The 111748-nt window shown below is 47.3% G+C and overlaps 2 protein-coding genes across 2 annotated transcripts; one reads left to right on the top strand and one right to left on the bottom strand.

The window, feature by feature from the left end:
• Positions 1-5254: 5254 nt before the first annotated feature.
• On the bottom strand, positions 5255-16873 carry LOC119383285 (myotrophin). The gene is made up of 4 exons (XM_037651352.2): positions 16651-16873; positions 15530-15640; positions 11999-12082; positions 5255-6963 (listed from the first exon to the last, which is right to left on the bottom strand). Exons 1-4 carry the CDS (start codon positions 16720-16722, stop codon positions 6877-6879), a joined length of 354 nt encoding a protein of 117 aa, XP_037507280.1. The 5' UTR covers positions 16723-16873; the 3' UTR covers positions 5255-6876.
• Positions 16874-22706: 5833 nt separating this feature from the next.
• Positions 22707-94621, top strand: LOC119381720 (sushi, von Willebrand factor type A, EGF and pentraxin domain-containing protein 1). The gene is made up of 34 exons (XM_049412875.1): positions 22707-23176; positions 25685-25848; positions 28599-28763; positions 29921-30079; positions 31503-31733; positions 32544-32723; positions 35475-35568; positions 36612-36733; positions 37528-37788; positions 45246-45343; positions 46412-46550; positions 53477-53689; positions 55104-55471; positions 56716-56911; positions 57959-58114; positions 58786-58947; positions 59802-59963; positions 61580-61831; positions 62976-63130; positions 63986-64265; positions 65532-65796; positions 66705-66909; positions 68380-68530; positions 69294-69362; positions 71132-71266; positions 72176-72298; positions 73652-73689; positions 76226-76324; positions 76397-76448; positions 85727-85875; positions 89551-89865; positions 93126-93250; positions 93669-93856; positions 94207-94621. Exons 1-34 carry the CDS (start codon positions 22707-22709, stop codon positions 94404-94406), a joined length of 6141 nt encoding a protein of 2046 aa, XP_049268832.1. The 3' UTR covers positions 94407-94621.
• The last annotated feature ends 17127 nt before the right edge of the window (positions 94622-111748 follow it).

Genomic DNA, 111748 nt, shown 5'->3' with positions numbered 1-111748 from the left:
ACAGTTTCCAGAGCTGCATTTTAAAGACTGTCACTGCGTACTAGATATGGTAAAGAACCCTTTTAGGCAAATTTCTTGCTGTATGACAATTCTTTTCTGCCTATAATGAACACCATTAGTCTTGTTTTACATCATAATTTAAGATGCTGCAAATCCTATTGCGCTCAGAAATGCACTGTTCAGACAGTTTACTTGTTAATGAGCAACACTTAGGTTCAATAAAGGAAGACTGTGAGGTGAGGAAACGATACATTGGACAGCAAAAAACAAGCCTCAGTGAGCATGCTAAACAAATTTGGTCCACCTTAAAAAAAATAAATAATTCCTGCAGCAGTTGCACTCTCTCTCGTAATCTCCAGCTAATGTCGAGCACTATATGCGGAGTGTGCTATGAGAAGCTCTGTGCAGGTTTTCAACACCTCTGATTGCTCCACAAAAGCATGCGAAATGGCCCCCTTTCCAGCCTCCCATCAGCTGCAAAGACAAACCATCCCAGATGCAGTGGCACATTGCAGACGTGGTAAACAGAGCACTTGGCTTGCTGCAAAACATGCTATGTCAATCGCAAATTAAACATAAAGAGACCTAGCTCTACAAATAAAATGGGCTTGTGTTGAAAGGACATAAAAGAGGCAAATAAGTTTCATGATAGTAAATTACCTTTACAGAATACGAAAAAAGCCCCTTTTTATAAAAGGAGCTTCTATAAGTGTTAATACACATATGGCAACATCACCGTAAGCTTTGGCGGTAGTGTCAAATTTTGACAGCATCACCTAAGCCCTTGCTAGCTGATCAAGGTGGACAACACTGCATTCTAAACAAGCCGACAGATAGAACTTACCAAGTTCTGAAAACTTTTGCAGCATTGTGGTGCTCAAAGTACATGATAATACTTTAAAATTCGTGAAACCCCAGTGACTTAGTCATACCAAAAATTCAACATGAAATTTCCCGAAATGGAAAAGTGTTCTACATTTTCTCTAGTAAACATCCTCTTGGAGCAAAGCAGACGAAAATTTTTAAATGATAATATAAATTGATTTAGTGTTTCCTAGTAGTGTGCACTTAAAGGGGTCATGAAGCACCCCTTGGGCTTGTTGAAAAAACACATCCTGCGGAAAGCTGACACGGCTATGAACTGCTCTGCCAAATACTACAGTCGTGCGCGCCGCGTAAAGGCCACAAGCGGAGCGCGAAGTTGCCGTTTCCTCAGGCGCCCTCTTTTCAAACAGAGGCCGGTTCTCACTCTCGTCGGTGGGCGGGGCGTCTGTCCGCTGTACGTCGCAAGAGACATAGCATGCTTATTGGCCGATAGCCGACGTAAATCGAGAGCGGCGTTCGGATCAGATGCGCTTCTTGCCGCGGGGTGCCGCCACTTGCCGGCGCCGCACTCCTCAGTACATGGTAGCCGCACTCGCGCAAGCGAATCACAGCGTGAGAGCGATCGCGTTTCATGACGCGCACTGACGTAACTTCTTTCCCCCGTGTCATCCCTCCCTGTCTAGCTTCGAGTGCGCTCGTCGGCACGAGAAAAGAGAGAAAGCGCTGGGAGCGTGCGCCAAACCCCCGTAACTCCGCTGATTCTTGACAGATTCGAGAAATTTTTGCGGCAATCGATTCGGGAGGCAGTAAACTCTGATACTAAGGTCATTAGATCATTACTTGGAAAAGTGGTTCATGACCCCTTTAAGATGAGCCCAGCTAAATGGAAGTTTCAAATAAGCTGAAGAATGCACAAGCTCTTGGTCATTTTCTTATGTACCCCATTTGTAAAAAAAATATGCCTAACACAAGCATTTGCTTAGGCTGAACTTCCACGGCCTGCAGCAGCCTCCTGCTCTAGAAAAACAAGGTGGTGTGTGTGTGGACAAACCATGTCAGTGTCAGCAATGGTGTGAAAACATGCAGGGAAGACCCCCCAGAAACAAGAAGTGAGGAGGGCATTGAGGTGTGCCTTCAGGCTGATAAAGATGGCAAAAAGAACAGTCAAGGTTCCAACAAATGGTGTTCACACAGAGCTGAATGAGTATGTATCATTGATGAGGCTGTTTGGTGTTGCGGTACAACATATTGGTAAATTTCAGCACAAAGAGACACAGGGACATAAGAAACAAGAGGACAGAGAAGCGCTAATCTGGCCTCTCCTTCTCTGCATGATTCCTGGCTCAAGGCCTCAACAGTGTCTTATCGAAGAACTTTGGCATACCGCGGTAGAATCATGCAACGTACAGGCTGCACAGTTCCACTGTTCCCACTACTGAAAATGCCCCCACCCTCACTTCATCATACTCTTCACCATCGAAACATGGCGAGCGTTGCGATAGAGATGAGGCCCTTGGAGCACTGCCTACCAACCCTCGGCACTGTGCCGATCTACATTTCACTATCCTTGGGCACAACAAAGCCCGTTGTCCTCCACCATTTGTGCTCAACCACATCATGCAATGATGATGCCCGGTAATCATGCTACAGGTGTTTTCTGGTATAGCACACAGATTTAAAGGTCAGTGTTGAGTGGTTCAAACACAAGCATATACTAAACCAATGCTTTGAAACATGCTAGTGCAATAAACATTTCTTTTGTCTGGCTTGTGAGTAAACACAATAGGTGCACATGAGATTGTGATGCTTTTTTCTTCGATAATTTCTGTGAAGATGAATCTTTCATAATGAAAGAAGGTTTGTGTAGCACCTTCGAGCTTGCCTTAATGGTAGTTTGACGTATGCAACTATACATTGCAGAATAAGCGGATCATAAATGCAATACTAGCAGTAAGCTGCATGCATTCATCTATGTCAAAAAAGCTTCCCAATGCTTCCCTCTTGCATATCCTAGATTACACTCAGTGCTGTACACGTTCCTCTTAAACAGGAATCAAAGCTAGTTCCTTCCCAAATTAGAAATGAGTTCCCATTACAAGTTCCTTTAATGTGAAAGGAACATGTTCCAGTTACATTTCAAACATTGGAACGTGTCGTTACTTTTACGTTGCATTTGATTCTTTAAATTAAAACGAAGTGTTGGATAATGATGAGGTGAAATAAAATGAGCAGTTTAAAGCTCACATCGAACTGCATATATTACGAGATTTTGAACATTGCTGGAAGTGGGTTATATGAAGATAAAAAAAATCTAAAGAAATGCTCCTAGAAGAATTTCTTAGAGATCACCGGACATACTCCAGACATGTGTCTCTGCAACTATGCTGCTCGCCTATTACAAGTGCAACACATGTGGCACTTCTCATGTTCTTCAAATGCGGAGTAAAGATACTACGCTTCATATGTTCAAAGATATTTCCTCACATGCACCAGTATAATTAAAATTCTTGGACATGAAATCGCATTGAAAGGGACAACATGCAGGCATTCAATGAGTACTGATTCAATATTGCAAAAAGGAGCGGAAAATGATGTCCAGGATACATATTCGCAACTTATAATGTCCCTTATTTGAACTCGGTTAGAGTTGCATCTCAGTGTTGGTGTCCGACAGACGATCCTGTTTTCTCGTCAGTACTTCATTGCCAATACAAGCTTCTTCTTTTAGGGGCGAAGCTTCTCTTAGTCTAACCTTGTCACGTCTCCGCTGTCTGGCGTAACCACATTTGCAAACTGCCCACTACTTCGTCTTTGCAAACATCCCACTACGATCCTTCACCGATCCATTACTTCACTGACCATAAAGCCGTTATAATGAAGGGGGAACAGAAGCCACCTTTGCAAACTGCCCACTACTTCGTCTTTGCAAACATCCCACTACGACCCATCACCGACCCATCACTTCACCGACCATAAAGCCGTTATAATGAAGAGGGAACGGAAGCCATGTCTAGCTACCACTTACGATTAATAAAATTTCTTGTAAAAATATATACAGTGTTTGTCACGTCTTTGATGATGTACTGGGCTATCGCTTTGATTACTGCTGGGCAAAACCACTCAAGATTTCACGGTGTAACCATGGTTGCTTCAGGAGCTTCGCCCAAGCTCTTCATCATTCACCCGTGGATATGCTGTGAATTTTTTTTTAACAATGCAGATTTTTAATAAAAATGCGACGAAAATAAGGCTGCTGTCGCTTTCGCACACGAACTTTAAATTGAGGCGGAAATACTCTGCCGCACCTAAAGTTCCACTGAAATGAGCAATTAAAAAAACCTAATGAATTAGCTTCTTAATGATTAATTTCGGGGCAGTTGTTGATATGGAAATGTTGCGTACCCAGTTTTTAGAAACCCCAAGAAACATGCATAATTTGGGGTGTTAATAATCAAAATTGAAGGCCCCGTTCCAGGCGATATCGAAGCTGAGTGCACTGGGTGCACAGGAAATGGCACTGCTGTGTTACGTCAGACCGGAACTTCACGTAACAAACTTTGAGAAAAGGCGCGTCACAAAGGAAAAACAGCAAGTTGTCTAAAGCATGCAAATGGACCGCTTATCCATTAGGGAAAAACGGTAAGAAAAAAAAAAACGCGCCCTTTCATTGCAGTGGCTTTACGAGGAGGTTCGAATCTGAACTAAGATCTCTCCACGGTGTCTCCAGACTCTTGAACAGCCCACAGGTTGCTGTCAGACTGGCTGAGACAAAACGAGGAAAAAAACACCAGCGATTCTCTTTGCACATGGTCTGTCTAGGCGTCACGTGCTTCCCTGTGCCCACGGTGGGCGCCTTGAAGTGAAAACCATGATACAACATAATCATGTGACAGGCGAACAGTAATTTCTCGCGCCTGACGCGCTCGCCCAACTGCCCTGCTCTGCATGATATGCTGTGTGCGTGCACCTGGTCAATGCCGTGGAGCGTTTGCTGATGGAACGCCATTCTCTCTACCTTGCCGTTACAGTTCCACCAATCCTTAACGGAACGGTGGCGTTCCTCCAAAAGGGAACTAGTTCCTGGAACGTTGTTCATTGGAACACCGTTCCATACAACACTGATTACACTACACAAAAATGGCCAAGCAATGCGCAGGACGGAGAACTGGTGGTCCCCCAGTTATAGCAACGGAATGATTACCAAGGGATGGGAAACGCAACCGAGGACTGCAGTGAGTTAGATGGAGCGATAAAATTAAGAAGTTGGCAAGAATAAAATGGAATAAGATTGCACAAGATGGGGTAAATTGTAGATCAGTGGCAGAGGCCTTCGTCCTGCGGTGGACCGACACTTGGCCGACAATGACGATGACGACGCAAAGATCTACAAAACGACACTGCTTAGATAAGAAGCTATGACACAGCAGTATTGTTCTTTGAAGTTTGCACATTTATTCCACATAATGACAGCAAAAATAGGACATTGATACTGCAATGCAACAACATCAGCAAGGGGTCACCACAGTCCTTCCCACAGTTCTAAGGAACACAGTACAGCAAGGAGTGACTACCCTAAACTGAGTGGCTGCTTAAGTATAGAATGGCAGAAGGGCACCATTTATAAATGGACAGATGCTAAAACTTTCAAGAAATGTGAGAAGCGCACAAAATCTCCTATAAAGCTTCATTCTTTGGGAACGTGCACGTATCTTGCACCTAAGTGTGTACCTAACACCTTGTACACAACTTGACATCCAAGTACACTAGAATGATGTTCCAGAGGTTCGAGGGGAAAATAAATGGCGTACATATTCCTTCCTATATACACACACACATTTGGGCATTCTGACATATAAGACCACTGCACAATGTTACACACCAATCTAAACAATTCTTGTGAGGTTCACAGAGATAAAGCCAAATTTCTGGCATATACAACTTTCAACAGCTATTACGAAAGATTGCGCGCGGATTGTTTGCTTCAATCTGGTGCAGCATACCTTAGTGATGACAAAAAGCTGCATTTACAACACGCAGTATAGAACAAAGTGTAAAACCAGCAAAGCATGCCAGAACGTGTTCCGGTAAGTTAAAAAGAGTCACACATGCTGCCTTCCAGTTCTTGTCAGAATTGTAAATTGCATACACTTAGTTGTTATTGCCAGAAAAAATGTGATGCAGTGACTGGCAGCATGTAAAATTTGAGAACACATGGCGTTTGTGGAGACACCAGACAAGCAGTGGCAGCTATGCTAGAGCAACAAGGAAGGCTTCAATGGCTGAACTAGCAAACATGACTGTATCCTTAGGGCTAAAGGTAATGTCAAGATATCACATATCCTTTATCAGACTTGAAATGTTAAGTAAAGAATGATGTCTCTCTGTATAATCTGGGTGAAAGAGCTAGTACTTAAATAAGATGTCAAGCATTTCAGATGGCAGGATTAAATTTAACAGAGAAAGAGAGTACAACTTTGAATGCAAGAGGAAGGAAAAAATGGCAGGATAGATTAAAACATTGCAACTGAGCCACTCAACGTGTGTCGCATGTCACGTGACAACAGTGCAGAGCTTTCGCTTTGTTTTTTAGTTTTTCTGGCAGAACCCTGGGACCAGTGTTTCGTTCTCGTAAGGCACTTTACTCTCACCAAAAAGCTAAGGTGCTTCTGCTCGAATCCCATTATGACAAACAAGGTGGGAAAAAATTTTCACAAGATTTAAAACTAAAGTAAGTGGGACCGGGTTGAGGCTTCACAATGTATAATTGAGAAGCAAAGAAAGAAAGAAAGTGCAAAGGCATCGTTTTAACCTCAAAACGAAAAAAGGAAAGGAAAAGCATGACCAGTACGAAAAAAAAAAAGCTAAATGCAAACGTTATACCTATTGAATAACAAAACATGAGCTATAGAGCGTCACTATAAATATTTAACCTTTCCCTCACACTCGGGTAATGTGCACTGGCCATGTGAACACTGACACAATGCAAGAGGGCTAGAGTGAAAGTGTGGGGTCACTGCCCTCCCATCTCACGAAAGTTCTCAAGAAGTGCCATCAGTGAAGCAGATCCCTGATCTCCTGTTTCTCCGCAGCTTCCAGGTAAGTCTGTCCCTCGGGCGTCCGGCCATCCTTTGAGGCACCCTGCGAGAAAAACCAAATCAAATCACTTCCTTTAGAAGCTCTTTTTTTTTCTACAGTCAGGTGAGCGAGTTGAGAAGGCCTTCTGCCAGTTTTGCAAACCACTAGTGCTTCTTAGAAATACTTTAAATGATACCATAGAAATCTTTAGCTCATAGAAAAAGTCGCGAGAATATCCCAGTTTTTGAATCCGATTCATTTTTCACATTGACACAGCATGGTTTCCACAAAACGTATTCATAATAACCCTTGTTACCATTCTTTGCTAACCATTACATTGGTTTCTTGACCGATCATCTTCTGCCGAATGCGTGTTTGACTTTTGAAAAGCATTTGATAAGGTTTGCTAAAGACTCTAACAGCCAAATCTTGACAGTAACCTCTTATAAGGTATTGTGCATTTTCTTGCTATGAGATCACAGCTTGTTGCTGCAAGTGGTTCCACCCTAGGCCCTCTGCAGTTCTCAATCTATATTAATTAGCTTAGAAACATGAAAATTTGGGCAAGTTGGTGATGCATGATGACCCCCAGTGCTACTACCAAGACAAGGATGACAAGAAGAAAAGCCTTGTTCGTCTTTCTTCTTGTCGTCCATGTCTCAGTAGTTGCACAGTGGGTCGCTACATTAAGGAACTCCCACCATTGACATCTTCTAACATTCACGCCTCTGCTGATGAATGCACCGATTCTAGAGAAATAACTAATGATGCCGACCTTAATGAAATGCAAGCTGAGCTTCACTGCTATATTTTTCTGGCAGATGAAGTGGTCGACAGACCTAAGTATTAAAGAGTACAAACTCATGCATGTATCTAGAACTGCTATGAAGACATCTATAGTCGGGTACAACTTTAGAAGACAGATGAGGCCCTGCCCAGATGACCGCAGCGCAGCAGCCAATTGCCTCCGCGATTAAAGAAATAGTACCGGGCGTCTATGTTAGGCATGTTCTCTGTCGGCGGGGTCACCGGCTGTCCGGCTCATGACGTCACCTGAAGTGCGCGCCTATTGGTGGAGGCTTGTGTGCATCCGCCTTTGAGGGGAAAATGCCACTGCCTTCTGAAGTTGTAGCCGACTATAGGTATAAAACATTCGCTTGGAGCCTGTTAACTCAGAAGTGCCTCGGATACCCATCACGGATAATCTAACTTGGTTTCCACATTCCAAACGCATCATTAATTAACAATGCTAACCACTTGTTTGGCTATTTGTGTGGTAACTTTCGTACTGTTCTGTCCTCCTTGAAATTGAATAAGACACTAACATACAAGACTAAGTTGTGACAAACTAGTGACCTGAATACATCTTTAACTTTGCAGATCATTTTACATTGTTTACTTCAAACAACCCTCTCTATAATACTCCTAAGAGCGCAGCACACACATCCACAGCCAGCAGCAGGGAGCACAACCCTGAGGCCTTCTGCAAAAGTCTTTCTGTGCAGTCAGCTTAAAAGAGGGCACTTCACTTCTCCACTTGAACTACAGCAGACACTTGTAAATTCATGCACTCCCGAAGGCAAAACTGAATTCTTAAAAGCACAAAAAACATAGGTAAATAGAATAAATGGTAAAGCACAAAAACATAGGTAAATAGAACAAGTGCAGAAACGCAGGTCCAGAAGTGGCATTGGTGACACTGAAATATTTAGTCAACACACTGAATGTGAGCACCAAACAAGGAGGAAGGAAGAAAGCTATGAGGAAGCATCATGTTACATCTTTAAAGCCTAGTACAGTAGAACCCCGCTGTTACGTTCCTCACTGCTGCGTTTTCCCGGCTGTTACGTCGTTTTCCGCCGGTCCCGGCATAGCTCCCATAGGATACAATGTATTGGGAACCCCGCTGTTACGTCGTAACTGTCGGACCGTTCCCGTATGATACGTCGCGAAGTGCGCTCGGAGCCGACCGAGTGACTACCAAAGAGAGCGGCCATGGTGCATTTTCACGCAGCTTGGCCTCGTTTGAGCGTAATATTAGCCGCATGAGAGGCGCAAGCAACAGAATCTTTCAATTGATGCAAACAAAAGCATGGCCTTCGAGATTCAAATTGCAAAGATGGCGTCTATGACGTAACTGCTCGCGAAAGCAAGGCCTTCGAGATTGGCATTTACTATTGACAAAAGCATAGCATTTGAGATTTGTATTGCACAAACATGGCATGTATGACGTAATTGCTTGCGAAAGCAAGGCCTTCGAGATTGGCATTCACATCTGCCATCGCGTTGGCGTAGACTCATCGTCATCGTTATTTGTCGGAGAATGGGAGGAGTTCGAGCTGGTTGGAGCTCGCATGGTCGTGCGTGCGGTTCGCGGTCGGACTCGCCGCGCTGGTCGTGATTGCGTGTGCTTAGTTCTTTCATGCCTACAGCTGTTGGTGTAAAAAAAAATCACATACGTTGATTACATTTCTGTGGATGAGGCCGTCCTTAGCTCCGCGTTTCTATCCATCGACTAGATCGCGGCTGAGCGCGCCAAATTTCGTGCTGCTCGTAAGAATTGAAATAAAATTCTGTACCACTAAATATTTTGCCGTTTTTCCTGTTTTTCGTCTCTTACGTTTCCCGTCTCTTACGTTTATTTCCTACGGTCCCTTCAAAAACGTATCAGCGGGGTTCTACTGTAAAAAATAGGAAGGAAAAGCTCATGGAAAATACGCCCTCACCAAGTGGTGTGTGTGCAGGAGAGTAGACTGGAGAATGTGGGAAGGTTCAGTTGTGACAAATATACACCACAAAGAGCTACCACACATCAAATGGTGTCTTGAACAGGCCTGACAACTGTGGAATGCCTACTTCCCAACAGCCATTGTGCAAATAGGCCTTCAGGGCATATTAACTCCATATCCCAGGGAGAAGGTGGCATAGTGGCAACAAACCAGACTGGCTTGCCAAAGCTAGTTGCCCGGCATAATGCTCTATGCAATTTTTTTTTCACAGCACTAAAGTATCCGCATGATACAGTGCACTCCCAATTATATGACTTTGAGGGGACTACACAAAGATGCTGTGCAATCCAGATGCCGTATAACTGAAAACTAAGAATATAAGCAGTGACGTTCAGTCTTGCCCAAAAAAATGAGTACAGACTGCCTGAATAAACCTGCAGCATGCTCTAAGAAAGGTAGATTAAGTTATTAAAAAAAAAAAAAAATGACAGCCACAGATTTAATTTAAAAAAAAATGTTGAATCTAACATGCACGTAATTTCAGATAAAATCAGTCCAAAAATTGCCTGCATGCTATAATTGAGTACGAAAACAAAAACCGAAATTGGCAACGGCCTCCTGTCAGAGGGGTTAGATCGGGTGTCATCAACATAACAAAATGGCGGAGCAGCATATTTTTTTGCAAGTTTGCGTAGGATCACTTCGGGTGCGACTGCGACCTGCGCACGTCGTATCTGTCACCAATGAAGTGTGATTGGCGATGTGTTGCTTTCATTATAAAAACTGACGACAAGGGAAAGTTATTTTGCACACTGGAGATAGCCGAGTTGTGCAGTTTTTGCATGCTTGAGGCTTGTGACCATGAGGAGCGCAAACCCAGGGGCAGATCTTCAGCTGCATGTCGACCAAAAAAAGTTATTACAGGCCAAAAACAGGAAACTATCCAGGCCTCAATAACTAGCTTGCTGACGATCTCAAGGAACTCCATGTAGATTGAGCTTGTCCAGGTAACGGCCCTTGAAAATGCACGCAATCAAGGTGTATACAGAAGTGATCTTAAAGTAAGGAAAACTGGATGACAGCAGAACAAACTTGCAGAGGAATAAATTTTTTCTGTGAAGGGACATTGTGCAAGTTTGTATTTCTCTCGCTCTTTTTTTCTTATTGTGAACGTACGGGGCACACCAGCTTTATATGAAAAAGCTGGTACCACTGCATAGAGGTGCATTTTTATTTTGAACCCACAAGGTTGGGTGCTAGATTTGAGTAAATACAGTATTTTTTTTGGTTAAACGGTACCAGAGAGGTGTCGTATGAGGCGGGATCAGTGTAAAATTACACTGTATAATCAAGGCTATTAATACATTATTTCTATAAGGGTTTTGGCAAGACCAATCTGATTCATCGTGAAATGCAGATCGTCACATGACTGGGGGATGTATAATTAAAGTTCCACTGTAGTCACATCACCGATACTCTATATGAATACAACTGACACGAGAACTGCAGAAAATCTGGCTCACCCAGTCATCCTTGAAAGTCAGGCTAGACACTGAGCCTTTGATAGGTCTGGTTGCTCCACAGAAGCAATAGGAGTACTACCCATTATAGAAATTGCCATAAGCATAGATACACACCTTGACAAGTGAACGACCAGTGCTATGAAATCAGCCATCAGCTGCATCCAACACCTGCAGATAGGCCTGCCTTATGTGTGAAAGCAAGGGTGCTGATGTTCACTCCAGACGAAAGATGAAAAAAGACGAGAGAGTGCACAGCTGGAAGAGTAACCGCGCCCACCAAATTTACCAAAGTCGAGAAAATTGGCCAGCATCATGACCGGTCTTAGTCTTGCTCACTTTTCGCAACTGCAGTGCCATAGCATAAGACACGTCTGGACCTCGGATGGAAGGGTGAAGGAAAGCTTATATGGCATATGCTACTTGCATATTTGAAGATGCATCATGCTTGTCAGGAAGTTTTCCCTATTACCTTCTAATACCTGCCTCCAGTGTGCTGCAAAGGCATGGATATTAGAGAAGTGAGAAGCAGAGGAGAGATAGGGAAGGGGAATCGAAGAGTGACACAGTAACAGTCTAGGTTTAGCGATGTCAACTTCGCAATGTGCTCATTTTGCCATGATTTTTAAGCGATACAAGCTTTCAGGGATGCTATTCACTATTTTAGGAGATAAATATCAATGAACCGATGAACGAATGCCTCAAGCTTCCAGAAAGACAGTAAATATCACAGTCATGAACAAGGAAATGCATATTAAAAGGCTGTGGAATCAATGCACTCCTGGCACTAGACGGTATCTGGGTACTACAAAAAGAGTGCAATGCAAAAAAAGAAAAAGGGATGCTCACCTTCTCAACCATGAGCTTGACACAGGCAGTGTGGCCTTCCCATATAGCTGCTAGTAAAGCTGAAATTCCATACTTGTCCTTAGCCTGGAACGGAAGCCACAGTTAAGCACAATAAGTCTGTTGTCAAATCCTGCAACAAGCTAAGTGCAGGTACACACGGGCTCTTAAAGCCACAATTATGTGCGTCCTAGCAGAAAAAGAATAAGGAAAAAAAAAAGAGAGCAACAAGCTCACATGAGACGACATATGATATAGTTTTGCGTTTGAACAGTGTCTGCAAAAGGAAGCCTGTGCAATGCATTTGTGAGCCCTTCGTCAGCAACACAAAGGAAGCAAACATCTCCTGCTCGCTATATTCAAAACGCAGATAAAAAAGCTATAACCCTGAATGCCTTGCATATTTGATGTGATTAAGTGATTAGCAGCAAATATACTGTAATGCCTGAAACGTACAGAAGTACGTATACTCTATTAAGCCTGGCGCAACCTTGCTGAGGCCATCTACTAATGGCGAATTCCACTGAGAGATCCGGAGCGGCCGCCGAAATCCTGGAGCGAGCACTCGGATTGCACCATGCCAAATCTGCCAGTGGAACACATGAATGCTCCACGTGAGGTGGCTCCAGAAGTTGTTTATGCATACGTCACGCAGCCGGTTCCGGAAACGATTTCTTCTTCAGCTCTCTACATTTCCATGGCGACTTCGGTTGCCACTGCAAAGCGCGCATTTCGACCATGCAGTCGCTGAAAGCAGGGATACCGTTTTCTTGTGTTGCACTGACAAATATGAACGAGCACATGGAAATCTCTCCGGCTGTGCGTTGGCTGCTGCTGGGCGTGGGGATGAGTTCAGATGTAAGTGCCACGTACTTGACACTGATCATAAATTCTGCTAATAATTGGTTATGACGGCTGGCCGCATAACTGGCCGGTATGTACAGTGTGGTCCACTGTTAGAGGGAACACGCGATCACGTGGCCGGCGGCCCGCGTGGCGCAAACTGGCGGCGAGATTTGTAAACGCTGCGCACGCGCATAAAGGCGTAAGGGCCGCGTTTGCCGCTATTCGTCTGCTACAATTGCCGGCCCTGCGCTTGGCGAGCGCTGGACAGAGCTTCCTTTTTTCAGCAGTGCGATTCATGTAGCCACCACTCTTTCTGCGCCTCGTCGGGTAATCAGCGGGCAGAAAAAAACCTGTTTGTTTGTTGCACTGCTTTCTCGCCAGTTTTGACGCGATGCGATTCGAGGCCTCAGCCGCCAAATTTCGAATGGGGCCCCCAGCTGTGGAATTCCGTGAAAGTGATAGCGAAGCCCGCCACTTGCGCAACCTAGTGTAAGTGCTCATTATGAGGGAAACTGCGCAAAAAAACGACAAAGGGAGAACAGCACAAGGACATGCGCTTGTGCTGTTCTGTTCTCTCTTTGTCGAAGTTGTTTTTTTTTTGCACAGTTTCCCTCATAATGAAATAGCAACTAGCCCAAGTGCTCACCGATAAGTTAGTCGTAAGCTTCCAGCATGCTGCTCGCACCAGCCGGCCGCATTTTATAACTGACAAGGTAATTTATGCCCGATGCAAAGATAAAAGAAAGCTTGTCCTTCCACCCGTAGAAATATAGAATTTCGCTAGCGCGCGCTGAGCGCTGGGGCGAACAAGTAGCAGACGACGCGGGACACGAACCGCCCTTGTGATTGCGCATGCTCCGCGCTTCCAAATCTCGCCAGCAGTTAGTGCTCCGCGGACCGCCGGCCGTGCGCTCGCGTGTTCCCTCTAAGAGTGGACCGTACTGTACGTGCCTGTGGCAGCAGCCACAATCGGCGCCCGCAAAAATGCGGCATGTTCTGAGCAGAATTTTTTAGGAGCTGGCTTGCCAGGTTCTTAAGCTGGGGCGAAGTTCCGCGCCGTAACCTGCATGTGCAGTGCTAAGAGAAACGCTACGTGCGTCGTGTCTTCCCTCTAGCCTGGCCATTAATTCTCGCAGGGCGAGCGGGGAACGCAATCGACAGCCAGGCGAGCGTCGGACATCTATTTTTAGGGCCACTTTGTCGTGGGCGTCTCGAGGGCAGTTTTCAAATTGAAAGAACATTAGGAGCATTGCGTCTGCAAGTGTCGACAATGGAGAATCAGACGCTCTTAGATATTTCTTGTATATATACTCGCTATCGCTTAGAGCAAGAAGCAGACCAGCAGCTCGTCTAGTAGAGTTGAACGACGCCATTTTTGGAATGTAAACAAGTGCACAGGGTGATCAGACACCGCCTCAAAAAGTGCTGAAAACAACTGTGTTCCCGAATGCACCGGAAATGACGGTATCGCATTACCAGAGTTCCGGCGAAATCCACCTCTGCAAGACGGAGCAACGTGGAACGCTCCGTCGCAGAGTGGGTTGCTTTGAATCTGCCAGTGGAAAACGCGAAGAATCGACCAGTGGAACACAGATTCTCGACTGCGCAGCAAGAAAACTTGCTCCAGCTCGACCAGTGGAATTCGCCATTAATATCATCAGTGGGGTCGGATGCATTGTCATTTCCATCACAAAATGGCAACCGAACACATTTTCGTGTCGGTTCACCTGCGTTCATTTTGTGTCCGATTGTGACCTCAGTGCATCATATATGTTCTCAGTAAAATGTTAATAGTGACGCACCCTTTCATTATGAAAGCTTATGTCAAAGAGAAGTTATTTTGTATGCTGGAGATAGCTACGTCGCGTCATTTTTTGCGTGACCGGGATCTCTGTCTGCAAGTGACACAAACAAAGAAACACCTTCAGCTGCGTGCCAACCAGGAAGTTTCTACGGCCTGAAAACGGGAAAACACCCCGAAGAAAAGCTTGTACTTTCTTAAGCAACTCCATGTTGACCAAGCTTCTCAAGGGGATGGCCCTTGAATTGGCATGCGATCAAGGCCTATACAGAAGTGACCTTGAGGACAGAAAAACTGGTTCACAGAAGAAAAGAAACTGCCGACAGAATAAATTTCACATTCTATGAAGGTGAATTGTGTCTGCTCCTTTTCTTTTTTAAATGGACACACACACACACTTTCTCTGAGTCATTTGTAATGGCCAGCTGACAGCTGCAACTAAAAGGGCATTCCACATTCTCCACTTTCGCCACGAGTTTCACTGGCTAACACTCTCATGGCTAATTTCATGGAAAACAAACACCCATGAAAGTGGAAAAGAGGACAGCGCCGTGATAGCTTGAGTATTGTAGCTCTGCACACATACTGCAGTGGATGTGTGTTCAATTTCCACCAACAAGAAGTTGTATTTTCTTTTTACTATACATGCATCACTCAAACATGACAACTGACCTGTCCATTTCTTTCTGTAACTTCGGGACTAACAAAGGTAGAGATCTTTTGATCCAATTATTTTGACACGGATAGAAGGCAACAAAATTTTTTTTGCTTCGCACCGTAGCTTCCACGTGACCATTCCAGTTCGAACGATCTTAATACAGCAGTAACAACACTTGCCATTTTCATCTGCGAGTGAGTGAACAACAACTGGCACTTTTGATACTCACATTTACATCAGCCCCTTTGTCTATCAAGTATCTGAGGACATCGGCCTGGCCATAGTCAGCTGCATGATGTAGTGGAGGTCTTCCGTCAATGGAGGCGTTCACGTCCAAACCCTGAGGAATAAATAAATTTAAGGCACTGCTCCTGAGATCTCAAATGACTTGCCTATTCTTAATTTTGTTTCTTTTTCAAGTGTGGGAAAACAGAGCAAAGCTGTTTTCTCATGGGCTTACAAACCTTGTCCAAGTTTCCAACACCTTGTCCATTATCACACCATCGCCCTTTACAAGATGCTATTGTGTTCCAAGAAAAAGTGAGAACCAGAAGAAACTCCGACTTATGTAAGCACGTGCTTGAAAACTTGGAAATTAAGAGCACGAAATCGCCATTTCGCAGGATAGTAATATGCTCCCATTCATTCAAATCTCGCTGGCTGATATAATGTGCACAGCATTACACACATTAAGACACTCACAATGGCTAAAGTTATGTCTGACCTGAGAATGTGCAAAAATAAATATAACTGCACACAAAGTCTCTGATAAAACTGCTCTGCGTTCTCAAACCTGCTATTTGTTTCAATGCATATTTGGGCAGTACGGAATAATTACAGCGGCTCGCTGCAAAAGCCAAGACAGCGTCAAAATTATTGCTTAACGAAAAGCATCGCATCAGTGGGGTCGCGTTCCGCGTTTAAGTGGGACGCTTCCGGCGGCTGGGCTACGAAAGCTTCGGTTAGAGCATACCGATTCGCTCACACAGGTGTTTAGAATAAGAATGTGAAATATTACGTACACGAAAAACAATAGCGCGACCACAGTTGTATAATTAAAGCATATAGAGCAGAAACGCCGCCGCTCCTGCCGGCTATGTAGGCGATCTCTGGAAAAATCCAGTACGCTATTCGCAACTCTCCAGCGAATGCAAATTAGCCAGCAGATGTGCCGCGCCGGTTTTGTCAGATAAGAAACGTGTGGCGGCGAGAGCGCGAAGGACTTATACGTAACAGCGATATTTTTGGCAAACGGCTGATAATGTGTCAACGGTGGGATACAGTACGCCAGTAAGCCGAGACCACCGAAGGTGGCAGGGCGGCATCGGTATTTCCGCTACGAGTACGAACCTTTTGCTCGACGCAATCCTTGACCTGATCGAGGTCGCCATTCTTGAGGCTCCACAAGAAATCGGCGCTCATCTTTCCAGCTTGCGGTGAAAGCAAAGGAAATAACACAAGCTGGCGCGGAACGGAAATCTCAAGTTGGATGCCCACTCATTGAGAAAATTGCAGTTTGTTGTTGCCAACGGCCAAAACCAAACCACCGCTAAGCACAGCCGGTATATTGAACGTTTAGTGTTGCCAGAGGAATAGCGGCTTGCGCCCATTTGCGCCAGAAACCATGTGAGAGAAAAAGTGGGGATGTCACGAATCACGAATTTGTGTGGCGCTCGCACCACGGTAAAACATGGCCTTCAAGATTTCGGCGTGATTTCAACTTTGATAACAAAACATTCATATCTCGGAGGTCATGCCTTCTATTCGATTTGGCTAGATTCTTTGCCCTTATTTCAGCCGCCGTTGACGACCGGCTGATAATGTGTGATTTGTCGCACCATGCTCACTGACGAAGCACGAAAGAAGATTGCAGTTTTAACGACCTGAGTGATTTATTGTGCCCATGCTTTTGCCGCATCCCGTTGGTTTTCATTACTAGCGGCAGTGTCGTCACTGTGAGGCGGTCATCGGCATTCAAGTAGGGAGACGTTTTTAATAGCATTAAAGTGTAAAAGCCTCATTATGCGAGAATTGGTGAGGATGAAGCGTGCGCAGAAAGAAAAAGAATAGGCAAAAAATAAAAATGAAGTTTTACAGAGAAATACACAAAAGCCGAATACTGAAACGTTTTTATTTTAACTGCACATTCTTTATTTAACAACTACGAGGTGCACAGCAATTGATTTGCTTCACAAATTATGAGGAAGGGCGTCATATCCCAGATCGTTATTTACAGGGGTAAGTTAATGCACTCATCAGAGTAGTGACAAACATCTTCTCTGGAAAGCATGGTCACGCTACAATAAGATTTTGCTCGGTAGCGTCGATTACTGCGTGAGTGAAACCTTTCAGAGGATATCCTCACGCGGTCTTCGCAGCCGCGTTAGCCATGACAAAATCAGACAGCCCTTTGCAGGGTGCGGATGCCCAGAACAATCATTATTTCCTGGCAGGCTACTTTCGGATCAGTATTTAGGAACGCAGCACCTTGGCCAAGATAGAGCAAGCATCGGTACAATCAAAGAACACATTCTAGGGTTAATCCAGAGCAGGACGAATATGGGGTCTTAGTCCCCATTATTTTGATGAAATTTACTCCAGGTACAGGTTTTGGAGCCAGAACAATGATTGTGAAGTTCCGCGAAAAAAATGCAACAAAGAAACTATATGTATAGACAAATTTCGGCTGCCGAAATTTAGGCAGACATGTAGTACTGAACTTGTTACATTTTTATACAAAAAGACAAAAAATCAAGTTGAGATGTAGATTCTCAGACCATATTCGTCTGTAAGAATATCATCGTTTTCCGTATGCAAATATACCAGTTAGTTTCGTTGGACATAGCCGTACAGCTAAATTGGGCGAGACGGTGAGAGAGAGAGAGAGTACGAAAGGCCGAGAGAATTGCTACTCTGCGTGGGGAAGGGTAGTGGGGATGAAAAGACGGCACTGACGCATATCTCACTAGACACACACACACACACGCACGCACGCACACACGCACACACACACACAACACACCTTTTCCTTTTCGAAAGAGGAAACCAGCGAAAATAAAATGAAGCCAGTGAAGAACAACGAGACCTAGGACACTGAGCGCTGGACAATGCATGCTCACTTTTGTTTTTACATACTTTTTTCCTTTGCGCTATTAGTAAAATAAAAACTAGCCGCCGGACGTCTTACTCCCTATTCCCAATCTGAACTGCCCGAGCCGTCTTGTGCGTGGTTACATTCGAGGCCCGCAACCGGAGCAAGATCGTGGCTCTAATCTCGATGTCTGCGGCAGCTACTTGCTCGTTAGTTCCGGGTTGTCTCCCCGCCGACGCATCAGATTGCTTATACCACTATATTCGGCTTCCAACCACGGCTGAAGGCTTTTTGTCGCCAGTAAACAGGGAGATGCAGCAATGAATTAATTATAATACACTGTGACCCAATCATATTGCACTTCGTGTTGTATCGGCGTATAAACTCAAACTCCTTGTGAAAGGCAGCATTCTAGTGGGCTTCAATGTGAGTCGCGATGCATATCGCGTGCGGGTGCTGCAGTATATCACATAGGTAACACGCCTTCAATATGTGCGATGAAATGACTGTTGTGAGGCGAGAAACAGCGGCGAACTCCATCTGCCAATTAAGAGCCGCGGGCAACACGTTCAAAAGGCTTTCGGGAGTTTAATCAATAAAAGATCACTTGGCGGCATTTTACCTTTCACAAAACGGCGAAAATATTGGCGATTAACGTTTTTGCACAGTATTTATTTTAGTAACAGTCGATTTTCACGCAGATTAATTCATTCAGCGCACCGCATCTCTGCCCGGACTTACCATGAACACAAGGTTCACCCATGTATTATTTTCTCGGACTAAAAAACATTTACACTCACCTTTTGCCTTATCAATGAATGAGTGTAACGCCCTTCCGCAATGCATTGTCAAAATTAAGGAATTAGCTTCTTTTCAAACGGCTCTACTAACGTACCTAAATGACCATACCTGGCCTATTAGCTGATCTATTAACAAACATCTGTTTAACTTTATTGCGATAGCAATTATATGGACACTCTCAGCGGATTTTTGCCGTCTCCGTCATGTCCCAGATATGTATATGTACGTGTATATATATATAAAAGGCACAAAGAAAAATAAAAATAAAGCAGAAGCAGGGGCGTAGCCAGAAAATTTTTTCGGGGGGGGGGGGGGGGGTTCAACCATACTTTATGTACGTTCGTGCGTGTGTTTGTATGTGTGGTTTAGGGACGTTAAACCCCAGAAATTATTATTATTATCATTATTATTATTATTATTATTATTATTATTATTATTATTATTATTATTATTATTATTATTATTATTATTATTATTATTATTATTATTATACTTAGCCCTTAGGGCAAATAAATTAAATGAAGTGAAATGAAACGTAAGCCTGCAGATCACAGCAATCAAGGAGAAGGGAGGGACGTGAGATTAAGAGTAGAGACCTTTTTAGTTTAAGTCTGGTGGTCCCATGCATGCCGCCGATTTTTTTTCAGGGGGAGGTTGTTGTTTCGATTGGATTGGATAAACTTTTATTTGGTCCTCCAAAACATAGATCACTGTGCCGCTCCCACGTGTGCCGCTCCCACGTGTGCCGCTCCCACGTGGGCCGCTCCCACGTGGGGACTGAGAGGCCGAGCCCCTCAACCGCTTCGCGGGCTTGGTAAACGTTGGGCTTGGTGGACAGCCCAGAGTTGTTTTGCCAAGGATGGACAGCCGTCTCCCATCTGGCAGAGGTGATGTTAGCTAAATGAGCGAGTTTGAAAAACTGTCAGAGCATGTGATCTAGTGAAGCTATTTCTCCACAATGTGGGCAAAGATTACTTGGATGTAGTTCAGGGTAAATTATAGGTTCAACAACTGCAAACTGGGATACGTCTTGGTCTGCAATAGCCTTAGTGTAAGTGCTTGGAGCCCAGTTATATTTTTGTGAGGTGGAGGGAAAATCCTCCTGGATAGATAGAAATGCTTAGTGAGCTAATTTCTTAGTTATCCCCTTCACCGTCGGAATGAACTCGACATCGGAAGTCGCTACGATGATGGTCGCACTGTGAAAATAAAGATTAATGAACATGGGCCGTGTAACCATGCATGCGCTGTATCTTGAGTTTGTAAGAGAGCTGTCGATGCCAATAGTGTAGAAATCAATACGCCTGTTAGGGTGTAGCATACTACCTTGCTAAACTCAAATCTGGAGAACTCGTGTATAGGGCGGACGCAGAAGCAGGAGCAGCCGTCTGAGGCGGCATCAGGAACTTCCTCTTTTGCTCTAATCTTTCGCAGACGGAGGCAAGAGACGGGACGACGGGTTTTCACTACGTCGCGAGTGTGGCATCTCGGGTTCAGCGAGAGATATAAGAGGATACTCGTTCGCACAAGAAACAAGCCAAAGAAACGGCATAAGAAGCATGCGTAAGCTTACAGACCCGAAAGAGGTACATAAAAAGGAGGTATGGAGGATTTGTTGACCTATTATGCACTCTTAATGTGTCACGTGTGCACTGAGAAAAATAATTGCGAAATGAATTACGAAGAACTATACAGTGAATGCAGGAGCGATGGGCAGTGCATGAATTTGCTTAAGCTTCGTCCGTCTGTCTTTAAACGCCATCGTGACTCTTGAAATCAACAAAGTGTTGCGTTATAAGCAACACCACACGAAAAACATCACACATGCATACAGATAGTTACAGCTATCGCACACGTGAAAAAAAAAATTGTGTGTTCTAGACAGATAAGGTGCAACAACTAATGCCACAAGGATGTTAGAACCCATGATAACAATGATGAGCCAAATATATGTGCCCAACCAATCGTTTTCATGTAAGCTTATAGACTGCAGTGGTGTGCGCTATTGTAATATTCTATCAAAAACGACCAGCTACTGGTTGTCGCTGTCATCGATAAACCAGCTCTATACTGCTGGTTTTGTAGCGTTTTACTTCGTTTAATTGCGACAAAAAATACAGTTTGAGATTTGGGCACACAAACTAGGCTTTGCGTATTCGCCTTGCCTGCGCGTTTTGTGGGATACGCAACCCTTCAGCTGAAGGAAGTCTGAAGTACGCCAAGTCCATTTATTGATATAGCGACTTAGCTCTTCGAAACGACGCAGCTATAGAGAAAGAAACGGGGGGGGGGGGGTCTTCATGGGGCGAGCGTCCTGTTTTCCGGCTAAAAACATAGGTGTGAGTTTGCAAGTTAAAGAATCTCAATGGTCTACGCTATATTCCCAGGTTTAAAATGTGACAGGCGAAAGCTAATGTAGGACGAAATGCACATGAAGACCTAACATATTTTAGCTACAACTCAAATGAGACTTGTCAGATGTCGGAGAGGAGTTTCGCACATCGATCGAAAAAAAGATGCCAGGCGGTAGACGTCAGGGGTTGTGCAATTAGTTAGAACAGCTGAGAAGTTAAACGAAGACAGTGAGCGAATGACATGTGCGGAGGTTACATCGGCGTGTACCTGTAACAGCCATCCGTGAAACGATCCATCCGTGTAGGTCAACTAATAAGAAACAAGAGCCGATTGAACTTTCTGGGAACCGGAGAGGGCTCACCGACAGATGTGCTCTACTAATTATACTGCAATGCTTCCATCCAGTTGTTACTGCATAAAGAGCAATCTTGGGCGGTAACAGCACGTTCTCTGATTCTATTTTCCGGTTGGCTGAGGTGCGCCCCGTATCTTTCACGTGGAAATAATGAGAGAGAATATACCTAGGCATGCGCAAAAAAGAGCGCCCCCCCCCTCCCCATATCTCATCAATGGGGGGCGCGATGTCTGCCCCGTATACCTTTACTTAGCCGGACCTGTACCTTCATTAGGTGCAGGGTTATGGACATGCAGGTTTTTGACGAAAATGGCAGCAGAGGACCCCTGATGTTGCATGTCAAGAGCTGTATATACTGCTCACATTTATGCCCGGAAAGCCGGAAACCAAAGGCAGGCCGTTGTAAGGAACACGTCATCGCTTCATTTTCATTTTTTGCATTCATTGCAAAGCTTATTTCCTTTCGGACGCGACGAGAGGGGAGGGCATCACTGCGGTGAAGCATGCCACCCCCACCCCTTCTTAATGGAGAAACCTGTACACACCTATGCGAATATACTCAAAACGCGCTTGGTAAAATAAATATTGGCTGTTTCTACCAGACTTACCAGCTCTAGTTCCCGTTGCCTCTCTTAACGAAAGAAAAATAAACTCAGAAAGCGTAAATTACAGATGACTGCACTCTGAGGTCGCGTTTCGCCCCTCCGCGTGATTAAAGAACGCCGATAAGAGAGGCGTCGCGCGGCACGAACGAGGATCGGCGCGGCAGAACGCCACGGCGTCAGTGGCATACGGACAGCAGCGATGTGCGGTCCACGTCGCTCGTCTCCGCTCGGAGCCCAGCGCCTTCTCGTAAGCGTTCTGCTGGCGCTGTCACTCGCCACGAGATCGGTGGTGCGGTGCTTGCAGCTTACGGAAGACTTGCAGAGGTTCGTGACAACGCTCGAGCGGTATGCAAGGACGAGGAACGACATCGTCTTCGTGCTCGACGAATCTGGCAGCATCGGCGAGGATAACTTCCCGGCCGAAGTGGAATTCACTCAGTTGACGGCGCGGTTGCTGACGGTGTCGCCGGACTTCTCCCGGGTCGCGGTGGTCACCTACGGCAGCAACAACATGCTGCACTTCAACCACATTTCCCAAGGCGGCAGCAGCATGTGTGGCTTCCTAAGCGAGATCGAGAAGATCGGATATCGCGGAGGCAGCACCAGGACCAAGCACGCGCTTGAGTACGCCGACACCCTGTTGCAGGGTGGCCGTTCCGGCGCCAACAGGTGACAATCTCCGAGTTATAGCGAGATGCCACATTCATTGGCGTGGAAAGGAAGGGGGGCGCCCCCTTTAATCATCGGATGGGGGCGCCCACTCTGCCCCATATCTTTACTCAGACGGACCTGTACCGTCATTGTTTATGCAGGACCAGACAGGCTTTTGACGACAATGGCGCCCGAGGACACCTTAAGCTGCATTTCAAGAACCTTTCAAGAACCCCTTATAGAGAACCCTGCGCACGCCTATGGCCTCATTCCACAGTTGAATTGACATGCTAATCTGACATAGCCCTAAGCGACACGGGAACCTGGTAAAAGTTAAATTTACCCGCGGCTTCGCTACGCACGCTGCCTCACCGTATTAATTTCAGGGAAGACGTACCCCTAAGAAAATTTAGATGGATTGGCCGCAAGGCGTACGATGACTAAGCGAGCATCATGTTCAAGCTGTGCATCATGCAAGAACTACAGCAGTGGTTATGCAAACCTTGTTGTCTGTTGGCCAAGACACGGTGGGCCAAGAGTTGTACGATTGCCGCCACAGGGACGCTTTGTCATTCCTAGGTTTCCTTCCGTGCTGCTGTCGTATCTGTCCTGCCGTCTCTCGCTGTTTGTCGGGCTGTGAACACTCAGGGAGACTACATTTTTTAACGGAAGCTCTTTCTTATATCATGCTATGAGTAAGGCGATTATGCAACCTCTAAGCGTAAGGAGTGTAAGACCACGTCTATCCTATCGATCTAGTGCCATTTAGAATATTAAACATTTTCGGTGACTTTGCCGGGCCATGAGTGCATGTAGTCTGGCATAAGTTTCGTGCACTGCAAGAAGTTCTCATTGTCTGAAGGGTAGGAGACAACACGCGTAAGTGATATTGCTTTCTTATTGGCTACCTATATCAATGTGACTTGAAATTCACTGTATCAATTTTACGATCATGAAGTGCTGAAATAGTTAACGCTACATGAATTTCATGATATAGTGATGACGATTTAGATGTAGGAAGAACAACGCTGAGTCTCCAGCGTCCTTCTGGAATACTAGAATAACGACTCGTATTTGCTTAACTCTTTCGTTACCGCATGAAAATGGCCATTTTTTATAGGTCTGAGGAAGAAATTTATTCCTAATATAAATAATGCTCTAGGTAAACATTGCAGCACACCAAATTGTGCATAATGAATTGCTCTTTATAGATAACACAAGTTTCAAAACAAAAAAGATGTTACAAAACTTATAAAAAATCTGAAATCTACCACTTTTGCAGGAACTTGAGAAAAACAGTACAAACAAAACACAATATCTACAAAAATATTACGAACAAACAAAATTCAAAATATCATTTTGAAGGGAAATGATCTAGGAATATTCTAAAAGAACAATAAACAATCTGCATTAAAGCCATTTTTACACAGACCAAAAATACCTGCAAACCAAAAGCTGCTTCACCACTCGTGCCATGCGGTGAAGCGTTTCTGGTTTTTGTGAAGCACAGGTTGGACGCCACAGGTTTCACAAAGAACTTTCATTTTCTTTTTCAACTTTGCGTTCCTCATAGCACTTGCGGCAGTTTTTCCTTTTCGGCATCTTTTTGGGGTGGTGCTGCACTTTTTTTGGCAGAGGCTCCACTCGTGGAACATCATCCGCATCCACCTCAAGAAGCTGTTGAGCGAGCTCCAACCGGAAGGATTGCTGTTCAAAATTAGTTTCTCTGAGTTACTGTGAAAACAGGAAAAAAAAAATCGCGCGCCTTCGTGAAACGTTTTGCGCTGCTCCGGTGTGCCGGGCCGAGATGCGCGCCGGGCGGCCTTCTTGGTGAAAATTGAAGCTTTCTGGCCGCCGGCGGCAGCACATCCTGTCCAAGCGCTGTGCGTATCCTGCAGATAACCAGGACATCTCAAAGGTCGTGCACCGAGATTGGCAGATAAGCGCTTCCGACGGACGAGACCGCTCAAGGCCGAAAACGAAACTTACCGGTACACAGCTGAGGATGGCCCGGGCTGGCTCGAAGCATCTTCGCTGTCAGCGCTTGAAGATGAGCTGGTGTCATCTTTGGACTCATAGCTCGACTCAGCTTCACTAAATTCGTGAGCGGGTTGAGCACGCTTTCGAGCGGAACGTTTTCCCGCGACGCAGCCCCGCGGGTTGACGACGCCATGGGAGCGGCCGAGACATTGCCGCGCGCGCCGACGCTAACGCCCGATGCGCCCCTCTCGCGTCGATAAAGGAAACGAAACAAAAACTGCTGCAAACTGGCTATAAAGGCCAGATCAACAAGTTGGAGACGCGACGGACCTTCAGGAACGAGCTGTATTTGAATAATATTGCGCAAACTCGGAAGCAAAGCTCGCTAGTGAGTAGCAGTTGTCGTTTTCATGTAATTATCACAGCCAAAATTTATTACCTCGTAAACTGACGACGCAATTTGATAATTGACTTCTTAGGAATCGTTTGATACCAAAATGTTGATAATAACGGAGCACAACATGAGCAGCGCATTTTTTTCCAGAGTGTGGCAGCCACGCCCCCTTTCCAGAAGGGCGTCATTATATTTGCGGTTGGAGTCGCCAACATCAACCGTGCCGAGTTGGAGCAGGTGGCGACATCCCCCGCACACATCTACATGCTGACAAACTTTCCCTACATCAAGGAGGTGAACTTCGACCTCCGGAAAGGTAAGCAGTTGACACCCTAAAGGAAAATGCTGTGCCGCAAAAGCCATTGTTCAATTGCACGGAGTCAGGGTTCCAACTCGGTGAAAAATAAACACCGTGCTAAAGAAATGCACAAATGACGAACTTACTCCAGAAGTATAATAATTCACGGTAATGTAGGGAAGATACGAGCCCGTAAGCAAAAAAAGTCACACTTTCGTCGCAAGGGCGAAGCAATGAATGCGATAGCAAGAAAAGCGGCCCGTGATGGATGCGCTGCTACACATCTGCCCCCCGGCAGCAACTACCGCGCGAGCAGACAGCGGAAGGGCAAGGTTCTCCCTGCGCAAATATTAGAAGAAGCGAGCGAGCTGGCCGACGACTTTTAAGAGTGCCCGTTCGCCCGTTGAGCTTCCCGCGCCATCTCGCTCGTAATGAAGAAACGCTTTTAAGCGCCTGGGGCCGTCTCAGAGTCCTGCCAGTGGTAAAGGCTGTGCATATAACGTTCGCCGTTAGCTACCTGAAGGATCTGCGCTTTGCGGCGTAGTGGTTAGCGCAACGCGCTGCGGATCGAAAGGTCGCTGGTTCGATTCCGCACTTCGGAAGCATTTTTCTGAATTATTTTTCTTTGGGACTTATATATATATATATATATATATATATATATATATATATATATATATATATAGTGCATGACGGCGGTGACGGCGACGGCAAAAACCAGCCGAGACTGTCCATATAATTGCTATCGCAATAAAATAAAAATTTTGCGCGCTATGCAGAATGCGCGCATATCACTGAGATGCCCCGGCGCCGTTTTCTCGTTCATTTCGTTGAGTAACTATGCGCGCTATAAAACTCTCCGAGTGTCAGCCAGAGCCATACTATGCACCTTCAACGAAGGCTCACTGGGTGCCGCCACAATCCTCTCTAGGCTGTGCTAAATATGCGTGACCCCCCAAAACGCACTGTCGAGGCAGTGACGTCATCGCGCGTCAGCTCTCTGTACTAGTGCAACAGTCGAGAACGAAGGTGCTCCCCCTATCCTTTGAAAAGGTCTATACACTGCAAACAGCCATGGAAACACGAGCGCAGCTTATGCAATTTGTAGGGTGCACATCGCGAGGTAACAAGTACTTGAACCGGGGGCTAGCGTATCCCTCCAGGGCTGTCCAGCTTGGACGGCGTTCTTAACGTTTATGAGGGAAACTGATAGAATGAGATGTCCTAGTAGTGTGCATTGTATTAGGAATGTCGCAAGTGTCCTATGTTCTGTGTATATCATTTCATGTATAGTCGAGTTGGGGTTCAGGTGCCATGTGGCAAGGCTGCGTCGGCACTGCGCGGCTGAGTGGACACGTGGGTCGCGCGCTCTTTATCTTGTATCTTGGAAGTAATACGCGACGAGTGCAAATGGTCTAGATGACCGGTGATGTGATGTGCGCAGCCTTACAGAGCCCTTTATACGGTAGCGTTGGAGGTCTCGCAATCTCATGGTTTAGAGACGTGTTTTCGGTAGTGCCGCGCGAAGTGTTCGCTCATCTCTACCTGCGCTCTTCACGCCAGCGTTGTTTGCGACAGCGAGTGTGAATGAATGACATCCGTTCATGTTTGCCTAAACTTGTGTCGTCGTGCGTTTGATTTTAATCGGCAAGCGAATGTTTCTACATCATAAAACCTTTATTACTAAGGACTTTGTTTCGTGTAGTTTTGTAATGCATTGCTATCGCTATCAATCTTTCGATTCCCATTTTTCTTTTTGAAGAAAGAGCCTGCACCTTTCTTTCTTTGCGTGCTTACCATGAGTCGACTCACTCAGGCTCAGTCAGACTCAGATCCGAGTCTAAGTGAGTCCGAGTCTAAGTGAGTCCGGCTGAGTATATGTGGGTGAGTTTGAATTCGATTGAGTCTGATCGAGAAAAAGTTTAGTGAGTCTGAGTACGAGTGAGTACAGCTCAGGAAAATTTTGGTGAGTGTGAGTCCGAGTAAGCCCTAAGAGCAAAATTTATTTTTTTGAGTGGGTCTGAGTCATGCCGACCTGGTTGTGTGCAGGAGCTTATTTTGAAGTATGTCCGTCAATTCTGTGTTGTGAGAGGCGACCACGTCTCTGCAGTTCCGCCGAGGTGGCCGAGCCTGAAGTGTCCAGCCCCGTCTCGGCCACGGAACGTGCGTCCTGCACCATCCGCGCATCTCATCGTCTTCTGCCTCTTGCGTCCCTCTGGTGGCAAAACCCCACAGTGTGTAGTTGTTTGTAGCCTGATCACAATGAAGTGATGTGCTTTGGTTTCCCGTCACGACAACGAGTACGGGATGCAATATATATCTTTAGGTGGCAACACCTCAACCATTTACGCAACCAAATGAAACTAGATAACTACTTCGCAGTTTACTCCTTATTTTTCTTCGTTTAATGAACAGCACGCAGCCCATATAGACAGGAAATTGGATGGACTTGCCTGCGGAAGAGTACTGTTCGAGGTTGTGGATATGTGGAGACGAAGAGGGTAGATAGATCTTATTTGTCCACTATTCTTGCATTTACCAGCCAGACACGCTTTCTTGCAGAAAGCGTCATAGCGACACTTGCGCCCTACATTCCTGGGCCCACATTCACAAAAACATCTTACGGCGAAATGTTCGTAAGATAATATTTCAGCCAGTCACGATGTGGGACATATCATTAGCGAACCCGGTTGACCAATGGGAAATTGCTCTTACGAAAGAGAAGTATTGTGAATTCGGCCCCTGATACTTTCCCCTTCGTGTTACAGATATCCACGAAAGCCAGTGGGACTCCGTGGACCTATCCAAGTGCCGCGATCAGTCCGGGAGCTGCGACGTGAACGCCATCTGCGGCTGCGGTGCCCGAGGCGGAAATTATCGATGCATCTGCAAAGAGGGATACGAAGGCGCTGGGACGAGCGGCACATGTCGACGTGCGTGACGTCATTTACTTACTACCGTTATAATTCGCTTTGATGTTTCCGTGTGACGTATCGTTGGTGTGGATGTTCGTTAGAATGTTCGCGGCGGTAACACCTCACTCCCACCGGAGCCCGTCCGTTTAAATAAATTCTTCTGCGGCCAATCATTCAACCGAGGAAAAAAAAAAAAAGATAACGCATCAGCGTATGGGTCATTGTGGCTACGGTAACGACCATGCGGGTGAGATGACCCCATGTAAGCATGATGGTACCCACTCTGTAGCTGTATGCCATTATCCAGAACCGATGCGGCTACAAGGATTCGCTCGAAAACGGGGGCTCACAACTTGCACAATGAAATTAGATGGAATTGCCCAATGCTCGCCTCCGTTGATCTGATCAGAATTTACAGCAGCATCCTTAGCAAAACATATTTTGAGCTGAAGAAACGCTTCTGTGCTGCCTACTCATTTCGGATTGGAATGTCCAACGACTTTACATGTAGCAATTGTAGATGCAATGAGATTAAGGAATAAGTCGTAGTGCGAACAGGAAACAAACACTTGCGAGAGAAGGAGTAAGAAGCGAACGGTCGGGCGCTAAAACTTTCTCGTTTTACTCCTTCTTTCGCGAGTGTTTTTTTTTTTTTGCTTTTAAAGCTACGAAGTGTTCCTTTCATGTCAGTAACTCGCTGAACGGCACAATTTTACGGGAAAAGACCAATCGCGGACATGTGAATGTTCCCGTTTAAGTACGCCCTGAACGTTGCTTCGCGTCTTTTGTCTGCAAGTCCGGCAAGAGGAGTTGGAGACATATCTTGAGGACAGTCGTGTACTGCACCATGGTAATATTGTTGCACGTATGCTTGAATAAGACGACTGGTGACCGTGCTTGATGCGCCGAGGTAGAAAGGCGGAAGAAGACTACCTGTAGAATAAACGGTTCCCGTCATACGTAACATGTAGTTTTTTTCTTGGTAGTGTACCCTTCTACCATCTTTTACGACACTTACCCCCTTTCCCCGAAGCACACGGTTACCAGCCGCTCTGAAAAACTGGGAGGCCTCCTTGTCTTTCCATCGCTTGCTCCTCCTCCTCTTCCATATCTTGTCCCTCCAATCTCTGAACTGGAAACTATCAAATCATGAAAATGAACGGTCACGTATGCAGGTTGCCCACGAGGTTCATACAAGAAGGAGATTGGTTACGAAAATTGCAAGGTGTGTCCGGCCCAGTCAACGACGTCTGACGAAGGCGCGAACAGCTTGGCTCAGTGCTTGTGCATTCCTGGCTATGAGGGGAACCCCGGCAGCAACGTACCCTGCAGCCGTATGTCAACGTTCTTTCAATTTTGTTACAAACACACACACACACACACACACACACACACACACACACACACACACACACACACACACACACACACACACACACACACACACACACACACACACACACACACACACACACACACACACACACACACACACACACACACACACACAAGCGCTCGCACGCAGGCGCATGCGCACACGTACACGCACAGACACAATCGCGCAGGCGCCACGTACACGCACACACACAGACACAGCTGACGTAGAGGAACTTTTATAACATGAGCCGTCTGTATACACGTTGATGTGTACTGTGAGTATAAGGTGTAAATCTGGAATAATGCCAGTTGCTCTGCGGCTTCCATGACAATTTCGCTTTTAGATATTATCCCCTCAACCGATAACCGTATTTTTGGTCTTGGTAGCATCCAGCATCCAAGGAGGGCGACTAATATCCACTGAGCATATGTATATCAAAGCACGGTAATAATGCTTTATGTTCGTGAACAATATCCCAAATTTTCGCATGAGTCTCTTACGCTAAGTGCGAGGATCAATGGGTGCTTGTCGTATTGCGTTAAAATACGGTTAACATGTCGAGAAGTGTCGACCTCTTGTATGACGGGAAATGGCGGATGACGAGCTTCAGCGATTACTAGAGAAATCGAAGTTGCCTGTGGGACTCCTATAGACGCACCATCTTGCCAGTAAACGCTGAAGACGCTCCTCGGAGGTTTCCTTGTATAGGGGGCGCTGCTACGTAGTTTAAACTAAAGTTCCTTGATATATAGAAAGTAGCGACACTCTCCTCCATATCCTCTCCGAAGTGTCCAACCCTCCTCTCCCAAGTGTCCAAACGTTATCTATATCCTCTCCCAAACGGCCACCGTGAGAGCGCCGGCCCTATAACCCGGCTTGCGCCACTTTCCTATCAAGAATGCTATGTCACGCTGATAACGCGCGCGTTTCCCGGGCGACGGCCCGTGAAGCGGGGAGGTGGAAGGCGGGAGAGGAGGGTGCTCGGCGTGGCGGCTCGGTTAAAAGAAAGACGGTACTTTCCCAAAAATATCCAGGGACTTTAGTTTAAACTTGGCTGCTGCGGTCACAACGAGCTGTACACTCTGTCGTCGTAGCCTTTGCCATTGTGATTGGCAGTGACACTGCCAATTCGTTGCGAGTGCTGATTTCGTGATTCGTGGATACAGCGTGGCGATATTATGACTTGTGGTAGAATATTGATCAGCGGGTTTATAAGTCGGAGTGCTCCACGTGATGGCGTGAAGTTGAGAGTGCCGACAGGTATATAAGGCAACGCAGGTCGCATGGCGATGATTACGAACATTGACTTTTCCGAATCCATATGCCTTATCCGAGATAGATTCAACGGCCTACAATCCGCAATGTAAATTCTGTTACAGCCATCAAGTGCGCGAAGCTCTCGGATCCTCTTGGTGGAAGCACTCTGCCTCACCCATGCGGTAACGTATTCGATAGCAAGTGCGACTTCAAGTGCAGCGAAGGTCACTGCCCTTATTCGTGCAACATGACTGAAGTTCTGCGCGGCAACTTTCCTTGGAATAGCAAGTCGGGAGTGCCGCGCGTCTGCCAGGCGAACAAGGAGTGGTCCGGAAGACAGTTCATTTGCGACAGTAAGTTGATCTTACTGCTTGGCAAGTAAAAAAAAAAGAAAACAGACAGAGCACGATGTGAAGTTTATGCGTGTTCTGCCTGCATTTAAACAACGAGTCAAGAACTGTCACATTGGTCGCGAACGCCGTCCGTCGTCGCGTGACAGATACTTCACTTTGGCCTATCGTGGCACAAATGGCCGAGGTTGTTCCATGAAAAGCTGCAAGTTCAAGTTAAGTAAGCAAGCAAACAAAGTAATAAAACACTCGCTAGAGTTTAACCGCAGCGTCTCGATATATGAAGGTAAAGAAGTGCGAACCGCAATGTCTGGATATTTCGATGAGGTCGGAAACTCTCACACCATATCGAAAACATCACCCTTGCCATGTTGGAAAATCAGTCTCCTCCACTCCCACCACTGAGAAGTTGAATTTTTAAGAGGCAGAAGAAAGGCTGGGAAATTAACCAGACCCACGTACAGTTGGCTACCCTACGCAGGCGTAAAGGGGGTTCTGATATCGAAGAAAGGAAAGGAAATAGACAAATAAAAAGGGATCAGTGTTTATTGCGCGAACTACATCGCTTAGCAAGACTCCGCTGTGTGAGCTTGTTTATCGAGATGCTCGCTAGTACTGTACTAGACATTCCGATACGGTTACGAGATAATGTTTGTGTCACATGTTTGAAGTTGAGTACAGATCACACGTGGTAAAGCTCTGTCTTCGCCGTAACACCATGCGCTCAAATGGCAGCGCAAGCATTGTGGTACACGCCTTATCGCTTGGAATGAGTGCTCTACATAATTCAGGAGATTTGCTTGTGGCGCACAGAGGTCCGCTGTCCAGCGCTCAGCGCTCCGCCCAATGGAAACATGAACTGCTCGAGCGACACGTTCGAGTTTGGCACAACGTGCGTGGTCGGGTGCTCGGTGGGTTACAACCTCGTCGGCAACCCAAGCCTTACCTGTGCGACTAACGGCACGTGGGTTGGCCAGCTGCCAACGTGCCAGGGTGAGTCGACAGTTAATCATTTCTGCCACACCATACAGTTTACACACTTTGGTGTGCATATGTTTTACAGCAGTCATAATCATCTGTATTGCTTGCGATTTCCTTGCTGAGAACTGTGTACACTCTACCTTCCTGTCATGAGTGCTTAATTGTAAGATCGCTTGCTTTGGCGTGTTGGTAATCTATAGTAATCTGTTTTAGTGGACAGAACAACATAGGCCGAAACAAAAACGGACGCAGCGCTAACTTCCAACGTTTTCCTTATTTACTTAAACAGCTCATATGCAAATAATAGACAGTATAGCAGCACGAACGTGTGCATTTGTACCTGAGGTTAGTACTTTAAGCCATCAAAACATTGTAAGCTGCAGCCATGTGTCCGTGTGTCTATCGCTCTGTGCTATTCAGTGCACTAAAAGAAGGTACTATTAATACAAAGTCACGCTGAAAACACGTATGATGTTCATTACCCGAGAGCACTAACTAACTAACTAACTAACTAACTAACTAACTAACTAACTAACTAACTAACTAACTAACTAACTAACTAACTAACTAACTAACTAACTAACTAACTAACTAACTAACTAACTAACTAACTAACTAACTAACTAACTAACTAACTAACTAACTAACTAACTAACTAACTAACTAACTAACTAAAAACACATGTTTTAGAAAGCGCCTTTACTTTATAAGAAGATGCAGTCAACAGTGGCTGTGAACACATTATTAGTGAAAGCAGCTGATCAATGGGTTGTAATACTCATTTTTGAGTATTGATTCTTTGGCCTTCTGTAAAATTACTGATTTGCGTCTAAGTAGATGAAAGTGCAAGATTAAATAAAAAATACGATATTTCAAAGATCACCGAATTTGCAAACGTCAGAAGGTTATGTCCATCTAACTAGGTGAGAACTTGCGGTACTTAGGGGTAAATTTTCTACACCGTTGGTGCAGCGCTTTCGTCAAGATTAAAACACTGCTTTTATGGTGTAGGAGACTTACCTCTAAGTACCGCAAGCACTCCGTTGCGCGGTGTTTTAATCCTCACTCTAAGAACTGTGACTCTTCTATTATACATGTGTAGCACTCCCTTTATAGGCACGTTGACTATCCTTAAAGTCACAGTGACTCTCTTTAGGAGAGTCAATGTGACTCTCTAAAGAAAATGCTACACAAGTGACTCTCACAGGTATAAAAGAAGAGTCAAAGGACACATTTTTTTAAAATGCGAAGCATTTCTTTGCGAACTTCTGCGACTTTGAGCGTATCTATCTATCTATCTAGCCGCCTACGACTTTGTGCTCTCCTGCTCGTTTCGTTAATCGAATGTACACCAAAATTGATATGGCAGAACATGACTGTATGACGAACATGAATGATGAGTCACAACATGAAAATCATGTCATGAACGACATGATATACATGCCACAGTCTTGGTGCTCTTACGGCCGTTTCGTTAACTTGATATATACCAAAATTGATACGGCGTGACAAGAGTGTATGACGAACATAACTGACAGGTAGCTAACGTGCAAATCATGACACGCATGTCATGTACAGCATGATATACATGCCACGCTCATGGTGCGCTTGCGGCCGTTTCGCTAGCTTGATATATACCAACATTGGTACTGCGCGACGTTACTGTGTAACGAACATAAATAACATGACTTAACATGAAAATCATGACACGCATGTCATGTACAGCATGACTTACGTGCCACGCTCAGGGTGCGCTGGCGGCCGTTTCGCTAGCTTGACCTGCCCCGGAATTGGTATTGCGTGTCGTTACTGTGCAACGAACATAAATACCACGAGTTAACATGAAAACCATGACACGCATGTCATGTACAGCATGACTTACGTGCCGCGCTCATGGTGCGCTGGCGGCAGTTTCGCTAGCTTGATCTACCCCGAAATTGGTATTGCGCGACGTGACTGTGTGACGAACATAAATAACACGACTTAACATGAAAATTATGAGAAGCATGTCATCTACAGCATGACTTACGTGCCGCGCTCACGGTGCGCTGGCGGCCGTTTCGCTAGCTTGATCTAGCCCGAAATTGGTATTGCGCGACGTGACTGTGTGACGAACGTAAATAACACGACTTAACATGAAAATCATGACAAGCATGTCATGTGCAGCATGACTTATTTGCCGCGCTCATGGTGCGCTGGCGGCCGTTTCGCTAGTTTGATATACACCAAAATTGGTATGTTGCGACGTGACTGTGTGACGAACATAAATAACACTAGCTAATATGAAAATCATGACACGCATGTCATGTACAGCATGACTTACGTGCCATGATCATGGTGCGCTGGCGGCCGTTTCGCAGCTAGATCTACCCCGAAATTGGTACGGTGCGACGTTACTGCGTAACTGACATAAATAACACGACTTAACGTGAAAATCATGACACACATGTCATGTGCAGCATGACTTACTTGCCGCGCTCATGGTGCGCCGTTTCGCTAGCTTGGTCTAGCCCGAAATTGGTATTGCGCGACGTTACTGTGTAACGAACATAAATAACATGAGTGACACGCATTTTCCTCAATGACAGACAAGACGATATATGCAGCTCTTTGCTGGCTGCTTCGCATTACATCGATTCCCACAATGCGTGGGATCTGGCGGCTTTTTTTCTTAGAGCGAACACTGGCACAATGTAACCACATACGTAGGATTATCTATTCCGTTCTTCGCACAAATAATTATTTTCTGTCTTTCTTTCACAGTCGTTACATGTCCGCACCTCAAAAGGAACAAAAGAATGCAGGTCAACCCCTCTCGATGCCAAAACGAGACAATGCCTTACGGTTCGACATGCACGTAAGTTACAAGAAATTTACCTTTATCCAGAAAGGGCAGTGGCATAGTGAGTCTTACTCGCCGACTGACCACATTTGTTTGCGTGTATTGTCGATGCGCCAAATTGAGACTGTAAGATTTTCCCCCGGAACAATTTTCCTGATTGTGCCTGGCCACCCGGAGTAACTAAATCCCAACTCTAACAAAATCTTGAACCGCCAAGCCACCGTGCAAAATTTCACGCCTGAAATACGAGCGCATGAGCCAGGAAAATCTCGCAATAATGCGTTTTTGATGTCGCAAAAGCGTAACAAAACATAAGTGAAATAAAAGTAAACAGTGCTGTTTACTTTATTTTCGCCTATTTTCGGCATAGCCTCCGACATTAATTAGCTAGTTCCTGCGGCTGGACCTAGGAGACGAGTTGCTACAGTTTACATCATACTCGCTCACCACAGACCGCCTGCTTATGCACCATTGAAAAATTCTTATTGAGAATATTTGGCATTAATAGCAACCCCTAAAACGTCACTATGATTGACAAAATACTGCAAATTACACTGGCCACAGCGGCTGCATTTCAATGGAGGCGAAATGCTAGAGGCCCGTGTACATTTAGGTTCACGCTAGAGAAGGCCAGGTAGACGACATTTCCGGAGCCCTCCACTACGGCGTGCCTCATAGTCATATCGTGGTTTTGGCTCGTAAAACCGCTGATATTATTATAACTGATTATCATAAATTACACTTTTAGAGGTGATTTAGACAATGTGAAATTTCGTTGCAGCCGGCCTTCTAGAATGACGATATCTCACAGTCCACCGAGAAGGCTTTTTCGCACTCGTAATCGCAAGACTTACGTACTGAGTTGCTGAGGTACTGAGTTGCTCCAAGTACTGAGGTACATGTACTGAGGTACTGACTTGCTACAAGTATAGCAGCCATAAAACGCACGCGAATGTATCACTTCATAGTGCTTTAACTAATGCGAACTGCGTAGAGTGCGGCACGATGCTCCATTCTCGAGAAAACATAATTGCGTTGACGTTGTTCTTTATTCGCAGGTTTACGTGCGCAAAAGGCTGGCGACTTGTTGACACAAAAACAAAAACTGCAGTCGACGGCATCAGAAAGTGCTTAGGGAACGGAAAGTGGCAAGGCGCTAACCAGAAGATAACATGCCGAGGTACGTCTGCGCTGTATGATGTGCCGACTGTTCGCGATTTTTGGAAGGAACCTAAAACGGCAGAAAGTTGAGCTAGTTAGCATAGGAATTCCTTGTGGAAGAATGTAAAGTGTGCAAACACGAATAGAGGATAGACGACGACCCACATAATACAAGCACCGACTATAGACGGAAAGGGCTCACTGTGGCGAAAACAGAAAAAAGGCAGAAATGACCTCTGCATTTTCAGAAATGACAACGCCACCCGTCAGACACACGTGCAATTTTACGCGAGAGATAACTGCCTAGACATCTGATTTCTTCTTATGCAATGTAATTGAAACCTGGCTCAATGGCATATTCACAGAATATCCAACATAGTCAATAGCGAGCTTTGCGCAGCAGTCAATGGCTACGTGTTCTGGTTGCACGGTGTTTCACTTTGCTGAGTACGTTGAGGTACTTTCAGCCAATTCTGTCCAGCATACACCTTAATTGTACAATGTTTCATTTTGACATATCCGATGGCGTGGTGACAATAAATGGTTTAGATTGCCTTTCTAGTCATTGAAGGAACCATAACTAGGGACATTGTGATCATTTGCTAAGTTGCAATACACAGCACACTTAGCATACAATTTCCTTCAGAATGTTTACGATAGGACGCAGCTTTTTTTTTGTGGTGGCTTTCACCTCAATACAGTCGATAGTTTCGAAGAGGTTCACTTTAACATGTAATCCTGAAGTAACCTCTGGCGCGACTTGGTGTGAAGTCAGCGAAGTTCTCCTTAAATTTCCCCGTGATTTGTTTTCAGACGTGGAACCGCCCGAGATCAAAAACTGCCCTGGGGATATAGAAGTGAACAACGCACCTCACAGTCCCTTCTCGTTTCCTGTGACGTGGAACGAACCCAGTGCCAAGGACAACTCGAAGAATGCTAGCGTGAAACTAATATCTCCAAGTTACGTTACAAGTACACGGGAATTTCTCATAGGAGAACACGTTATCCAATACGTGGCCGTGGACGGCGAAAGACAGGAATCCAAGCCGTGCTCTTTCAAGGTGACTGTACGAGGTAAGGGAATACGCGCTGTTTTATTCTTCTGCATTTAAACAATGTCGTGCATTGATCGACATAGTCATCGGTGCGCTGTCCCGTTTTCTACTTCCACAACAAAATCACTTCTGTTTTATTGCGACAGCAATTATATGGACACTCTCGGCTGATTTCTGCCGTCGCCGCCGCCGTCATGCCCCGGATATGTATATGTATGTACATATATAAAAAGGCACAAAGAAAAATTGGCCGCGTATCTGCGTGCTCCGCTGCAAATGCCGTGTAAAGACGATAGAGGAGGCGCTGCGTGAGATATGGACGCCATCTGGCAATACGTCGGGAAACATGAGCTTGTGCAGAGGGTTTCCTTCCTCCGTGGCAGAAGGCGTTCGTCGGCGCGCATAGGCATTTTCAGCGCAGCTTAAGAAACTAGGGTCTTTAGAATTACGTATCTATGTATTTTCTATTAAAGGAACACACCACCTAATACTTACCTAGTGATGTCGCGTCTCAGATATGCGTAATATTTACTTTTTGATCGACAACGCTCACAAATATGAACAGCCGTACCAGTTCAAGATGGGTGGGCGGTAAGCAAGTGGTTAAACTTTGGCCAGGTCGCTGAATCAGGTGATAGACAGACAGACAGACAGACAGACCAAAATTTCTGCGTTTAAGTTCCCCAAGAAAGACTATCGTCTTTAAAATAAAAGAAGAAAAAAATTCTGAACTACCCGACCGCGGATTCGAAACAGCAACCCCTCACTCCCCAGCGCGCTGCGTTAGACAACTCAACCACAGGCCATGTATACGCCGGCGAAATAACGGCGAACTGTTTATATACACCATGTACCGCTGGTGGTAAGCAAATCTCGGAGGAGCGTGAGCGTGTTTTCTATCACGCAACGCTCTTAATTTTCTTTCAATTTGAAAACTGCCCTTGAGCCGCGCACGACAAAGTGGCCCTTTTCTGTACTCACTCGTGATGTGGAAGGAAAAAAAAAAACAATACAAGGAACACCGGGGACACCTAGAGTTACTGTATATGCTACCTTTAGGTAGCATATACAGTGACTCTAGGGACACCTTCCATCAGACGCCCCCGTGTGGCTGGATACGCAGGGGGTAACTCCACGCGCCGCAGTTTAACGGAAGAAGAAATATCTCAGAGCGTCTGATTCTTCATTGTCGACACTGTTCGAGCCTTCGATTGCACGTCCTGTGAGAGGGGTTTGGCCACACTTATCACCTTTGGTTCTTTATCTGCGGTAGATTTTTTTTTTTTGCTGATTTTTCAGGAGCCATCAATGCCGGTCTCCGGTCCCGGCCAGGGCTCGCCCTGGTCGGCCAGTCGCCCTGCTGACTCGGTACCACTGGAGTGTTTCCTCAATAACGGCGTAAGCAGTTTGCCTGTCGCGCTTGTGCCCACTGATGGTGGAACCATTCGGTTGAGTGAAACGGAGGTGTTTCAAGAAGAGCTTCGCAACATAACCGGGCATTTTCTGGACATCTCGGAGGTGAGGCGCTTCGGCAAGACTGGCATACTATGTAGGTCTTCAAATCTTCAATGCTTAACGGACTTACTGGCCTCCACGAGATTTGCGTTCATTGCTGTTCGCGCTTTTATCCCCCCTCATCTTGCTTGCGTGAAGGGCATTGTTCGCGGTGTTCCAACTAACATTAGTCCTGAAGCATTCTTAAAGATGGTCTCTCCGGCTGGAGTGATATCTGTCTACAGATGCACCAGACCTGTAGGTGATACGCGAGTCCCTACTGAAAGCGTCATCGTTACCTTTGCCGGTCTCACACGCCCCACTGAGCTGAAGGCCTGGCCTTATCTGTTCCGTGTAGAGGCATTGACACCTCGCCCACTGCAGTGCCGTAACTGCTGGCGATTTGGACATAGTGCCAACGCTTGCAGGTCCTCATTGAGATGTGCGAAATGCGGTGGGGCACATGCCGCAGCAGATTGTCAGGTAGACAACTGCAGGTGTTGCCTATGTGATGGAGCTCATACAGCCACGGACAATAGCTGCCCAGCTCGTGAACGTGAAACACAAATTCTAGATATTGTGGAGAAACGCCGTTGTTCTCGGTCTGAGGCAACATCCTTCATTAAAGAGCGCGAAGTGGGGTACGCCGCTGCTACGGCACGCCAGTGTGGGTCCATTGAAGCGACGGTCGCTTCCGCAGTGTCGGCAGCGATAGATAAAGCCATGCCGATGATTGTGGAACGGCTTTTCAACGCCTTTGCTGAAGGTCTGACCGAGATGCTCGCTGCCAGGTTAAACAGCCTTATTCCCTCCTTCGGTGCACACACTACCACGGTTCAGGGTGAAGCTGGGCACCTCGACAATGAACAAAACAATCGGTGTCAAGAAGATATTCCCCCAGAAAAGCTCGTCAGCTCTCAGTCACCGGCCCCTGCGGGGCCCAGTGGGTCATTTGGTGACATGAGACTTGGTAATATCACTCATAAACGACGTAGTGCTCCATTGTCTCCAACCAGTTCGCCAATGTCGAAACCTAAAAAAGGTACTACTGATAGCAACAACGAGCAGGACGTTTTGCGTTCTGCGGTTGAGTCAACTATATTAAGTCCACCATAGCGCCTGTAAAAGTTCTCCAGTGGAATTGTCGTTCCGTATCTTCCGCTTACACAGATCTTATTTATATCATACAGCAAACAAATCCTAATATAATTTTACTTCAAGAGTCTTGGCTTTCAGTAAACCAAAAATTTACTCTGAATAATTTTCGAACTTTTAGACTGGATCGGCCAGGTAGAGGAGGTGGATTGTTGGCCCTAATCTCTTCAAAAATGTGTCATAATGTTACTGTAACTTTTGAACATATTTGTCCGGATTGTGAACTGTTAGCAATAGATTGTTTGTTACCTGACTCCTACAGGATTACAGTGATCAATGCGTACTTTCCAAATGGAGTAAGACGCACAGATCACCTAGATTGTGTCATCAAGAATTCTCCGTCAAATTCAATTTTATTGGCAGGGGATTTTAACTCGCATCACACTTCTTGGGGGTTTAAAACAGATGGTTGCGGCAAACGATTGTGGAATTGGTTACAGGATAATAATTTTCGTTGCCATAACTCTGGGCAAGTTACCTTTCTACGCGGGATAAGCTCATCAACATTAGATCTGACTTTTTCGTGTGGCCAGTTTATAATTTCATCGTGGGAAACGTTTGATAATGGGACGAGTAGTGATCATGTACCGATTACCTATGAAATAATGCTACCACACCTCACCTCTGGTATCCGGCAACAACGATTCATAAACTATAAAATTTATAAAACTGTTTTAAATTCTGCGCTTTCGTCATTGGGAGGACGTGTCGGACAGCAACGAGCTGCTTCAGTAGTAGCGAGTCTAAGTGACTCTGTTCAGCCGGCAGAGTTTTCTGTTAAATATGGCAGCACACCGTCAAGTTCGGCTTGGTGGAATGAAGACTGCACGCTTGCGTATAGGCGACGTAAAGCTGCTTGGAAACGTTTACGTCACAACCATACGCCGAAAAATTGGGTTGACTATAAATTCCACGCAGCATTGTTTAAGCGTACAGTCGCTACAGCTAAAGATAAACACAAATCAGACTTACATTCGCATTTATCGAAACCTGATAAAAGATCTGCTCTGTACAGATTTTTACGGAACAAAAAATCTACACAGGTACCAGCGTATTCGCATTCAGTAGTGCTGTCGCCTAAAGAGGCAACCCATTTGTTAGAGGGTATCGCGAAAGGACTTGAAGCGCGTTTTGCTTCGTCATGCTTGAGACCTTTGGCATTCAAAAGCTCAACCTCGGACTTTCGGGAAGTCACTATGGAGGAATTGGCAGATGTCATACTAACTGTAAACCAAGCGGCTCCCGGTCCGGATCAGATTACAAACTCTATGATTAAACTGATATTTAATTCCCACCCCGTTGAGCTTTTGAATATTGTTAACTGCTCCTTACAGCATACATGGATTCCAAGCGCATGGAAAATTGCTAAAGTTGTGTTGCTGCGAAAAAATCAAAGCCTCGGATATGTACTGGATAACATTCGGCCAATTTCGCTTACTTCAAATTTAGTTAAAATAATTGAAAAAATTCTTCATAGCAGGCTCAGTGATTTCATCAATCGTCAGGGTATCCTTTCGCCAAGGCAAGTAGGATTTAGACAGGGGTGCTCTATATGGTCGGCTCATGTTGATTTGGAAAGCCGAATTCGCCTTGCAAAAGTATCTGGTGAGCTTTCTGCATTAGTCACATTAGATATTGCAAAAGCCTACGATAGCGTGGAACACAGTATATTGATCTCAAGATTAGTGGACTGTGATGTGCCTAAGTACATTATATCTTGGGTTCAGGAGTTTCTTTTTGAGAGACAATTCTTTTGTTGCCACGAGGGAATTACTTCTGCCTCATATAAGCAAACAAGAGGTGTTCCGCAAGGATCAGTTTTGTCACCTCTTTTATTTAATATCTTATTATCATCAATTCCAGTTCATAAAAATGTTCCTCTTTACGTCTACGCTGATGATATTGCTTTTTTCTCGTCATCCCGAGATATCAATACTCTGTATCAAATCTTACAGTCGTACTTGAGTGAGCTTGAGGTATGGCTTGACGGGCTGTCTTTTTCGCTTAATGTTAGCAAATGTGCTCTGCTTGTATTTCCGCTATCCGTTCCCGTATTTCTTTCACTGCATTATCGAAATGAACCGATTCCACAAGTAGCGGCACTAAAATATCTAGGCATTCTTTACGTGGAAAAGTTAAATTGGCAGCAACAAATAGAATCAAACACCCGTAAAGCAGAAAGCGCCTTAGGATTGCTACGCCGGTTTTGCAATAAGAATTCAGGGATGCGCAGGGATACGTTACTTATAATATACAAACTTTATGTACGCCCAATTCTGGAGTTTGGTTGCGTTCTGTTTTCCGGAAGTGCAGAATACAAATTAAGACCTCTTATATTGTTAGAAAGGCAAGCTCTGCGGCTGTGTCTCGGACTACCTAGATGTGTTGCGAACAGCGTGCTTTATTTGGAAGCTCGAATCATTCCGCTTGATGCAAGATTTCGACAGCTGACCGTGCAAACATTTTTAAATCTCTACGATGCGCCCCTCTCCCGTTCACAGACACTTTTCATCAAATCTCCAGATTCTTTCTTTAGGCGCCCGTGGCCTCGTTATCAAAGACCCCAAGTCATTTTCGTCGAGTCTCTGTTGTCTAATCTTCACGTTTCCCTTCAGCATTTAACTCCCCAAACCCTATGGTCGATGCCAGTTGACTTAATTTTCGATGACATTTTTCCAAAAAATGCTAAATTACTTCCAAAGCATGTTCTGGAGGGCCTCCTTCAAGACCATCTCAGTCATTTTCCTCATTATGTGGTAATTTCGACGGATGCAACGCAAAATCTTCAGAAGGCTGGAGTAGGCATTTTTTCTCATCAGCTTAATTGGTCTTTTGCGCTCCGTTTGCCTGACTTCACGCCAATTTATCTTGCAGAATTCCTGGCTATTGCATTGGCTCTTCGGAAACTAAATTCTCAGCAATCAAAAGCTATTATTATTTCGGATGCTTTATCTGTTTGTACACATTTAACGTCCGCAAAGCAGTCTCCTCTTCTCAGGATATTTTGGTCTCTTGTACCGCGTAGCCTATCAGAAGTTCGGTTTCTTTGGGTCCCCGGGCATGCTGGAATTGCACTAAATGAAACCGCTGACTCGCTCGCTTCGGCATCGTTAAATTTCCCGGTGGTACTAGTAGCTCCACAGTTTTCTTTTATTACTGCTGAACGATTCAAACGCCTATTAATCTTAAAAATCAACGAAACATCGCTCCTACAATCTGAAGACTTTCGGCACTTGCAATTCACATGGAACACCGCAAACTGCCTTTCCCGTCAATGTGAGGTGACCCTAACAAGCTTTCGCTGTAGAGTTCCTCGGTTAAATTATTATCTCCACAAATCAGGATTTTCATTAACTAACCTATGTGCAGTTTGTAATGAACCGGAAACAATAGATCACTTTCTTCTCACATGCCGCCGTTTCGCCTCACTGCGCCGAATAATTCTTGAGAGACCGATTGGCATGCTCGGATTGGCAGTTGATACACCCACCCTTTTATCGTTTGGAGCCAATCAGTTGGGTGCGGGCCGCAGTGTTATTCTGTCAACGCTACATAAATTCATTCAGGCAACTGGAAGGATACGCTGCTAGTGGTACCGCCAGTTACATCCAATTCTTTGATCCCCTTCTTTATTTTTGCTAATTTGTATTTATATTATGGTTTATCGAAAGCTTCTGCCCCTTTCACCTTTTTTTTTTTTCTTTAAGGAATGTTATTTTAGTTCTTATCTAATTTCTCTCCTTTTTATTTTTTAGCCAGCGTTGTGTAAACCATTTACATTATAAAGTACAGTGTGGCCAATCCCCCTTGTGGGTATGTGCCAAGATCTAGGCGACAAGACAAGACAAGACTTGCAGCTCGTTGCGCAAGTACATAGACGTAACAACTGTGACAGCTGTTTGTTCGCGCTTGCCCTGTGCATGCCTGTGCGTTCTTTTAGGGCGTCCTTCTTTGTGCTTCAGCGGCGCGCTGCAAGCATCGAGCTGCTTCTGGTTCTTCGTGTGACATTTCAATTTCTTGCTATCGCATTCACTGCTTCGAACTTGCGGCGAAACTGTGACTTTTTTAAATCATACTGCGTCAGGAAATTTGCTGCAAAATCTGGCTTTCTATTCCTTGATGGCACGAGCACCGAGTGACCCTCTTCTTTCTCTTCCGCACTTCCGGTCGAGGCCTAATTTCTGGCCTTCCGGATATTCAGAAAATGTCTTCTAAAAAATAAAACTGATACGAAATCGATGGTTCTGGTTCGGGTTAAGAGTTGTATTGGATACATATGATATCGGATCATAAGTTTACTTAAGATAAGGACCAATTAACGGTCAGCTAGAGTAGTTAGTGAAAATGAATTGAATGAGTTCACTGAAAGAGCTGAAAGTCTTCTTGTGAGCAACTCGGATCTCTGCGGAACCTGGCGGAGCAGATCTCAACCACGCGCTTATTTCTACGTGGCCTCTGAGATAGGCTCCGGCAGCGCGACGAAACACGTGGTTAAACCAGGGAATACACGAGGGCATACGAATGCCGACGTGCGAGTGCCACAACCAGACAACTAAGTCGGATTAGGGTTGCTTCCAATTTTCTTAGACTGATTAGTAAAAAAATATCATTATTTCTTCCAGTACACACACCCAGGGACAGTCCACATTAAGGGGCACGTTTTTGACGCTGCGTGGGTATTCATTGTAATATCGAACTTACTGGGAAGTTTGGCCGGACACTGGAATAGTTTGGCTAACGAAAGCTTGATCTCAAAGGCCACGCTCATATACCTACATTCACTCGTGTTCGGACTATGTAAATAGTTTTGCTTCCCCGTCTTTGCAGATGTCGAGCCGCCAACATTAACAGGCTGTCCTGAAGACATCGTCCGCTACTCAGCGGCCAGAAGAGCGAAAATCTCATGGGAGGAACCTACTTTCACGGCATGTCTTATTTTCCCCAGATATATTTGACATATTAAAATTTATTTCACCACATAAATACACAGCGGAACGTTATATGTAATGGCGATAACAGCGGGAAAAAGAGCTGAGTATTGGCTTTCTGAATAGCCCTGCCACCCCCCGTGTACGAAGGCTCCAATGCAAACAGGTGGTACATCAACAATTTAATGTCAAGATAAGTAGCGTTTAAGCATGTCGAACGTCGGACGTTACGGGTGCCGGTTCTCGCGAAAAACAGCGTGCACTGGATAGGTTTAAAGGGCCCCTGCAACACTTTTTGGGCATGGTCAGAAAACGCTGACGATCGGTGGTCGAGGTTGCCGAGAACACGTGAACCAGACATATAGCGCAGCACGCGGCTAGGAATTTAGAATGAATATTCAAGGTCGGCTATAAATCGTTCCCTCTTCCTTGTACAAATGATGCCATATACACAACTTAACGCACCATATACCCAAATTCACGGCATTGGCTGATTTGAGCATCGTGAGCTGCATAGTTACCGAAGACGCCGCGGGAGGCCGCCACGTGACCGCGCGCGTGCTCCCGTTCACACTGAATGTAAGCCGCGTTTTCGAATAAAAGAATAAGAAAAAGCGCTCAAGGTCATGACGCGCGCGTGACGTAACTTTTTTCTCCCGTGCCATCCTTCCCTGCTTAGCTTCGAGCGCGCTCGTCGGGACGAGAGAAGAGAGAAAGCAATTACAGCCTGCGACAAATCTCTGTAACTCCGCTTGTACTTGACGGATTACAAAAATTTCTGCGGCAGTCGATTGCAGGGCCTCTTTATGCGTGTGTGAACTCGCGGATAAAAATAAAACAAAATTGCTAAGCACTATGAATCCGAATGATCACTGTTAATTGAGCTCCACGCTTGTGTCAAATCGACAGAACTTTTTGTTTTGTTTGCAATAGCAAAAATGCCACTTCTAAGCAACGTAATCTGAAAATTATCCGAAATAGAACACAAAGATCTTGAAGAAGAAAAGTGCTTGATTGTCAGGCGTTAACAATGGTGTCCTTTTTTTCTCCTTTATTAATGATTAGGACAACGGAGGAAAAGTGACCGTCACCTTGGACAGGCCACCTGGCAATTTCAGCTGGGGCCCACCGAGCGTGGTGAACTATACTGCGCGTGATGCATCTGGAAACACTGCATGTTGCACATTCAAGGTCATCTTGAAACGTAAGTGAACTATGTGCGCCGATTATACATTGCCGGCAACTTGGCCCAATTTGCGAAGCACTTGCTTGCAATATGCGAAGCTGCTTGCTCACACGACGCACCAGAAAACATGCTTACGGAATGTTTATTAAGGCGAAAGCCTTAGATACCTCATCAAACCCGATAAGTGACCGTCGGCGTCAACACGAGTCATGCAGAAACCATTGTCACGTGATGAAGTCCCCTATGACATCATCGTGACGTCACTATGGCGACACATAATGTGACGTCACACGATTACGTCACTACATGACATCGTCACTTGGGTGGACCGATCCCGGAGGCACTGCAAAACGACGCGAGCTGCAGAAAGCTAGCTTTCGGGGGTGGGGTGCGGGATCAATGCATTCGATTGAGAAGAAGATGGCTTTCGCCTTCGAGTCTTCTTCAGGAAACGCATAGCGGACCGTGTGAGTTTTTATGTAGATACCACGTGCTGTGGTTCTACCCCAGCGAGAGAGAGACAGAAGGAGAAAAAAAGGACGGGGAAAGACAGCGGGGAAAGGCCATTGGTTCCACTGCATTCACAAGGGCGTAACATGGAGTTGGGGGGAATGGGGGGGGGGGGGGGGGAGGGCGTACGGGGCTTGAACCCCAGTATAGGCTCGTTTTAAGAGAATGAGGCACAAATGTCGATAACTTGTAGTTCTTGGCTAATTTTTATTTATATTCTCTAGGTGGATCGCATATGGTGGCAGAAATGTAAACCAGGGGTGCTATGCAGGATGGCCCTAGTTTCGCGAAACTCGGAATCTTTCCGAGTTCTGGCGACACCGCCTTTTGAAATGCTAACAGTACGAAAAGGTCAAATCCATACCTCGGCGCGCGCTGCGTTCCATTGGTTACGACGGAACGCGGCGTCACTCAAGGGCGGTCGACAAAGTTGGGTGGTATCTTCGAACCAAAGGCATCTTCTTTCATTTCTTAGTCGTTCCACTGAGTGCAGAAGTGCAACCATGCAAGAACAGTGTCGGAAACTTTTACTAACGATATTTTTTAGAGGTACGGGTAGTTTAAATTCATTTTCAAGCCTTTAATGTCTGCACTATGTATCCTTTAGAATAATCAGCACCATGACCTCTGAGATTAGCTCCAGCTGAGCGCTTTACAACACAGCGGCCGGAGCTAATCGCCGGGCCCACGTGTGTAATCATCATGGCCGGCCTATACATTCCAGCGCGATGCTCGGCCGGCGCGCGCCCTCTTCATCGTCTGCTCGCTCCACGAGCACGTGCGCCCAGATGATTAGCTAAGTGGCTGGGCAGTATACCTAGCTAATTAAGTCGGCACATGTTATGACCAAGTTAATTAAGCCAGGTCATGCTAAGATCGAGGTAATTAGGCCACATCTTACTAAGACCACGCTGATAAAGACGTGTAAAGCTAATACCGAGCTAATGACGACCATGCTACTTAACACGACGCGAATTAAGAGCACGTTAATTAAAACCAAGCGAATTAGGATATTTCCCACTAAGGTCGTGCTAACTAGGGTTATGCCAATTAGCCCCATATTAAGACCTTGATAATTAAACCTCAGTTAACTGATGTCGTGTTACTTAAACGTTACCAATTAGGACAACTATTCAACATCATGTTAATTAAGACCTCGCTCTTCAAAATTGAGGCCGAACTGATGCGGTCTTCACTCCGAAGCAAACCGAGCAGACTGAGTAGACGAGCCACGTAAAAAGCTGGAAGAAGCTAGGTGGTCAGAAGTTCCTCTGAAGGCTTCAGCTTTGCACAAGTAGTGCAAGCTGACCAAATTATTTTGTATGCAGAGAACCTGCTGCTTATAGTCCACCGCATGAAACGCTTGACGGTGACACCGGCACTATGACAGCCACGAGTTGAACTGGGGCCTTCTCAGAATCAACGAGTTTGTACCCAAGTTCGCGCGCTAATCAGTTTGATTGACCGACGCCCGTGGCGAAGATCGGGTCCGCCCACGGCGTTTGCTCTTGCCGAGGAGCAGTGCTCACGCCGCAACGCCAGCAAGCGGCACGATTCATCTATGAGCTTAATCGCACGGACTATGCGCACACGCACGAAGAACTAAAGGTTATATCACGTGGCTACGATGTTTAGCATTCAATTTCACCGCGCTCACAACCATGAATCAAGCGCCCCTGGTGGCACTTGCGGTAAGAAATGTTACTATTTACTTATTTGTAAGACGCCACCATTCGCGCTTGTTCGTGTCATCCACAAAAGGAACCTGGAGGTTTGTAGCACTGCAGCCTACAGTAGTCGAAAAGCTGATGAAAATTCTCAGGGCTGAGCGTACCTCAGTGCAAACTATACAGAGAAACCTTTGCTGTTCTTTCGGAAGCGTGACCGGCAGAGGACCAGCCAATCGGAATATCCCGATGGTCACATGAGGCTCTATGATTCGTCAGCGGTGCCTCGGAGGTAGTGGCTTTACACTTTTGTTTTAATGAAGCTCTGCTCTCTCGGTAGAGTGCAGTAGCTTGGAGAAATCATGACCTCACGCGGAGGAGCAGTGAATGGTTAGCGAGGATGACCGGGCCGTTTGCAGGCTGACTGTCGTCAGAAGGCCCATCGTTGGACGCGGGACGGTCGGAAGTACTTGCTGAACACCGCCACACTGTAGACGAAGGACAAGAAAACGGTTAACACAGATAACGCTTGTCTGTGCTCTTATTTATCTCAATCCGCTGTTTGTGTCGTGCTGTTAAGGAAAAAAAAGTCACAGTTTCGCCGCAACGGCGAAGCTATGAATGCGATAGCAATAAATTGGAATGTAACGCGAAGAACGGAAAGCAGCTCGAAATTGCCAGCGCGTCGCTCGAGCCCAAAGGACGCACGAAAAGAACGCACACAGGACGAGCGCGAACTATCATGCGTCACAGCTCGACACTTGAAGCGCACTGCTCAAACATAAAGCAGGACGCACGAAAGGAACGAACAGGTACACACAGGACTCGCGCGAACTAACTCTCCCAGCTGTTACTTATTTCTGTTTGAACAGCGCGCTCCTTTCGCAAACGCGGCCGCTGCAGCGAGCGAAGTGACCCTCATACGCTCTGTGACTTCAGCGCGGACATCGCTGGGAAAGCACAAGACATACAACCCCCCGCCAGCCGCCGCCTTCTTGCCTCGAGATAAGCGCACGAAGGCGACCACGCCTTGTAGGGCGAAGAGCAACGGCGTTCGCAGGAACGGGACGACGATCTTTAAAGCGCGCCGCGCGTGCACATCGCGCCATCTATGTGGTAACTAAGAAAGCATGCTGATGTAAGTGGTGTATATAAATAGCTCGCCGTTAGCAGGCTGAAAGACGGTGCTGTTGGTGGCCTAACCGTCTAACGCCGCGCGCTGGAAAGCGGGAGGTCGCCCGTTTGATTCCGCGCGTCGGAAAGTTTTTCTGAATTAATTTTCTTTGTGGCTTTTATATATATATATATATATATATATATATATATATATATATATATATATATATATATATATATATATACGGTGCATGACGGCGATGGCAACAATCAGCCGAGAGTGTCCATATAATTGCTATCGCAATAAAAGAAGAAATGGCTGGCTCTCCAGTAATAAAGAGCAGATGTAGGCGTGAAATTTCTACCGGCAAAGCAGATCGACTGGAGAGGAAACTAAAGCCACAATCTTCGCAAAGTGTGGTGTGGTAGGGTGGTCACATCCTGCCCTACCCCATCACACCACGTCGTACTGCGCACTGATCCATATGAACGCCACTGTTTCCTGTAAATGTATGCGATAAATCTAGGGCTTCGCCAAGCGTATGCGGCAACAAATCCACGCAGGCACGAGCGCCAGCAGGCCAAACGCTGGTGCGACAAACAGTGGAGCCGCATACAGTAATTCTAGCGCCACATGCAGCGTGGCGCCATCTCTCGAAGAAGCGCTGCGAAACTCTTTTGACTGGTTTCCCGGATGTCTCCCTTTGCCCTCGCCTGAGTGCCCGTATATATGGTCTCGTGTGAGTGCCCGGATAACGGCGCTGCCTTTTGGCTCAAGGCCACTCGAAGGTGACCGACAATGGGAGCTAAAAACATTTCATGCTTGAAATGCAACGACACCAACTAGCCCACTCGTACACGCTATATACTGTATTTTGCAGATTCCTGGTTTATGCTGACGCATCCAGCAAACCTCTGTCCGTGGCCAATCACGTCGCAAAGAGCGCATGGTTTCTTGAGTTATACCATGCCACGGTGCCCAATTAGGTCAGATAGTGACCACACATGTATGCTGCAAGATAAGCCACAATTCTTTCAAGCAGAATCTAAGGATGTTCCTCCGAAAGCTGCTTTTTCCGCTCGCGATAGTCTTTGTGTTACAGCGCTGCTGCTGGCCCCCGAAGCTTTAGCGCCGGTTCCCTAGACATTAATCCCTGTAAATTTCAAGGTGATCGCTGGTTATCGAGGACGTTCCAGCATGTACACACCACTAAACGCGTAGGGCGTCAGTCTGATTAGACAAAAATAGCTGTCACCATCAGATCGGCGACAGTGCTAGAGAAAGTTTCCGTAGATGTAGGAGCGTCTCGTTCGGACCCATAGCTCTGTAACATTGTTTAGCCGGCGGAGAACATTCACCAGAAACATATAAGCAACATACCCGTAGGCATAGGCAATGCATATAATGTATGATATTGTAAGGGGGTACGTTTAACGCGAGAGCGTTAAAGAGCCCGGGTCGAGAAAATTCCGATCTCGGCGCCTTTGTTCTTGAGCGAAAAATCGAGATGTATGTAAATAACAAAAATCAGAGGGTCGAGAGGAATCAAACCCAGTCATTCTCCGTGCATTCAGGTGTCCTGCCATTGAGCCACGGCAGTGCTAGATACTACTTCGAAAACAGAAAATGCCATGTAGGTTGAATGGCGCATTCACACTTCCGAAGCGAAGAGAAAGCGAAAGCGCCAGAGCGGCCAGAAAACCGTGTTCGCGTGCGTGGAAAATGTTCACATTTGTCCTGCCTCTCCAGCATGCCGTCGCCGCCGCCACCTTCGCCTCTTCGAAAATTCATTCTCTTTTCCCCCATTTCCTGAGCATTTAATTTCGTACCAAATTCAAGTTATGCATGCTAAACACGGATAAGAAATAGCTTTCACCTTTTCAAACCGCTCTTTCGGGAGACACGCCAGCAGAAACTACATAAGCGGACACGCCAGCAGCGGCGGCGGATTCACCCGGTTGTGCAAAAGCAAGACGCGCTGGCGCACGCCGACTCGCTGCTGCTACACCTTCTTTTACTTCCAGCGTTCTCGTCAATCGTACTCCAAACCAGGTTCTCGGGGAACGTGTCCTTGTCGAGGCTCTAAGACTTGTCGTGCTGCACGGGTAGCTTGCAAATGCGCCGATGCGAGCCACCGCTGACGCCTTGGCCGCCTTGTTGAATTTGTGGCTGGCTGTTTACGTCACGTGATTTAAGCTAGCGCAGCCAAAGTACGGCTTCCCGTGAAACGGAAAGGCGATCCGCTTTCGCGTGGCGGAAAAATCGGTCTCGGACCGATTTTTTCGCGTCCGGTTCGCCACGTGGTTTTCCAGCCGCTTAGGACGCGAAGCGAGTGAACTTCCGGTGAGTTTTGCCGCTTTCGCCCGCTTCGAGGCCAAGTGTGAACGCGCCAGAAGAGTCTCGTTAATAGCTGTAATACTGCGTGACAGAAGCGTAGCATTGCGCCAGGCGGCACATTATGTGAATTGCGCAACGATTGGGTGGTTTAAAGGCTTACCTATATAAAAAAAGTGCTCAGCCACTATCATCATCAGCCACAGCATCGACAAAGTGCGTAGCTGCTTAGGTGGCGTACTGCTTTACCAACGCTTAGTGGATACGTTGATAGTTCCTAAAAAGATCAGTTACGGCGTAGCGGGCACTTCGCAACTGTGTTTGCAGTGAGCACCCCAGGCAATCTTACAACGGTCATTGTCACGCCCATAGACGCTTGTTTCCTCGCTGCGCGGTTGATGTGTCCGCCGGAAAGAGAAGCTTGACAAAAGAATGAGAATGCAATGGAAACGGGGCTGGATTACGCTGTCACATTCCACTCCTGAAGGCGAAGCTCAAGCGTCCTACCGGTCCTTTTCTTCCTTATGATATCTTAACAGCGACGCTGTTTAAGCCGGCCGTATGAACTATGGTGCGCTCAAGAAGGTGTGTACAAAAAAGCTATCATCATCATGAACGGGTATGTGCCACAGAAATTGGGCGAATCCCACTACTCACCGCTGGTCCACTAAAAACGAAGAATGCAACAGACGGGCGGCAAACATCAGTTAAGATTTCTAGAAAGACGGAACCAGTAATTGAGAAAAGCTTTATTAAAACGTTGGGATTAACCCCATGACAAACACCGTGGTCGCCCGTTTCAGCTTCGCCGAAGCATTTGTACGGAGTGCTTCAGCGGTACATACATTGAGAGAATACTATATATAGGGAACGGGAAAGGCAACAGCGGCTGTGAGAAGACCCCGAAGCGATGGAAGCCCTGCGCGAACGTCGACGTGCCCGTAGATCTATGGGAGGTGCGAACACTAGGTTTCAGCGCGAGTTTCTGTCGCTGGAGTTTGGGCATCCGTGTCGTGTCTGTGACTGTCTGTGGCTTGACTCGAACCTCCTTGCACTGAGAGTCAACGTAAAAACAACCTAGAAGCACCTAGCTAAAGCCTAAAAACAACCTAGAAGTGACCAGATTAGACTTCAGAATCGTCCAACTTCGTTGCTTGCTAGCCTTGCGCGACTTAGTGCAAGCTTCGCCATTTTTTTTTGTCACGCACGCATCTATACGTACGCATGCACGCATGTAGAGGAGTGTTGCGTTTCATAATGCGAATCTGCTGAAATGTGCGTATATCAGAATAAATGTGCGCCTTATTTTTCTGCAGCCTACAAGTGTCCATACCTACGTGCTCCTCGCAATGGTTACTTGACGTGCGATGCGGATGAGCAGCATTGTAGTGTCTCCTGCGCTGATGGCTACAGCTTCCACAAACAGCCAGAACCTCTATACCGCTGCAAACAAAGGGCCAATAGAAATACCGCAGAATGGTTTACGTTTAAGGGGAAAAAGGCAAAATTGCCCTGGCCGGACTGCTCAGGTAGGTGACCTTCCGGCCTTCGGGCGCTGCATAAGAAAACCACTATTTTTAGTGTGTATTGTCTCGTTGACCTCTCCTGCCATGACTACGTGTCCAACGCGGCTCCGTTAGAGATGTCCTCACACTAGTTTCCGAGACTACTACACCACCCATGTGCTTTTAAGCGAGCCTTCTCCGAGTTACAGATCTCGGTGGCGGCGGCGGCGGCGGCATAGTTCGCGAAAAACCCCGGCGCCGGCGAGTGTACAGGAATGCGGGTGTGTGCAAATGAGGTCCCCGCAGTTCCGCCGGTCACATGCGAATTTTACACGCGCCGCTTACCAATAACTGACGCTCTCTCGATAGTGGGCTTGTGTGCCCACTATGGAGGAGATGAGTGCCGTGAGTTTCCTTCAACTTTCTAGTGGGGAGTAATTTCAAGACTTACTCCGAGCTCCAGTCCTGTGTTGTACGTTCTGCTTACGAGGTGTATGTAGAAGATGGATATTTGAACACTTGGCTCCGTGTTGTGCGTTCCACTTACTACGTAAACATTTGTGTGTGGCCTTAGAAATCCCGAATGAGCGTTGCGCGAAGTAAAAACTATACAGATTGTTTAAGAGGCGCGTAGAATGATCCCAATGCTGTGCCCCCCCCCCCGAAAAAGATTTCTGACTACACCACCCACGATGTGCACACAACTACTACGCGCAGAAAAACAAGTCGATCCACCTCGTAACGCTTGGCTCAAAGCCAAGAAATGCAGCATAGACAACTACTCGCTCGTTGCTTCGCATGAAACCGATTCCCACAAGGCGTGGGATCTGCAGATTTTTTTTTTTTTTGCGTTAGCAATAGGACAACGGTCTGCTCGAAAAAAAAAATCGCCCGTTGAGTCCCCAATGTTTAGCGTAGGGCTAGTTGGAGCAACGTACTCCAGGTTTCCCAGCGCAAAGAAGAGGGACGACAGACAGGAATTAAAAGGCACACAAAAGGCACTGAATTTATTAGTTCTTTGCGCGGGGAAACATCGAAGCTTTGAGTCGATTTGAGGTCGGCGGCGTGTGCGGAGCTGCGAACGGGGGCTGGACGGAAATGGTGGCGGAGAAGTTATGCGAAGGTTATAGGTTCGGTCCCTCAGGTTGACTTTTCATCCACTTTACTTTCTTAACATTTATATCATAATTACTTCAATACAGTTTAAACAGTGCAATTAACGTCCCCTGTTCCTTCATTGGCTTCATTTTGTGTTGGTTCTCATTAAGGTTGTATTAAGCAGACATACTTAAACGTTTAAACACGCGCGTATCTCTTGCATGCGTATAGCGGAACGAAGTCAACGTGTTTCGCTCGTAAAGACGATTACGTCGGCAAAATGCACGCCACTGTAATACATTTTCTTTCTGCGTTCTCACATTGTCGTCCTCTTTTGCAGCACCGACAAGGAGCCCGAAGGTAAACATCACCGTCGGCGCCACCTACAAGACAAATTCCTGCCAGATAAGCGAGGAAAGAATGAAAGCGCTGAAGGAGAAGTTCTTAGAGAAACTGAGAGAAAAAATGGGACACATTTTGTGCGTTCGCAACAATACCTGCTCCGTTGAAAACGTGTCCCTCAATTGCACGTCCAGGAATCCTTCGAGCAGCACAGGTGGCGCGACGAATGGCCAGCGGTTGAAGAGGTGGTTTACAAAAAGGCAGGCTCAGGACGGAAGCGAAGACGGCGAGTTCGACCTCTCCTTCTCGTTCGACCTTCCTCTGGATACCGATTTTAACGCCACGGAGCTGATCGAACGTTGCGAGGTACTCCTTTCTCCTATAGTCTGCCATATCGCATGAAGCTTGCGTCCGTCACGCAGTGTCTAAAAAAGCCAGTCTATCTGCAATTATCGCAAGTGCTTCGCCTGTACCGTGGTTGCTTATGCGATGTGGGGGACACGATTATCGCCGTCTAGTCAATGAAAACCAAAGTAAAAATCTTGTTAACCCTAAAAGCTTCGTTGCGGGAGGGGGGGGGGTGAGGGGGGGTTGACGGGCTCAAGCCCTCCCCCCCCCCCCCCCCGATATTCTGATGAAGGATGGTGTTTTACCGAAAATAAATAACGAAAGTAGGTGTTCTTCGCAAATAGCCAAGGCCTTCAAAAAGTGCCCCCCCCCCCTCCCCCCCCCCGCAAAACTTTCCTGGTTACGGGCCTGGCGCCGGTACTCTTTCCCTTTCTCTTCGTAGGGATCGACAGGAAATACATGGGAAACATATTCCAGCATCTAGCGCACAACATAAGAAAAGGACCGAGTGACCACCGACCAAGTTTTGACTCAGTCCTTTTCTTATGTTGTGCAATGGACGCTGAAATGGAATACCAACATGCCCAAATATAAGTTATTTTAATGAAACATACAGATACGGTGGTATACAGCTAATAACTAAGGTGATTCGAACCCCCGACGTCTGAAAGATACATGGACGTTTGGGTTGGTTGATTTTGCTGGGCTTAACGTCCCCAAGCGACTCAGGCTATGAGGGACGCTGTAGTGGAGGGCTCCGGATAATTTAGGCTACCCTGGGTTCTTTAACGTGCACTTAAATCGCACCGGCGTTTCGCCTCCATGGCAATGCGATCGCCGCGGCCGGGATCGATCCCGCGACCTTCGGGTCAGCAGCCAAGCACCGTGACCACTGGAACACTGTGACGGCTTCATACAGAGACTCAAACCCCCATCCTTCCAAGCATGTAGGATATCGAACCCTCGACCTGCGAAGTACATAGTGATTCGAACCCAGAACCTTCCAAGCAAGTGCATACCGTTCAATCAATAACGGAATAGCGAAAAATACAAACTACGCAACAGCCGAATTGTAAGAGGGGCGGGGTGATAACCGCAGTGCTTCCGCAAAGGTTTGAAACTCCTTGGGGTATTACCTGCATAATTTTTCAATAAAAATATTTACTCGTGGTCTGACTTTGAAAAGGCCCGTGCGATAACTTGTTTTCAGTGCCACTGACCTGCATGATTTAGTTCTTATTTCGATATTTTTAATCTATTAGGACTGCAAGAACTCTAGCCTGGTCCCCCCGAGCGCAGTGGAGGAGACTGCATTGACGCAGGTGATGAAACAAGCTTTGAACGAAGCGTTCAACGAAACAGTCGCCAAAACGTTTCCTGGTGCTACTCTTGTGGGAACCACACATTCGATAAAGTCTGCGTGCGGTAGAGGTCAGGTGTCCAACGGACTGCTGTGTGGTAAGTGCCTGAGCTGCTTACAAGCTAAAAGTGAGTCAATGTGGCTTCCACAATGTTTGCTACTTCCAGCGACGCTACAAATCACTCAATCTTATTCACAAGCATCCTCTGACCGACTTCAACTCATGCACGGCAGGCTGCATGTCAAGCAACGAATGCATCACAAGAATAGACTAGCGAGAGATAGCATTTAAATATTAATTAGCATCTTTGGTGACCATCGCTTCTTCACATTTTTAAGTGCCATGCTGTTTAAAATGAACGGTATGGAAATTGTAAAGTGTGATGCCTTTCCACGTAATCTTGCTCCTGAAGTTAGTGCATGCCTTTTTTCTAGATTAGTATGTGGTCGCTAGCCTTCGAAGGAAGCAAGACTGTTGACATATCTGACTGCGATTTAGTAACGGCAGACGTAATGCAAATTCGTAAGAGGTGCGAGAAAAATAATACCCAGTAAAATTTTAAAGTAGACATCGTCGTGTGTGACATTGGAAAAATGAAAACCTCAGCCATCATGTTGGAGAAGTGATCAAACAAATAGCACAATAATAAATAAACTGGGCTCCGTTTTCGATATTACTCCACACGCCGCGCTGGTATAGCTGTGGTACTTGAACTCTTAAAAAAGAAGTACAATTTGCACTCGGGCGCGTTAAATCTTGATTAGAATTCATTGATTGCTAACTATAGTTGTCTAATTGAGTGTCGAAGTCACCGTCAAACGGTATTGACGTTTGATTTCTTCGTCTCTACGGACAAGTTGAACGCATAGACCTTTCATAATACAAGGTTCACAAAAGAAAATATTCTCAGATGGCCGCGAGTTAATCTTTTTCTTCATGGTGCACTAGTTGAGCTTAAAACCACTGTAAGAAAACGCGACCAAATATGGTAGATTTTACGTGATCAAAGGAGCACCGCGAAGGCATCACTTTGACGTCATATGTTTTCTCGTAGTTTGAATAGAGAGTGCACTTCAAACCTGTACAATCAATTTCAAGTTTGGTGCTTCTAATATTTCAACTAACCAACCTTTCGTCGCCGCAGTCAACTGCCCTGTTGGAACCTATTACTACGAGAGCAGCTGCGTGCCGTGCCCCATTGGAATGTACTCTGACAAGGAAGCGGCTGAATCCTGCGTTCCGTGTCCGGGCAACAAGACCACGCTGGAAGGGTGGGCTGGCTCCGAGTCCGAGTGCCTAGGTAACACGAACTCATGAGCTCGTAAGAAAATCATTAGCGTTGGACGCGCAAACTCTTATGAATAATCAAACTGCCAGTACACAAACGATTTGTTTGTGTCAACGTGCGAGGAAATCGGAAACGTTGAAGGCTACTTTCACACGGACCTTCTGTGTGCTCACTACTTCTGTTCAACCCTTAGTTCCCTTCGACAATCGTAGTGTAGCAAACCGAAAGCGCGTCGGTTGACCCTTCCTGCCTTTCCTTTCTTTCCTCCTTTTTGAACGCCAGATGCAGCACTTTGATCGTCACTGTAATATATAACTTGAAAAGGAAGAACATGCAAACATGTCCCGCCATGAGGTTTATCCCACAGTTGAAAATACAAAACATCAAATGGAAACACCAACCCACAGACCAGTACACAATTCAGCCTTGTTATAACACTGGTCTCCCAGAAGCACCGCTAATGATTGAGCAATGACACGTAGTCAAAACATGCCACACACTCAGAACTGTGACACAAAAGTTTGTAATGCCGAAGTGCGATTGTAGTCATGAAAAAAGAAGCTGGCGTGCAGACGCGGGCACCACAGGAAATATCAGAACAGCACAAATGCCATGTTGTAGCAGCGCCCTCCATAAATTTAGGTGCCGCGAACTTGTTTCTCTTATTCGCATGTACCAAACAGATCTGTGCGCGCCTGGCACGTGGTCGACGACCGGCAAGGAGCCCTGCATCGCGTGCGGCCCACAATACTACCAGGACGAAGTTGGCCAGCTCTCGTGCAAGCAGTGCGCCCAAGGCTTGTCGACGGGCTACTGGGGTGCTGCATCATCCTACGAATGTCAAGGTGATTGCGTCTTCCCAAACCCTGGATATGCTTTGCTTCGATGCTGTTTCATTCACAATAAGGGTGTTATGGGATATTCGTAAGGATCGCGGAATTCAGCTTTAAAGTACATTGCATTTGCGCCGCCGGCATTGAAGTGTGCACAGGCCGTAATTCGGTCGCCGAGTTTGGGCATCGAAGCCGAAAACTCGCGTTCGACAGTAGAACATGATAACGGCTTAGCCAATGATGCAAAACTTTGCGTTCTCATCTCACCAGGTGTTTGAGCGAAGGCTTTCGGTATAGTTAATTGAAGGAGGTAAAAGTGGCGGACCGATGTGGGGAAGTTCTGGAAGAGACAGTGGACAGTGATAAAGAAGTGTCCAGTAAACATACAAGTTTACAGACGAGCGGAAGTTTCGTGAGTCATACTCAGAAGCCGTGGAAGTCACGCGGGGACTGAGTATGACACAGAAGTGGCGACACGGAGACCGTTTTAATGTCGAACGCGATGTTTTTCGGACTGTGTTAAACGGACCACATAATACGCCATTTTCAAAGCAAGAGATTCCTGGACCACGGCCCTATGCGTCGCAGGCTTGCAGAGTGGCGACAAGGGCACCGCTACTATTCCTAAAAATTAGCTAGCATCAGTGACCGATTGTAGACGTAATGGACTGCCGCGCGTGTTCGGCGCTGATAGCACTTGCCTTCCTCTCCTTTCTTTTCATGCCTTAGTCCCCTTCCCCTTGCGTAGTGAAGCAATCCGGACGCGCCTCTGGCTGACATCCCAGCGCGTCATTCCTCCTCTTCCTCTTTTTCCTCCTCAGTTTCAATCCAGTAATTGAGTTGTATACCGAATTTCTTTTTCGTAGGTGCTTGCCAGCCCGGGATGTACTCGCTGAACGGTCTAGCGCCGTGCAAGCCATGCCCCATTGGCGAGTATCAGCCAGCAGCGAATCAGACTTCATGCCTGAAGTGCGACGATGGACTTGGAACGCGTACCACAGGAACGGGGGAGAAATCTGGCTGCGTAGGCAAGTTGACTTCTTTTATTTGACTGTGCAGGCCGCAGAGTCTTTTAGCAGCGCCGGTTTTAGCAGTGCCGGTAAGCACAGAAATACCGTACCGTCGTGGTCGGCATGTCGCTGTTTCCATCTGTACTGGTCACTATAACCATCTCATCACGTTACCGAACGCATCGAGAAACTCACGCAGCTAAAACGTTTTCGGATCGTGGTGCATTCAACACGGAACAGCAATACGCCAGCATAAACGGAATGGTATCACCGTCACTGCTAAGCCAATCTATCAGTACGCATTTTGAATGAACCAAGAAGGGGAAAGTAAAACAAAAGGGATCGGGACATGGTACAGCTGTCAACGAGGCTTGTGGGAGTTGCTGTGTTCAATAATTATGGCGACCGCTGCGGGCATTGGTACCGAAATAGCTGCAATAAAAACATCCCGGTGAGCTACGCATTGCGAGAGAGAGAGAGAGAGAGAGAGAGAGAGAGAGAGAGAGAGAGAGAGAGAGAGAATAACAATAGAAGAAAGGCAGGGAGGTTAACCAGGGCTGAGCCCTGGACGCAATGCGATGGTGTCAAAGACAGTAAATAAGCTGGTTTCGCCGCGTGCACGCGTGTTTTGTTGGAAATACCAATGTACAGGGATGGTAAAAAGTTCGCACGCCACGCTGCCATAGGAATAGATGGAATACCGGCCTGCGAACTTGCGCCCCCCCTCCCCCTTCCTTGATCTTCTTAAGCGTGACCATATACGTCGTCACGTGGCCGGCAGTCCGCCAGCATGCATTTTCTAGAATGAATGAATGAATGAATGAATGAATGAATGAATGAATGAATGAATGAATGAATGAATGAATGTACCAATAATGCTTATGCCGAAGATTTCGTGCACTCAGGCAAATATAATTTCCCTGACACACACGCAATGGCGTGTTCCATGACTAGGCACGCTAGTTCGTGTGAACAAGCTGCATTCACGACTCTTCATTTTCGAACAAAACTTGCCTTCGTGTTTTAAAATGTGTTATATACTCACGCCGTGCTCTTTATTAATGCCTGACGTCACGGCTGCGTTGTATTCATACGCTTGTACATGAAGAGACTTCTGTGGTCTTTTACGTCCAATGTAACTAACTGTTCACTGTCCTATAAGTATGTAAGAGTTCGTTAGTGGCTGGTGTCCGTAGATATTATTTATGCGTTTGGGACAACGTGTATACACTCCTTTGTGATTTGGCCTTCTTGCTTCTCATTTATTGTTCCTTGTGTAACAATATGAGGATTTTGAGACATCCGACTCTTTTAGGTGCAGATGTTCCTGCACCTAAAAGAAAAGCAATCAACAGCTATCACGAACACAAAAAGACGACGCTTAACCTGCAGAAGCTCTCATAATGTCAACCTTTTCTCAAATCCCTGACCATTAGAGCATTTCAGTACTGGGGACCCCAAGACGTTCGTGCCCCAAGCTCTAGCGTTATTTTGTACTCTCCCCGCTTTCTTCTGTTCGCCAGCCGGAGCGCAAAAGAACGCAAGAGCCTAGGGGTCCCAACGACTTGGGGTCTCCAGTAGTAAAACTCTCTGTTAACCCTCTTCTCTCTAACTCGCACCGTTTTGCCCTTCAGCAATCAGCTACTGCAACGAGCTGCAGCCGTGTGCCAACGGATCGACGTGTGTGGACGAGGCGACCGGCTTCAGTTGCGTGTGCCCCGAAGGGCTGCGCGGACCACGCTGCGAAGAGAATGTGGACGACTGCGAGCCGGGAATATGCCTTAACGGTGGCACGTGCGTCGACGGCGTCAACACGTTCAGTTGCCTGTGCCCTCCCGGTTACACGGGCAGCGCTTGCGAGACTAACGTCGATGACTGCGCTTCAGGTGAGGACCGGCAAGGAAAAAAAAAGGACAGGAAAGAGACAGAGTAGCGCAATGCGTGGTCTTGCATACATCCCTGTCCTTTATTTCGCTGCTTGAAACTTTGCGCTAGTAACGTCATGCTTAGCAAGCATAGACACAAAAAAGCCCAGGAACAAGGTGTTCTACAGTAGTGCAGTTCTTGAGGTCTTGCGATATAGTAGGCAGTGGAGTGGTTCAGTAAGTTATCGTTAAAAGCGCTGAAAGCCTCACGCCACTTGTGTGTGGCGCTGTGCAAAATCTGTTTTGTTTTGTGATATGCAACATGGTTAGAGGCCAGCCTAGTTGTTGATACGTGTTATCATATTAATAAACTATAAATGCTGAAGGATGAATTTCCTACGAATGTTCTGAAAATCGCCTTTGCCCGTTTGCATATGGGTTAGCATGCGATCCGTCAGAAAGAACATCTGCAGCTTCGCATGACACTCGCTACCTCTCATTGCATAATTGTTTCTAACATAGAAAACGTCGGTCAGTAATCAGTATCGTCAAAACCCCGCCAGGACAGATACTTCAAAGTAAAAATTTTGATAGTTACATTTGAAAGAAACATATGAAAGGACTGCAGTATGTTCTGCCAAATTAAAAAAAAAAGAAGGATAGAACTCGGAGTTTTCCCAAGTTAAAATTTTTGTACACAAATAATTAAGCATTGCCAGCCTGCACAAAGTGAGGCTTTCTGTTTCGGCTAGATTCCGAGACAACAAATAATCTGTATTAGTGCTGCTGAACCATGTTCGTTGACCAGCGGTGGTGGTCGCATCTACAAAAAAAATTGACAATATTGTCGCCCTTATAAGCGAGACATCCGTGGTGGCCGTCAGGAATGTTTTGGCGCTCAATTTTTTCTTGAATCAACACGACTCGTCCACTGTTCAGTTATGCTTGTACCTCTTGCCGAGCTAATAACACGCTGCTTCCGCCGTCCGAAACTAGCAGCCGAAGGTAAATTCTCCGAAATGACTTCGTAAATAGAATTATATGTCAACTGCGCCAGCTTGGGCTAGCAGCTATTTCGAGTTCGTCCGCGCTTCTGAATTATGCGAATGGCCGACAAAACTGTGGGTTCACTGAGTTGTTTGAATCGCTCGTACTGCGATTGCAGGGCCCTGTTTTAACGGTGCCACCTGCATCGACGGCATCGACAAGTTTGCTTGCAAGTGCGCGAAAGGTTTCACGGGCAAGCAGTGCGAGGCGACCTTCCATGATTGCGCGACGGCACCGTGCCGCAACAATGGATCGTGCTTCGAGAGCATCACGGTAAGCAGACTCACTCTTATTTCTTAAAACGGTGCAGTTATAACAGAAACGGTGGGGAAGGATGTCCCAGGGCACTTCCGAGTTCGTTTCCAAACAACCATTACTCGCATGCGTGGATTTGAATATCAAATAATAACTGTTCGGGTTTAACGTCCCAAAGCCACGATATGACTATGAGGGACGCCGTAGTGGAGGGCTCCCGATATTTCGACCATTTGGGGTTCTTTAACGTGCGCCTAAATCTAAGTACACGGGCCTCAAACGTTTTCGCCTCCAACGAAAATGCGGCCGCCGCGGCCGGGATTCAATCCCGCGATCTTCAGGCCGGCAGTCGAGCACCATAACTACCAGACTACTGTAGCGGGTGAATTTGAACATATGCATGTATCAAATTTTGTAGGGAACATGGACTCTCTATAAACTTTCTTTTAAATCTTCAAAGCAATTCTGACGCTTGTTATTAAACCGCACAAGTAGGATGCATGCATTTACATGGCGCGTAGCACCAGCTCTGCCCTAAAGTGCCGCTTTTGCACGTTTTCTTTTATGCAGTCTAGCTGACGAATGCTCAGTGAGTTACTGAAGTACTAAAGATGTACACCCGTCAGCAAAAGTTTACGGGACACAGGCCCCACTAAAACAGCGAATTTCTGCTCAGTCATTGCGCAACAATTCTACTCGAACTGGTGACTGTATCGGTTTCAGTACGAACTACAGGCTGGTGCATTTATTAGGATTTCATGTTCCGAGATAAAGGGAAAATATAGATTTTTCGGAAATTTCGCGTCCCGTGAACTTTTGCTGAAGGGTGTATACGTGAATTTGGTCATATAACGGTGGTCAATTCTCACTCAGGGCTTTCGATGTTGCTGCCCGAGAGGATTTCACGGTAAGACCTGCGAGCTGAAGGAACACGCGTGCTTCCCAAACCCTTGCCTGAACAACGGCTCGTGCACGAGGAGAGGAGACTCGTTCCGGTGCGCATGCGTGCCGGGCTTCCAGGGGCGTCGCTGCGAGAGGGAGGTGGACAACTGCGCTTTGGCACCCTGTCATAATGGCGGCACGTGCATCGACGGACTTGACTCGTTCACGTGCCAATGCCACGGACTCTACACCGGCCCGACTTGCACGGAGGGTGAGAGAGAGATTACACGGTCCCTGAATGGTTTGAACAACTTAGATGTAGCGCGAAACCTTACACGGACACGAGAAGGCACGAAAGGACACCGCACAGCGCTACTAGCAACATCATGTTTATAATTCAAAACAAGACTGCTTGTATACCGCAATAGCCAGGCAGAGAGTTGAACACGCGGAAGCAGTGAAAGACACGCGCCTGACTGACCATTCTGCTTTACTTGTTTGCCAGCTACCTCTATCTTCATCGCTTGGTCGATGTAGATCGCAGACATGCGGACGTCTGCTCCGCACGTTGCTTCAATGAAATCTCGTATCTAATTTCTCTGCTAGTCTTGTTTCTCTACTCCCTTTCATGTGGCGCTGAGCCGCGCTCCTTTATGGGCTAGAGAAGACAGCGCCATCTTTTGTTTTCCTAACCAGAAGCGCTCCCCGTTCAGCAACGTCAATCAATCAATCAATCAATCAATCAATCAATCAATCAATCAATCAATCAATCAATCAATCAATCAATCAATCAATCAATCAATCAATCAATCAATCAATCAATCAATCAATCAATCAATCAATCCAATGCACGTCTTGTCGACGTCGCCGCGTCCATATTTTGCTTGCGCGACGACCACCCCCAAATATTGGTAAAAATGTGCCCCATGGATATTACCACCATAAAATATGCACCTAGGCCATAACGCGCGCTAAGTGACGTGAAGTAAAAAATTCCATTATTCCCAGCTGCAGGAAACGATGGAGGCGAAGTGCTAGAAGCCAGTGTAAGCTGTGCGATGTCAGTGCATGTCAAAGCACTCCAGATGGTCGAAATTATCCTGATCCCTCCGGTACAGCGTCTCGCATAGCCCGTAGTCTGAGTCGCTTTGGAGGTCAAGGATACGCGTAGATCGCCAGTCCAAATCTAGGATTTTGGGACGATTATCAAGAAACGGCGCTATAATGTTCGTATACTTGCAAAATGAACACACTTCACTGAGATCAGTTTTAACACCAGCACGAGCATAGTGGGTTTCCAATAATTTATTTATTGATTGATGAATTTAATTCAGGCAGTGATTAGCTCTTTATATGCAAATCGACAACACTTGTATATGGCGGTCTCTTTGTCATAGATTATATGAATGAAGTTTTCACTAGTACATCCGCTATATATTGCGAGCGGTACTACGGAATATCCATGAAAGAGTGACAGTGCGATCTTGACGGGAGCGAACTGACTCACAGTTACTGAACTCTTTCTCGTCCCGTCCAGTCCTGTCGTCGCAATTCACGTTGCACTTTCGGGAAGCCTCCGTGCTGAACTACGCCACGGTTCCCGTAAAACGCTACCTCCGCGCCCTGACGATCTCCTTCCACATGAAGACGACTCAGACAAAGGAGCGCGGTACGGTGTTCTCGTACGCATTCGCCGACCCGCGTACCAACAAAGTCCAGGACAACGCCTTCACCATCTCAGACCCCAACAAGTTGCTTCTCTACGTGTACGGCGAGAGCTACGACACCAAGGTGGTTGCCAAGTGAGCAACGCTTCCTATCTGGAGATTTTTTCTTAGTCGTTTGCCTGCTTATTCGACCTGTTAAAGACTGCCGCGGCTATTGGGACAGTCATAACTGTGTCTTTTTATTGGATGGTGGCTTAAGAGCATTGCCAAGCGTACACAATTAAGTGGAACCAATGATCATGAGAAATGTGGCGTGTACAGAACGTGATATCGAAGTGCAGCTTGCGTGGAGAAAGTAGACGTTAAAGATGTTAAAGGACGTCATGGATAGAGAAAGAGAGAGAGAGAGAAAGAGAGAGAGAGAAAGAGAGAGGGGCAATAAAGACGCAAGGAAATGTAGGTGTGTTAACCACTGTCGCGACAAATGTGCCAGCTTCGTAAAAGTTTACTCACAAGCGCTCTTCGCAATTGCCCAGTCGCCTTTTTTTAATAATATGCGAAGCACCACAATTGATCCGCATTTTCTAATACGAGCAATTATAGAGTAAATCGTTCTTTGTTTGTGAATGTGGACTATGCTCGAGGTTCATGGAAGCAGTGGTAACACGCAGCGGCTGACGAGAGGCACTGAAAGGACACCGAAAAGAATGTGACTTCATTATATGCAACGGCACGCCACCGCCGCTGCGAGCGTTGTGAGGGCTCCATGAGACATACTGAGCCTTCCTTTGCTCCTCTCTATGACGAAGAATATCTCTCTATGACATAGTGCCACCACCATTACTAAGTTATACGTCTCTAGGAATGATGCTGCGTTGGTTGATTGAAGACTCGTGAGCAGGTATACCTTCGACCTATTGGAAACGCTCACGGGCTTCACCGAGCGCAGCACCATGCTGATAACAACCCCTTATACATGATACAGCATATAAGCGAGGTGGTAAATTGACTGAGTTAGCGCATGTGTGTTTCACGATACGTAGCGACGGCCAATGGCACCACTGCGCTGTTACTTGGGAGAGCTCGGACGGTCAGTGGATCTTCTACTGGGACCGGCAGGAGAAGGCGCGCAACCACAGAGCTGCGGGCGAGGTCGTGCTTCCCGGAGTGCTCGTGGTGGGACAAGACCAGGACGACCTGGGATCGGCCTTTAGCGGCATCGAGGCGTACTCCGGGCATGTGGCCGAGGTGGGTACACCCTGCTGGCGTAAGATAAAACCACAGAGTGGCAGCAAGTAGTTTGAAGAAAGCAAAAAAAAAGTATGCGCGGCTTTAACTGACTTACTTAACGCCGTAACGGCCAATGTATAGCGGAGCTGAGGGGAAGCCTCAGCGATGAAGTGCAAAAAAGTGATGCAAAGCTAGGCGAACATTAGCATAGTTTAGCATTGATGGAACCTCCTCTGGTGGTTCGACTACCTGCGTATCTCCAACCTCCAACTCGCCTCCCTCCTTCACTCGGCTCCGCTATGCTATGCCATACCCTCCCTCCTCCTTACCATCACTACCCTTTCCCACCCCTTTGCTATACTTGTCTATACATGGCTATGCTATGCTTTACTCTCTACACTCATCTTCAACATCCTTCGCTACGCTGCGAACATCAACAGACGCGCTTGAGCTAGGCTTTAACAGGTCCGCTATAATAAAGAAGAGAGAGGGAGAGAAAGAGAGAAAGAAAGGTGGTCTGTCATTTAGGCTTACGAATGAGGGCGGCGTGACAAAGGAAGCGTAAATATGCAGGAGTCAGTTGTTGGTATGATCCCGTTCATCTGTAATAAAGGATGATGCGAGTATCCTTAAGTGACCCCTCACGATGTTCGGACTTTGAAAACAAACAGGCGTGAAGCCTAGATCACCGTAAAATGGTCGTTTCTTTAGAACTCACGAAACAGCCGAAATTTGGAACAGTAGGTCGCGCACCCTTCCTTACGCCGGAGCCGTGCTTGAAAATGCGAGTATTTGCCCAAGCAACGGATACGCGTTCATGGCCGATATGAAGACGAGCGCGAGCGCGGGGCGAGACCTGTCGTTAGACGTCGGTGACCGTGTCACATAACTTTGGCTTCTAATACAATGCGGTGCGCGTAATGCCTCCAATGAAAGTGAGCCGAGGAACATTATAGAAAGAGAATATTCGACGTTGTCTGTTAACTATGCCTCCATATGTCGTGCAGCTTTTGCTTTTCGCATGCAAGGTGTCAGAGGCTGTCCCTCGAAAATGCGGTTATAGGGTCGTACAATGGTCTTTCCTTTTATTCTACATGTGTTCCATCCATCGAGAGCAACTGATACCGATGATAAGTGATGCGTTGCGTTATGGAGTCAATGACCAAGAACAAAGCATAAAAAAAACTTTAAGCAGTCGTTACATTGCCGCCGGATTAAGAAATTACCAACTCCAGAAATACAAGCGAAAGCTTATGCAAAGCAAATAACTCGAGTCTTTATTGAAACAACGGCATTAAACGTGCCTGTTTATTTCCTTCCTTTATACCCGCCCCACGGTAATCAACGCAATATAAACGAGCCTGTAAAATAGCCGGTGCTTAAATGAGATGTGTAACTCTTAGTGGATACGTAGTACAGACGTGCATGCTAATTTGAGGCATCTGACGCCGATTCGAAATGTTTATTGTCAGCCGTTGTCATTCGCAGCTGAACGTGTGGGACTACGCCATGTCGCCCAGCGAAATCAGGGAAATCTCGCAAGCGTGTCGAATAGCTGGAAATGTCGTCTCCTGGCCCGAGCTGCGCCTTGCTGCCACGAACGGCATTGTGTCTGACGGCGACTGGGAGCTGTGCAAAGGTAGGTGTGCAACCAGAAGCCAATAATAGTATTTTTTTTGTTATAGTTGGCTCCCGCGGATAGTACGAACGTAACCGCCATCGGCTTATGATGAAGCATATATTGAGTTTAGCAAAAAAGTTCGTTAGGACGAGACAACTGATGGTTAGGAGATCCAGAAACGATCGTGTTATCTCGAATAGCCCTGGAAATACTCATGCACTGACTTTTGGTACGCGGCTTATAATATAAAATGACCCTGCAGACGCCGCACGTTATATTATCAATCTCCACATCTGCCCATTTTCTACAAGCATTTGAAAGCAACCAGTCCTCCTGTGTAGTTCTTGTTGACAGTGGAATGAATGTTGTATAAACGGGTGTAAAGAGGAGGATCGTATGGCCTGGCAGCGACCCAGCTGGGACACCATATTTCGTACAACGTTTTTAGTTGACTTTGTTTACTTTGTATTCCGAAGAAAAGATAGCATCAGCAGATTATAGCTTCCGCGCATAGACAAAATGAGGACATTTTACACTCTACGAGTGGTGGCGGCAGTTTCATCCCTGAGAGCAAGCTTTGTAAAGCGACTTGTAGTGAAGAAATTACCTTGAACTTTAGAAGCCTGCACGAAGAACTTTGGCCATACGTTACTTCGGTGAGTTAAGTTATATAGAGCTACGCGTTACACGCTTTAGAAGCACCTACGAGATGTGTTTGTTCGAAACGGCTTTTGCTTACGGTTTTCTGACGATGCGACTCGCATGTTCTCCTTTTCTGAAGATACTTACAGCGGCCAAGGCAAGAAGCAGGAAATATCGTGCCACATCGCATCTGCATCCATTGAGGAGCGTAAGTTGCTGATTATTATATTTTTAGATAAAAAAAGGCTTTAAAGGACAACATCTAATGAATCCAACAGAAAATTAAGCGAAGGAAAGCATAGGGGAAATTAATTATTTGCCTTCAACCGTAGCGTAGTAATTATGACGTAAAGTGAAATGAATGAAGGTGGGCGAAAAATTACACTTTCCGTCCGTGGGATCCGAACCCACAACCTCGTAATAGTAACTCAGAGACCTCTCGTCGATAGTGCGCACAGTCAAGACGTGCGAATGCGCTGACCCAATCGAGTTCAAATTAAGATTCTATTTGCCACCAACAAGGCTGGTCAGGTGTGTCCCATCTGCTATCGCTTGTGCCTTTCAGCGATTTTACATGATTATGCGAGCACCCGCCGGCTCGTTGCACCTGCAACTTGAGTTGTTAATATCGCACTAAGCGGGGGGAAAATGACATAATGGCCTCGCAACAATCACTCGCGCAGATTTTTATCTTTCGTGTCAATATGTCAATATTTATGGGGTGCAAACTTCTGTAACTAACTCTTAAAAGAGGAGCGTTCTGAAGGATATTTCTAATGAAATTGAAGGGCAAACTGCGATTGCGTCAAAAAGTAGCCTAACATACCAAAGGCAGGCAGAAATAATTGTGAATGAGTCTGCTAAGCACAACGACGTCGGTTCAAATACCGGCCATGGCGACCGCGTTTCGAAGCGGAGTGATATAGAAAAACGTGCCTGCAATTAGGTTTAGGTGTATAGTAAAGAACACCACCTGGTAAAAACTAAGCCCGAGTACGTCACTACGGTGCGCTGCATAGTCATACGCTGGTTTTGGAAAGAGATAACCTATAACTCATTAAACTAAATATCTAAATCCCTAGTTTCAGTTGGAAACCGCAGTGACTATATATGGGCAATGACACAAAGTGTGATGTACAGTGAGCGAACAAGTTTTGTATTAGCTTGGAGTCAAAATTGCACCCAGGGGAAGCTGCACAGCTGTGACAAATAAAGCATCCTTACGAGGCGCTGGTTCAAGCTTGACACTTCCCTTGTTTGAATTAAGGTGCGATGACGTCATAGTTAAGTGGAATGCTGAAGCGGCCCACTCAGACAGAGCATCGCGGAGAACAGACGTCTCTGAAAGCATACCATGTATACGAAAAGATTTAATCGAGCTGAACGACTAAAGATGATTTCATGTTTACGGTATGGTTCACGATCCGGTTGCTGTCCGAGCTTTACGAACGTGTTCATCCTTCTTGTAATAAGTAATGGGGATAGTTTATGCGTGTTATCTACCGTCTGTTCCAAAACATCAATGGGCGGTCGGCGTGCTGCTTCATGCTATTTCAGGGCTCACGAGCATTATCGCAACACAAAACTGAACGAGTACTTTGTTCTTTCGAGCTGATTGAGACTTTGAGGTGATCGAAGCTCCTTTAGAAAACTTACAAGCTTAACCACACCTAACGTCTCCCCATCCACTGTTTGTAGTATAGCTGTAGATACAAGCGGCAACATACGTATCTCAGTACGAAAACATATATCTTCGCTCGAATTCATATACAGGTATTTCAAGAATAGTGAAACTCACGCATTAGGCGCTTTGTACATTCCTTGTGCATTTATATATTCTACTCTACAGAGCAGGTGGCTGGACAATTAGCCTGGTTTTCCCCAGCACTTCGTCTCTTGATTTCCCTTTTTTTATGACTTTTTCTGAGTCTGTACATCTTTTTTTTGTTTTGTCCTAACGCCACGCTCGTTGCACAGGTACAAGCTGTTCCAGACGAGTGGGATCCTGCAGCACAAGTCCATGTAAGAACGGCCAATCGTGTGTCGACAGGAGCGACGGATCGGCGGAGTGCGTCTGCAGTGCATCGTACGAAGGCAGATTCTGCCAGTATGGTGAGCAACACAATATCTGAGGCCTGGGCTTATAGTGATGTGCTGACAGTTGGGAATGAGCGACTTCAGTATCTATATATGTCCACTGGCAAAAAACGACGGCGGGGACGGCACAATTCTCGATGTCACTATCTCTCATGAAGAAGCAAGTTGAGGCAGTAGCAAAAACGACGTCTCCCCCCTCACGCACACACCACATGCATGACCACACGGCGTTGCCTTAACCGACAAAATAGACCCGTGAAAAACACATGTCTTAGGATCATTGTTTATGTGGTACTTAGTAAGCTTATATTTCGGCAGCAAACCTCTATTTTCTTGTATAAGACAAACATTTGTTCCGTGAGCACCATACGGGCGAAGACCTTGACCTTCGGAGCTTCGGGGGTATTTACGGAGGGGCTTTCCGAAGCAATGCTAGAAGTTTTGGCTGTTACATTGACCTTTTACGAGAATCTCTTACTATGACTGAAATCAAATCTGAACTTTTTTTGTACTGTTACCTCGGTATTATAACTGTTAGTACGTGTTACGAACGTTTAACGTGTAGTTTCTAAAAGCCCTGAAGAACACTCTACATATTCGCCGCATTCTCTCCTTCAACAATGTGGACAAAGCAATTATTCTTAACAACGAAAATTCTATAAATTGATTTTGCGCCTTTACATTTTATGCTGTTTGGTAAAAGAAAAGGCCTATCTGAAATGATCTGAGATAAACGTTAGGTGGATGCAACAAGGTTACAGTTTGGTATATGAAGATATATTCTCATAGAAAGAATATGCGAGGAAACAGAAGGGTCCACAAAATCTAATGGTGCCGTTTTTCTGATCCGGCTTATAGCGTTGTTGCTACTATTGCCTGTCCTCCAATAAAGCTTCGGAACACATTCCTTCTTTCGTTTTGCAGACGTTGACGAGTGTTTAATCGGAAGGCACAACTGCTCCCATGTGTGTGTCAACGTGCCGGGCTCCTATAAGTGTTCATGTCCAGAAGGGATGACGCTCAGCGACGATGGCATCACGTGTGTGGGTAAGTCTTGATTGACTTACTTACTTACTTGTTGCAGGCATCACATCAGCTTTGTTTTTGAAAGCAACCGGTTTGAACAATTAACAAGTATGCCAAAGTGCCTGTTTCAAAAGGGCAGTTCTCATAGCGTGGTCAGTAATACCACTGTCGTACTTCTTTGCGCCTTTAACATGCGTGCGCAACAGGCCCGTAGCTTTCGTAGTGTGTCCAATTAAAAAGTTGGTACATTCCGCTTGACTAAATCACCCTTTGTTCGAACCAATCACCACTTGTTTTATTCTTTATGGCTCAAGGCGAAAAATGAAATGAAATTAAAGTATTGAACGAACACCGTTTTTAGCGCTGTTTCGTGCGCCACTTTCTGTCGATTTATTCGTCATTCTGGATTTGATTCTCGATTCGGAAGTATCGAGAGGTTGGCACCAACTTTCGGAACGTATAGTTTACTGCCACGATACTTCGGTGCAGCAAAACCATGCTTATATACATGTCGTCAATGTGTCCTGTGCGAACACTTCGTTAAGGGGTTCCAGAGATAAGTTCTGCTGTAGGCGCGGCTTGTGCATCGTGTCTTCTGTTGTATCCCAACTGTCGACGTTCCAGACAAGCGGAACACAGTAGTTCGATGCAGCGGAACCACGACGCCGACGCACATTGTCGTATGTTTGAACTATTCTGCGACGATTTCGTGCTGACGCACCAGGAGGATCACGTCACCTTGTAGGCAGCCGAAGGGATAAGTGAGGTCGGCCACGTCGACTGATTGGTCCTAATATCAGACTAGTAATGACACTTTTGGTACTTCTTTCAAACAGCGGCTCTTGATAGGAGCATGTATATAAGTTTTACCACGGCGTGTAACGTGACAACTGGTCCAGGAAGTCAGATCTTATCTCTTAGCTCTAAGATGCGCGAAAATCGTCTGTACAACCCGTGAAACGCGTACACAAGTTGGATGTGTTGCTTGTTGTTTGCCCGGGGCATACTTAGTGACACTAAGCTATTCGTGCCTTGTCATTGTGCCCTTTCGCTATTCTTGTCGCTCATCTTCGTACAAAGTTGATTTAACGCCAGTGCGAGAAAGCCTATACGGCCGGTAACGTTCATCGTTAATCACGCACTTCTAATGACCAAAATTGTGAAATTATCGAGGTGAAGCAGATGACTGACAGTAGTGTTTTGTCACTATTCATAACCATCATCATCATCAGCCTGCCTACGGCCACTGCAGGTCAAAGGCCTCTCCCATGTTCCGCCAATCAACCCGGTCCTGTGCTTTCTATTCATAATATTTAGGCTTCTATGCTTGGTTCCGCAGAATGTTAATGTTTAACGTAACACACTCTATTACAGACACAAGTTACTGCACCGATGTTTTGTCGGCGTACCTGGTAAGTGCCTTACAGTTAGCTTCTCTGTGCCTGTTATATGCTTTTGGATATCGTGCTCCGCGATAATATTTTAACAACGAGGAAGCGCTGTTACCTGACACACATATGCTGATAATATCCGGTTCTTTAATAAAGTAGCATTTCCCGACTCAGAAGCAATCAGTAACGGCAAAGTGCGTCTTCAAGCTTTCTATTGCAATTAACGTGCCGGGCTCTCGGCGTTGTAGAAGATGTTTTCGAAGAGCTGTATAGTCACATTGGGAACATGATGATTGGAGTGCCGTTCAAGCTCACGAACAGGACAACCCGGAAAATTAGGCACTAGAAACGGCGCACGAAATATTTTACAACAGCGTACATTCCTAATACCCTTTACAATATTTTTCTGTAATGCAGACTATAAAGAGTCACCAAGTAATAAAGACTATAAAGTGGTCACCAAGTAATTGGTAATCATTGTTACTGAGACAGCCATGCTAGTCGTTGCATTCAAGATATTAAAAAAAAAACGAAAAAACATGCGTCGAAGATAAATTTCGGGAATCTGTTATACGCGGCTTAACAACCATAGTAGGTACCCTTAATAAAGATGTTGTACCAGCAACTATCCTGATGGCTTAGACGTGCACCATGTTATTGCCGTCTTTTTTTCATGTGAATCTGTGACCCACAGATTTGTTGAACCACATGTTGAACCATCGCGCACCTTCTTTTTGAGTGCATCCGATTTAACGCCCAAATAGCAGCCCTCTCAGCCGCACTGGGTCAGCTGGACAATCACCCTCTGACAGGGAGCAATATTCTAGGGCACTGGCCTACACGGACGTCATCGCAAGCCGCTATGAAGGCGTTGCGGTGTTTTTTTAGAGAAACAGCACTGAACGACACGTTGTGACAGTTCAGTGACTGCATTTATGTGTTGCTTTTAGACAAAGCTATTGGCATGACCTTGTAGTTAAGTTACAGACTCTCTCCTACTCTTTCATTCTTCCGCACCCCTTTCCCCTTCCCAAGTACAGGGTAGCAAACCGGTGACCTTTCCTGGTTAACCTCCCTGTATTTCCTTTACCTTTCTCTCTGTCTTATTTATTTCGATTGCTATCTGTTCGCAATGAGACAACATTTTTATATTAAAGACGAAATATTCTACTTGACACTTGATACTTGACGAAAGCCAGCAAAAGAACGGGACACGAGAAAGAGGCAGACACCGCTGAAACTAACAACTGTGACTTTATTGAAGAAAAACATTCAACCAAAAAACCTCAAAACGCATGTGCAGCACGTCTGTATCACCTACAACGTCACCCAGTGAAAGATTACGGAATCATTTTTCTTGCCATCGTTGCAACACACTAAATTCCTTGTCAATGAGGCAAATTCACGGTGTGCTTATACATCTATCTCCGCTTTTCCTAATGTAGTATGCCTCCACAATTTCCCGTTCTTCTTTGCCGTTTCTTCTTCCCAGATAAGTGACATTACTGAAGAGCGGGTGGCAGCCGCATTCCCGACAGTGACGTGCAAGATTAGCCCCATCATTTGAAATCAAAGAAGCGTGATGCTCACGCAATCTAGTATTAATACATCGGCCAGTTGGGCCGAAGTATACTTTATCACAAGTCAACGGAATGTTATACACTACACTTGAGTTCAAATGATGGGGCTAATCTTGCACGTCACTGTTGGGAATGCGGCTGCCAACCGCTCTTCAGTATTGTCACTTATCTGGGAAGAGGAAACGGCAAAGAAGAACGGGAAATTGTGGAGGCATGCTACATTAGGAAAAGCGGAGATAGATGTACAAGCACACCGTCAATTTGCCTCATTGGCAAGGAATTTTGTGTGTTGCAACGATGGCAAGAAAGCTGATTGTGTAATCTCTTTCACCGGGTGACGTTGTAGGTGATACAGACCTGCTACACATGCGTTGTGAGGTTTCTTGGTTGAATGTTTTTCTTCAATAAAGTTACAGTTGTTAGTTCCAGCGGTGTTTGTGTCTGCCTCTTTCTCGTGTCGCGTTCTTTTGCTGGCTTTCGTCAAGTATCATGAACCAACTGGCCCAGATCTGAACTCTTCTGAAATATTCTACTATATCTGTACCGCGACAAACAATGAAACCATCAGGCGTCACATGAGGACGTTAACTACATATATGCCTTGAATTTGTGTGTCTTCTTTAATTTTTGTACCTAGTTAGCTGTTCCCTATGAGAAAAATGAGGTATGTTAGCATTTACGGGTTTATGCTTCTCACTATGAAGCCCCTGGCTTGATCGGAACGTAGCGACGCATTCGAATTAGAAGAATCAATAAATATCATAAGCAACACTCCGCCATGGAACCGCAGGGGTTACGCTGAGACAGCAGAGCCTGTCTTACAATCGGTCAAATCGCGAACAAGCTAACATATTTTCGCGCGCAATACCAGGAATAAAACGAGTCCACGACTATCGCAATCTCGACGACTTTTTCAGATGAAGTGCTGACACATTGGAATCGGTGAGTTGTTGCTATACTTTCGTTGCTGCTTACAGGACGGCGAGTCTTGGCAGCGTGGGTGTGAGAACTGCAAGTGCAACAAGGGAGCGGTGCAGTGCTCTCCTTTGAGTTGCCCTGCTTTGAATTGTCCCGCTGTGAGTACGGTTCCTTGACTACATGACGCCACCGTACAGAAAAACCTGACAGTTCCCTAATTCCTTTTGTAGGGAGAAATTATGTCCAAGAACCCGTCCCAGTGCTGCGAGTCCTGTATCAGAGGTGGGTACTGTTACGTGTTTTCTTCATCTGGCTACTCGCAGGCATGACAGGCTTGAGCTGATTAGAAATCGTTGAACCGTTGTATGCCGTTGAGACCAACGTTTCGGCACGATGACATGTGTTTCTTCTGGCCCACTTGTCGAAACGTTGTCTCCATCGACATTCCATGTTAAACAATTTCTCAAAACTCATACATGAAGAAATTATAATGGTAGCTGTATTACAAGGAAAACAAGGCACGAAAGAAAGACAAATAAACAGGCAGACTTTTGTGAGCTGTGCGCAATGAAAACGGAAACTTTAGCGTAAGCTAGACCGCAGTGCTTCGCACTGGTAAAAATAGTATGCTGCCTGTCATACAGAAGATTCCGTGACGCTGTAAAACTTTTATATAGGAGGAAAAGTGATATTGGAAACCTTAGCCAACACATACGTGAACTGCAATACAGATAATATAAATAATATAATTTATACAATATGAAGACGCATGAGGGCGACGCGGAATGCCTAGCACACTCTAGCCAGCCTTAGGCTATTCTCATAAAAATAAAATAAAATGAAAGTCAGAGTGATGTAACGTGCAAAAGTAAGCAACTTCTAAAAATGCTAGGTTTATACAGAATAGGAACAGTACGGTTACGCTGTGATGACGAAGATTGAACAACGATTGGCAGGTTTTGAAACGTCAGCATTAGCTACACCCAAGACGCCTGAGCCGCAAATATGCTAATTAATTGAACTACAAAGCCCAGTATGTTTTAGCTGGCTTTCAGCTTACTATTCGCCTCGAGATCTTTGAGTGGCGCCCTCTCGCGTGTGACGTCAGAGATAGGACTCGGGTGCCGCTCTTCGCGCGCGCGCTCGCTACGTGAAGGCTGCCCGACGCTACAGGCCAGTATGTCCTGCTCGAGTTATTGAAACATTAGTGGGCAAGTTCATAAAGCAATTTGTAGTGAATGTCCAAGCAAAATGCCCTGCGAAAGGCAGCGGGATTGCCGTCAGGAGCACTTCCAGTGTCGATTGCTCCTGGTGTCGTCTGATAGCCATCAATGTGTACATCTGCATGTTTGGCGACGATTTCTTTTCGCGACTGTTTTCTGGCTGTGGCGCACTCAAAATGACTTTCCGGCCCATTTTCGATCACTGATTTCAGAGTTCGGCCGTGTTCGGTTGCCAAGCCCGCTCTTTCGATTCATTTCCTTTGTTCGGAGTTTTAAGCGCATGACAAGCGACGTGCGATGTCATTCAAATAAATTGAATGGTCGTTACAGGCAACAACCTTCGATTAAATCCAAGTTTTCAGCAGCAGCCGTGTAAGCGCGTCGTAAGTAGTTGAAGTTTAAACAAGAAATAAAAAGGTTCAGAGCATGAGTCAAACGGGGATGTACAACGGTGATACGAAATATGTCTTAGATTGTGTGGAGTTTCTTTTCTGGCAGCATATTTTACTCCCTACGTTAATAAATCAACGTTTGCTGACTCGTTCACGGTCGTTTGAAAGTATGCTGAACAGAATTAGTGTAACCGTACTAACGCAGATAAATACAAAGCTTTCGCATCGAAAGTCTTAATAAGGTGTATTTGCAAGAAAATAGTGTAGATCACTCTCGACGGTCGATTCCTGATAGGGCGTGATGCGGTCGCTGTACTAAAAAGACTCGCAGGGTCCCTTAAGCAATTGGCTAAGATGAGTCGAAGGCGAAATCCATCTTCTTCTTTTTGTTCAGTCGATGTATTGTTTCTTCCCCTCCCCCTTCCGAATGCTTTTTGGACGTAACGTGGTTTTGCAGTGCCTCCAGGATCGCAGGCATTGCAAGATTTCTACACATCACCTGGTTTTGCATTGCCTACGTGATCGACCCACCGATCACGGAGGCAATGCAAACCGACGATGTCATGTGATAACGCCATCATGTGACGTGACGTTGTGACTTCACAAATTTTGGCGGTCTGTGATGTCATGAGGAAGTCATAAGGTGACGTCATCGTGTGATTATTTTTTGCATCCCTCGTGTTGACGCTGCCGACTCGGGACGCCGACGGTCAATTTTCGAGCCTAGCTGATCAGGAATCCAAAGCTTTCACCGTAAAATATTCAATCTTGTTACAGCGCGGTAAGCAAGAGCAATAACCAGCCAAAGGGGCCAAAATAATGGTGTGAAAGAGCTATGTTTCTCCTCTTCCTTGACATATTCGCCGATTTTTCCTACTGTTTACCAAGCTGTATTATCGGTGACAAATGAAACACGAACAACAGAACGCGTTCCCCAAGCACAAGGAACTGTATAATGCGCGCCGTCCTGTCATCACCATTGACAGGCACGCACACCCGATTAGGCAGCAGTGCGCAATCGAAAGCATGAATCCTGCTCACGAGCGGCAAACCGCAAGAGTGTATCTATCTCTAATCAGAAGGGTGCGAACCACTGCTGGCGTTTCGTTCGGAGGCGATAGTACGTGTGACAATTTTTATTGCGCATCCAATTCGTCCAATCTACGCTAGTTGTCCGCAATAACCCACTGGTCGATGAAGTTATCAATTTTGTTTTGTCGGCAAACGTTTTGTGTACACAGGTCCACGTGATTATACAAGTGGGAGTGGAGTGTGAACTTTCGTTCAAGTCTGTTTACATAACGCTAACTTTTGCGAATAAGCCGTAAAATTGATCGCGCTTCGCCTCCAAAGCAGCGTAGACTCTCTTTAACTAGCTTGGCGGGACGTTCGCGCTTTAACGTAAGCTTATTCAACGCCATCAAGCCCAGTGTGTGACGCTACGAACTCGGTGGCATGATCCTGACCGCGATGGCTCTGTGTATATAGAAGATACGTTAAATGTTAACGTCGAATGCTACGTCGAATGCTCCGGCTCCCACTTCTTGAATTTGTTTCGGCTGCTTAACTTTCTCAATCATCAACGGAAATGGTGCCATCCGACGGATAAAGTCCTGGGATTCAACACCATATCAACGATTTTGTGGTGGGTGGACTTTGCACCATTTTACGAACGTTTCACTGTGACAGCCACGCTACGAGTGGGACTGTCACGAGGGCTTTCCCTTGGTACCTCGACTCCAGCATGGAGGAGGGCATGATGATCACTGTGGAGGGGGAGGAGCTTCTTCTGGAAGAATTTAGTGCGGAGTACGGGTGGCGATCGGTAACCATCAAGAAGAGTGCTGGCCGAGGGCGGCCCGGCGACCGACCGCGGGCAGAGAGTGGCGGATCGGGTCGCGATGCAGAGCACAGCAGGAGAGCCAAGGGGGCAAGGAACAAGATTATTAAAGCGTCGAGGATGCCACCACTATCCAAGGAACATTTCAGAATCATCTTTCGCCTCCGGGGAGGACTAGACGTCCGGAAGACGGGCCCTATTCGACTCGGGCAGGCGATTTTCACAGCAGCGGGGCTCGGCCTCGACGAAGTTATCCAAGACATCATATGCCCCAACACCATGCAAAACATCATCGTCGCCAGCACTCCATCCAGGGTGAACGCCGACGCCTACCTCAAGGTGGAACTCATAACCATCGGGGAAAGCCAGCACGAGGTCAGCACCTACGAGGCGGCCCCTCATGCTACGTGCAAGGGCGTGATTCGTAACGTCGATATCGGGCAGAGCCAGGCCGAGCTGGACAGAAACATCATCAATTCGAGGAACCCTTTAGCCCTGGCGGTCAAAAGGATCAAGAACACAGAAACTGTAGTCATCGCTTTTGACGGTTACAAAGTGCCCAATTTCGTCAGGTACGGGCCTTCGCTCGTGAAATGTTCTCTATATCTACGACAACACGATAACTGCTACGCATGCGGCAGACTAGGTCATCGCGCAGACGTTTGCCCGACGCCGGAGAACGTCATCTGTCGTGGCTGTGGGGTGAACAACACGGACAGCACCCATGCCTGCACTCCCAAGTGTGGTCTATGCGGGGGCCAACACCCGACGGCGGACAAGTCCTGTAAGCACAGATTTCAAGTTCCGTACGTCGTTCGTCTTCGAAGAAGGGAGAGAGCTCAAGCGGCCAGGAAGGATGATGCAACCCCAAAGTCGTCGACTCGTCGATCTCGCTCTAGGCGCCGTTCTGCCACCAGGGGGAGCGATCTTCCCGCTCACGGTCACTCGAGGAACCCTAGCGCCCGCTCCAGCTCCAGATCTAGAAGCCGTTCGAATTCCAGGGGTCGCGTCAAGGACCGGTCCAAACCTAGAAGCACATCCGGTTCCACCAGCCGTTAACGGTCCCGGGGTCCGCGGAGCAGAATCGCGTTCAAGGACACGCCCGGATCGAGGACCTGGGCCGACTGTGTCAGAGGATCCACCGAAAAGGTAACGGGGGGTCCATCGCCAGAGCATTATTCAGTCAAACTATCCCAGTTAGAAAAAGAGAATGCAGCAATGCGAGGTATCATAGAGCAGCTTAGAGCCGAGGTAGCGGAGCTCAAGAAAAGTAGCAATTCACATGCGCAACCCAGCGTCATAGTCACAGATTCCCCACAGCCCATGGAGGTCCCGGTGGGCGCGGATGAGACATCATCGGGCCAACCCGCCAAGAGGAGAGCGGTTTCAAGCAACGCGGACAGTGCGGCCAACAGAGCGAAATCCGGAATAAGAGAAGTTTTAAACAGCCTCAGCACTGATATTAAGCAACTCGGCGAGCAGCTAAACAGTTTCCGCGCAGGTGTGGCGCAACACTTCGCGGCCATGAACGCTAGGATCGAGAATCTCGAGTCGCAAGTCAAAGGCGCGCCAGAGGCTACGTCGCGCCCGGTCGTGGACGGCTACGCGCCACCACGCGTCGCCAGTGCGGTCAGCAAGCAGAACAGTGACGATGGCGCCAATTAAGGAATTCAGAATCTGGCAATGGAACTGCAGAGGGTTTCAACACAAAAGAAACACTCTGCAGCAATTTATTCGCACTCACCAAGAAAAGCCACATGTTATCTTACTGCAAGAAACGTTAGCAAGCAACATCACTCTTCCGGGATACAAATCCCATGCGCTACACGGAGATGGCAGGGGCATCTGCACACTGGTTAGCAACAAGTGCACGTTCATCGTTCACGATCTGAGAAACCCGCCCGGAAAAACGGAGCAGTCTCTGATTGAAATCATCCCAGGTCAAGCAAACAAGGATAGCATATACGTTCTCAATGTACACAGCAGCCCGAAAGAGCACAGGCAACGGTTCAAGACAGTCATCACTAGGGCAGTTAGGCTGGCGGGCACCTCGCCTCTCATAGTGGCTAGGGACTTTAACGCCCCTTTTCATGCGTGGAACTACCCCCACGACACGGCTAAGGGTAGAAGCCTGTGGCTTCTCTTTAGTGACAGACCCAGCGTTCCCAACCAGGAGGGGCACATCTACCACCCGAGATTCTGTACCAGACCTCACCTTCGTCAAGAACGTCGACTCAGTCAAGTGGTCCAACCTGATGGTCGATCTCGGCAGCGATCACTACATAACTACGACCACCTTTGAGGTTTCGCAGAAGAAGTTTCGGGCCTTCTCGATTACCGACTGGGACAGGTTCCGCAAAATCCGCCGAGAACGAGCAGACCATGGAGAGAAGCCGGAAGGCCTAGAACAATGGACCGAATCAGTTATGCAGGATGTCCGGGAGTCCACCAAGATGGTGCAGACAGACTTGCAGACAGAGAAGATGGACAGCCGACTTGCGCACCTTCTCGAAGCTAAGCAGTCACTCCTCGAGAGATGGAAGGGCCAGCGCCTCAATCGCAGGCTCCGGAAGAAAATTGCCGAGGTCAACAAGGTGATAGAAGAACACTGCCAAACGCTGTCAAGACAACAGTGGGATGATATCTGTAATTCGATCGATGGTCAGGTGCGGACGCGGGGCAAGTGGAATCTTCTAAAACACCTCCTTGACGAGACCGGAACCAAATCAAATCAGAGAAGAGTACTGGCCAAGACCCTCCACGAAGCCACGAGGTCATCAACGGAGGAGGAAGTCCTGGATTATCTTGCAAAAAAGTACCTGCCTCTGAAAACGAGCGATGGCGGCGCCTACACCGAATACAGTGGGAAACCAAACTCCACTCTGGACAAACCATTCACCATCGAGGAGATCCGGAGAGCTCTACATGATCTCAACGGTAGATCCACGCCAGGCCCGGATGGTGTAACAAACAAGGCACTCAGAAACCTCGAGGACGAGTCGGTCAAGTTTCTCGCGGACGAAATCAACCGTATATGGAAGGAGGGCGCAGTCCCTGAGCAGTGGAAGATTGCGCGGGTCATCCTCATTCCTAAGCTCGGCAAGCCACCGAGCTTGGAAAGCCTACGGCCTATCTCTCTTAATCCTGTGTGGGGAAGGTGGCAGAGCACGTCATCCACAACAGAATCACAGGGTTTATCGAGGAAAACGAGCTGCTTCCTCACAACATGGTGGGATTTAGGCCCGGTCTTTCAACTCAGGACGCTATGAGGCTCGTCAAGACTCAGATACTCGACAGTAACACCCGGGACACGAGGGCCATTCTCGGTCTTGACCTAGAGAAGGCTTTTGATAATATACATCACTCGTTCATTCTCGACTCAATCTCGAACCTAGGCCTGGGCGCGGCCTTCCATGCTTTCGTTCGATCTTTCCTCGAGGGACGCAGCGCCCTGCTCAAGGTCGGCAAGATCGAAACGGACAAAATGGCACTGAGCAATAGGGGCACCCCGCAAGGGTCCGTGATTTCACCGCTATTGTTCAATATCGCCATGGTTGGTCTATCGGAGGGTCTGGGCAAGATTCAAGGCATCGGACATACTGTTTACGCGGACGACATAACGATCTGGTGTGCTGGAGGCAGCGATGGGCACATTGAATCTGCCCTCCAGGAAGCCATGGACTACACAGAGTCCTTTCTGCAGGACACGGGCCTCAGGTGCTCACCGAGTAAATCAGAGCTGCTTTTGTATAGACCCAGCAGGCGGGGACGCAAGCCAAAAGACTGGAAGCCCCTGGCAGAGAGTGACATCAACCTGCATACGAAGAGTGAGGACATAATCCCTAGGGTCGCGTCGATCCGCATCCTCGGTATGATCGTGGAGTCGTCGGGCACCAATAGCCAAACGATCCTCCGGCTCGCAAAAAAGACTGACAGCACCATCGGCCTCATCAGGAGGGTCGCCAACAGACGCAGTGGTCTAGCAGAAGACAACCTGGTCAGGCTTATCCACGCGTTTTTACTGTGCCACTTTACCTACGTCGCGGCCATGCATGTCTGGAGGAGGGCTGAGCGGGATAAATTAAACGCCATGATCCGGAGAGGCACCAAGAGCGCTCTTGGTATCCCGAACTACACGCAGACGGAACGACTCCTACAGCTAGGAATGCACAATACGCTCGAGGAGATTGCGGAGGCACAGGAGAGGGCACAGGTCATCAGACTCTCGGGCACGAAGGCTGGGAGGCGACTCCTGATGGCCATGGGTATCCCGTCGGCCACAGTGGACGACAATTACCAGGGATTGCCAAGAAGACAACGTGAACAAATCATCGTTTCCTCCATTCCGCGCAATATGCACCCGCTGCGAAACACAGGAAGAAGACGGGCCAGGGCAGCGGCGATCCTCCGCAGTGTAGCAGAGGTCCCTGGGGAGAGCTGTTTTGTCGACGCGGCCAGGTACGGGAACAGCAACAAATACGCAGTGGTCTCGGTCGACCAAGCTGGTTCGGTCATCAACGCCGCATCGATTGAATGTTCCTCCTCGAGCGCTGCCGAGCAGGTGGCCATCGCCGTCGCTCTCCTCGACGAGAAGCGCGCGAACGTATACAGCGACTCATGGGCAGCCGTCCGTGCCTTCGCCGTCGGCGCAATCGCCAAGGAAGCACGCCGTATTCTCGGTGAAAAAGACATCTCTAACCACATCTTAACGTGGTTCCCTGCTCACATGGGTCATTTTGAAGGAGGCCCCACCAACCTCAACGAGCTGGCCCACTCCAAGGCGCGAGGTATGACGTTCCGCGCCCACGGAGGTTTTCCCCAGCCCACGACGTTGGACAAGAGATCAGCCCACCACATACAATGAAATTACGCAGCACTTCTACCTAGGCAGGAGTGTCTACCCCCCTCCTCACAGAAAACTACACAGAGCCCAGGCCATGACGCTTAGACTCCTGCAGACTGATTCATATCCAAATTTGGCCTTATTTCACAAGATTTACCCGGATACTTACACTAGCAGCTCGTGTCCCCTTTGTGGGGAAATAGCTGACTTAGAGCATATGCTCTGGCGATGCCCCTCGTTACTGGGCAGTGAACAAGCCGACCCAGCCAAGTGGAGCTCCGCCATCAGAAGCCCCAACAAGGGGGATCAGCTTTGGGCCGTCCAGAGAGCCCACGATGCGGCGGTCAGGCTAAGCCTGCCCGTCCCAACGTGGGAGAAGCCCACTGCGCGCTAGTCGCGTCTCTCAGGACTATATTTAATAAAGTTCCTCCATCCATCCATCCATCCATCTAAAGAACTACTCTTACAAGAAAAGACAGCTAGTAGTCGAGGAACGCCGTGCCACGCGAGCGAACTATAACGAAAATGCTGCTGTTCTAGCCAGAGCCTAGCAGACGACAAAGACCGAATCCCCGCCCTTGCGTCACCGCAGCATAGTGTGCCTCGATGCGTGCGCCCAAAACACGCAACAAAACGCGCATCAAGGCACCCTACCGCAGCACCGTTCGCAGCGCCGCCATCGGTGGCACACGAGGCGGACAAGTCGATATCAGGAATATTAGCAAGGTACCTTTTAAGGCGAAAGCCTTAGACGCCTCATCAAACGCGAAAATTGACCGTCGGCGGTCAATTTTCCATCATGTGACGTCACGTAACCTGACGCAATACAACGGCGTCATCGAATGACATCGTCGCTTAGTCAAAGGTGAACCGATCACGGAGGCGGTGCAAGACCAGGTAAGGCGCAGAAAGCTTGCAATGCCTCAGATTCTGGAGGCAGTGCAGTACCACATTAGGTGCAGAAAGCTTTCGGAGGGTGGCGGGGCAGGATCAATACATATAGTGAGAAGAAAAAGAAGACGGTGGCTTTCGCCTTTGAATCGCCTTAGGCGTATGTATAAGGGGCCATGTGCATTTTTTCTTTCCCCATGTAGATACAGTTCAATTAGCGGTGCCTTCTGTATCGTTGAAAATGCTATTATAATATATATATATATATATATATATATATATATATATATATATATATATATATATATATCTGGTCATACTAAGAGAGTGCCACTACTACTTTTAACACCTTTTTTTAAATCATATTTCAGAACCCCCGAAATGCACCTTGCTGCCGAACAACACTCTCGTCTCTTTCGACGGCCTCTCTTTCGCACTGAACACGAAACACGATTACGTCCTGTTTCAAGACTGCTACCACGGCAAATTCTACGGCTACCTGCATTACCAAGGAAATGAGGTTAGTGGATTTCGCTGTATTTTTAGTCCTCTCAAAAACATTTGCGGCCGATTTCCTGAACTGGAACTCTTGTGGTGCGAGAAGTATTTACCAGACTGGCGCACAGGTGTAGTTGCGCTTGTATCATTTCATTACATAGGAGTGAATAACGAGCAATACGTATCACTAGGCAATGTTGGCCAACGTAAACTAGTGCTACGAAAATGTACCGTGCACTGGGACTACGCGCGTGAACACCATATTCTTCACGCTAACGATACACTTCTTTCAATAACATTCTTAATATCGTGCTGTATGCTTTGTCTTGAGTATACCGTATAACGACCGTGTGCATGTCCTTCTTTCCTTTACATCACTCTACACTTTCGTCTCCATTCCAGCTCTGAATATGTGTTTTCTTGGTGTGGAGTTAGAATACGCTCCTGAAACACTTTAGTTTCATCGCAGTGAAATAATTAGCGTAACAAGCTATACTTGCAGGCATGCACACGCACAACAAGTGCACACAAGCCTGCCTAATGCGAAAATACTCGTTCATGCCAAAACTCAATAAGGTCTACAGGTTGTAGCACGTAACTTGAACCGAGACTTTAAAAATGAAAGGCGCGTCGGAATCGACATTAACCGATCGTATACTATTCGCACTAGCCTAGCCTATATTTGCTCACGATATTTTTAATTTCCCCTTGACTAACTCATTAATTATGTTTAGGTACCCATTTTTAATTATTGGCTGCAGAGCCAAACTATGATCGCAGAGTTCTATAGGACCTTCATGAACCACCGATTGAATTCTTTCCTCTTACGATACGTAGCACGTGGTGCTTTTTTTCGGCGTTGCAAAGAAAGCCAGCGAAATATGAAAAACAAAAGAGCCACGTGACTGAGCGCTTGCGCACCGCTATCGTGCTGCTAGAAAGCGTACGATCGGTGAACAAAGTCGCCTGCGGCGTGACTGTGGCCACGGGGACGCGGAAGTGTATTTTGGTGGTGGCCGGATTCATACTTCGTGGGCTTTCTTTGCAACGCCGAAAAAAGCACCACGTCCCACGTATCGTAAAGGAAACAATCAATCGGTGATTTTTGAAGGTGCTCTGCAGCTCCGCGATCGTACTTTGAGTATTCAGTAAATAATTCAAAAGCCGCATAACTAAACACAATTAACGAGTTAGTGAAGGGAAATTAAAAAAAAAATTGCCTGTGTATAGTCTGGTGCGAATAATATGCGTTCGGTGCAATGCGCTTCCGACGCGCCATTCTTTTTACAGCGAAAGCTGTTATGAGATCATTTCACCGGCCGTTTTTGGCGCCGTAGTTGTCCGCCGCCGCCGCCGCCGGTGTCCGTAACCAGTATCGCTCGAAATAAGAAAAAAAAACGAGATAAGAAAAAAATTCCAAGATGGAACGAGGTTCGAACCTGGGCCCTCTGCGTGGGAGCCCAGTATTCAACCTCTGAGCCATGCCGGTGCTTGAAACTGCTTTGCAAAAAGGTCCTATACAGGCGTCATGTCGGGAAGGAACCACATTAGCATATGCAATATAGCGTGGTAGAAGAGTAAAATAAGCACCAAGCGTCGCACAACGCGAATTCTGTAACCAGGCGTCACACAATGCGAATTGCGCAACGAGTAGGTTGTTGAATGCTTCCAACCCATTACAAAGGGCTCTGCCATAATTCTTCATCGTCATCAGGCACAGCATCAACAAAGTGCGCATAATGCCTTACATGCGTTTAGCAGGTACCAACGCTCTCCGTAGAATGACGAAAAATGTCACAGTGCCTGCTGCCCTACTTCTCAAAAATTACAGTGATTTATAGCGTAGTGGGTTCATCGCAAGTGCACTTGTATTGGTTGCCAAGGAAGCCCATAAGCGCATGATACACTTCCTCGGGGTCTCAGTAAAATTACAATGATTTATAGCGTAGTGGGTTCCTCGCAAGTGCACTTGTATTGATTGCCAAGGAAGCCCATAAGCGCGTGATCCATTTTCTTGGGGTCTCAGTAAAGTTCTTCGCCCCCCCCCCCGTCTCTCTCCCACGTCAACGTATGTTATACAGCATGACGGGAGAGGGAAATAGCGACCGGGCGTCATCCAATGCAAATTACATAACTGGTGGACCGTTTAAAGATTCCAACCCATTACAAAGGGCTGAGCCATAATTCTTCATCGTCATCAGTCGTCGCGTCAACAAAGTGCACATAATGCCTTATAGACGTGTAGCTGGTGCCTCGCTTCTCCGCAGAATGACGAATAATGGCTTAGTAGGTGCTTCCCAACTTCACAAAAATTGTGATTTATGGCGTAGTGGGTACCTTTCTAGTGCACTCGTATTGTAGCCCCAAGAGAGCTTAACAGGCTCTAGAAACGCCGCTCTTCCAGCTTTCGCTGTGACTGTGCTGCGGTTTCAGCGCAGGCCTGGCGTTTTTTAAACTCTTGGCTTAAGTTACGTGGGACAACCTGTGGATACTTCGATAACTGGAAACTGAAATTGACTTTATATTCCACAACAAGAAAAAAAAAATCTCACGAGGAGGGCCGGTAAAGCAGCTTGGTAAGCCCTGACCCTCGAGTATAGAGGATATAAAAATATAAGTGCGCGGCTGAGGGAGTACAACCTACTAGGAGAAACACACGTATCAGTTCATTTCAAAGGAGTGACAAACAGAAAGTTAAGGCCAGCTCTATTACGCAAATGGCTTTATTGTAATATACATAAAAGAGGCGCACCCTTACCGAGGGTGCGGTCTCGATAATCCACAAAAGACGAGGCAAAAATGCAGTGTGAGAAGCATAGTTGCGGCTCTATGAGATGTCACTCGCAGAAGGGAATACTGACACGCTGCACTGTGCATGTGTACATTGAATTGCGCGCACACATGCTTTTCTTTATATTTTTCTCTTTTACCCCATTCATTCATTTTCCTACACGTAAGACAGCAAGCTGGACGTGGTCTAGTTAGCCTCCCCGCCTTTCCTGTGTCCTCTCTCTGTCTCTCTCTCGCTTCGTCTCACACACTCTCTCTCTCAGATACGAGAACACGAGAGCATGGCCAGATACATTGCCAGGATTGGGGAACATCTGTACGTGGAGCCATCTCTTGGTGGCAGCAACGGCGTCCTGTCATAACCTAATGAGAAATAAGTGAAAAAAAATAATATCTGACAAAAATAGCTAGTTACCAAAAATGACTCCCGGTTATATACAGCAGGGACCCACTGTAATATTTTGGTGAAATTGCAGTATCGCACTACAAAGCGTGTGGTTTCTCCGGAAAATTGTACACCGCTCATTAGAAACACATGGGGCCGCACTGTACAATATTAAACACCCTAAGGAACCAGGCGATTTGTAGTGCGACGCTGCTATTTTACCCGTTTGTTACCGTGGGTCTCTGCTGTATAGATCGAGAGTCTTTTTTGGTAACTAGCATTTCTTTTCGTCAGATATGTTCTTTTCTACTATTTCCCATTACGTTACAGCAGGCCGCCGCTGCCACCAGCGAGAGATGGCGCTATATGCATATGTCCCCTAGGGAGCCTAAATAACCGGCCGTGTCATGTAGGCTCCCTAATGTCCCCAAACTCTGGTCATGTACATTGCACAACCCCGCATTGAAAAGGAATGATGTACGGTGGTTACAAATCATTGTATTGTGAATCGCCCATCTGCAGGTCGCGGTTCGCGTTTACATACACTGCCTCACCGCTACCCTGTTCACGAGTGGCCGGGCCATGGTAGGCGACCGCCAAGTACAGCTGCCGCACCATGAGGACACCATCATGTCTCTTGGCACCGGCAGTGGCAGCGAAGCCGTGCAACTGCGCACTCATCACGGCCTGGTTGTTACGGTGCGCAAGGACGGCGCCATTGTGACGTCACTTCCGGACGGATACACTGGCAAAGTGTGCGGCCTGTGCGGTAATGCCAACGCGGACGTCCGAGATGACTTCACCACCAAGCACCACCTCGGCGCCAAGGATAGATCGGCAAGTGCTGCTCATACTCGCAAGAAACCGGAGATCGTTGTGTTAAAAAGTTCGCGAATGTTGCAGATTTATCAGCGATTAAACGAGGATGCTTAAAGGGAACGAGAGTCGAAAGCGCAAAAATATCGAAATATTACGAATGGTACACTAATGTGTTCATAGATTTACGTCACAGATCGATAAAAAAAGTCACTTTCACCACAAGGGCGAAGCAAATAATGGGATAGCAACTAATTGTAGTGTTATACGAAGTGAGGCTGGCAGCTAACTGTTTTGTGTCCGATCTCGCGTAACTACAAAGCGCTGGTGTAAGAGAATAAGGCCGCTCCAGGGAGAGATGCTCTCCACATAGTCACTTCGCGTCGAGAGCGCAGCACGTAGTAGTATATACGAGCCGCCCGCTGTGATGGCTGTCGAGATAGCGCGCGCGCCAGAGGTCGCGACCACGCCCTTAGATTGAAGGTTAAAAGTTGCTGCTCGCACGACACCCCCCCCCCCCCCCCCGGGCGTCTTTTTATGCTCGTTAAAGATTGGCAGGGCGTTTCCTGTCTGCTTCGACGGGAGGCATCCCGAGCGGGATGATGTTATTGCATGCACCCTCCGAGCGACGGAAATGGGCCGGCTCGTTTGATCTCTGCTTCGGCCGCGTTCGTCGCGCCCACTAACATACGATGCGCGGGGGGATCTTATCAATTTGGACTTCATACGGAACATGACGGCGACGACAACGGCGACGGCAAAAACCCGTCGAGACTGTCCATATAATTGCTATCGCAATAAAAATTTATTTAGGTCCTGAAAGAATCCGCCCCCGTTTTACAGGGGGAGGATCGCGGGCCGCTCCCACGTAGTGGCGGGGAGGCCTAGCCTCACCGCCGCGTCGTGGGTCTTCTGGACAGCCATGAGTTGTTGTAGTAGGACCGAGCTCTTTATCATAATATAAAATTGATCTTCAGAGAATTCTTGATGCCTTCCCTGTAAAGAGGGGCACCTCCAGAGCACATGTATGAAATCACTGCGATCTTGACAGTCCGGACAAAGTGCTGAAATGTCGGAGTAATGATTATTAATGGAAAGGCTGGGGTATGTCCCCGTCTGAAGCGTGCGAAGAGAGATCGCCTGTGGCGTAGACAACTTTATGTGCGGAAGTGGGAAGGACCTACGGCCCATTTAATAGTGTTTTGTGACCTCATCGAAAATGGTCAAAAAGTTCCTAAAATGGAGGCTGGGGTCTATTCCTCCGTGGGAGCCACGCAAATCCCGGCGCGGTAAGTGAGACCTCGCGCCATGAAGTGGGCTAGCTCGTTGACATTGGAAAGTCTCCCGACTTTCAAGCCAAGATGAGCAGGGAACCAAGTAATTGTGTGGTGTGTAAGTTCCTTGTGAGCGAAAAGTTTTAAAAACTTCCTTGCAGACGGACCCAGAAGCGAAGGCCCTAGCAGCGGATCTAGAGTCAGTGTAAATATCAGTTCGTTGCGGATCAAGCAGAGGGAGTGCTATGGCCATCTGCTCTGCTGTGTAAGAGGGTTGAACTGACGCAGAGGATAGAATCCGACCCTTAGTATCTATGGATACTAGAGCAAAGTGAGCGGAAGCGCCGTACTCGGCGGCATCTACAAAGCATGCAAGCGAAGAGTGGGCGTGAGCGTGAGCTAAAAGAGAGGATGCTCGAGCGACATGCCTGCCCACGTTGTATTGTGGGTGAATATTTCGTGGAAGGGGAGACACCTTGATGCAAGATCTCATGCTATCTGTGAGGTGCGTGTTTTGCACTTCGAGCGTGACCGGGTTGTGTCCCGTGTCAATCAGAATCTTTCTCCCTGCACATGTAACTGAAAGCCTGGCGACCTGTGCTGTTTTCTGAGCCTCGATGGCTTCTTCAAAAGCATTATGGACTCCAAGGTTCATCAGGTTCTCTGGGCTCGAGCGCATAGGAAGGCCAAGGACTCTCTTGATGCTTTTCCTTATGAGAGTGTTTAATTTAGTCCTCTCGTGCAGTTGCCACTTAATAATGAATATGAATTTCTACGGACATATGTCTGTAGATATGGTTCATACGATATGATTTCTAGGACAGACGTGGCGATGCGTAGTCAATGCATAACTTTCAAAATTATTTTCCTCAAGACCATTTAAACTGCGAGATCTTGCGAAGCTCGCAAGCTCTCGCGCGAGTCTCACAGAAATCCTAGGTGACCTTTTCCATGACGACGTCAACAATCACAAAAATTTCGCGATGTCGAAAATCACAACAATTTGCGAAGTCATCGTGACATCTCGCGATGGCTCCACTACATGACGTCACATGATCACGTAATCATTCGACATCGTCGAGCAATCAAACATGGGCCGACACCGGAGCCAGTGCATGTGAGGTGCACAAATGTTCAGTGGATGCGTGTGGAACACTGCAATCGATTTGAGCGTGAAAAGTAATTTATTGCGTGTCTCTCACGCTAAGACTCACTATGTGCTGGAGAAAGTCTGGTCCCTGATTGTAAAACCTAAAGAGGCCCCGGAATTCTTTTCCAAGTAATCATCGAATGACTTCATTAAGGAAGTTTATTGCCTCCCGAATAGACTGCCGCAACAAATTCCAGAATCCGCCAAGTCCGAGGGAGTTACAGAGATCTGTGGCATGCTATAAACGCTTTCTCTCTCATTTCGTACGTGCGAGAGCGCTGAAAGCTACGCGGGGGGGGGGGGGGTGACAATGGGGCAAGGAGTACGTTCGTTCGATCGTCAGCGCACGTATGGACATTCATAACTTTCTCTTTTTTTCTTTAAACACGCGGCTTACTTTCAGTGTGATCGCGAGCGCGCTGGTGTTATTCTATACGCCGCGTAATTCTAGCGCTGCAGCGCAGACACATCGCGGCATCCAGCGGCGGTCGCGGTAATTATGCAGCTCACGACGCTCAGATCAGTCAATGGCCATGGACGTTGTGTTTATGACGCGGTCATTTTGGATTACGGCATCATTTGCCGAGAGAAGAGCCAACGATTACTGGCTGATTTGAAAATTAATTGTAAATTCCAGGTCACGTGCTGCGCTACAACGTTTGAGTAATATGTTCCGAGGAGCATCCACTACTGATCGGCAGCGTTTTCTGGCCCTGCTCAAAACGTGTTGCAGGGCCCTTTTAATGCATTACGATGTGTGCAGCAGACCTTTAAATGTTACAGAGAGTGTGACATGCTGCCAATGTTATTTCCTTGTGAGGCGATCACAGTATCAAGTTCTTTGTCCTCTTCTGTAGGAGTTCCTCGCAAGTTGGAGTTTGCCCACCCCTGTCCAGCGAGGGCATGACAAAGCGCACTTAGGCTGCGCTAATACACCACGCCACGTCGCTGCCAAAGTTACAGAGATGTGCAGATTTTTGAAGTAAGAAATGAACTGCTCATTTTTCAGACTCTTTCGGCAGGGAATAAACTAGTGATATATTGGTTGTTCGCATTTATGTTTATATTCTCACTTATTTAATTTTCTTCTTAATTGAGTAAACGAACGCATTTTCATTTTCCGTATGTCGTAAAGCGGACTTATTTTACCACTTAAAACTATAGAATTTATTTGAAAGAAAGACCCGTGCTTTATTGCTTTCCCCAAATACCGCAGTTTCTCTAACCTCACAGCTATACTGCCAGGGACCGCTGCGAGCTCAAATGTTACAAGTTTCTTCATATAACCAGCAATAATTTCTTCATCAGTGTCTGTTTTTTACATTCCCGATTTCTAACGTTTCTCACGTTTGTGGCGGTAACATCTCCACATCTCTGTTTTTTTCCCTCACCCCAAAAAGGAACGACAAGCGTCTAGAAGCCTGTTTCAAGAGTGTTGAGAATCCACGGCCATTGCTCAAGATGTGCTCCCAGCGCATGTGCTCTTGCTACGAGAGCCCCTACTGCTATTGCGACGTCCAAGCAGCACTGAAACTTGCCTGCGAGAAGTACAACGTGTCGTTAAGCCACCTTCCCGGACAAGCTTGCGGTGAGTTCTAGCAGCTTGTTTTGTCGCAAAAAAACACACAAAAAAACTAAACAGAAAACTCAACAAGAAGCGATGGAACCAGCGCTGCAAAACACTACCGTCATTTTTGGCACTAATACTCACGATCGCTTGCCACAAAAAAAAGCTTGAAAACCACGGCAAAAAACGCGTTGAATGCGCTGCTGGCTACAATTTTAATTTATGTGATTAGCATATCACGTTACATCTCGGCCAAAGATACCGACGGCCGGTGTGCATGCTAACACGTTTCACCGTTTCATTCATTGAAAGAGAAGGAAAAGTGCGCCATTGATTGTGCTTACCTTTACCTGTGCGGACTCTGGTCGCAGAATCTCGTTGTCCACCGGGTATGGAGTTCAACACTTGCGGTCCGGTCGTCACGCCTCGATGTTCACCACACAATAAGATCGCCCATGGACCGTGCGTGCCGGGTTGTTTCTGTCCTGCAGACCGAGTCCTGCACAAAGGCAGATGCATAGAGAAGCACGAATGCCCAGCAGACTCAATGAGCCGGTTTAAAAGGACTTGATTTGTCATCGCTGCAACATCGAACCTGTCATCATATTGCCATTGTCACTGGTGCTCATCTTCGCAACGCTGGCCCTTTCTCTCGGAAAATGAGGTCTTGCTAAAATTACAAAATTTATCACACTTTCATTGCGTCACTGTTACTTCTATTTGATTGTGAATGGAGCTGAATAAACTTTATTTGTGAAACTGTTATTACATCTGGTGCCCGGGGTTCGGCTGCCAGCTCGAGGACCATCTTCCAAGGTCCCCGGCGATGGGAATGCCGCAAAAAGGCCACTTCTGCATCTCTGTTACGGTAATTGGCTTGCTGCAATACACGTCACCACGCGACACTGCTTAAAATAAAGAACTAGAATTGCACACACGGCAGCCATTTTTCAGCTGCTGACCAGAAGGTCGCCGGTTCGATCCAGCCGCGGCGGTCGCATTTCGGCGGAGGTGAAATGGTAGAGGCCCGTGTAATGTGCGATGTCAGTATGCGTTAACGAACACCATATTGCTCGAAATTTCCGGAGCCCTTCATTACAGCATGCCATAATAATTTGGTGGTTTTGGCATGTAAAAGCCCAGATATTATTATTATTATTATTATTATATTATTATTATTATTATTATTATTATTATTATTATTATTATTACTACTACTACTATACTACTACTACTACTACTACTATTACTTTTGCAACATCCTCCCAGAGGGGACAAGATGAATCGCACGCGTCGAAGTTGCAGCTTGAGCGTTGATAACATGGCTGCAACAGAAACAGGCAGGCTCGCTGGCGTCATTTCCGCAGTTCAATTGATAGGCGCTGGCGATGAGGAGCCTTGCGTTGCAATGGAAGTGCATTCGCGGGCCCCGAGGCGAAAGCACGTTGTGGCAGCGAGATGTGTCGACTTCCCAGTAGGAAATTGGACAAGATGAATTGCTGGAGCTTGTCGAGCTTGCTCTCGAGACCTCTTCGTAGTCTAATGCTCTTCCAACTGAGCCGGCGGTAGCGGGATGATTTAAGCGGTCTGTCCGTGATCTTGAGGCCTATGATGTTGGGGTCGTTGATTAACTGCGGCAGGATGACGTATGAGGAGTTTATGGCCTTCTCAGCAACCGCATTCTTATCGTTCTCGTAAACGTGTACGACGTTCTTGTCCATGCCAACATCTCAGTTCATGATGGGAAGCACTTGGCAGTTCCACGGTTCTGTCGCCTGGTGCAAGGTGTGGAACGGTTGGTTGACTGAGCCGCACATTTCTTCCAGGGATTGCAGTTCCTCTAAGAGCATTCGGTTGCGTTGGTTAATACTTTCCGTAGTTTTCGGTAATCATTGTTGCAAAGATTCCATGTACGTCCTTTCGAGTCCTAGTGTTGCGACGAGAAGCTTAGAAGCCTCATGTGATTCCTCCAGCGAAACCACGGACGTGTCCTCTCCGCTGATTGGCAGAAGCTCAAAGAGAGGCACGTAGTCCTGTGAGATCATTGACTTGCGCCAAGTTGACCTCCATTTGGTTGACGTCGCCATCGAAGGAACAGTTACGCCCCTCGCGTTCCTTCTGTGTTGTGCGGTCGAAACGCTCTTGAGAGGGCTTTGCAATCGGCAGACAGCACGCGAATTCCTGCGCACCGCTCACTTTGCTTCCGACAGTGCCTGTGCACTGCGGTCATTCATTTGCGGTTCGCACCCTTTTACGTCCTTGGGCCGACTCTTACGGGGTGCAGGGCGTTCTTGACGTGCTTGATGGCGATGTACTCGGCGTGAAAAATCTCGAAGACGCGATTCTCGTCGTCATGCTCGCACAAAAAATAGCCGATCTGGGACAAGTGCGCGGGTCCGGCGTCACCACCATGCTACCGCCAATGACGACGACGCGCGCAGCCAAGACGAGCGTCGACATGTTCGCCTGCCGTCTCACCCTCTTCCACCTTCCTGCCGCCGGTGACGGCGTTGCCAACTTGATGATTCTTGTTTCACTTGGAAATGCCTAGCTCCGATCCAAACAGGTGGTGGTTGCGCTCTAAGGTTCGTGAATGCACTCCACCTATCCCGATGGCATCAAGACACCACATCGAAGGTACATCGAGGTCCGCTGCAGAAGAATTACTGCTCGAGACGAACAGTTCACTTGATGGGAAGTGGATGTCGGACTGAATAGGACCTTGCAGCATCCATCCAAAGGTAGAGTCGATCGCTGTTATCCTCTCGTTGATGCGATCAATTTTTCCGGTTGTCACTCTCCAATAGGCGTCAGATCCTGTGAGCACGGTTAGGTCGCCTTCTTGCCACGTATCCTCTTGACATGCGTCAACTACATTATATTCCTTTTTGATGAGTACCTGCTAGATATTGTGCTCTAGCGGTGGACTTGTTACAGAGCATATCTCTGGAATCGTCAATGCTTCGAATTCCACTGCAGCATCGTTAAATTGGCTGCGCAGTCGCACGGAGACACTCTCAGCGCAGAGTCGCCTCTGCAATTTAAAGCTGTACTTAAACGTGGCTACTGGCGGCGCTGACTGATGCTCCCACGTTTAAATACGCTGTAGCGAAGCGTTCGAACTTGATAATGGGTCGTCCTCTCGAACACCTTCTAGTGGGTCGCCCTCTTCGGCTCGAAGAGAACGCAGCTCGCGCTGAGAGTCGGCCCCGCCTTGACTGTCGCTGTATCGTCAGATATCGTCGCCGCTAATAAACCTCTTTATAATTTGGTGGAGAGTGCTGGGCCTTCACAACAACCTCGGCCCTCATTCGATGCCCCTGGCTCTTCGATCCCGTACCCTGCCGCCTACCATGCCTCAAGACGCCTCCCAGCAAACGCCCCCGCCCGCACCGACCTCATGTCCTGGTGTCCCTCGTATTCGCGACCCTCCCGTCTTCACTGGCGCCGATGGTACCGACGTGGAGGACTGGCTCGCGATTTACGAGCGCGTGAGTGTCCCCAATAAATGGGACGAGGCAGGAAAATTGACTAACCTGGTTTTCTACGTCGCGGGTGTGGCGGGCCTGTGGTACAACAACCACGCATCCGATTTTACGACGTGGTCCGACTTCAAGACCGCCATTATCAACGTGTTTGGCCGCCCTGCCGTTCGTAAGCTGCAGGCCGAACAGCGCTCACGTGAACGCGCTCAGCAGGCCGGCGAATCCTTCACCAGTTACATTGAAGACGTCCTCGATTTCTGTAAGAAAGCCGACGCCACCATGTCCGAGTGTGACAAGATCAGGCACATCATGAAAGGCATCGACGACGACGCCTTCACCATGCTGCTCGCCAAGAACCCCAGCACAGTGGCAGAGGTCATAACGCTCTGCCAAAGCTATGAGGAGCTGCGCCGGCAGCGATCGATGACCCGTCGCTCTCCATCACGCGACGCCGAGCTCGCTGGCTTGTCGACCGTACCCGACCACTCCGCGTTGCTCGCAGAGATGAAGACATTCGCGCGCGAGGAAATCGCGCGCCAGTTCTCTCTGCTGGACTTTGCTCGCCCTCGGTACGCTCAACAGCCGTCGCCCACTCTTCTGCCTCCCCTCCGTCGAGCAATCGAGCAGGAAATCGCGGAGGTCATGCCCGAGTACCACCAGCACCATCCGGCTCCTGCACCTTTGAGCTACGCCCAAGTTGTCGCAAGAACGCCACCACCAATCGCAACGGCTGCACCACACATTTACGCCGAGTCCTCCGCTCGACCTCACTCTTTCGAAGCGGATGTACCGGTAACCTACGCCGACGTCACGCGCAGGCCACGACTGCAGCCCACCATGCAGTCCTATCAGTTGCCGCCCCGTCAATCCCGTCCTGCACCATGGGCGGGCCCTGCCCCAGCGAACCGATGGCGCACACCTGACAATCGCCCCATATGTTTCGCATGTGGTTACGAAACTGTGGTTACGCTATTGCAACCGCGTGCAGCCGCCTAGAGACGTGTCGCCTGCCACCAGCCAGTCGAACCGCCCATATTACGACCCACCTACGCCTCCGTCGCCGACGTCTCGCCCAGCTGTATCTACCCGCCGTTCACAGTCACCACGACGCCGCTCGCTGTCACCGATGCGGCCACGTCCGGTCCCACGCGATCAGGAAAACTAGTCGTCGCAGTCCACGAGGCAAGGGCTGCGACGCTATCGAACTGCGAAAGCCCTCAGCGAAGCCCATCGAACGTGATAGACGTTTTTGTGGACGGTGTTCGCGCCTCTGCCCTTATCGATACTGGAGCCGCCGTATCCGTTATGGACGCTAAACTAAGCCGCCTGCTACGAAAAGTGACGACGCCACTTTCCGGGCTCTCCCTCCGTACAGCCAGCGCCCAAAGTATTCACCCGACGGCGGTATGCACCGCCCGCGTCCTCATTCAGGACGCTCTGTACGCCGTCGAATTCATTATAATTTCTTCATGCTCTCACGACGTCATCCTGGGATGGGATTTTCTCGCCCGCCACGACGCCGTCATTCATTGCGCACCAGCCGAAATAGAGCTCTCACCATTCTCAGATTTGACGCCGGCAGACAGTTCATCGGCTGCGACCAAGGTATTCGTCAAAGACGACATCACAGTTCCTGCAAATTCGTCAACGGCTGTGTCAGTCTATTGCACCGGTCTCTGCGACGCCGTCGCACTCCTTTCTCCATGTGACCGCGTTTTCACTAGGAAAGGCTTGCTGGTGCCATTTGCGACCGTGGAAATCACCCAGGGCGACACGGATGTTTTTGTGACCAACCCATCCCCGTTCATTGTTACGTTGGTGCGAGGGGAATGTCTCGGCAGAGTGGAACCCCTCGAAGACGCACAAGTTATGGACGCACCCGACGACACGCACTGTCCCAGTTCCCGTACGCTCAGTGCTGTTTCCACGTCCGATTCGTCACCTGCTGATGTGTTTAGGTCCTCCATTGCTGACAACCTCACATCGGTCCAGCGTTCCCAACTTCTCTGCCTGCTGGAAGAATTTCGTTCTTCTTTCGATATCGGGCAAACTTCTCTTGGCCGCACTTCCGTTGTTACGCATCGCATCGACACTGGCGCCCAACCACCACTGCGGCAACGTCCATATCGCGTGTCTCCCGCAGAACGTCGGGTCATTAATGAGCAAGTCGACGATATGCTTCGACGCGACGTTATTCGGCCCTCGGACAGCCCATGGGCGTCTCCCGTTGTTCTCGTTGCGAAGAAGGACGGTTCCGTGCGGTTCTGTGTGGACTACCGACGGCTCAACAAGATCACTCGCAAGGATGTTTATCCGCTGCCGCGAATCGACGACGCGATTGACAGCCTGCAAGGAGCCGAATTCTTTTCATCTCTTGATCTGCGCTCGGGGTACTGGCAAGTGCCCATGGCGGATGACGCTCGACCGAAGACAGCCTTTGTCACGCCCGACGGCTTGTACGAGTTCAACGTCATGCCGTTTGGTCTGTGTAATGCGCCCGCCACCTTCGAGCGCATGATGGACACCGTTCTGCGCAACTTGAAATGGCACACGTGCTTGTGTTACCTTGACGACGTCGTGGTTTTCGCTCCGGACTTCTCCACGCATCTCCAACGTCTGCGGCATGTTTTGACGCGTTTGCGCAACGCCGGCCTCCAACTGAATCTGAAGAAGTGCCGATTTGCAGCACGGCAGCTGACAATCCTCGGCTACGTCGTGTCCAAGGACGGAATCCTTCCCGATCCGACCAAGCTTCGGGCCGTGGCCGAATTTCCCAAACCTACGTCCGTCAAAGAACTGCGCAGTTTCGTAGGACTGTGTTCGTACTTTCGACGCTTCATACGAAACTTTGCCACCATCATATCACCGCTGACGAAGCTCCTTGGAGGTAACGGACCCCTAAAGTCGTGGTCGTCCGAGTGTGACGACGCGTTCGCAAAGCTCCGTCGTTTGTTGACGTCTCCTCCCATACTACGCCACTACGATCCTACGGCCCCAACGGAGGTACACACGGATGCCAGCGGTGTAGGCCTCGGCGCTGTCCTTGCGCAGCGCAAACCAGGGTTCCCCGAATATGTCGTGGCATACGCAAGCCGTACGCTTACCAGAGCCGAGACCAATTACACGGTCACGGAAAAAGAGTGCCTGGCGATCATCTGGGCCCTTACAAAGTTTCGGCCTTATTTGTATGGCCACCCATTTGATGTCGTCACCGACCATCATGCACTATGCTGGCTGTCGTCACTGAAGGATCCCTCAGGCCGTCTCGCCCGCTGGGCACTTCGCCTGCAAGACTACGACATCCGAGTGCTGTACCGCAACGGACGCCAGCATGCTGATGCCGACGCCCTCTCGCGCTCTCCCTTGCCTGACGACAATGCCCCTTGCTCAGTATCTCACATAGCTGTTGCTTCAATCGACGTTCACACCATCGCTACCGAACAGCGCAAGGATAAATGGATCACCTCGCTGATCGACTTGCTCACTGATCCGTCCGCAACACCATCCACTCGCGCGTTGCGTCGTCAAGCCCACCATTTCGCCGTTCGCGACGACCCACTGCACCGACGCAATTACGACGCCGACGGCCGCCAGTGGCTACTAGTGATACCCCGCAGTCTGCGTTCTGAAATATGCGAGGCCTTCCACTCTGACCCGCAATGCGCGCACTCTGGGGTATCCAAAACTTACCACCGCATTCGACAACGATACTTCTGGCGAGGGATGTACCGCTACGTGCAGAAGTTCGTTCGCTCCTGCCTCGATTGCCAACGCCGAAAACCTGCAACGCACGTGTCGCCACCAGGTCTACAACCATTACCTTGCCCTAACCGTCCGTTTGGGCGCGTGGGCATCGATTTGTACGGACCACTTCCTCTGACTTCGGCTGGTAACCGCTGGGCCATCGTCGCTGTTGACCATCTAACGCGATACGCCGAAACCGCCGCCCTCCCAGCGGCTACAGCGCGCGATGTTGCCTCCTTCCTACTACACCGATTCATACTGCGTCACGGACCACCCCAAGAGCTTCTCAGCGATCGAGGCCGTGTCTTCTTGTCGGAAGTCGTGGAAGGCATTCTCAAAGAGTGCCATGCTGTTCACCGCAAAACTACTGCTTACCACCCGCAGACGAATGGCCTAACCGAACGCTTTAACCGCACGCTCGGCGACATGCTCTCGATGTACGTCGCCGCCGATCACACCAATTGGGATGCCATTCTGCCCTTCGTCACCTACGCCTATAACACCGCCCCTCAGACCACTACTGGTTTTTCACCCTTCTTCTTACTGTACGGAAGGCACCCGTCGCACACCATGGACACGATACTTCCCTACAAGCCGGATCGCTCTGAATGTGCGCCTATTTCTGCCACAGCCAGACTTGCTGAGGAGTGTCGTGAGCTCTCCAAGACCTTCACTACGCATAACCAAGAGCGGCAGAAGAACATTCGCGGTGACAACACCACTTCTGCGCCCACGTTCCTCCCTGGAGCGCTCGTTTGGCTCTCTGTCCCTACCACTGCAACTGGCCTCTCTTCCAAACTACTGCCCAAATACGAAGGCCCCTACCGTGTCGTCGAATGCACATCCCCGGTCAACTACCTCATCGAACCCATAGAACCGTCTTCGGACATGCGCCGTCGAGGGCGCGACATTGTCAACGTGGAGCGCCTGAAGCCCTACCACGACCCCCTCATAGTGACTAGTTGCTAGGTCGCCAGGTGGCTCCCTTTTCCTACCCGGGGGTAATTGTAGCGAAGCGTTCGAACTTGATAATGGGTCGTCCTCTCGAACACCTTCTAGTGGGTCGCCCTCTTCGGCTCGAAGAGAACGCAGCTCGCGCTGAGAGTCGGCCCCGCCTTGACTGTCGCTGTATCGTCAGATATCGTCGCCGCTAATAAACCTCTTATATAAAGTCGGCCCCGCCTTGACTGTCGCTGTATCGTCAGATATCGTCGCCGCTAATAAACCTCTTTATAGAGGTTTATTAGCGGCGACGATATCTGACGATACAGCGACAGTCAAGGCGGGGCCGACTCTCAGCGCGAGCTGCGTTCTCTTCGAGCCGAAGAGGGCGACCCACTAGAAGGTGTTCGAGAGGACGACCCATTATCAAGTTCGAACGCTTCGCTACAACGCATACATACCCCATAAAGTGGACGGGGGGATGGCCGCCGCGGTAGCTCAGTTGGTAGAGCATCGGACGCGTTAGTCGAAGGTCGCAGGTTCGGTCCCTGCCCGCGGCAAGCTATCTTTTCGCCCACTTTTCTTTCTTCACTACTAATAACGTCCCCTATACTTTCCTTGGCATAATTGTCTGTCAGTGCTCATTAATATTGCGTATAACAAAGAAAAACGAGCCCTTAAAAATTTCCACTTCTTTCCTGTATTGTCGTTAGGATGTCTCATATGTGCTGCGCTTTGAAGGTGCGCATTTATTTTCTCTTGTTGATGAATCGACTTGGCTTGGATTGCGGCAGCAGTGCTAAAATAAACACATAGACTGCGATTACAGCAACACAAGTGTTCTCTACTCGTGCAATAAGGCTTCAGTTAACCGCTAGCGCGCTGAAACGACTGTTACATTCATTACAATAGGGTTCAGCGAAAATAAAGTAATCCTACAGAAGTCACATGTGCTTTCGCTTTTAATTTTTACCGTCACTACGATCGTCATCGCGTCCACCAACCAGTGTCGTGGGCATGTTTCACGCCAATGGTAGAAGACCGAACGCAGATCGAAAAATTCTGCTTTAAAAATTTCTACTCGCTTTCCAAAAAAACAGCTGCAAGGTTGGACACTTCAGACGGTACGCTTTCTATTGCGGTACAAAACAGAAAAGGGACGAAGGACGGTAGACAGTCCCTTTAAAACGTGCAGATATGTGCAGATATGTCACTGAGCAGAACAGTGGCGCCACCTTCGCTTGGCGTATGATCTGATGCTCATGAGCGGTAGCATGAATGCCTTTACCTTAAGGTCCCTAGATAAAAAAGTTTTCAAGGTAGCGACACTCATTGCTCTTTGCGCCTTCCTCCTCACTCTCGCGCCTACCCCTCCTTTTCTACATCATTTGCGTCTGTGATTGGTGAATTCGTTGCACGTGATGCTGTTAGTGGATGGTGGTGATATTTATTATAAAGCAAAAGGTTCAAAACGAGTGCGCATGTGCATATGGTTCCAGTCGGATTCTTGCCGCGACGAAAGACGAAATCGTATCCAAGACAAGCTGTAGAAGAGGAGCGTTCCAGTTGACGCCGAGTCGGCCGAACATGCTTCGCCGTGAATTTTGAATATGTCAAGTACTGTGATGTCGGCTGCAGCAACAAAACAGAAGGCGGTTTTTCCCTCTACAACATACCTCGTGGTATGGTGTACTAGAATGGGGTAGTGTGCCGTCTGGCGCCGGAAACGTGGCTCTTTTTGCGATGACAGCCGTCGGTGCCAGAGCACACCGTACTACGGTGTCGCCACCTGACGCCGCCCCCTGAAGTAATTTATGGTAAGCTGAGATACAAAGCCTCCGAGATCGGTAGTTATAGTTGCCGCGCTGGTCGTGCGTGTACGTGGGAAACTTGCTGATTGTTCCCTTCTGTTTCTCATGGCACGTTAGCGAATTTTTTCGTGTGCATGGCAGATTCAGTGTTTGAGGAAGCCTTATGCATTCAAGTTTTTGAAGACCTATTGGAATTACGGACTTATTCACATAGGATAAATCCAACAACCCGAATACACCGCGGTGCATTTAGCTGCATTCCTGCGTTTTGGCGCCCCTTTGAGGAGTAAAATCTCTAAAGAAATGGAGCAGCATTCGTCATTGAGCGTTGTATTTTTTTCTGTCGAAAACCGTGCGACTGCTCTTCTGGCTGATGCAGGTGACGGGTGGTCGTGCAACTCACCTGATACTGCTAATGTTAGCCTTCCGGACCTCCTCGTGTGTTTCGACGCATAACTTCAAGTTAGTGTGATAGCTAGACAGGCGCATATATGCATGGAATGAACAGCGATGTGCTTTTTTATGCCTTTTGCAATCCAAACAGTAAGCATGCAGACGATCCGGGACGCTGCTCAGCGATAGGAATTGGGCAAGCTCGGACGACGCAGAAGCGTCTTTATTTATTGTAATAATGCAACCAAATGCGTTTAAGTGCCTAAATCTTGCAAATATATTTAGTTTCAATCGTGTTACGTGACCATTTGACTCAAGAACGGCAGAAATTTTCGCAATTTCAATTTAAATTTCGCGCGCTAGGCACACCGTTCGATCGTGGCGCCCTGCTGGTGGCGTCATCGCAAAAGCGACCACCGTTCTCCCATTGGTTTGCTGCGAAGACGGCACACTACCCCATTCTAGTACACCATACTCGTGGTATCCGGAATAGGGCACGCCGTGAAGTGTGGCTAGAAAACATTTGACGCGAGGACTTCCGTGCAACGCCGTAGACGCGGCTTTGCGAGTCGAGTTGATTTGTCGCCTTTTGTTGAAACGCTACAGAACGCGCGTCTAACGCGCGTCTAGTACGTGAAATTCGTTACAAATATTTGTGCGTATGCACATACAGTTGAATACAGCTGAAGTGGCTGCACTTTCAGGGACATTTCATGCCAGACCAGTTCGAGTCACTTGCTCTTGAACGCGGCGTAAACAGGCTCAAACGCGACGCTGTGTCAACGCTTTTTAAGCCTGTTTCTGGTACTTGCCGCTGATGGTAGGGCGACGACATCGTCGCAATGTTCATCACTTCGGGACACCAAACTGGTAGAACCCCACTTGTCGTTAAGTTGCGTGCACCCGCATTGCGATGCCGCGGTCTCTTCCGTAGTCACCCAGATAATAAAACATGCACCACGATTACCTGGCATCATGATTGCGAAAATGGATGTATTTTTCCAGAAAAAACTGTCATCGCAATGCTGCTAGTCAAGCGTTCGTTCCAGTCTGGCCACGGCTTTTGCCTGTGTGCGCAAAAGCGGCTATGATCACTCGTCACAACGTCACAACAAGGTGCTGCCCTGTGGTCAGTCAGGATCACAGGATCCAAAAAGAAGCACGTTAACTGTGCCACATCATCTACGAGCAAAACACATTCGGAGAACTGGACGAACCGGGACGAACTACGACGTACGATGCGAGACGCCATGGATAATGGTGTGAAATATAAAACTATAACAACGTTGCCAGTTGGGTAACACACATCACGCTTCTTCTTATGTTGTACCGCTTATATTCAACTAAGTAACCTTTTATCCTACGTCTCATTTACTTTTCATTTGCTATAAATATTTCTATCCGCCGTAATAACTCAACACAAACATTCCCTTTTTTATGCACGCTTTGACCCTTCTTGGGGGCGCTCCAGGCAAATAAGCGAGAAGGAAAAGGAAGGGTGTCGCTACCTTGAAAACTTGTTTTATCTAGGGACCTTACTTTACCTGAGTGCCTAGCGGCACCTGCCGTCGAGTTGGAGAAATACGAAGATCGCCTCGCGGTCTCCGCAATTAGCTCCGGCAACGCGTTGCCGGAGCTAATCGCGGAGGCCACGAGCGCCTGGCCAGCGAGGCGGTGAGGCGGAGAAGGGTTCTGGCGAGACGATGAGAGTTCGGAAAACTTATTCTACCTGCTTTGTACATATATAAAAAAACGGTTGGAAATCTCATGATGAAGGTGGTAAACCACAGTTTCACTCACTCCTGTGAAAGCAGAACCTTGAGCGTAATGCGAGGAGGGCTATCAGCATCGCTATCGCATCACAGCGTTGCTGGAGAACGCCTTTGTACATGTTTAGAGGCTTTTCAGATCGACGAATACGGTTTATAAGATAACCATGCGCTTTTGGGATGAACCGCTGCAGCTACAAACAATACGAAGGGTGAGCCCTTTGTTGCGCCGTAAAAAAATTGGTGGAGAAAAATCCGCTTTCTGTCCCTTTAAATGTCTCTGTTTGAAGCTCGTGTGAGATCCAGGAAATGTGGTCGAAAAATGTGAACGCTATGATGCGGGTGTACTTCGTCCACTCCGTCTTTGCTCCGCTCGTGTGAGCGGCAGCGCAGTAGAGTCGCGAAGAAGGGTGAGAGGCGTGCTCCACACCTGCTATGCAGCGATTGGCCCTACCAAGAATGCACGGTATAGACGGCTTCCAGTCGGAGCAGGGCCGAATTTAGCTGCTTCTGATCGCTAAGCTGTTGGTCCTTGTGCTGCAGTCGCATTTCGAAAACTCCATCGCATGGTGCCTACACGTCTCCGCGTGGGCTTAGAGCTTCATTCCTTACCACTATAGGGCCAACTAGGCTTTCGTCTTCACATTCTCAGAAAGTTCTAAGCAACCCCCGTGATTTTTTAGACTACGTATCAACCATATGCAAAACAGTGAAGAAAAACATTTTTTAAAATTTTGGAAGCCTGCCATTAGGCATATTACTACGCGGTGTGATAAATACGCATACAAATTTTCTTCATGTTAATATAATATCTGGGGTTTAACGTCTCAAAACCACGATATGATTATGACAGACGCCGTAGTGGAGGGGTCCGGAAATTTCGACCACCTGGGGTTCTTTAACGTGCACCTAAATCTAAGTACACGGGCCTCGAACATTTTCGCCTTTATCGAAGATGCAGCCGCCGCGACCTTCGGGTCAGCAGTCAAGCGCCATAACCACTAGACCACCGTGGCGGGGCAAATTTTCTTCATGTTGGATATCTATCAATGAGTTGTGGGACGGTTCGTGAATGCAGCGATCAAGGTCGGGTGGTCGGCCATGACGCGCAATATTTATTCCGAAACTATGTGTCCAGTCCAGTACGTAATGACCGTCATCCACTGCCCATATAGGGCTACAATGGGGTCCATCACTGTTCCTGAAGTACCTCGAATCCGAGTCTGCTGTTGCAGACTGCTGTGTTGACTTTCCAGATTGGGCGGCAATGTCTAATTGTGTCGCCGCGATTGATTAAGGCGAGTATGTCGTGCACGCTGCGACAGTGACGAGGACATTATTCATCGTAGCCACTGCGCAGGTCCTATCGCTATCATTACGCGTAGAACTCGCATAGTAAGTGAGATTCGTCGTCGTCGCATAATCTGGAAGGTTCCCAGACATTGGTGCGGCTTGCAGCGGCTACGCGTGCAACGGACTTGTTAGATAAAAATAATAAAAGAAGCGCGCGTGCCAATATGAACAAGTGCGGTGCGTATGGAATTGTCGAGGCGATGACGCCTCATTTTATAGTGGCCCCAAGTGTGACGTTCGGTCGATGCGGTAGGGTGTGATTGCTTCGAGGGGCTTGCAGATGACGGTATAGGCGAGGAAGGAGGCATGCGGTACGCTTGTGGTCTTTCTGAAAGCAGAAAATCTGTAGCGTGGGTGTTACCCACACAACTCATTTCGGAGTCAGAATGAGTGTTCCTGCATTTCAAGTTGTTCAATAATATGCCCTCCCCCTGCCACCTCCCATTCTGGTAAGATTTAGTGGCACCTAACACATGTGCTACATTCAGTTGGATCGGAATAATACTCTGTTTACACTCGGAGAAGTTGCGGAAGAACTCATTTGGACAGTACAGACGCAGAATTTGCCAAAAATTTGTCAAACACAGCAGTGCGCTAACAGGCTGCATCTGGCCTCCACTGCTTCAACTTTTGCCCGCACTTTCGTTCGTATAAGTGCAGTTTGAATACAATAGAATACAATTAGATAAAATATAACATACGTTTTTTTTTTACTTTTGCTTATAGACTATCTATAGGAAACAATTAGGCAAAACGTAACATGGAATTTGTCGACTCTTATCTATACACTGTCAATAGATTCTGTTTAGAGAAAATGCTAAATCTATTTAAAGGCAAACTTGTCAACAAGAAATCTACAGACACTATACAGACTGTCTAAATCCATTTTTGTAAGGGAATGAAGATCCGACACTGGTGCGAGAGTGTGGCTCTAATCTCGACTCCTGCGGCAGCTGATTTCTCGGTAGTTCCGGGTTGTCTTTCCGCCGAGGCATCGTTTATCAGATTGCTTGCCAGTATTAAGCTTGTCAGAATAAGGCTTGCCAGTATCGCCAGCATATTCCATAAGTAACGCGCCTTCACAATGGGCAATGGAGTGTCGATTGCAGAAACAGCGGCAGACACTCCCTGTGAGCACATAAATCACGAAAATAGAAAGACGCCACGATGGCGATCGCACTTGAAAAGATAAGATTGATGAACACGTATCCTGTAGCCACACATGTGTTCTACCTTGAGCGTGAAAGAGAGAGAGAGATAATATTCTTTAATGAAATGCCCGGAGAGGTTATCCTGGTTTGTCGCCTGGCTTGCTACTCCAGGTGTCGGGTAATGACTATGGTATATACAATGATCACATATACACCATATATATACAAATAGTATGTGCAGTCAAAAGCGCACATATATGCATAAAAAGAGTGATTTACAAGCTTTGGTTAAGCTGAGTGCTCGTCAAGAACGCCAACAGCGCTTTTGTGTTGCGCATCGCACAGCTGCTGTCTTGCCACGGGCCGAGAAGGCGCCGCAGCTCCAAATTCGAACCGCGTTGCAAATGAAGTGCACCATAACTTCTTGCACACAGCAGCGCACTGCTGTGTTTGACAAAACTTTGGCAAATTCTACGTCTGTACTGTCCAAATAAGTTTTTCCGAAACTTCTTCACATCTAAACAGAGTATTATTCCGATCCAACTGAATGTAGCAAGTGTGTTAAGTGGCACTAAATCTTACCAAAAAGGGGAGGTGGCAGGGCGAGGGCATATTATTGAACAACTTGAAATGCGTGAAAGAGAACTGTCAATGGACGATAGTGTAGAAATCAATCGACCAGTGCAGCGCTGTATACCTTGCTAAACTCCATTCTGCGGAGGTCACATTAGGAAGAGTGGCCGTCTCGGGCAGCATCAGGAACTTCCGCTTTCGCCGTTTATCTTTCGCCGATGGAGGCCGGAGACGGGACGACGGGCTTTGAGTATACGTTGCGAATGTCATATCGCGGGTTTAGCGAGATATGTAAAAGGACACTCGTTCTCGCAAGAAACAACGCAACTTGAGAAGAAACGGCACCAGTATAGCAAGGATCGAGCGCAAGCTCACTGGCCCGAAAGAGGTATGCGTATAAAGACTGAAAATATAGAGGGTTTATAGCCGAATCGCATCTTTTTGAACGCAATACGCACTCTGAAATGGTGACGTCCGCACCTAGAAAAATAAGTGTGCAACGAATTGCAAACAATTACGATAAGTAAACGACAATTACTAAAGGTATCTCCGCGCACATTAACTGCAGTTTACTTGCTGGGTGCATCGAATCGCAGTCACTCGTCATGCACTTACGGGACCATGCTTCATTGAACAAACCGCCTTCAAACCTGAAGATCCGCATGCAGAGTAAATAATGGTTACTAGGTCACTGTCTCCTGGCAACCGATTTCTTCAAGAAGTAAGCAAAACGAACAAGCTGAATATATTCAGTTACATAAGCAATCCGAGCACACATAACAAACATGAACATGAACACTTGTGGTTATGTGATAGCCATGTTCAGCTGCACAAGAGGCTGTGGCGAGAGGTGAGCAAGATTACCTACGAAAATTAGAGCCCAGAAATAACAAAACAAATAACAGATCGGTGCCTCAGTTCTCACTATTTTATTCCTACCTGTATTACTGCGACAGATGACTACTGTCATGGCTACTGGCGGCGCTCACTGACACTCCCGCGTTTAAATACACATATATACCCCATAAAGTGGACGGAGGGATGGCCGCCGCGGTAGCTCAGTTGGTAGATCATCGGACGCGTTATTCGAAGGTCGCAGGTTCGGTTCCTGCCCGCGGCAAGCTATCTTTTCGCCCACTTTTCTTTCTTCACATTTACATTACATTTACTACTAATACCATCCCCTGTACTTTCCTTGGCATTATTGTCTGTTAGTGCTCATTAATATTGTGTATAACAAAGAAAAACGAGCCCCTAGAAATTCCCACTTCGTTGCTTTTTAGATAGGAGTTAAGTAATGCAAGAACATTCGTGCACCTAGGTTTAAGTGCCTGTAAAAGAAAGTCATGTGGCCGAAATTAATCCGGTGTTCCCCCTTACGGCATGCCTCATGTTCAGTCCTGGCTCATCAAACTCGTGAATTTAAGTTTTATAAGGTGTCAAGGACACTTTCGACAGCTTTAATGACCTCCATGTAAATATCAAGCGTATAATTAATACGGCAACTAATTTTTACCTAAATTACTAAAAAAATCATTGCTTCTTGATATTCACTGCTGCTTTCTGCCGACCACCGTAGACATTAAATACAAGGAAATTATTTCTAGAAAGGCCTCCCCGATGAATCACCACCATTTATCCATGAAAACCGTTTCCCGCACTTGCTCTTTAATACAGTCTCTAACAAACTTTAAAGGGTCATCAAGACATCCGGGAACATTTCAAGTAAACGCGCACATCGAGTTCAGAGTGCCGTCACGATCAACAGTACATAACGCTGCAGCGCTACGCGCCGAGGGCGCGCCACACACACACACACACACACACACACACTTATTTAAAAAAAAGATTCCGTACTTTTTTTCCGGGCCTACAGTATCCGCAGCGTTGTTGTGACGTCACCAGGATACCCTGGTCATGTCAGCAGCAGAATGAACTTGTTTGTCTGCCTGCAGGTACGCGCGCTCCCGTGCGAGGAGAAACACTCGGCCAGGAGGAGAGATTAGCCAACGATCGGAGAGTTGCTAAGGAAAGAGAGAAACGAGCGAGGGCCGCATTTCGATAATCAAACTCGTGTAACTCCGCTATTACGCCACAATTTCGAAAAGTTCTAGCGGCCACGTGTTCGTTGTAGACTCGCCACACCACAACTAAAGGTTTTCAATATCTGTACTTAACGGTTCACACCCGCCGTGGTACTTCTGTGTGAGAAACTGAACTTCTCGAACTTCTCAAAGCGACGTAGAAATAGCGACAGAAACGCCGGAACTTTACCGAATGGGCACTCTGGTTCACCTTTAAAAACGCCAGGCCTGCGCTGAAACCGCAGCACAGTCACAGCGAAAGCTGGAAGAGCGGCGTTTCTAGAGCCCGTTGTAAGCTCTCTTGGGGCTGCAATACAAGTACACTAGAAAGGTACCCACTGCGCCATAAATCACAATTTTTGTGAAGATGGGAAGCACCTACTAAGCCATTATTCGTCATTCTGCGGAGAAGCGAGGCACCAGCTACACGTCTGTAAGGCATTATGTTCACTTTGTTGACGCGACGACTGATGACGGAGAATTATGGCTCAGCCCTTTGTAATGGGTTGGAAGCTTTAAACGGCCCACCAGGTATGTAATTTGCATTGGGTCACGCCTGGTCCCTATTTTTATTTCCCGTCATGCTGTCTAACATACGTTGACGTGGG

Source organism: Rhipicephalus sanguineus, chromosome 2, assembly GCF_013339695.2.
Source record: "Rhipicephalus sanguineus isolate Rsan-2018 chromosome 2, BIME_Rsan_1.4, whole genome shotgun sequence".
Lineage (NCBI taxonomy): Eukaryota > Metazoa > Arthropoda > Arachnida > Ixodida > Ixodidae > Rhipicephalus > Rhipicephalus sanguineus.
Note: the sequence above shows the minus strand (reverse complement) of the source record. Positions and strands in the feature narration are given on the sequence as shown.

Bases quoted from the DNA above. Each gene is read 5' to 3' on its own strand.
- LOC119383285 (XM_037651352.2), bottom strand. From the start codon at position 16,722: ATGAGCGCCGATTTCTTGTGGAGCCTCAAGAATGGCGACCTCGATCAG. The intron at 15,641-16,650 runs GTTCGTACTCGT...TTTATTCCTCAG, and splicing joins AGGATTGCGTCGAGCAAAAG to GGTTTGGACGTGAACGCCTC. The intron at 12,083-15,529 runs GTGAGTATCAAA...CTTCCGTTCCAG, and splicing joins ACAAAGGGGCTGATGTAAAT to GCTAAGGACAAGTATGGAAT.
- LOC119381720 (XM_049412875.1), top strand. From the start codon at position 22,707: ATGTGCGGTCCACGTCGCTCGTCTCCGCTCGGAGCCCAGCGCCTTCTC. The intron at 55,472-56,715 runs GTACTCCTTTCT...TTAATCTATTAG, and splicing joins AGCTGATCGAACGTTGCGAG to GACTGCAAGAACTCTAGCCT. The intron at 93,857-94,206 runs GTGAGTTCTAGC...CTCTGGTCGCAG, and splicing joins CCTTCCCGGACAAGCTTGCG to AATCTCGTTGTCCACCGGGT.